This window comes from Eupeodes corollae, chromosome 2, assembly GCF_945859685.1.
Source record: "Eupeodes corollae chromosome 2, idEupCoro1.1, whole genome shotgun sequence".
NCBI classification, from domain to species: Eukaryota; Metazoa; Arthropoda; class Insecta; order Diptera; family Syrphidae; genus Eupeodes; species Eupeodes corollae.
The window spans coordinates 77,137,214-77,279,063 of NC_079148.1; the positions used below are offsets into that span (position 1 = coordinate 77,137,214).

Consider the following 141,850-nt stretch of genomic DNA (forward strand, 5'->3'; position numbering starts at 1 on the left):
TTAACAGATGAATAGTTATACAGTGAATAAGGATTTATGTAGGCTCTATGTAACGTTGCGAAAATTCCTATTTATAAAAAAATTTACTATGATGCTTATATCAAAAAAAGTACCAAAATGTCTATAAAATCAGCTTGTTGTCATAACTAAAATATAACAAAATAATTCCAATTATTTTTATGATATTCTCTTTCGAAAATCCTAATTCCTTATGTAGGCTCTATTCAACCTCAAAACGCGTTTAGCTTATTATGGGACTATGCAACCTTGTATAAGTTTTATAAATAGCATTTTTGAGTTTAGAGGCAATATAGAGATTAAATAACTTTATGTAGGCTCTATACAGCGTTTTTAAATAAGACTGTAAAATGATAGTCCATCTTTCACTGAACACCGAATTACCAAAAGCAACCGCCAACTTGGCCACCAAAGACACTAAATGCTGAGATCGACTGTTTAAAAAAACAAAATGAAGAACTGAGCCTAAAAGTCCAACGTTTTGAATCTAGATACAATATTTTAGAGGAGGAACTTGAACTTCAAAGTCGCGAAATTAAAGGGAAGAATATCATCCTTACAATCCCCAACGAAAATGTTGATCCACAAGAAAAGGTTCAATGTATCACGTCATTAAATTAAGCGAAAATAACTCAGTTATAAAGCTAAAAATTGACACTGGGTCTAACAAGAATGCTTCTCATATGCTACGGAACTCTGCTAAACTCAAAGGCACAGGTGTCTTCGTACAGTGCGATCTTTCAAAACGGTCACAACACAAACGTAGAATCCTACTTCGCTACAGGAAGGTTATAAAGTCAAAACTACCAACTGAAGCTATTCAAATAAAAAACAACTCATTAATAATATCAACAAAAAAATTTTATTTAAATAAGAACAATACCCTTAAATACGAATATGAGGACGGCGAAAATAAACTTCGAAAAATGTTTGGTGAATTAAACTTTGGAGCTGTCAATCAAATAGTGCTGTCAAATGGACGACATAACGAATGGTATAGACCAGTTAATACCACACCAGGGATGCCACTTCTAACAAATTCTGAAAGTACTATGATACGAAATTGAAATTGTGATGCCGACAGCTCACTAACTCTTAATAATTGTAGTATTTTGTCGTATATGTGTCGGGTTTAAATAATAAACTCTTTTTCGTAGATTTTTTAATTACGTTAAAAACTTTGATTTATTTTTTCTATTTGGGTAGCTGCAATAAAAGTAAGTGTTAAAGGACGAGCAAGTGGAGGCAGTGTCTTTGGGATCAAAACTACCTTATTAAGAAACTACAGCTTTGAGGAACATGAAGGAGTTACGATTGTGAAACTTTTAAATGAAAATAGTATGTACATTATCGCGTTCTATATAAACTGCAATCATTGGAATGAAGATCACGATCGTTCGAACGCCATTATGCAGCACCTTGCAGGAAAAAGCGTTCTATTAATTGGATATTTTAATGCGAGAATCAGCAATCTACAAATCAACACGTCTCTATGTATTAACAACTCCTTACTAAATCTTGATAACAGATCATCAAAAGACAATATTCGCAATCAAAATGGAACTCACTTCCTGGAAATGCTTCAGTTGTATGATTGCCTGGTGCTAAATGGATGCACGAAAGGTGATAACGATGGTAACTTTACTTCTTATGGTGGACAGGGCAAATCTGTCATTGACTACTGCGCGGCAAATAACAATTGGGTCAACTTAATTACTAAATTCGAGGTACAGCACCAAAACTTTTCTGACCACATACCCATTACCGTCGTTTGGACCGGACAAAAATCCAATCAGGAAAAAATTCTGAAACTTATTCCTAGATTGAAATGGAAGCAGGAGGATGTGGAAGAATACAAACAAAACTTAGAACACCTACTATCAACGGTAGATGTTAACTATGATTCAACTGAATTACTATCAAACCAACTTGTGCGTTACACTAGAAACTCCGCATCATCTATGACACCAAATGGAATCTTAAAGTTCTAACAAAAGTGTTTTGACTATGTATTAGGGTGGTAACAATGAATGCATGAAAAGTCGTAAAAAATCCTTTTCTCTTTTTAATGCTATGCGGAATTCCAACTCCCAAACCTTAAGAAAATTGTGAGTTGAAGCAAACTAACGATGCAAAGAAATGTGTTTAAAAAAGAAAAGTGAATATAAATATAATCAAGTATGTAAACTTGGTCAAACTAACACTTCTAAAGAATTCTGGAAAATTACAAAAGAGAAATATATGCTGTTATTCACATAGCAAAAAATGGAAAAGCCCCGGGCGAACATGGAATTCCATACGAATTTTTCAAGAACGCTCCTCCGAGCTTCATCAACCAACTGAGGATCCTTTTCAATAAAGCGTTTCAAAATGAGGACATCCCAAGTTCATTTAAAAAGTCAGTGATCTTCCCGATTCACAAAAAAGGAGCTCTGGACCTGGTTGAAAATTATCTCTTTTATGAATGTCCTGGCGAAATTGTTTTGTGGAGTTCTTGCAGGCAGATTGGAATCATGGGTTGATGTCAACAATGTCCTTTCCGAATTTCAAGCTGGTTTTAGGAAAAACTATTCAACCACCGACCACATTTTCTCAATTACTTCGATTGTCAAAGCTTTCCAAGCCAGGAACAAAAAGGTCTACGCATTCTTTGTAGATTTTAAACCAGCTTTTGACTTGGTGAATCGTAATGCTCTCTTCTATAAGCTCTCGCAAATAGGTATTTCAACTAAATTTATCCATGTCATAAAAGAAATGTATTTTGATTCTCAAGCATCTGTCTGGGATGGGTCAGTTTATTCAAAATGGTTTCCAACAGACAATGGATCTTCTAGGAGCCAGATTCGTTCTAATTGGTACTTCAATGGTAACCTCCTGGATGTGTTAAAGAATATAAATACTTAGGAGTGAAACTTAATACGAAGATGGACTTTAACGAACATTTAGTTGAAAAAACTAATAGTTGTCAAACTATGCTAAATATATCATGGAAGTATGTGGTATGGAAGAATACGAAGCAATTGAAAAATTCCACCGAAATTTTTTTAAAAAAAACTTTTTAACCTGACTCTGAAAACTCCAAGCTATGCTACATTAAAGACTCAGGCGGATTATATGGTAAAAAATTTTAATCAACCAGATGAGTGCCTATCCAAAAAAAATACTGCGTTACGAAATAAGAAATGAGGATTGATGGATGAGGAAATGAAAAAATTTGGCAATCAGTTTTGATGGAAGAAAGAAACTTGGTTGATTTGAAGAAGTAGCCCTATCGCATAATTAGAAAGCACGAAAACTTTGTTCGGGATGGTTTTAAAGCTACTGCTAGCGAGTCCCTCAGTAGAGTGTTGTACTCCCAACTCAATATGAGCAAATTACTTCCAAGACTCACTGAGCTTCAACGAAATCTCTTTAATTTTTAAAGCAAGATGCGAACTCTTAGGACTTAACGGAGGACCCTACTATGGAAGTTTCAACCAATTTTGTTCCTTATGTAATCTTAAATCCAAAGAAGACTGCTTTCATTTTATCATTATATGTCCCATTTTTGCATCTCAACGGATATCGTATTGCGGACAAAGAACATTAACAATGCAAGAAAAAATAAAACTTTTGAACGAAACGAAGTGGAAACCCCTCGCATCATTCTTGAAAGATATTTCCAAGTACAGGATATTGCTAATATCTGAATTTGAATAGTTATACTTATTTATTATTTTGTAATGAAAAGAACTTTTTCTATACATTTATATTAAATTGCTAACCGAGCTGACGGCAATGCCATAGCTTTAAATTCATTCAATTGTTAACAAATGTATCAAAACAACGAATCAATAAATAAAATGAAAAAAAAAATCTTTTATTTAAATCAGAAATCTACACTTTCACGCACAATTGAGCAATTATTTTCAAAGAGGCATAAAACATCCAAATAAATTCGGTAATTTCGTGGTTCATAACATAAGCATGCTAAAGGAACCAATTTAAAAATGAATGTTTTTGAATATCAACGCAGAAAAAAAATAAGTTATATCTTTTCTAGAAGAGACACCTTATCAATAACCTTTTTTATTGAACTTAAACAAATATTAAACCCTCCTAATAAAAGCATAGTACGGTTGAACCGTTTTTGAGTTCAACAAAATGAAACCTACAACTTATTATAAATGCAGAACTACAACTATATTCACGCACTGGGAGAAAAACGTATGTGGATTTGACATTATTTTATCACCATCTTGGGTTTTCTGTGATGCCACATGATGCAACTTTGCACCGCATACATGACCGGCCGTGGTCACTTTAACAGTTTGATTACATTTAATTTTTTTATTTCAAACAAATGTATATTTGTCCTGTATAAAAAAAGAAGATTTTTATTAAAAAAAAAAACTAAAAATGTCCATTCATTTCAGAAAATACTTCAAAATTACCAAACTTGTAAGCAGGAAAACGTGGCAGAAATTAGTAACCCACTATGAAAAAAGTTTTTAGCTGACCCAACAAAAAAGGGAAAGATACATTAAGGATTTTTTTCCTTGAATTTTTGTATGAGATAAACTGACATAGTTAGATAGTTGTAAGGTGGCGAGATAAGATTGTGTAAAAACACAATAATACGATGATTTCCCGCACCCGGCAAAGGCAAGTGCCGAGACTGGGAGCGTTGGCTCGGGCTCGTTGATTTTTGACTTGCTTAAAATGGCAAAACGAGCCATCTTAGTTTCCCCAAACACGGTTGATTTTGGGTCAGCTTTGGTCCATTTGGATCTTTAGCTCTGTCCTATATAACCAGCTTTAAAGTATCAAATTGTATCTTTTATTTTTGGTAGAGATTCTTCTCCCTTGAGCATATCATACATTTTTTTCCCACTTTACCTTCGATCAAAATTGCAGATGCATCGGTACTCAAACAAACTTAAAATTATTATCAAAACGAATGTGTCAAAATGGACTATTTTCGTTTCCCGTAAATGGCTCCGATATGCACCACATATTCTACTACTTTCTTAAAACTAGAAAAATGATATCACGGCAGCCCTAAAATCTAAAGAGCTTAACTACAAGCGAAACACAACTATTATTTATCTATTATTTTTGTCTCTGTTGCACAGAAAACCCACAAATAAATGGCAGTCGAGAGTCGACAAATAAAGTGCACTTTTTGACGGCAGACCCTGACGCAGAGATTTATGTGTTTAAAATTTAAAACAAGTTTAAGAATGTTGATGAACTATTTCGTTAATTATTGTTGAAAGATTATAAACAAAAGTGAATTGGTTGGTCTCTTATTAACAACAAAGTATACGTTAAAGTACAACAGAAGTAGAACAGAAACAAAAGAGGTAAACATATTTTTCGTGAATATTTTTTTATTTTTTTTTTGTAAGAAGGTCCGGGCGTAAAATTCCTGTTTTCCAATTTGGTATCTTTTGTTTTATTTACATATGTGAGTTTCTACAATATTAACACTATAATATGTATAAAGCTCATAGTTTAACCTTCATGGTAAATCAATTTAATCACAGTTATTAGCATAGAGTTTGTAATGGCGCATAGAACAAGAGCTGAACTTGTAGAACTGGTTGTTTTGGTTTGGGTGGAAAATCGATTACTTCAATATGAATTCAAAACAATGGACCTTTTCACTTTGAAAAATATAATGTAAATGTTATAAGCAACGTATTGGTGGCAAACAAAAAATTGTGCAACAAATAATGCTCTAATTATAGCCAATACTGAACCGTGGGTCAAGTTCAAATGCCTGTGCCTTTTTGAATGAAATAAACTAATTTAATTTAATACAAATTAATTGCAGGGGTATACTAGGTGAGTTGTTATCGGCCAGTACCAGTACTAAGAACAATCGCGTCATGTTGCTGGACGTAGTTTCTAAGAACTTCACAAAATATTCGGAGGACGTAGATACAAAATTGCATTGACGCAAACTTATAGTTAGGTATTTACATTAGTCTAAGAAATAATGGAATATGTGAGTGAAAGATGTTACTAAAAGACTGGGTATTCCCTTAGCTCTCATAATCCCAGTTATTGGGGTGAGTATGTAAAGAGGTCATCATAGCTAAATGTATACCCACAATGTACCTACATATGCGATGTAGGCCTCAGGGAATGATAGTTTCGAGTCTTATGTCACTTCAAAATCTTAATTTAAAAACGAAATACCTTCTAGTTTTATAATTTGTAAAGAACTAAACAATTGTTAATTAAAATATGACTTAAAAAACTCAAAGTAAAACAAATTCAAACCAATAAGTAGGTACACAAGATAGGCGCTCTGTTTCGCAGTTTAACAGTGTTAGAGTAATCGCTTTCCAACGGAAGCGCGTGACGCAGATGATAAATTTATACAAATTATTTCTTTACATAAAAGGCATGTAAGGCAACTAAGTAGCTATAAGAGATTGACTAGATTCGGAATTTTTCTTATGATTGTAGTTATTTCAATTTCTGATTTTAACAGATATCTACACTTTTTTGTTTAAGAATGCCGTCCGGTGGGCCAGTGTATCAGCCTACAACGGTTTCGTATGAAAGCCGGCCTGGAGGACTATTGGGACAAACATCTGCAGTTTCACCCATGAAAGTACTTAAAAAACCAATGCCTCAAGTAGCATTGTTGCTCTTTGCATTGATATCGATTGCTGCTGGAGTGGCAATGATAGCTAGTGGTGCTGCGGATTTTGCTGACAGCGAAGAACACAAAGAAGAGTTAGGAATTGAAACTGTTGAGACATCTGAAGGCATTGATATTGGTGTCGTTACGGGTGGAGTTTTTATGACAATAATTGGGTTTTGTTTAATTGGTGAGTAATTTTACTTTTATCTTATCAATAACAAAGACGTTAATATTTATGTTTTGTAAAGGTCTATACATCAAAGTTGCTGACTGGAGACGCAACTGCGTATGTCCATGTTATTTTAGCAAGAAGCAAAGCCTAGCTCGTCAATTGCAAGGTAATACAGGTGGTCAAATTTTGGCATTGAATCCATCAACAGATCCCTTAGTGTCGCATACACAATATGCCCCTGTGTCGGAAATACCGCCAAGACTAGAAGATGAGGAGCGGCGTAATTTAATGCCCGATAATAAAGAATGGTAAGAAAATTTAAATGTTACTTTTAAGATTTTTATAATGCATTAAATTATATTCTGTGCTTTGAATACAAAATTTTCGATCTTCTAAGTATTTCAAAGCTAAAAAGTACAAGTTTTTATCTGGGTTTTTTTTTTTTTTAATTTTATACCTATTATCTATATATTTTTTTCGATATCTGTATTCTACCATGAGAAGTCCTCAAATAAAATGTACGAATTTTACAAAACTACGCTTGGTTTTGTTATAACAAGTTCTTCAGTTTATTGGAATAGTTAAAAAATCCAATAAAGAGAACCATTTGGTTGGCAGACATTACGAGAAGTGAACTAGCATGGTTTCAATGAATGTTTCATGTCTAGCCATGATGAAACATTTTGTTTGCGCAAAATGAAATGTTGAAAAGAACAACAAAACGGTGGCACATGCAACACAGCAGACGTAACAATGGACCAATTGTTATAAAAGATTAATTGCATGCAACCTCTATTAAGAAAACCACTATTTAAAAAAAATCTAAATATTAATAATTTTCATTGAAGAAATTGACTTATAACTTTAAAATTCACAGCTTTTTAGAATCACACAGAAATCACGTTTATTCAAGAACATTAATATTTACATGTTTTTGTCTTAAAATGTTTGCAAAGGAATGTAAATAAAAATCTCAAAAAGTATTGATAATCATTACGATTTCTCTTTTTCAGACTATTTTCAACATTTTGAAATACAGAATTTTGACAAGTCATAACCCTGAATTACAGAACTTTGTCGTAAAGTGTTGTGACCATACAGACATTTGTAATACATAATTTAAAAAAAATTATTTAAATACGGTATTTCGAGCACAACCCGTAAATTCTTTCGCAGCTCTATTTTTCCTTTTAATTGTAATCTTCAGAAATTCAAAACCAATACACATCGAAATCTTCTAATTATTTCTTACCCAATCTCTTTACCCCTCCCATTCTATTAATCAGAAGCTAATTCTTTCAATACAAAAAAACATTGTTATTAACAATTAAATAAATACAGGTTATTTTTTTTGTTTAATTAATTTACATTTAATTTTTAGCCTCAGCAGTGCCGAAGAATCTGACCGAATGCTTGACCCAGATCCGAGGATAGTGCTGCGTCCAATTGGCCGTGTGGAAGAAGCCTAAGCAGAATATGTGAATTTTATTTACTTAATGAACAAATTTATTGTTATTTTTTTGAGACTAAAAATGCCAAGAGCAAAAAATCAATTTATCTCGAATTTACAAAAAAAAAAAAAACAGATTTGAATATCGTAATAGTAGTCCAGACTTGCAGACAGTTTGAAAGCAACAGAATATATTAATCAAATTTAATTTTATTCTAATTTTCTCAAATATACTTAAAACGTTTCCAAACGTTACATTTTTACTTTGCTTTAACGCACCTTTTAGTTTTGATATGCAAACCAAACATTCAGAATTTAAATTAATAGGGTGTAACTTTAAAGTGGTATCAATGTTACCAACTCACAATACTTAATATTAGTTCAATAAGAGCATTTATCATTGAAAAAATCCAAAATTATAAAACATTAAACATGTATTTATGAAATAACATTAAATCATATATTATATTTTAACGTTGACGTCCATTTTACTTAGCGAAGAAAAAAAAAACTCAAATCAGTGAAAAAATTACGAAAAAGAAATCGGTCAAACTCGATTTTATATCCACAAGTATCTGATTATACAATAAAACATGAAATTTAGAACAATCTGTCCAAACAAAAATGTATCTTTAAACTACAGAATACATAGTAAATTATAAAATAAAATCACACAGACAAATTATAATTTAATTTAACAAAGACTGTTTTTTTTATATACATATGTATGTATGTATACATATAAATTATTATATGTTAATTTATTTGTTTTTATGTCCTTTTATAACCTTTAGTTTTTGATCATGTTTTAAAAACCCATTACAAATTGTCACGTATTTATTTTTAGTTTTATAATTTATTTTTCTTTTCATATAAGCTAACAAGTTAGTCCGGGATAATAAATAAACAAACAGAGCGAGAAAGCGCCAAATTAAAGTTGAAAACAAAGCCAATCAGTAACAAAAACAAACAGATATATATTATGTATATTTAAGTATTTGGAAAGAGGATAAAATCTTGACCATTTATCTACCGAAAATCAAACTAGTGAAGGACATATTTTTGTATGAAACCAGAGAAAACCCAACTTATATTTATGAAGAAAAATGAAATGAAACAAAACCATGCAATTATTTTAAATTCATTACATTAACCTAAATTTGTTCCATTTATATGCGACTGCGACTTGGTTTATTAGACAATTAATTTATATGTAATCGATTTTCACTAATTTATGTATACTACACAAATCTAGAATGAGAATTAGAGATGATTGAAAACTTAAATAATTACTAGTTTTGATTTTATCTATAATGATTTTAAGTTGAACCAAAGCTTTGTTTGTTTACTCTTGTTTCAAAATATAAAATTACCTACATAGTTATAATAATCTTGACTTATATTGAAGTTCATTCCTATGTTATTAAAACTTATTACTTGTTTTGCTAAAAATTATAATAAAACAAGAAAAAGAAATGTGACGTAATTGTAATGTGTTACACAATTTAAATAAAGTAACTCCTTTGAAAGGCATTTAAAATTGTTTTTGTATTAACTAAAAATTTTTATTTTTTGGATTTAAAAAAATACCATTTATACACTCCACTATAAGCTCAATAAGTCCAAGGGGCCACTTAGATTCAGCTGGACGTCATTAGAGTACTGTGAAAGGTACAGTTATCAACCAAGGATCGAAGTGCATTGACGTAAATAGGGAGCAGATTCGGACCTTATGTAAACCCCTAAGGGACACCCTTTTTTTGTTATGATAAGCGCATACTACACATACACAGACACAGTGTGAGCAGTAAAAAGAGGAGAGGGTTTGAAAGGAGATGTCGGTGCACATTGGTTTTGAATTCCTGAATATTGCAATGACTTGGAAAAACAGAGTGTGGTAAGGCATTCCACATTCGCGTAGTACGACTAAAGAACGAATCTCTGTATTTGACAGTACGGCCGAAGTTGGACTTGAAGGTATACTGATGATGATGAGCATTCTTAGATGCGCGAGTATTACGGTTGAACTGTTTAAGGGGAAGAATACAGCTGGCTATTTCACTAAAGCATAAACCGTTAAAATAACGGTAAAAAAGGGCCAAACAAGAAACCTTACGACGATGTTCAAGCGAAGTAAATGAACTTATGATAATATTATTACCTATCAATTTAAATGCTCTGCGTTCAATACTATCCAAGAGGCTTAAGTAAGTTGCAGGAGTACCAGCCTAGATATGGGAGTTATACTCAAGCTTTGGACGTATATAGGCATTTCCACAGAATCTTTCATTTTCAGCAATTGAAATTTTTTTTTTATTTTGAGGCACATCTATAAACAAACATTTTCTTGGTTGTTTATCATCTAAATAACAAGAAAATACTTGCGTGATTCATTTTGAAACATCGTTAATAAATATCTTCAGTTCTGTGCAGTGCAGTGGAGATGTGTGCATTCAATGAAAAACCCTCAATTCATACAAAAATTTGATTTTGTACAAACTTTGAAATTTAAAAAATTCGATCAACGGCTTTTTTTTTACTATTCATTATTCGTAAAATTATCATTCACAATCATTTATTTTTCTGTAAGATGTTATCGATAGGTGTGCCGCTAAAAAAAACCACATATTCTATACCAATCACGTTTTCAATTTTAAACTTTAAAATGACATTATTTATTTTTAAATAGAGGCACATGATCCAATTAAATTTTAATTGATTTATTGATTGATAGAGAATAATTTAAGCCTATAAAATACTACCAGAATCGATAGTTGAGAAAGTTATATAGAGAAAAAGATCAGATTTTAATATTTGTAAAAACGGAGGTACTCTAATTTAATTGCTTTGTACTATTTTTTAAATGGTAGCACACCTTTCCTTCGAGGGTTTTCTATCAGTGTATATCATAAATAATTATAAATTAATGATGTTAAGTTGTTTCAAAGGTCGTTGAAATGTTTTTTGTTTATAAAACTTAATAAATTTGCATCTGGTAAGCTTGAAATTTGCAATATTTAAGCCTATTTTTTATTAATTTTAATTAAAAATTTTAATCCAATCAAGTCAAAAGTAGGTTATATAATTGAAATAAGTCATGATACGAAAATCTATCCACTTAGAAAGTGCCAATTTCATTTCTAAGGCTTAATATACTGTGGTAACATGAAAGTTAAAAATACTGTGGAAATGCCCATATAAGACTTGTAGATAATAGCCAGATCGGAAGGGGTGAAATATATCTCTCATCGCCTAAGGAAAAACACCTTGCGGAATTTTTGGCGACATCGCGTACTTGATCGCTCCACAAGAGGTGGTTGGTGACACACATACCGAGAATATCGCGATTATCAGTCTCATTGTACAAGTGCAATCCATGGATAATGGCAAAGGGGGTATATCTCGCTTTAACGATACAAGACAGCATTGGGTTTCCGAAGTATTAAATCCACGCTGTTTTTTATTCCCCATTGTACAATGGTGTTAAGGTCGGAATTTAATGAGCTTGTCATATTTTGTCGTTGCAGTTCCACATCTGAAGAAGAGGGATATGAGTCTGAAAACGAATATGAAAAGCTAAGAGTACTATTGTCAGCGAAACAATGTATTGGATTAGTAATTGGCAAACATTTTGACAATCTATCCCAGCTAGAACAGCTTTTATTCTATTGGTGAAGTAGGAATATATCAGCTTCGTAGCATAAGGTACAAAATTAAACTCCTGGATGAACTTATTAGCATGCATGTAAAACATCTATGATTTTATGAAAACAAAACTGTTTATATATAACTTACTTACAAAATTTTTGGCCCAAGTGTTATAACTTTCTATTTTTAATATGTATACATCAAACACGCACAATCCAGGTGTTATGGATGCCCTTATAGTATTAAATCTGTTATATTACAATGGTCGGGAAAAGTATTTTGACAAACAAAATATCGTACATTATTATTCAAATATCTTATTTGATCAGTTGAAACAAAATTAAATAATTAAATAAAATGCATGTTAAGGCCATGAGCTTTCAAAATAACTTTATTTAATTTAATTCAATGTTATAGTTCTGTAACTGAAAATTATTTTTCAGAAATATGTGGTGGAAAAAGTATTTTGACAAAATATATTTTGAGGAAAAAATGAGTTTGAAAAGAAAATTAAACAAAAATTAAAACATAATTTAATAGAAAATGAAATTTCCGTTGCTATTAATGAATTTCTGCAATCGGCCTGGTATAGATTTTACCAAATTTTGAAGAGTTTGCGGAGAAATTTCCTTCCAAAGGCTTTCGACCTCAGCGATTGTCTCTTCGTGCGTTCTTGTCAAGCATGGACTCCTTTTTCGCTTTATATAGGCCCACACATTTTCTATTATATTTAAGTCGGGGCTTTGAGGTGGCCAATCTAGAGTATTTACACCCACTTCCTTTAGAAAATTAGTTATCATCTTGGCTTTGTGACAAGGTGCGTTGTCTTGCTGCAAAATGAACGACTGTCCAATCAATTTATCGCGAGAACTAAAAGCGTGGTTATTTAAAATATCCAAATATTGTTGTTTGTTCATCATTCCATCGATTGCTACCAAATCTCCGGTGCCATTAAAGCAAACACATCCCCAAAACATGACGGTGCCACCACCATGAGGTATTCGTTTACACACAGGTGCTACTTTGCTTCGCATTTTCTTAGGGATTCTGCAAAAAGTTTTCTTTTTTGATCCGTGGTATTCAAAACAGCTTTCATCAGTCCACAATACTTTTTCCCAAAATTATGAAGGCTTGTGTAAAAATTCTTTGGCAAACTGCAGGCGTTTAAGCTTATTTTTTGATATATTTGGGGTATTGTTCTGGCTATGTAAGTAGCAAAGTCAGCCTCCTTCAAACGATTTCTTACCGTTTTTTCTGAAATTTCAATTTCATACTCTTTTTTGGGGTGTTCAGCACATTTTCTTTAAACTTTTTGACTATTAAACGGTCCTCTTTCTTGGAAGTCTTGCGTGGTCGCTCTGAACGTGGAACATTTCGCGTGGATTTGTTTTTTTCTGCTTATTTATTTGGTAATAGACGGTTTAACGAGGAATATATAGTTAGCTTAACTTTTCCACCGAAATACCCGCATAATATTTGGTCACCATCTTAATTCTTAAATCTTGACTAACTTCCGGTGTTTTACCCATTATTATCAACTAATTGTTTGTAAATGTCGTCGAAGTTAATAAATTTTATTAAAAGACAATATACATAAATAGGAAATATCAACTCTGATAGCACGCGACACGAAAGAAACTGCAAAGATTACTATGTTAAAATACTTTTTCCAGTTAGTTAATGGCTCAGTGTATTCATTAAAAGGGTCCCAAAAAGAATGTATGAGCAAAATAAACTATTTCTGGATTTTACCGTTGTCTAGGTACTTTGTTTTTGGTTTTGAGTAGCAAAGGATTCTCGTTACATTTCTCAGTTTACCATATCAAGTGGTCTAGCATTACAAATAGTATTGTCAAAATACTTTTTTCCGACTATTGTATATATTGTGTGCTTTAAGACATGCATTTACAATAACTTGAATCTTGCAATTTCCAGTACATTTCCTTCGCATTTGTAGCTTTGAATTCCTTTGGTACTTACAAATTTAAATGCCACTACCGGGTTTTGAAGTTGGATATTTATATCCTTTCGTACTTGAATTATTTTTAATTGCCTAGAAAGTAATTAAACAGCATGTCTGAAAAAAACACTCAAATGTAAACGAGTTCGTCTTTTGAAACAGTTGGATGGTGAAAACAAAAATACGCTCGAATTCCATCATAATCGTTAATTTTAACAAATCCCAAAAAAAAAACTATCACCAAATTCGTTCGTAATGCAAAATTTTTTCTACTCTTTGTTTCATGCGTTTATGAATCATAAAAATTACCATAAGAATTAAGAAATAAATATAGTCATCAACTTACATTTTTCGACTGATCTATTTACAAACAAACAATTATAATTATCCATAATCATTGAAGACCCCAAATAAACTTGTATGACTTTGATTAACCGAGGTATTGTTTTACCAGTTGTATATGTTTAAAAATAATGTGATGATTCAAATGAATGAATGTATTGTATATGTCTCCTTCCGCTTAAAGGAGGTCAGATGAGCCCCATTACTAATAATAATAAATGTATTATGTAATATCGTAATACAAATTCTTATAATTGAATTCAAATGTTTTTACAGCACACTCTTTTAGATTTTTTCCCTTTCTTTTGTAGAAATTAATTGGATTACAGTAACATGAATAAAATATGATTTATCGGAAAAACATTTGGGATCGGTATTTTGTCTTGTCTTTGTCTTTTTCTTCAAAAAAAAGTAACGTTATTTTCCAATAAATTTATATAGTTTATTAATTCAGTTTATTTATATGCCATCTAATATTGATAAGTTACCCAAGAAAAAAATCTTAATTCATTAGTCTAAGCAAATCTATAAAATACTCTTTTATTTTGTTCATTCTACCTCCTTTTTAACTTCGGGTTTCGAGGAGTCTTTTTCAACGTCAATCTTTTCAATCGATTGATTTTCTTTTTCAACTTTATCGTCCGGTTTTTCTTTTTCGTCTTTCTTATCCTTTTCCTTATCTTCTTTCTTATCCTTTTCTTCTTTCTTTTCCTTGTCGTCCTTCTTCTCTTTAGTACCTTCTCGATCACGTGACCTTGTATTTAAAATTGAATTGTAAATAGAAAATATAATTTAAAGTAAAATATTTTATTTACCCCTCAATTGATTTATGGTTCTTCTCGGATCTAGGGACAAATGGTGCTATTTTATCATAACAGTACATTAATGCAGAGTGCTGGTCACTGTACTTTCTCTTTAAAATAAAACAAAAACAATATTATTACAGTATTTAAAAAAAAAATATTGTTAAACTTACATTCAAAGTGAATAAATCTTGATCCGCATCGCTCAGTTTTCTAAGAAGACTTTTAACTTCGCTCTGGAGGTCCTTGGTCTTATTGTTAGTCTTGGTGTTGCTTGCTTGTAGTTCTGCATGGTTCTTCTTTAATTCAATATACATTTGTTCTAATTCCGAATATGATTTCTCGTAACGTTTATTTTGTTCAAATAATTTTCCAACATGTACCAACACTCCATTATGAGTAACCATGCCTATAAGATTTCATGTTAGTTAACAGTTATTATAACTGCTATTTAGAAATTTATTTTACTTACCATCATTCGTAGAAACACAATCAACTGCTTTTGAGCTTTCCACTTCACTATCATCAGAACCCTTAAATACCGGTAATAAGCAGTTATTACCAGAAGCAATTCTTTTTAATTCTTCTATTGGGAATTCATCTTCTGCGTCTATGTCTTTAACAGTATTTTCGGGTTTCTCTTCCGCATCGGTTAGCTTTCTAGTAGGAGTTAACATGATTTTTCTTCTCATTTATAAATAATAAAAAAAAAATGCATTACCTGTAGTAAAATGCATGCCTTGACACCGACTTTGAAAGTGATTTTCTAATCTCTGCGCGGGATAGATTCAGACCAAGGATTAAAAATAATTCCTCCAAGTCTTTTTCAAAAATATACCCACAGTGGCAAGTATCGAAATAGATTAGTGAAAGTAAAAGATGTGGTTTAACAACACACATTTTCCTATCTGATTTCCTTTTTCGGTCACTTGAGTGCACTGAATAACTCTCGTCTTCAGTATCCTCGTCAGTAGGTTTTTTACGCCGGTCGCGACTATTTTTGTCTTTTTTCTCACTTTCGCCTATTGATTTCTTCTCGGAAGTTTGATCTTGACTGTCCTTAGACTTTTCATCGTCATCATTTGTCTTATTTTCATCTTTTTTAGTTTCGTCCTTTTCGACAACTGGCTCTTTGTGAAAGTACAATTCTTTGAAAATATTGAATCCGAAATCTCTCATCAACATTTCGTTAAATAGTTCAGCAAACAGAGAAACCTATTTATTTTAAAAATATTTTCCTTAGTTTATAATAGATCAATTAAAATGAACCTCGAACCTCAAAAAATCTTTCTTTAGTGTCTTCGGGACGGTAATCCAATAGGACAGACAACGACATGACGGTGCAATCAAACTTTCCTTCCTTCGCAGTCTTAGAAGGGTGAACAATAACGTGCGGTTCCTCTGGAAGAACGTATCGACGTTGTAATTGCTTGCGTTCTTTATCATCTAACTCATTGTTTGGTTCCTGTATAAAATAATATAAATGTTAAGATGAACTAAGCAATACAAATTTCTTAATTTTAAAGTAGAAAAATATAGAACAACTTAAAGTCTAAGAAAATGTAAGAAGTCAATCGCGTCAAGATTATGATACTATTGTGCCAGCAGCGACATTAAGTAAGAAAAATTGGAATTGTATAGAAAATTAACTAACCCAATGGAATGCAATTACAGAACATTTCTGAACAGACCTCAACACTTTTGTGAATACATCGAGTTTTTATTTAAAATTGTTTACTTGGGCTTCATTCCCCTTTTGAAATGCGTGTGAGTAAATATTTCTAAAACTAAAACACACTAAAAAAAACAAAGAAAATTTAAACCTTCCAAGACCTAACTACATTTAACCATAAAACATTGAAAACTTTGTTATAACCCTAGGCAACGGCCTAATCACTGATAAAGCGTGGTTAGTAGACAGATGGGGGACCGTCTCGAAACCTACTGCGTGCTGTTGTCTTGTGTTCTTTCTGTCTTTTGTTCTTTCTCTTCTGTCCTTCTGTCTTGTGTTGTTATCACCTTACATAGTCTAGTCGCTCAAGGTGGAGTGTTCTCTACTCTGTTCATTTATGTGCTGAGTAGTGTGTAATTTAATGTAATGTATTATAACCCTAGAGGAGTTCCTGAACAAAAAATAATCACCTACAACGAAATATACAGACAAAAATTAATCAGCTTGTAGGACAGTCAAACACGAATAACGACTTTCAAAGTAAATATGACAATCTAGAAAATATTATAAGGACCACATCAAATATTTCATTAATGAACAAAAATATCTCCAAAGAAGAAATATCAGACGAATGCAAAGCTCTTATTAGTAGAAGTGATAACCTAAGAACAAAACCGCAACTACTCGGCCATGAAAAAATAGATCTAAGCGAATCCAGAATAACTATAAAATCTAAAATAAGAAAAGATATTCGTGAGTATAATGAAAACATTATAAAGAACACAATAAGCAAACAAAATGACTAAAATACAGTGGATATAACAAACCGAAAATACATTAATACATAGGTAGGTAGGTAGAAATGGCGGTCTCAAGGCAACCTAGCCTGAGATCCAATTAGCGCTGTAGTGCGCCGTTTTCATACCAAAAACTCGTTTGACCTTTGATTGAAAGGGATAGATTGATAGAGAAGCTTCATAGCGATTATGTTAGAGCCATTTAGTCGCATTGGGAAAAAAGATTAGGTCTCTAATCTTTGTCTCAGATAGCTCATCAAGTTCTTGAAAGAATGCTTTTCCAAAGTATTTCATTCTAGTGTTTGCCAAAGCAGGACATTTGCAGAGGAAATGGATTATCGTTTCACTTTCTCTTTGGTCACTACAGCTACGGCAAAGCTGTTTTAAGAGATAGCCAACTTCTTTGCATGAACTCCTATAGGCCAATGGCCGGTACAAACCGCAACAATCTTGGCTGTCTTGCCTTGGCCTGCATAGAAGATCGTTTGTACGGGTTTTGTTATAGGTGGGCCATATCTTCCTAGATATAATGCAGTTGGGTAAATTGCTCCACCTTCGGTTTGACTCAGTTTGGTAGATAGAAAAGATTTTACCCTTCATAGTACCAAGAGGAATGTTAACCATTTCCGCAAGTGAGCTATGAAGGGCCGATCCTTGCCTGGCTAGCTCGTCAGCCCGTTCATTTCCCACGATACCACTATGGCCCGGAACCCAGATCAGGGTGACACCGAGGTTAATATTCAGGTTCGCAAGCTCATCGCGACATTGCTGGACCAATTTAGATGAGGATATGGCCGAGTTAATAGCTTTGACAGCTGCCTGACTGTCTGTAAAGATAGCCACATTTCGGTTTTGGTTTGGGTTTTGTTTAAGTATCTTACATGCCTCCCTTATTGCCAGCAGTTCAGCCTGAAAAACGCTAGCAAAGTCAGGAAGCCTAAAGGATTTGGCTACATTTAGGGACTCAGAAAAGATCCCAGAACCAACTTAATACATAGGCTACTATATTTTTTCCACCCGAACGTCATTCCACATTTTAGAGGTGGTTAAGACCTGCACACGAATGGACACCTTGCTTAAAAACGGTGAGGAAAATTTTGTATATCGGCTAGGTTAGGTAAGATTGGAGTGGCTGTCCAGATGTCATTGACGCGCGTAGACCTTAAGGGTCCATTGTGATACCACTAATGAGGTTACTCATGGGAGAATAATGAATTTAAACAAACCATTTTGTACTTTTAATAAAGTTAGAGAGACGTTTTGTGTCAATCGTTGCCAGTTCACTGGTGTTATCGAAGAAGGGAATACCGAGAAAGTAATCCCTTCTAATGGAGAGTGCTGGATATGTACATAGAAGGTGTTGGACCGTTTCCTCTTCCTCCTCGTCAATGCGGCTTCTACAGAAGTCATTCGTGTAGACCCCTAGCCTCAGAGCATGTCTTCCTATGAGGCAGTGTCCCGTTATTACTCCAATTGTAGAGCTTATACTTTGTCTGCTCAGTGATATCAAGCCTTTTGACCGTTTTAAGTCAATACTTGGCCATATTTGCTTGGTTGCTAGGCAGGTGGTACTTTGTGACCATCTAGCATTTGTTGTTTCTAGAGCATATTGCTTGAGAAGATATTTGCATGTAGCAAGTGGTGTTCCTATGTTATGTTTTTGTCTAACATGAGGCAGAAGTGTTCCGTTTTTGGCGAGCTCATCGGCTTTGCAATTTCCCGGAATGTCTCTGTGGCCCGGCACCCAAATGAGGTGAATGTTAAACTGTTCCGTCATCTCATTCAGAGATGATCGACAATCGTAAACTGTTTGAGAGTTTGTGGAGACAGACGCGAGAGATTTAAGAGCGACTTGGCTGTCTGAGAATATTCGTATATCCTTACAAGATATAACGTTTTCTTTGAGCCAGGATAGTGCTTCTTTAATCGCCATTACTTCTGCCTGGAATACACTACATTGATTGGGAAGTCTATAGGATAGACTGAGATTCAGTTGTTCTGAAAAGATACCACTTCCAACTCCGTGATCGGTCTTTGAAGCGTCAGTACAGTATAGAAGTGTACCGCATCGTCTTCCAGGGGTCTCTCTTCTTCCCAGGAGGATCTTGAAGGGATGAACACATGGAATCTTTTACCAAATACCATTTTTGGGGTGGTATAGTCTAAGCGATCTGGGATAGATCTGAAATTGTCTAGAATAGTAGTATGTCCAGTATTGTTACTGGTCCATTGAGAGGTGGCTCTAAGCCTTACACATGAGTTGGCAGCCACCTTTTTAGAGAAGATGTCAAGTGGTGTTAGGTTTAAAAGTACTTCCAGTGCTGCGGTTAGTGTTGAGCGAAGTGCTCATGTGATGCACATACCTGCTGACCGCTGGACTTTGATGAGCTTATTTAGATTTACCATCTTGTCCAGTGCGGTCTACCATACTACGGCTCCATAAATGAGTATCGGCCTGATTACCGAAGTGTATAGCCAGTGGGTTATTTTTGGGGAGAAGCCCCATTTTGATCCTATGGCCTTTTTACAAGTAAAAAGCGCTACAGTAGCTTTTTTGACTCTTTCAGCAAAATTTGCCTTCCAATTTAGTTTTTTGTCTAAAATGAGGCCCAAATATTTAGCTTGATCGGAAAAGCTTAATGGTATTCCTCTAATCTTGGGTGGGCTAATCTGAGGAATTTTATATCTTCTCGAAAAGAGTATTAATTCTGTTTTGTGTGGGTTGACGTCCAATCCACATTGCTTAGACTTTTTAGGGCGTTTTGTAGGAGTTCCGAGAGAACTTGGGGGTGCTTCCCAGATACGGATAAGTAAGTAGGTCGTTTACTACCATGTTCCATAAAAGAGGCGAAAGGACTCCACCTTGGGGAGTGGTATATCGGCTAATTTTAAGTTTTTTTTTTTTCAAATAAATCGATTGTATAAAAAAAACGAAAGTTCAGATTACACTGTCTGTTTCACAGAGATGGAATATTTAGTGAGAGCTATTTTCTGAACACACCTATTTTTCGAACTGTCAGGTCTAAATTCGAAGTGAAGAAGAAACAAATTACGGATGAATGATTTTCCAGCCGAAACTTCTGATAGGGGTGATAATATGTAATCAACAAAAATTCGTTTAGATGGTCTATCTGAAAATATATTTAATATTCACTTACCTTTTCTTGATTTTCACCATCTGGATTTTTACTAGAGTCATATTCGTCTAATATAACAATGTCTGTCATATCAACTTCAATTCCAGCATCAGGATCTTCCTCCTTCATTTCCGCATCATCTGGTCTATCATCAGCTTTCTTGGTGTCTTCATCATCTTTTTCAGTATCGCTTTTATCTTTATCTTTTTCAGCTGATAAAACTTTTGCCAAACGAGCCGACACCTGGGGCTTAAGACCTTTAGTTTGATTTGAAACAAAATGTTTTTAAATACTTTTCATACATTATCATAATAAAACAAAACAAAATTGCAATATATTTTGAATTTTACCTTTAGAGGATAAATTACGTGCTATTAACTCATCACGTATTTCCTGTATTTTCATTGTTTTTAGATCTAATTTTGAATAATGCGTTGGTTCTTTCTTATTATCTTCCTGTAATGAATAAAGCGTACATAAAAAACAGTTCTCTTTGTGCCAATCATCGACTTTTAAAAAGGCAGTTTAAAAGAATTTTAAACAACCAATTCGTTTTTCATATCTGCACTTAAACATCAAGCCTCAAAAATCTGAGATTATACAGATCATAAAAACCGAATTAGTCAATAATTTTTGTATGATCTTGTTAGTTATAAAGAAAAAAAAATATTCTTCACGCAGCGTTCAGTAAGGGATTTAAATTTAGTCTGCTTATATAAGTACACTTATAACCCGAGTTAGAAAACAAAACCGAGATATTTTAAAGGCGTTTAAAAAAGAAGAAAATCTAAATCTATGCAATTGCAACATGATTTTTTGTTTTTATAAAAAATTAAAGGTAGAATGCCTTCTCTGTTCCATTTTCATCGTGTTGATTGCCTCCAGTGTCTCCACCTAAATTTGCCAACGATGTTGCAGAATCAGGACCAGTAGCTGCTTCATCTGCTTCTTTAGTTGATTTTCCTTCCTCCGATGAGGCAGCAGACGTTGATTGTTGACCAGCACTTTTAAGTCGATTAAGGTGATTTGTAGCAGCAACCTTATAGTCAGCAGCAAGATTTTCCCATTCAGATCGGGTCGGCATACAAGAATGTATATCTGGTAGATAGATAACAACAGTTTCCACCCGCGACGGTATGACTTTTCCTTTGCTTGTGTAATCTGCACGGTGGTAGTATAGCTCCACGAAGCGGTACCTAAACATATGATCAACCAAGCAACCCATTTTTTGATTTTGTTTTAGAATTTTTTTTCCAGCAATTAACAAATAAAAAAAAAAACATTATAATTATATTCTAAATATTTAAGGGGTGTCTTAATGACATAAGATATTTGCCTTAAAAAATATTGTATGAATCTACAATAAGTTTTGTTAAATAAAATGTAAATAATGTAGGTATAAGCTTTCCCATTAGTTTTTTTTTTTCTTTTGTGATTGCAAAACAAAAACTAAAAGGACAATTTTTCATATGAAATTTTTTGAGATTTTGCATTATGCCTCTTATATGTTCTCTTAGTAAATTATTTTGTATAGTCTTATAGCTTAATGTTTAACAATTAAAAAAGTAATACTTCTTCTGAAGATACAAAACTTCATGATGACATTGAAGAGTACATTAATTTTTTTTAACCATCTTTAAAAGCGTAAAATAAAGAATAATTTATAAGAAGTTTTGCCTTTGTTAGAAAAGTTTACAGGTGAAAATTGTTTTACTTTAGCTCAAACTAATCATGGAGAAGTAGAAAAAACAAAAAACATTTCTTTTCTTTCATGATATGATATTTTTTTTAATAAAATGATTATTAAAAAAATATGCTTGGTTTTCGAATCGTTTCATGTGGAAAAGGTTGTCCGGTGTTTTCTCTTGACCTTAATGTGCTGATCTGTGAAATTCGAGCTTGGCTTTACGGGTAATTGAACTTTGAAACATCACCGCCCATTGAATTTTCAAGAGTTATCTATTTTTTAAGAGTTCAGTGAATAGTTTTGTGGATTTGATATTGGATACGATTACTTCGTTTAATAACTTTATATACAATTAAGAAGTTCAGATCAGTATAAATAAATGGTTTACTCTACTTATGCACCACGACCTTAAGAAAAATCGTTAACCAACTTAAGAAGCTAGATTTCTATCTATTTTTTTATGTTAAAATAGAAAAACTATCAAACGTGAACTTTGGCCACAATATTCACATATTACTAAATAAATTGATAATTTAATGAAATGCTTAAGAAATTACTTCAAACTGAAAAAATTGTCATTTATATGATTTTTGTTGTACAATTGGACCATTACTTTAGTTCCCAAAACTGCTAGTTTCTTCTCTATTAGTATGTTTTCTGTAAAATGTGTCTACAAAAAAATTTAATTTGCAGAAACTAGCATTTTTGATAAGGTAAAGGAACAGCTTTGAATTAAAAAAAAAAAGGTTTTAATTGGGATTTGAAGTTGCACAGCATAATTAACAAATAAATACATTATTATATTGTAAGTCATTTGATTTTGAAACTCTGTGGTAAACATAACGGCAATTACAAGTGTGTAAGTAAAAATAATTGCATTAACATACCATTGAGTGCAATTGGACAAATCAATTCCAGTCAAAGCTTTGCAATTTCTTATAGCCGTTCGAATCAAAACCGCAGGGTCCTTATCAGGATTTTCTCCATCCAAAGATGGGCTCCATGGTCCACCAATCGCCATTGGCTCATTACGTGCTCTTGTTCCGACCAAAAAATTTATCAAACGCGACGGATGAACGCAATTGTGTGTATCTTCGTGTTCATCTAGGTTAAAACATCTCTGATACAATTCAGATAATGGAGGACAACCCATTAGCATTACTTTTGCCGAAAAAATATAATCGGCATCATCGGGTTCAATTTCAGGTCTTTGATCATTCAATGGTTCCACTAGCTTGTGAGCAATATGAAATGTGCATGGACGCCGCATGGAGAATGGATTGTCAGGAGTGAATGTTTCTGACCACCGAACCTTGGTGTGAAAGAAATCCGAAGGAATATATAAATTCGAATAACGACGCTTGATTTCTTGAACTCCACCACTTTTACTGAAAAGAAAAATGTAAATTTATCAATAAAATACCATTAAGAAATTTAAAAGTTTTAATTTACAATGTTAATAATGTTTTTGGAATTTGAACAGCGTAACGTGGAATTGGTCGAGTTTTCCGTCTTTTTGGAGACAGTCGTCGAACTGGACTACGATCACGATCTTTTTTATCAAGGCTTACATCACGTCTGTCCTGGTCACGTCTATCGCGATCACGAGGCCTTGGACTTTCATCGCGACGTCGCTTGCGATCACTTTCAATCTGCAGAAAATACAAATACATTTTAATTATAACTTAAGTTATGTGAATATAAAAATTTAATTTTTTAACCTAATAAATTTCTGGGAATAGAAAAAATAGTATAGTTACATTCTATTCGTGTTCTTATAAAAAAATAGTGTCGTTTAGTGTTGAAAGATTTTAAAATAAAAATCATTTGTAACGTTATCTATTCCTTCGCTAGGTACTAATGATGTTAAAACGGGCACTCTTAATTTTGACATAGATGGTATGCAAGGTTCCGTCAGTCTTTCTTTCTTCATATCAACATTTGTTCTTCGGTTCAGTCATGAATTAGCAGACATAGAGAGTAATTCTTATACCCTTGTTCTATATTGCGTATCTCGAAGTACTAGAAGAAATTTCAAAAGAAATCACGTTAATCGGCAACAAGGTAGACCATTCCAGCATCATAGATATCCGAAATTTCCCAAGAGCTAACATCTAACACCTCAGGAAAAACAGAGAGATGCTGGAAGAAGGTACAACGTCTAAGGGCTACAGTCGGAAGAGATCGCAAATCTTTCTCCGACCGAGTCAAAAGTAACATTTTTAAAAGTACTCTGTCGGCAACACAATGTTACGAGAGCTATTTTCACATTGCCAAGAAGTAATCAGAGATGAAAAAGTTTCAAACACAACCAACAAGGAAACCCTCGTTTGATGAGGTATGTCGGCAGGATAGTAGAGCTGGTCATGAGCCCTACCAGCAGAAGAAGAGAATTATCAAAAGAAAAAAGAGAGCATGATCAGCATACTATCCTATCAGGCACCATGGTCCATTCAATGCAGACAACAAAAACCAACAATGCCGTCTTCCCGACTAAGACGAAGTAAGCAATAACAAAGACGGGTGCTTAAATGCTTTTCAAAGCAACTGGATAAGATTTTGCATGGGAGTATGCACCAACGTATCTATAATATTGTCGGACGAATGCATGCCCGATGAATTGTACCTTTGCCAATACTTAAAAAGCACCGTCTAAACTGTACCAAATATTCTAAGCCGTAATATAATATGAAAATCCTTATCAGTGTGGTTTAGACAAAGAAAGTCTACAGTCTATCAAATATTCACATTACGGCATATCCTGGAAACAAACCTAAGGGCATCAAACCTACAACCACTATCTTTACATCGATTTCTGTATAGAGCCATATCTAGTTTTGCGCAATAACCATTGAGAACTCGCGCTGTCCTATAAACGTTGGAAATAACTTTACCGAACTTTTTGATGTCATAAAAGGACCAGGCCATGCGCTGTCATGTGGTTTCCTTAACAACGTCCTTGAAAAAATAGTGCAGAGCTCACACGTCAACACCCGAGGCACTGTCAATTCTGTCCTCTGTACTCGACGATATTGAGATAATTCAGCGCAAAAATGGGTTAAGCGGTTAATGAGGGTAAAACAAAGTACACGCTATTATCAGAATTACTCTTGCTAACCGCTGTTTTGTCGCTTTATAAGACATTTATCATCCTTGCCCTGCTATGTTCATGGTGCAGATTCATGCACTGCGGCAAAAGAGGATGAAAGTTCTTCGCTTATACACGGCAGCGAGTGGATGATAAGATGGAACGACAAACTGTACAACGACGTAGACTTAGCCAGAAGCATACAAGTCCGAGAATTCCGTGATGACTGGCTCGGAAAGTCTTCGAAAAGACCTCAAAGGATAACCTAGTAGAGGAAGGTCAGGATCAGATGCCGCACACAAGTGGAAAAGACCTCACCAAATTGGATTGCGCAACTATAGACATTCAGCTAGGGACCAATTTAGATGGAGAGGTGTGAAGCCCTAGTAGTTGTTCACACATGACTGTAACTCTACTTTGTAGTAAGCCGTTATTAACATTATGATACATTTTCTAATAAATTGATTAATCGGTATAATTGACATGACATTGCTTGTTATTATTAGCAAATATATCCACAATGAAAAACGTAAACACCTCCTATTTTAAAAAGATATGCAATCGTGGAAAATTCGCGTAACTTACTAAAACGCTTCCGGGAAGTAAGCGTTCGTTCTTGTCTTAACTGTTTTTCGTATTTTTTTAAAATTATTTAGGCACACATTAAGTTGAACTAAAGGACTTAGGAGACTCTAAGGGAATCCTAGGTAAATGTAGATAAATAGTATGGGCAATACCTAGACATAATTTTGTAACTAATTATACCTAGTTTAGGATACCTATGTGAATTAAATAGAAAACTGTTTATTATAAGTTTTTAGCTTACATCGTTACGTTCGTTTCGATCTCTTCCTTTGTTGGAATCCTTTCGATCGCGATTAGAGTGCCGATCGTTATTAGGAGAACCACGTCTAGCTGCTCCTGGCGACCCCCTTCTCTGACTGGCAGCGAGTGCTCTATACTCAACTGGCGGCGGTACAGCATTATACCCAGAAGATGATTTATTAACACGTTGTCCCATCAACGGTGGCGGAGGAGCCTGGTTAGGCTGCGATGTAGCTTGCGAAACTAATTGAACCCTTGTGGCATTCCATTTAAATTGAGATGTTGTGCTATAGCTCGACTCAAACAGAACTCGATCTCCAACTTTAGGGACGACGCCCTTGCATATATTTTTATAGAAGAGCACTTCATCGTTTACCAATCCGCAATCACTGCTTATTTTGGTGACCGTACCCATCGAATTGTACGTTTGCCTGTTCTGGCCGCCATGTACATTCATGTTATTTTGTTGAGTTGGGGTCGAGCCTGAATTGTTATTCGAAAAAGCAACCGGATTTAGGCCCGTGCGAGATGGGTACGCAACCCCTTGCTGTTGAAACACTTGATTATTAGACATTTGGTTAACATTACCGGAACCAATTTGATTATATTGCATATTTTGATTCTGCTGGCCGCCTTGCTGGTTCATAAACATTTGCGAGTTTTGATGAAAACCCATACCTAAGATAATTTTGTGTAATTTATAATCGACTAAGGATTACCATTTTTTAAGTTTTGAAAGATTCTACCTTGCATTGAATTATTCATTGAATTGCGTTGCCATGGTGGGTTAGATTGACCACTGAAAGACATTTTCACAAAGCGAAATGTGAGTTTTTACAAATTTTAAGTCGTAGTCAGACCAAGAAAATTCAATTCCAAAATTAATGGTAGGAAAAACGCCGCAGAAATTTTTACACAGTTTGACAGCATGAATATGGCCGCTGCTCGAAAACCCAAATGTGTGCGTTCAAAATAAATTGTTGTTTTCAGTATTACCAACCCAACAAATCATGATCTTAAGGCCCCTTTCCTACTTTTTCCATTCTGTGTCAACTTAAAGCAAATATATAAAATCAAGAATACTTTGTACTGATGGTGGCGCTGGTGTTTCGCCAAATTTTAACTCTACCAGTAAAGTTATGTGATAGCTGCTAAGGTCTCTCTTTTGTCATACCTGTCCATGAAAGTGTAATGAATATTATATATAATGAGACTAGTACGATTTTCTTTAAAATCTGTAGTACTTTTGTAGAGGGGGACGCACAAATTCAGGTCTGAGTAGCCGTTAGAGACCTTATATTATTCTGGAAGATTTTTGAATGCCTTGAGCTGATGCTGTACTAAATAAGTTTATATGTGGACAGTTGTATTTGGTATCAATGCACAACATTTCGAAGATATTTTACCCAGTTTACCCCTTGAACAGAATGATATGCAGCTGTAGCTAAAAAAATCGCTGTAGTATAAGCTGTCAATAAAAACGCTCACTAATGTAGCAAAGGTCGCCCACAATGGTGTAGCGCAAATGCATTGAACGTTCCCAAAAAAAAGTGAAAAGTCAAAGAATGAAATGGGTTTCTCCCATCTGTCATCTCAAATGTAGCTTGTAGCGCTGCCAAAAGTTCAAGTTGAGTCAACTTGCGCTGCAGCTACAGCTACAGCTTCTCATTATGTCGATGTATGGTATTTTCGTGTCTTTTAATTTTGACAGTGCTACAGGCAACAGCTACACAATTTTGTTCCGCAGTTAGATTGAATCACTGAACTGTAGTAATCTTGGTTTTACAACTATTTTTAGCCCTTTTGGTGGTAATGATATTATAAATATGCGATATTCGTAGTCTAATTCTTTGAAAGAAATATTGAAGTGTTTTTCGGCACATTTACTATAATCTTGACTTTTGCATTTCTTAAATTTCCTATAACACAGAAATTTAATTCTTCTGCATTTTTATCTCTACCTAACAACTGTGAATTTATTGTTTAACATTTCTTTTTTCCTGAAAAATCAAATTTAAGTAGGTACATGTAACTCCAATATAAAGGTCGAAAGCATTAAAAAATGTTCATAAGCTGAACATGCTCATTGTATATGACGTAACGGCTTTAATTTTGAGGTTATCTTGTTTCTTGTCAAAATTCTCAAAAAAATTAATTACCAACCAAAGATTTAGCTGTGCTTGAATTTTCTTCTAAATTTTAAATAAATTTACACATAATGTCTGATTTTGATTCCATAAATACTACCGCCGGAAATCAAGAGCTCAAAGATATGATTATGGCTGAAAATCAAAAGGCTCAAGCAACAGCACATGTAATAAAAAACAAAATTACAAGTACAAATTATGAAATCTATATTACCCTTTAATTTCACATAGGTGCACGAATTCAATGAAATCTGTTGGGACAAGTGTGTATCAAAGCCGGGATCAAAACTAGATAGCAGTACGGAAACATGCCTCACAAACTGCGTTGAGCGATTCATTGACACATCGATATTTGTTGCAAAAAGATTTGCCGACCGATTACAGAAAACTGCCAATGGAATGTGAAATCTTCAATAACCTTGTTAAATTCCTCAATCGAAAAAAAACATACATTCGATTTTATGCCATGTGTTCTCGTTACAAATAAACAAAAAAAAATAACAAAATCAGTATTTCTTATGGTGTATGTACCCTACAGTGATTGTTTATTCTTTTTAAGCTGCCTATACATATCAATAACTTTGTTCTGCTCTTTTTCTATCATTGCTCTGGTAACAGGAGGCAGGTCCTTAAGCTTTCCCTTCAACTTTCCCTTGAATTTCCGAGGAGCTTTCTGAGCTTGCTGTGCCTCTGTTGCGACCTTGGGGATGGACTCTTTAGTTGTACTTTTTAGCATGGACTTCAATAGCAGGTTATCTTTTTTTCCAGGCTGATAAAAGGTGATAAAAGAAAAAAATAATAAATACAAATAATTATGAATAAATATAGGAATCTCACCCGTGGGACAGTTTCACTACGAACTGCCTTGCGGGGAAGAGTAGATAACGTTGGAGGTGCGTGCACCACTTCTCCAAATTTAAAAACATCCCTCTTGAATTCTTGCAATCCTTCTTTTTTAGACTGAAAAAAGATAATTTTCATTAAATCATGGTTTTGCTTTACTAATCTATAAAACCTCTTCATTATCCTCTCGAATTGCTTGTTTGATGAGTGCCTTGGCCTCTTTTGGATCCATTTTAATCACTCCAGATTTTTCTAGAGGTTTTCCTGATTTTTTTCTTTTAATCATTTCATCTATTTCATTAGTAGGCTTCTTTTTTATCGAAATTGCACCTGTTTTTGCGTCTCTAACAACGGTTACTCCATACTTTGCTTCGTATTCGGCTTCTTTGAGAGACTCGGTTGTCATTCTGTTCACTCGACGAATATAATCCTCATCGGTTTCGTTAGCCAACTGCTTAATAGGTCTTATTTTACTCCCGGTATTTGCGTTTGTTGTCTTCGATTTGCCCTTGCCTTGGGTCGTTTCCTTTGGTTTGTCTTCTATGCCCCGGTGTATCCTTTTCATTTTCTTACCGCTTTGTGCAGCGTTGGCTAACTTAACAAATTCTGCAAACTTTTTTGAAAGTTTTTCTTTGCCTCCTTTTACTGGTGGATTATTCGTCACATTTTTTAGTCTATTTTGTGTAAGAATTCAAAAGTATTGTGAATAAGTTTAAACAAAAAATAATATGGTAGAAGGTACTTTGCCAATTGAACGGATTTCTGCTTAATAGGGTCACGAATTCCGTGGTGTTTTCTTGCTGGAATTTTTCTTTTTCTGACCATTTTTCGAGTTTTAATTAGTAAAAATGCAAAATTTTACAAAACTAAACACACATGTGTATTTCAAATATTAAAAATTGACAGCTGTAACCGAAACAAAACATAAAATTAGTTTTTGACACATCGTGATGTGAATAACTTTTGTAAATAGACTATACGGAGCTCTAAACTTCCAGTTCCAGTATTGTAACATTTTAGTAATGTAAACTGGAAAGGCTTTGGGTAGTGTTCACATTTTAGGTGTGTTTGGCAAGTGGTGTTTTTAACATATCATGTTTAAAAAACATTAATGAGTTATAATTAATTTATTCAGACTAAATTGTATTCGAAACTTTGTAAAAAACTACGAAATTGGAACAAATAAAATATAAAAGTGGTGACGAGGACTAAAATGAGATTGATTGTGGTTTTCATTTGAAAAGTTTTGGAGAACTTGAAACTTACGAGCGTTGTATATGCATGATAAAATTTAGTGTCAGCTTTGTTCTGGAAATGAGAAAAAGTTTCATTCATTACAAAAACACCACAACTTTTTTTTTAATAAAGATTGCTGTTTGTTTATTACAAATTGCTATAAATTAACTTTAAAAAGACAAATATTTCTATAATCAGATAAACAGTGTTTTTCCAGTCTTAAAATTATGGATAAAATGTCATTTTAATTCTTGGTATAGTAAAAACTCGCAAAAATTTGGAAAAGTATCTCTTTGATGTAAGAAATATGTATAGTGCAATAAGTTTCACACTTGCTGTTTGTTTATTACAAATTGTTATAAATTAACTTTAAAAAGACAAATATTTCTATAATCAGATAAACAGTGTTTTTCCAGTCTTAAAATTATGGATAAAATGTCATTTTAATTCTTAGTATAGTAAAAACTCGCAAAAATTTGGAAAAGTATCTCTTTGATGTAAGAAATATGTATAGTGCAATAAGTTTCACATATACTTCCCAAATACAAGCAAATTTATATGAAATTCTTGAAAAAAGTGTAATAAAAGGTAGAAAATGTGACATAGTAATAAAATTTAAACCTTTTGTTACACTTCATCTTCACTATAATCTTGACTTCTGCATTCCTTGAATTTTCCATAATGTAGAAATATGTATCTTCTGCATTTTGGTCTATTCTCTCTGTTTCAAAAACATTCATTTTATGTTTAGGCTATGCGCGCTTATGCAACTTTTAGTTTCGAAACTGTTTGGTTTCTAAACTGAGCACTATAGACTTGAGTCAGCGCACATGCAGCAACCATTGTGTCACCCATTCGAACAGCTTTTTAGTTTGTGCTCTAACTGCCCGGACATTCAACTAAATCTCTAAGTGCAAGAGAGAGAAAAATGTAGTCAATGTTTTCCTTTCACCAAAAATTCTGAGGGATTAGAACCATCAATCTCAATTTCACCAATTTTCTCTATCATACATTGATTAGGAAAATTTATTAGTTGCTTAAACCCATACAAAATGTCTGTATCCTACTATGATACACGTAACTGCCTTAGGCTAGGCGCGTACGTGCAACTGTTTCGAAAGCAAATAGTTCGATAGTTAGTTGCCCAAACATCGCGCACATAAGCGACTTCGAAAGTAATCAACGAAATAAACCAATACACACAGGAAACATTTATTCACCTTGACTAAATTTTTCTCACTTGCACTTACAGAAAATTATACAACGATTTAGTTGAATATCCGCGCAGTTACCTATAATTCCTTGTGAAACTAAGGAATTGGTTCGAATTGATCGTCTAGTTTGTGTCAAAACATAAACTAAAAAGTTGCTCGAATGGGCGACAGAATGGTTTCTGCATGTGTGCGGACACTCATATAAGTCTATAGTGCTCAGTTTAGAAACCAAATAGTTTCGAAACTAAAAGTTGCATGTGCGCGCCTAGGCTTAGCGTCCCTTTTTTAGAAATTAATACAAACTTAAATTGTAAAAGATTAAAATTCAGTCCAACTTTTCTTCCGCAATCTCATCCGCAATCCAGTGTTTTTTGTGACTGGGCATATTATGTCATGCCATGAGCAACCTCAAATATCACATTTGACACAACGGTTAACCTGTTGTTTACTTTTTTGTTGATTTACCTTTTGTGTCAGTAGTTGTTTTTTTTTCAAAATTAAATTTCAAACAAATTATATAAAAATAATGCCTTTGAGTAAACAAAAATTAACCCTTTTAAACAAATTAAAAGTTAAGAAGCTGGAGGAAGTACAACAGCTAACTATTCAAGAGGATAAAAGAAAACACAGAACACTTTTCTTTAATTAATTTTACTTACTTATGACAACACTCGAAAACTATGGAAAATGGACGCCCACTACAACACAAACGTCAAATTTGATCCGCTCGAAAAATCCAAACTGCGATGACCGGATCATGGACTGGATGTTGGATTGTTGGTCTCTATTGGCTTATTTGATGACAGGACTATTGATGACAGGACCCCAAGTAAATTATGACCACTTGTAAATTATGCTATGATTGCATTTAAATTTTAATCAAATTTATGATTATATTTGAATTAACCACATTTAGTCGAAAATTTAATTTAGTTCAATAATTTCTAACTTCCCCCTTAAGTTTCTGATTTTTTAAACACATCCCTAACACAATTTCTTCTAACAAGGTGAATTCCGGAACGTAAAGAATTTAATGAAGGTTGTTGTTAATAAATTAATTTGTTATAATAAACTGATGTTATGTTATGCATGCGGTGCTTTTTACACTAAAATTATCTCATTAATTTGTTGTTGTCCTGTGAAATTATTCATTGACACAAAGCCAAAATAACAAAAACAACTATGTAAACAGTTGGTTTTTGCTTTTGGCGGGTTAAATTATATTTATATATATTGACACAATTTCTACAAAGCCAAGTGAAGAAAGTTCGTAAGAAATTCATACATTTTAACCAATATCTTTGAACCATAGGCAACTCGGTATCGGTAATTCACCTTCCATTCCATCTGTAAAATAGCCAAGAATAAGATTAAAATAATGGCTACACCAGCAGATAAGAGAAATATAGAAATTAAAGCACGAGTAGGTTCTGATTCTGAGTTTGAAGCTAAAGTAAATATTGCAAAAAAACTAACATCATCTGAAGGCGAATTACTTGTACAGAAAGATGTATTTTTTAACTCGCAGACAGGTCGCTTGAAGCTGCGTTTTACAGAAAATGCGAAAGCCATGTTAGTGTACTATGAGAGACCGGATGTAGCCGGTCCAAAGCTCTCTAAATTTAACATAATTACGGTGGAAGAACCAGAGGTATTGGAAAAAATGCTTACAGCAAGCAACGGAGCAAAGGGTGTATTAAAGAAACACCGATATTTATTCATTTACAAAAATACGAGAATTCACATGGATAAAGTTGAGGATTTGGGAAACTTCATGGAATTTGAAGTTTGTCTCAATCCCGAACAAACTATTGAAGAAGGTCAAGCTTTTGCTGAGGAATTAATGAAAATATTTGAAATAAAAAATGAGGACCTTATGACTGGAGCATACTTTGATGTTAAAAATTAATGTTTAATAAATGATTCGTTATACAAAATTAAAAAAAAATCTTTATTTTAAAGATATAGGTATAGTAATAGATTTTGTATGAGAATTATTTCTTGTTAAGGAGTTTTTGCGTTCAAAAATTATCTAAAAAAGTTGGCAGGTTGTCCCTCTCCTTCATTTATTGCATTGCAGGGGGTGTTACTCAGTTGAGCCTTTGATTCGCCTAAACCGAGAGAAGGGAGAAATGTTCAAAATTGATGTTTTGAAATGTTGATGTTTGAGTGGTGATTTCGAAATCAGCTCCTGGCTAGGTTTTTTTTGTCGCTAGGACCAGAGGAGTTGGAATGAATACGGGGATCTTCCAAATTTTATTTGAAACAAGTAAAGTTCTTAAAGTTATCTATGCATGTGTTGCTGTGTACGTACATACATACGTCCTCCATTATTCAAAACATGGAGGACCTACGATTCCGACTTAAGTTAATTTTTTTTAGATTTGGAGGAAGAACTATCAAAAACTAAAATATCTTATAGGTGTAACAATACCAACAAATTGTTTTTGCACCCGAATGTTTTGAGAACAAAAGAACGATTGCCAATTTCAAATGAAAAAGAATATTGTGTTCGCGCTTCTTTCGCTTATTGGTATTTTTTACCCTGAAGCATAATTTGTTTTAATACAATCATATTCTACGATTTTAATGTACATAAATTAACAAAAATTGGAAAGTTGTGTCAGATTGCATACATATGTATAGTAAAAAATTAGTTAAACACTTTTTTTTACAAAAAAATCGAACAATTAATACTAAAATAACAAACCATACAATTTGTTAAAGTTCTACCATAAATATGGGTATCTACATCCTTCTGTTAGGCTGTATGGGTAATTTTTCAGAAAAGTGAGTTGACATACAAAATCATAAATTTGAAAAGTAGGTAGGTAGGGATAGCAATCACTAGCAGCCCTTGGTGCACGAATCAATTAGCGCTGGAAAGCATCGTTTTGGTACACCATACACTCATTTGACCTATGCAATGAAAAATAAAAATATAAAAACATAATATTATGAAGGGTTTATATTGACAAAATTAGCGACCCTAGATCAATTTCGTCGTATTCAAAAAGGAAATCGGAAGTTTGGTTTTCATCTCGGAAAGTTCATCAAGATTTTTAAGGAATGTGCTTTAGAAACTTAATATTCTAGAACCGACCAGGGCAGGACATTTACAGAGAAAGTGAATCACAGTCTCCCTTTCATGTTGTTCTCCGCAGCTACGGCAGTGAGTATTGTGAGGGATACGGCATACCCTGCTTTGCTACATGGTCTCCTATGTCCGGTTCAGTTACCCTGGCTATATCATGCCTAGGGTGCATAAAAGTTCGATAGAATGGTTTTTGTTATACGTAGGCCATATCTTCCTGGAAATGGTACAGTTTGTTAGACTGTTCCTCCTGCCATTGGATTCTGTCAAAAAACTTGAGAAAAATTTGGCCCTGATAGCTCCAAGATGAATATTTACCCTTTCCATATGTACAGTTGTGTTCATAATAGGCCATATCTTCCTGGAAATGGTACAGTTTGTTAGACTGTTTCTCCTGCCGTTGGATTCTGTCAGAAATATTGAGAAAATTAAGCCCTTGATAGCTCCAAGAGGAATATTTACCCTTCCCATAAGTACAGTTGTGTTCATAAAAACAGCAGTGCTGGTCACATTTTATTAGATTGTAAATTACTTAAATAACAGAAATTCTTACAAAAAAATTAATATGTTACTTGCATCTTGAAGTTATACTCTTCTTTTCCCGGTGAAAACCCATTATTTCAAACTCTGGATATAGAGTGTTCATAAAAAAAGCAGTGCTTTTGATTTTATAATTCAAAATTTTTAAAAATTCAATTTTTTCTATATTTCGGTAAAGTAAATATTTTACTATATAAAGTTTTAAGTATTTGTAACGTACTAGCATATACAAAATTTATAGATATTAGCCCAAAAATAAACAATGGACGGTCAAGACACTGCACCGAAGAAATTTGAAAACTTCGTTTGTAGAGAAAAACACCAAAATATTTGAGACATCCTAGGCTGCTCAGCAGTCAAAATAAACCGAAAACACGAGGCCCAAAAAGGATGACTACTGAAAGAACTGACAGAAAAATAGGTCACTTAGCAAAACAGAACCCTTCCATAGGCTCTAGGAAAATAATAAAAGGACTTCAACTGTCTGTTAGCGCTGACACAATACGAAGAAGCCTTTTATAAGCGAAATTACCAGCACGAAGTCCACGAAAGGTTCGATTCTTGACAATTGGTCAAAAGAGAAATATAGGAATGTTCTGTGGAGCGATGAAAGCAAAGTCGTCCTTTTTGGGTCTAAGGGTCATCGAGAATATGTGTGTGGTACACTATAAAAACAGCGAAGCATGGTGGAGGAAAAATTATGATATGGACTTGCTTTTCATATTCCGGGTCGGGCCTATTTATCGCATGGGGGGCAACCGAGTATGTGGAAATTCTCGAGGAGGTTATGTTACCCTATGGTGAAAAGGAAATGCCATTGGTTTGGGTACAACAATAAGGCTATGACCCAAAGCATACATCAAAAAATGCAAAATCATGGTTTGCGCAGAAGAAGTTATCCGTTATTGAGTGGCCCGCTCAATCCCCGACCTTAACCCCATCGAAAATTTGTGGGGGGATGTTAAAAACGCAATTCATAAAGCAAAACCCAAGAATTCGAAAGAATTGTGCGTGATTGGTGGAACGCAATACCAGTCGAGAGGTGTCAGGTAATGGCTATGCCACAAAGTATTAATTGTAAGCTAACGTATTTGTATACTTTCATATAACTTACAGTTTTTCTTACTTCTTACGTAATAGATACAGTACTTTGTCATGCACTGCTATTTTTATGAACAGCCATATATTTAAAAAACGGTTTTTACTGTTTTATTTTGTTATTAGAAGTTGATATTGAAGGCCTTTTTGTTTTATTTGTAGAGCACTGCTATTTTTATGAACACAGCTGTATGCTATGAAGGGCCAAACCTTGCGGGCCAACTCATCAGCCAGTTCATTTCAATTAATGCCACTATGATCTATAACCCAAATAAGAGTCACACAGAGGTGGATTTTGAGGCTGGACAAATCAGCCTGACAACGGAAACACCTACAATAGTGTTATATAACTATGCTGAGAACCAGATACCCATTCTTGCAGTAACTTTTTAAAAATCGTTGCTTTTGTCTTAACTAATTGAACTAAACCAAATTATAATTATAAATTATAAAAATATTCTAATAAATTTATTTATTTCTCAAAGATCTCAAAATAGCTTAAACATTATAGATTGGATACTTTTTAATACAATTACCATTATTAAAGACACCAATGAGAAGTTCGAAACAAAAGACAGCGCCCAAAATGGAATGCACATTGTTCATTACAAAAAAGGTTTCGATTTCTGTATTTGATTTGTTTTTCAAGTTTAAGCTTAAGCTAAACACAAAAAATGTGCATAAATTAAATTAAACTTTGACCAACTAGGTTTTGTTGAATTACCCCGTATATCTTTTTAACATTAGGTGTTATTTTCTTTGAAACCGATGTTTTAAAAATGGTGCATTAAAGGATTGACGATTTGACTTTCAGCTGCTTTATTATTCCTTTTACATTCAACAACCCAATACAAACAAAACAATTGTCGTTAAAATCTAACCAAAAGTAAAACTCTGTAAGTTTATAATATGCATTAAGAACTATGATAGTTTTGAGTACTCACCTTGTTTTAATAAAGTTATGTCTTATGTATCATAGTCACTTTTGTGGCTTATAAAAGCGATAAAAAGTATTTAAATTTGTCTTTAAAAGAATCCCCCGGGAATGGACCGTTTTTGTTAAATTGGTAAACCTTCATCTAAGGCTTTTATAACGTAATGTACAAACACACTTGTTGGGTGGATATTATGTATTTATTAAAATAAATATAAACATGCTTTCGTCTGGATGCAAAGAAAATAACTTCATAATGTAAATGCACAAATTCTTAACTAAACAGTTATTTATATTGTTTTTTTTCTTCTTTTTTTTGTAACGAGAGTTCAATTAAAAATAAATAATTACATACATATACATACATTTTTATTTACTATTTCTTGTTAAAATTAATAGGGACAATTTGAGTTCAATTAACTAAACAAGTTTATATGAATACATACTTTAGTATGTACTTACCAATATATTATTACCTATCTGATTAAAATTCGATTTTATGTTATATATTGATTTATGTTTGGTATGTATTCAAAAGCTTTAAAATCAAATTCTGTCGTTTTTGTTGGAAAAAAGTTATAGAAGTTTATAAAGTTTTTAAGTTTTATTATAAGAGTATTCTGCTTTACTTTTTCCTTGAAGATTATTTAATTGAATGTCAATTAAAGGAGAATTTAATCGAGAGAAATCATGAAAAACAAAAGACTTAAAAAAAAACTATCATACTTCACAAAACCAATCTTTTTTAACCACAAGATAAAATGATGAATTTAGTTTGATAACTAGAAAATTTATGTATTTGAGTATCTCAAAATTATATAATTTGCCATAGTAGTATCTAAAGTGATATTTAAACAAAATCCAACGTGTACATTTGTCTAATTTATTTTTTGTAACATTTTTTAAAGTTGTATTTAAAAAAACACCCGGTATTTACTGAAATGTAATATAATTTATCAAAATAAGCAAGGATTTTTTTATTTTAGTCAATAAAACACTTCATAGGTAAACTTGTACAACATTGTTGTTATCTTAGTTTGCCATATTTAATATTAATTAAAGTATAATTAAGTTTTATCATGTAACCTGTCATTACTGTGAGTTGTTTTAAACATACAATATTCGAATCTGTACGAAATGGGTAGACAAAATGGCCAAACATCTGTAGATGCACTCACTCAACAGTACAATACATACTTAAGCGGTTCAAGGTAAAAGAATAAAAAGCAGTAGAACATCTTTCAATGATTGCGATGGAAGGTGGATTATACGAAAAGATGAAGAGGCCGAAAAAATATCTGAAGAAAAGAGCCTGTTAAAAGACCATGCGGATTTTCTTAAGAAAAAACAACTACAATGGACGTGTAGCCAGGATGAAGTCGTTCGTACATAAAATCAACAAGTTGAAGAGAGTTGTACATTCGCTAAAGATAACCTTTTAACCTAAAAGAAAAATTAGAGAAGAATGTATTTAGCAAATTCGTTTATGCTCCTGCTAAACTGGGCGCAGAACACTTCAAAGGATCCTAATCTATTTAACCATTCAACTTTCCTAATGTCAGGTTGCGTTAAATAAATAAATTGGGGTGCGCAACAGTCCGTTTGAGAACTAGGGCTTAGTGACTGACAACTATCAACCATTCCTGTGTGCGAGTACTGTTTTCAGGGATGGAAGGGACCTACAATTTTAAGCCGAATTCGAGCGGCAAGTTTGAGAAAGCACTTTTCATGACAAGAATTACTCTTGGAGAATTTGTCAATTCACCGCAAGATGCAGTACCCGTGAAAAAAAGCTTTAAATGGCATAGGATCGAACCCAAGACCTCTCTCATGACAGTCCATTGCACCATCATGCCACGGGTACTACGTTACTATTTTTTCGAATATTTTGATAATTCAAAAAATTACTTTTTTTAAAAAGAAGATTAATTAAAATCGTTTTAATAAAAAGAAATATAATCAAATTAAAGTTTTCGCTCTAAATCTTAAAGTCGCCTCGTTTTAAAAAGGCATTATGGAAAAACGTTTGAATATAGAACTATCATAGGATTCTTACTTTTTCAGTTAACTAAATTCAGTCGATATTTCAGGATAACTATCACAATATTGGCACTAAAAAATAAACTAAAACATGTAAAATTCAAAAGAAGTGTATCGAATATAAAAAGGCTACAGACTTTTATTATACAAAATTAGTAATGTTGTATAAATATACAAAAATTAACTTTAATAAATTGACGTAAAGAATATAAATAAACAAAATAGATACAAATAAAATAATAATACAAACAACAATTCTATTGATGTTGTAATATAATCAAAAGTTGATTTAAAAATTAACGGGGGAATTGCTTGTTTTTGTTTTAATTCAACGCAAGAAAATTATATTTGTATTACTTTAAAAATTTTGCGTGTGATACTCAAATTGAGTTAGATTTTTAATGATAACATTTTTCTTGTTAAATAGAAAAACACACTTACATTTTACGTATACAAGATTCTTATATAATACGATTACAAAACCTAAATAAAATTCAAATAGGGATAATACTTGCATTTATGATAGTGACTAGGATACTTTGTAGATAGTGAGATAAAATCGTTTGTTTTTTTTAATACGAAGGAGGAAAATTTGAAGCGTATGTTTTTAACAATACGATCCTATTAAACTTATCGAAACTGATTCAGTCAGCGGAACTGGCGCAGATATTGGCTTCCAATACCACCAATTGTAGCTCACTGGAGGAATAATATACAAAAAAAGAAATTTAATCGCAAAGGCAAAATAAAGAGACATTTTAAAACTTACAGACAAATGATTGCGGCAATCGAATCGATAAAGTTCGGCACTTATGTCGGCATTCAGGAGTTGGTCGTAGTATAATAAAACGCGTGCCTGACGCTTGCTGGACATACATATTTGAGCATTCGGTGTCTGGTAGGGTGTATGATCCAGCGTTTGATGTATCCATCGTAACATAACGTTCCAAGGCTATTCCAGTTTTTGGAAGACGTTGCGGCTTTTCAAATAATTGACGAATAAGTCGTGCAGGTTGCATTCGATTGCATCGCCAGATGTTATGACTTGGTGTATGGTGGGTATGGTTAAAATCGTTAAATAATTCATCAAGGTTTGTGATCTCACGATTTGTAGATTGAACGCGGAAGGCGTCACGTTGAAATATGTCTCTATTGTTATTGTAAAGCTCATAAATATCTCTAGGATCTATGTATTTTTGTTGTATCTATTTAAATAAAGATAAGTTTAAACAAAATTTACTTTTAGTTATCTTTAAATGTGCTGTAAAAAATAGATATTTTAAATGACTCTCCTCTTTACATTTCATTATTTTATTTAAAGATCGTAATTGCTTAACAACAGTAAGATTTATAATCTCTAAGCTTATTTTACAAAAAGACTTAGCCAAGATAACAATTATACTACAAGGTAAAGTGTTCCAAAGCTTAACCGAATTTACAAAAAATCGATGTTCCGATGTTAAATATGAGTAAAGAGCAATAATTAGCTGATGAGATCTGTTTGAGGTCGCCCTTCTTACTCTGTCAAAACAATATTGTGGTTGGTGTGCGATAAATATGTCGGAAAGCAAAATTAAACTACGAAATTCTATATATTTTACGAAAGGCGTGTCTAGGCAAAATCAGATATCCTATCATATCTACATAATCAAAAAACATAACGAACGATTGAGTTAAAAGCTACATTAAGTTTTCGCCTGCTCGTGAAACTGGAGTTACAATAGATTTCACAACCATAAACCGGGATAGGAATAACCAAGGTTTTAGCGAGAAGCAAACGCGTTTTTAATGGAGTGAAACATTGTGTAACCCATAACGTTCGAAGTACTCCATAAACCAACGATCCCATTTATATGATCATCCCAAGTCAAAAAACGATTAAAAGTCACACCAAGATTATTTGCTGTAACCAAATATTCGATTGGAGCATTGCTCAGCACAATCGGTGGACAATAAAAAAGTTTAAGAGATTTTCTATTAATTACAAGACGTTTGGATTTTTAAGGGTTCAACATAAGTCCGTTTGACAAAGACCAATTTGCCACTCTTTTCAGGTCTTCATTGACAACCAGCTGCTCGGCAAAAAAACAAGAATTCAAAATGAAATGAATCTTTCGTTATTTAAATACAAATATAAATCATATATGTACATCTCATAATTTAAACTAAAATAGTATATCTATCGATTCCATTACTTCATATGAACAGGTTGATTGTCGCATATATTTTTTTATGGAAGTTGTGATTAGAGCAGCTGAATTATCTATTCCTAAGAACCAATCCTTTCATTCAAATCAAATTATATTACCCGAATATATCTTACGATTGATTCGCATGCGTAAGAAAGAAGAAAATGAATGCGGTTTAGAATCGATATTTTTAAGAACAATGTTGAAATTTTGAACACAAAAATAAAAAACGATATAGACATTCTCAAAAATAAAAAATGGAGTAACCTCTTATCTAGTTTTGATAAGGGATATAAACCTTTTTGGAAGGTGACAACAATTATAAAAAAAAATCAATCATTCCGCCTCTTCGAGTCAATGGCTGTGTTCTTGTAACTCAATCTGAAAAAGTAACCGCATTGGCTGACTGTTTTTGCCAAAATCATTTACTATCATCTCATCTCAGTGACATTGTGACTGCAAATATTGTTCAAGATAAGCTTATTGAGCTCAATTCCTTACCAACCCCTCCAAAGTAACCTTAATTCAAAATTATCGACTGGTCTGGTACTTTTGCACATTGACACTGTTTGGCACGAACAGGTTTGTTTACAAACTTATGATGTTTGGTTTTCCGACGTATCTAATTGAATTAATAAAAAGTTTTTTACAAAATAGACAGGGATCAGTGCTGGGACCCATACTTTTCAACGTTTATATGTCCTGCTATCTTTGGAGGAAAACACTTAATTTGCTATATTTGCTGACGACTCATCACTTTTTTCGTCTAGCCTATTGCCTCAATGTGCTCTTAATACCCTACACAACTATTTTCATAAGTGGAAAATCAAGGGCATGCTCCAAAATCGCAAGCTATATGGTTTTCTCGGCGATGAAAATCAGATTTTTTGGCGTGCATAATAAAATTTTGATATTCAAACCTATTTTCCAGCTTATACTTACTTATGGTGCTTCAATGTGGTTTGACTGTGTTGAAACCTACTTAAAAACTTCAAAGAGTGCCAAACAAAATATTAAAATAAATACTAAATTTGCCAAGAGATTAGATGATAAGGCTAATGGTAAACAACACAAGCTCGTAATTTATAATTTACAAGACAATATTTTTAGAAGATGTTCTTATTCAGCTAATTCTTAATCTCTTAAATTAGATATTTAATTTATATCGTTTATGTGCAATTTTTAGTTTTTAAGTATAATATAAGGCTTTTTTCTTGTAGGTTTTCCTTTGAGAATAATTGTTTCTCAGTTAAATTATTTGTATTTTAGTATTAAGTATCTATGTACATATATCGAAGCTGTAAAGAATCTCTTAAGTAAACATATATGAAAATGTTAAATATTATCCAACTACAATAATAAATAAATAAATAAAAATCAATTATATTAAATCTTTTATTTGGTTTTATTGAATATAAAAAGACAAAAAACTATTTAAAGTTTTGAAAACACAAAATTTTTCTTATATTATATATTTGTACTTGTCATCAATATGACAGTTCCGTATTGACTAGCTTTGTATTTTGCATTCAAAAAGCTAGTTGAATTTTGACTACGTAGTCACTAGCTTTGTGAATGCACCTAATCATTACAAAAATATACACCGTTGGAATTTGGTTGAATTTGCAAAGAAATGAAAAACTATACGAGCAAATTGAACGCAAAAGAATACGAGATACTTCGAACATAATGGAGCTAAGTTAAAAAAGGTTTGTACATACAGCTGTGTTCAAAATAATAGGAGTGCTTTTACATTTGCTCAAGTGTTTTTTTTTTTACCATGTGTATACTGGTAATCAGCCCATTTCTCTACCGGTAAGTATAACGGGACATTAAAGATGATAAAACAATGAACTGGTTTGGAATTCATAACCGTTTACAATTGTAACCAGAGATCAATTGATCTTTATCAGGCTATTCAAAATAATAGGAGTGAGTTATATTGCACGTGCACGTATAAAAAAAAATCAAAAACTTAAAAAAAATAAACAGTAAGTAACTAAATTAAAATAGGAATATTAAATAGTTGGAATATCTAAACAAGTTTGGTTATTTAGTGGGCCGAGGAAAGCACTGCAAAAGACGAAAAACGGGAAATCATAAAAAAGTTGCGAAATGAAGGAAAAACGTATAAGGATATAAGGTTGATGTTATGTGCTCTGACCAAATGATCGCCAATGCTGTAAAATATGAAAAAAAAGTCGAAACCCGGGGACGGAAACGAGAAACGAGTGAAAATGACGATCGTCGTATTGTTCGCTACAGCTGAAAGAATACTTTTGCGTCCTCTAACATAATCCAGGAAGATCTAGGACTGGCAGTAAGTAGCGTTGTTGTTGCAACACAATCTTTTCGCTCGCAGTCTACGAAAAGTGCCGATGCTTACAAAAAAACATGTAGCCGCTCGTTTGAAATTTGCAAGAAGCCATGCTAATTGGCTTGCAGAGAAATGGCGAAACATTTTGTGGACTGACGAGACCAAAATTGTTTTATTCGGTAGAACTGGCTCTAGGCAATACGTCCGACGTACAGAAAATTCCGAGTTTAACCCTCGGTACACCATTAAAACGGTAAAGCATGGAGGTGCTAAAGTGATGGCATGGGGCAGTTTCTCATATGCTGGTGTTGGCCCCATACATCAAATCATTGGCACGATGGACCAGCGCGTTTATGTGGATATAATGTCCAGTGTGATGCTGCCTTATGCGAGTTGGAATATGCCGGTTAAATGGGTATTTCAACAAGACAACGACTCGAAACACACCAGTAAGTCTGCCAAGGAATGGTTTCGGGTCAATGGGGTTGAGGTCATGGACTGGCCAGCTCAGTCGCCTGACCTCAATCCCATAGAAAATGTATGGGCAGATGTGAAAAAGGGTGTTTGTCGACGAAGACCTTTGAATTCGAGGCAGTTGTGGGACGCAGTCGAGGAAACATGGAACCAAATTCCAGTTGAGTGTTGTCAGGACCTTGTGAATTCTATGCCACGCAGATGTGCAGCAATTATAAAAAACAAAGGATTTTCCACAAATTACTGACAAAAAAATCTTAATATTGAATATTTTTTTTTAGTTTTTTATACTTTATTTTGTTTACTTCTATTATTTTGAACAATTCCTTTACGCTTTATTTTGATAAAATTCATGTTTTCACTACCTTATTTGTTTTAAACAAAGTAGTCTTTAAGAATAATAATAAAAGACTGTATTACCTATTTTGTGCAAAAGAAAAAATAAATTTAAAAAAATTATACAACTTTTGAGTGACGATTTAATCTAAAAAGAACAGGCACTCCTATTTTTTGAACACAACTGTATGTATTTATCTGGTAGAATATTTGAACGCATTCTTAATGAAATATATATACTTTTTTTTCTATTTGTTAAGAACTATCGTCTTTTTAAAGATTGGTGGTGACAAGAACGCTGGACGCAGCAAACCATGTCAAAAATACTTGCCGAATTTTTGACTTCAATTGAAAGAGTCATGTTTCGTTTATCTTCATGTGCAATGAATGAGGAAGATAAACGAAAGTCCAAACGCAATTTTTGCCACTATTTTATTTACACTTCAGATCCGAAAAACAAGGATATGAATCTAAAAACAAATATGAAAAGCTTAGTTTACTGTCGTCAGTAAACGAATTAATGGCGTTAGAAGTTTCAGACAAACAATCAAATGAAAAATATCAAAGATAAGTCTGACCTCTGGGCCACACTAGCGTTTACCTTGAATTTGAAAGGTAATGTCTAATCCAACTAAGAACATTTTATGGATCCTTTCTTGTCTGAGTACTCTAAGACCTTAATTTTTTGTCAACTGTTTTGTTAACATTGTAATTGCTCTATATTATATTAAATGTTAAGCTTAGTTAATTTAAACCTTGAAAGGAAGAAATGCATTTTTTATTCGATTATAAATCGGCCACTAAAATGAAAGCCTCCGCTTCTATTAATTTTTCCATTATTATACAGCATACGAGTGCATGAATATTACTTATTATGTACAATGAAGATAGGTTTGTATTTACTGTTCAAAAACAGCACACGGGCATTGAACCATAAGAGATTGTTGGCTTGTATACACATCATTCTTATTGGCATATTGCCAAATGGAGTGAGTTGTTTCACGAGATAAAAACAGTGATGTTGAACTTTTTTAAATTATGGACAAATACCAACATACATACCTTAAACACAAAAGGCACAAACTCAGTTGTCTTGTCCATGTTTGTCAAATCCAAAACATTCTTCACATTTGCACATGGATCGCAATTTAGGTCATCGACTTGAAAGAACGGATTCATCATTAGACACGATTCGTCATAGAGTTCGGTAAGTCCGGGGAATTTTTTAATAACTGGCAGTGTCATCTTCCTCCAGACCTTCATTCCCGGATAAATGAATGTCTGAATGTTTCGTAGAACAATAGTAGATGCTTCATTCTTATAAGATATAAATATACACGCAATCGCTACATAGAAAATCCAAAATAAAATTTTTCGCTTCCGGTCGATAATTTGTTTCAATATTTCTGCTTTGATAAATGCAACATCATTATTCGAGCTATTATGATTGGCATTGCTATTGCTTTGTGATCGATTTTGCTCGAAGTACTGAAATAGTACGTAATTGTCGAATTGGAATGCACGGATATTGCAATGCTGTTCTGCAATTGATTTCATTAAACGCAAGTTTTCAATGTACTTTGTTATCACTTGATGTCTTGATAAACTATTAAAATTTATATCAATGTTTTCCATTGTTTTGTATTTTGATAATACGTAGCATTTAACAAATTGTTGTTTGTTTTAATTACATTTTTTAGGAATTTTATATTTCTTTTTTACTGATCTTTTATATAGAGCGGAGGGTGTAGCGACTAGCGAGTTAAAATAAAGTGTTTTTTTTTTTCTTGTTTTGTTTTGGCAGATGTTTAGAAGTATTTTTTCTGTGGATTGTGGGCTGTAAAAATGGAAGTGTTTCATGCAACTCTACTACAGGTTTGTTTGATTAAATATAGGCGTTTTTCTTTTTCAGTTCAGAGCAGAGCCTTAACTGTCAAACAAAAAGTTTTGATTCTTTTTTACTTCTGAACGTTGAGAGCTTCAAATTTGAGTTTCTTTTTTCGTTCTGAAAAAAATAGTCGGGCTAGTGCGGGTATTTATATAAGATATTAGAAATAAAGTGTTCAAGTGTGTTTCAAAAATAATTCTGAACGCTCAGAAAACGCTTTGTTCAGAGGATGTTCAGAGCATGCTCGATATTCTCTGACTCTTTTCAAAGCTCTATTCTGAGTGAAAAAAACAGCTTATATTTCCGTGGTTTTGTCTAGTGGCGTTTATTCACATATATGTTTTAGAAATTTGATTTGATGAATATTTGACTATTGAAGCCATTGTAGCATTCATATTCATAAAACATCACAAATATATACCAACAGGCATTGACATAATAGTTATGGGATGTTAGTCGATACTAGTTCTCTTAAAAAACCCCCCTTAAAAGTGATTTTACCTCTTAGGCTTTACTTGCCCTCCTGTAGGCATGGTGGAAAAAATAAATTGAATACATCGTTGAAAAAATAAATTTTATAAAATGTAGGCATAATTTATATCAAGTTGTCAGTTGCCCTCTTAATAAAAAGGTAAGATTATTGACCACAACTTGCTAAACAGATCAAACCTTGACGTTTATTTATTTGACGTTTCAATAATATTCGTCTCAACGAGCGCACATAACAAGACAAGACCAACTGACGAATAATTTCGTATAATTTTGTGAAATTCGATAATTTTAAGTCTTAACAAAACCATTTTACTCGATTAACAACTATAATGAAATATAACAATTGATTCGAATGTAAACCATCTTGCTAAATATTAATTCAAACCGATTATATAACAAAAGAATTTTATACAGGCAATGCATTGGTATAGTAGAAGCCTAAGAGCATTTTTGGACAAGTGGCCGGGCAAACAACGTTTGGGAATTTACAGATTCCTTCCTATCTTTTTCGTTCTTGGAGCGGCCTTAGAATTTTCTATGATAAACTGGACTGTCGGTGAAACTAATTTCTGTATGATTTGCTTAAATTTTCTTTGGAGTATACACTTATTATTTTTAATATTTTAGATCGAACTTACAAAAAGCGTCAAGCCAAAAATCTCATTGAATCAAAACTCGCAGAAAGCATAGCCGAGGCAAAAACAGCAGCATAAAATGCCAGCTGGAGTTTCATGGGGACAGTATACCAAGTTCTTCATCAGTGCCATGATTTCCATGATGGCCGGATCGCAATTAGTTCACATTTACTACAAACCCTTACAAGATATTGATGTTTTCATCGAAAATGAGATGAAAACGGTCAAGCAATCAAAACCTAGTGGAAGCACAACTTGAGTTATGTGAAATAGAACATTTATTTAAAACAATTAAGCCGCCTTATTATGCGTTTTCAAGTGAGCTCGCAACGCGACCACCTGGATGAAACGTTTTTTACAAATATTACACTCGTGCGGTTTCTCACCAGTGTGCCGCATTTCATGATGCTTGAGAGTTTCGGCTTTCCCGAAGCTCTGATCACAGTATTTGCACTTAAACCGTCGTATGCCTTTGTGAACGATTCGATTGTGTAATCCAAGGTTCGCAGAACTATTGAATACTTGTGGACATTCCGGACAGGGCCATTGCTTTTCTTTGGTGTGATAATTAATATGAATCCGCAGTTCACTCTTCGTCGTTTTTCGTAGGCCACAATAAGGACAAACAAAATTCTTGATCCCAGCATGTCGCATTTGGTGATCTCGATATGTCCGTTGTGATACATATCCCTTCCCACATTGGTCACACTTATATGGGTAATCTTCGCCCGTATGCTTAAACCGATGCTCTTTCAGAGCACTAATGTTCTTGAACGTTTTGCCACATTCTTCGCAAATGAAGATTTTGGGTTCGTATTTGACTTCAGAGTGTTTTATGCGACAGTGTACCCGAAGTGTTTGTCGTCGACGGAATACCTTATCACAACCCTCGTATTCGCATTTAAAGTCCTCCTTGTGGTCAGTGTGCACGTCTCCTATATGAACCTTCAGGTGCGATGATTTGTTATAGGACTTATCACAAAGACTACATGGATAGGGCTTTAGGCCCTTGTGAAGACGAACATGCGCGTCAAACCGTTCTTTTTTGAAGAATTTCTTTTGACATTTTTCGCAATTGTATATTTCTGGTGTCTTGATGTAAGCTGGCATGGTATAGTCTTCATCTTTTGGTTTCCTACCACGTCTTGCTGGTGGTTTCTTGGTGTTTTTCTTTTCTGCGCTTTCTTCTACTCCGTCTAGTATGTCTTGTTCCGGTGTGGAATCGTAGTCTGTAGAATCATCAACGAAACCACTGAAAACACCGTGATCAATCTCCTCTTCATCGAGCACTTCTTTTGGTAGGACATTACCTGACTTATCCATACTGTTTTCATCTTCAATTTTGTCAGTTGTGATTGGAGAACTCTACGCAAAAAACAACAAGAATTATCATTAAATACCTATTATATCAAAACTTATCTTACCTCTCTTTTGTGCGCAACGAGGAATTCTTCATCATTTACTTCTTGTTTATTGGCCAGTTGCAACCATTGAATACTATTTAAATTACCCGAAGCATCTTCTAACTCGATTCTGTGGATTTCAAGCTTGGAAAATGCGTGCACAACACCGTCTAGTTCACGAAATGATTTAATGCACATTACACGGAATTCATAGGATGTTTGTATTTTGCTATAGCACGATTCACAAATTTGACTTGGGAAACCATCATCACGTTCAAAATCTAAAGAGGTACAGACAACAAGCCACTTGGCTACGTTTGGAGTATCGTAAATGTTTATTTCGGAACCGGGTTCCATCACATCCAGGCAAGTGCGACAGAAAGAGTCAATATTGTCTGATGTTACGTCCATTTTATTGATATTTCTAAGATGGAAATTGCATCAGATGTTTTTATTTGTCGATTTGAAAGTTTTGAATTTAATATTGGTATTCGAGATCGAAGAGATATTCTGGATTCTGTGAGAGAAGCCAAAATTAAAAAATCTTAAAAATGGAAAATGTTTGTGTTCGCCTTGTCAATTTGAAATATGTTGTTATTTTTGTGTTACTTAGTTAGTGATGTGCATTGTGCATGTTTTCGATATCTTTAGAGATGAGCACCAATTTTCGATTAAGGATTGATCTTTTTTATGATTGTATTGACATATTGAAAACAAATGCAAAAAAAAGTATAAATTCAATTCTTAAAATCATAAAACAAGGTTAATATTCTAACAAAAATATTATTTACATTCGTATTGTGTGATCTGTTTTTTTTTGGAAACTAACAATTTGCAAAAATTACCAAAAGTCAAAAGTTAAAACACTATAAAAAAATTAAATCAACCCGTCAAATAATGTATTATTTGAAGTTGGGAAAAAAACTAGAAACAAAATTTGTAAAAGTAATGAAATGAAACAGAAAAATATTACATAGTCGCTAATATAATTGAAAAAAAAAACTTAAAAACTAGATTTCGAAAACAAAAAATGTTGCCAAACTGACCTTCAATCAGTTATCATAATCAGCTATTTCTCTAATAATAAAGCAACAATCAAACAGAAAATTTGACATTGACTTCATGCTTTTTAAAATTACTGGTTTTAAATGGTTTTGAATACATTAACACAGCAACATTGAAATCAACATGAGACCTCACTCTGAATTTAATGTCATTGTGCATTGTGTTGTGACAATGGAATAACGACAAAACGACACAAGTCTTATAAACATTGATTTAAAGCAAACAAATTAGTTTACTCGTTTCTATGCTGTCAAAAGCAATGTTAACTTGGTTATCTATTTGCATGACTTTTGAAGTTAATGTTTTTGGTGCTGTTAAGGTTTAGATTACATCAGATATAGTATATTTAGCTAGTTTTACAATTTTAAATAATAATTTATCTTATTTTTACACAATTTTCATAAATTTAATAATTTATTTTTACAAATAATATTGCGTGTCTTTTAAAATGTTTAATATTTCATTCAGTTTTCACGTTGCTATGCCAACTTTATAAATTAAATTCATAATATGCAGCTGTGTTTTGTAACGTTCATCGCAGCCTCAAAGTGGGTTATTTTGTAGCCACTAGGTCCCGCCCCCATAAAAACCAACGATAATATTACTAAAGGTTTTATATAACAAGGTGCCAATAAAGTATATAAAGATTAAACGCAAACAATATAATAATTCGAAAAAATCGTGGCAGAACATTTCATGTTATCAAACACACCCTTTTTGAAATCTTTGTTAACAGTTAGCGCATTGCCAGCACTACATTTTATGTCACAACTGTCATCGCCCGGGTGCGCTCTAGCAAACACAAATCTTCATTAATTTTTTCTTAGACAAAATTTTGGATATTTATTTTTATATTAATAAATAATTCCAGAAATATAATTTCTTTTTCAACAAAGTCCTAAATTTTCGATAGAAAAACATACAAACCGTTGAAATGAGCTCTTGTTCAGTACCAATACCATTTCCGGACACCGAGGGTGACGAAAGGTGGATGAGTGTCCATAAACGATTCCTTTCTGAGTGCCGGGAAAAAGATCCAGACGTGATATTCTTGGGTGATTGTATTCTAGAAACTCTAGAATCCACGGAAACTTGGAATCAATATTTTGCACCTATGCACTGCCTGAACTTTAGCATACGAAATGACCGCACGGAAAACGTTCTGTGGCGAGTCGAAAATGGAGAGTTAGACAATGTGAGACCTAAGGTAATTGAATATTAAATGCATATAGATGATCTGATCAAAAGTTCAATATTTCTTTTAATCTCTTGATAAAAGAAAGGATAAAAATGCTCATGAAAGACAGAAATCAGAATCTAAAATCAGCTGTACGTAATTAATACAAAATAAATATGTTAAAGAATTTAACTGCTTTTAGTTAGAAACCAGTCTACGACTTTTTCTTCCTAGTGGCGTTACTTTTTTTAAAGTTACCCCTTAGCCAAGAAAATAGTTTGCTCTGTGTCATAAACAGTTTAGATAATATTTTCCATTAGGGTTCCTATATTTTGCTTGTAAAACTTATTCAAATGTAAGATTATTCCCATTTTTATTTTAAATAAATATGTAAATGCTATTCATTTCATTGTATTATTTCAAACATTAATTGAGAAAATACAATTAGATTAATGAAAAGAATTTTGTAGGACCACCATTAGTTATGATTCATGAGTGTATTAATTCTATAAGTAAGAGGGATGTAGGTTAAGGCCCTAATTACGAATAGCGGATCGACCGTTTCACTGAGAGCGAACATTTTTGAATGATGTTGCTCTATTTGAATGTCATATTACACCCCAATGTTCGATTGTCTATTCATGTTGAAGATCTAAGTGTTCCTATATTACATAGGAATATGTAGTGCGTCTAAAAAAGGTTTACTTAAAAATAATCTTTTATATCATATCATTCTTCAGCCCAAAAGTATATATTTGCAAAAATGAAAACTTTTCCTGCCATATGCATTTTGGGTTTAAGGCGCAGTGCAACCTGAAATAGGACTCGAGCAATCACATCGATTTGGATCTAACAACTTCTAAAGTACTCTATCTTTAAAAAAAAAATATTTTAAAAATGTTGGGAGGCCTTATTTGAATGTTTATTGCTTTCGGAAGTTTTAATTTAGTTCCCGTAAGTAACAAAATATTTGTAAATTTCTTTCTTATTAACCATAGCTCTTTAAGATAAAGTTTTTATGTTGACCCATTCCATTTTCATTTCAATACATTGAACTTTCTGATTTTGTCTGTCCATCTGTTCTAAAACATGACACAGTCAGTATAAAAAATGTGAGACATTCGATTTGTAATGGTTAAAATGTAAAAATTTGCACATCAAAGGTTTTGGCTTAAGGGTGACAATATGTTTTTAATTCTTACCTTTGCCTAAAATTTCTATGTGATTTTATTTTCAGATAGTTGTATTGCACGTCGGTACAAATAATATTGAAAATACACCCGAGGAGATATCTGATGGAGTGTGTGAAATAGTAAATCAAATTCGAAAAAAGCTACCCGGTACATATATAGTTCTACCGGTAAGCAAATAAACAATACAATAGCAATACAAACTTTTACTTATTTCAGTTTTCTTATCTTTCAGACAATTCTTCCACGGGGACAACTTCCAAATAGACTACGTGACAAAAACGCTGAAGTAAATCGGCTTATCAAAGAAAAGTGCATAGGTTTAAATCGAGTGCAAACAGTATGTATTGACAAAGGCCTAATACAATCGGATGGCACTATCAGCCATCACGATATGTTCGACTATAAGAATCTAACTAACACCGGTTCTAAAAAAGTTTTTGAACCTGTCTATGATCTACTGTCACAAATACTCAATGAAAATGAACCAGAAAAAGACCTCACACCGTCGGAATAAAGCTTAAGTTATAACGTATTTATATTTTCGATTAAAAATTTTCTATACACCAAAACTAATTAAAAATATTTAAGTAAATGAGCTGCCTTAAACCAAGAAAAAAAAAACAAAGCTTATAAGTATATTATATTTTATTATCTTAAAAGAAAATCATTCCAACTCCAAATAACTCAGCAGCTTAGGAGTAATATTGCTTTGCTTGAAAAAAAAAAATATTTCATAACTCGTTTATGTCTGATATGAGTTTTGATGTTTAATTTTATGATGTTAAGGCTAAGTTAGTATTATTTATTAAACAAAATATATTATGAATAATTTATTCCAAATCACTTTTTTTACAATTAAAAAAAAAAAAAAACAAAACTATGCATAAAAATATACAATAAAAGTTCAAACTAGCTAATTGTGTAGTAAACGCTACAATTCTGGAAAATTGGAATTAGCTAGTTAATGCTTTTTGTGGATTTCATGCACACAGCTCGTGATCTCTGTTCTCAAATTAGAAAAATATCTACAAAACCCAAATATTATGTAGAAATTGCATTTCATATTGTTTAAAGTTCACACTCGTACAAGTTTGTTCTTATTATTTGTGATTGTGATTTATAATCATATTAATTAAATGCAAAAATAAAGTGTTTCAAAATATGCACCAGTACTGAATTTATTTCTTTTTTTGTCTAAATTAGTATTTTTGATCGTAAAATTCTTCTTTATTTAATAAATGATGATGGTAAAATTCTAACAAAAACAAAGAGAGATAGTAGAAGATTATAAAGTGTTACAAATACAAATAATAGCAAGGGTAGATCCTTAACACACTTTAAAAACTTACTAAAGGTAAGTTACAAGCTCTGTGCCTAGCTAGATGTCTCCAGTTGGGCAAAAAGAGTTGCGTGAGATCAATTTTCACTTGTACGCACCACTTGATCCCCGGTCTGCCCTTACTGCGCTGTCCTGTGGGCGTGGATTCGAAGCCAGAACATTGATTTCAATGTGACTAAACCATTTCAGTGGGTGGCAGATTCTTCTTTTCAACGAACCAAGGTCCAAATCCGCTTTTGTTATAGTAGAATGCTTTGCATTAGATAGCAGGAGAGGCATGTTTAGGGTCTTAGTCCAAAAAAAAATACAATTTAAATACCCCTGTTAAATTTGGTTTAAGCAAACAAATTTATTTTAATTCAAATATGAGAGGGTATATCCAAAGAGCCGTAGGGTATACTGTTTGTAATTCAGTAAAGTTCTCCAATTGTTTGGATATCGCAAAGAAAAGATACTGACAAGAAAAACAACTAACTTCTGCTGCTAGGATATAACATGTTTTTATTTTTCAAAAAAATGTTTCATGTAGGTTAACATGCGCATATATTTTTGATATAAAATACAACAATATTGTAATATGCCTGTCTTGTCCAATTGTATTGATTCTAGTTTTTAAATAATTTCAACCCAATAACATAATGTTGGCTTGAATGATGACTTTAATGAATTTGTTTCATACAAAGAAAAAAAAAAACAATCAAACTTTACTATAAAAATAATCGAAAACGCTTAAATTATATAAGTTTATGCATTCTTATCAAACAAAAGTTCTATATAAAAAATACTCAATATCAAACAATCTAATTTTGATTTGTAAATGCTATGATCCCCAGAACGCATTATATACATAAATAAAATATAATAGTAACAAGAAAACAGGTAATTACACAAAAAAAAAAACAACATTACATTTAACACAACCTAATAAGTTTATTCAAGTTTTTTTTTAAGCTTGTTTTTAAGTAACCCCGGAACTAAAGATAAGATAGCACATACTGTTAAAATACCAACAGAAGTCCATGAAAAAGCTTCATTCGAGCTTGTCATCTTTTGAAGTGTCTTTCCAGTTTGTATGGCAATGACTGATGGCGGTGCAACTCCGAAGAAAGTACCAAATGCAAATGTGTAGATTGGAACACCAATAACCGGCGAAGCTATATTAATGAACCAATTTGGTAAAATGGGTGTCATACGAAGAAATAGCATATAGTTAAAAAGACTGTTTTGGTGATTTTCCACTTGCTTAATCCATTCGGCTGTCTTTGTTGGCCAAAAATGACAAATTAATCTTCGACCAACTAAGTTTGATATACTATAGCACAACGTAGCTCCTAATGACGAACAAAAGCATATTAAAAATAATGCTATTGGAAATTTATAAAGAAATCCAAGTAATATTGATAGAAACAAAGATCCTGGAATGGCGAACGTTTGCAGGCTGTATAAATAGAGTATGTTAAGGAAAATAAATATTTCAAATAGTTTATGATTATAATTTGCACAACTTTCATATTGCGTTGATTGAATCACTAATACAGTTTTTAATAATTAAAAAGATTAATAGAAAAAGAAATAATATATTGTTTTAATCTGGTTCAAAGCAACAAATTGTCACTTTTGAAATTTACATTATTTTACACTATAAAATTGTTACACAATGAATTGAATTACCTGAAAAAAAAAACATAATATTTTGGAACCCTACAAATTTATCTATAATATTTCTTATCCAATCAGCTTGAGATGTTCAAATCAACTTGATTTTCGTAGTTGCGCAGTTGAAGTTTTTTATTTTGAAATCATTAGGAAACTAATTTGTAAATAAAATATTGACTTAATTCTTGCATACATCCTAATCCGCTATCGTTCTAAATGTTTTCGCATTTATTACTACAAAAGTACAAAATATGAAAAAACTAAACATTCAGGTGTCTCTTTAAAATACAATAAACAAATGTAATTTCAGTGATTCCCTTATGAATTCTTTTGTAGGTTATGACTCATTAATATTTATTAATAAAAGTGTAAAGTGTGACTTTACATGCATGTTTCACTTTATGAACAGTGCATAAAAACATGTTAATATTTAATTTAAGAGGTCAACAACTGTTTACATTTGCTTAAATTGAATAGTAAGTTTTTTGTGCACACATTATTTTTAGACTATTTTTCTTTGGTGCTTAGGATAAATATTTTAATATATTATTGGATTGCTCACATTGCATTTTTGACTAATTAAAGAAATACGAAGCCTATTTGAGTGCGTACTAATAATAAAAAAATACAAAATGAGATTTATTTTTCCAGCTGAGCAACTATTAGTCTACTTATTAAAAAATTGCAATGATATTTGTTCAACTTCGAAGATTTGAAGTTAGTTCCATTGAAGAGGTAAATTATAGCAATAGACACTTTGCTTGGACGGAACAGTTATAATAATTCATAAATAAAATCGATAATTTTAAATATGTAACTGATAATTAAATTTCTATTTATAGCTTAGTTTTCTCTCTTAATAGAAAATATCTGCTGCAAGAATCAGACTCTCGTTCGGTAAATAATTTGTTCCGATTTGCCTTCATACAAAAAAGAGCACAAATTTTTAAGAAATTAAAGGCCATATTGCCATAAAATGATGGACTTTATGTTAAAAAAAAACACATGGAATTGTACCTAACAACGAAGCCTTTCATATTTTTCACATAATTTTAAGGTTTAACGCTATCTACTTATGCATTAGTTATTAAAAAAAAGAATATTCGAAATATAAATTATGGTCACACCGACTTGGACTATGGTCCCATTTTAAAATAGAATTATATCGACAGTTTTAAATGTGGCTTATTATACCTGATACGTATTGCAATAAGCACCTCAAGTATAAACGTTTTTAAACCCAAACCCTAAACTTCACTTACTACGTGTTCTGAATTTAGTTCATACCAAATTTTAAATCTTAGATTCAAATACAAGAAAAAACAGTTCTTTTATATAAAACCCTACACTATATACGAAATTTTTATCTGCAATTAGCTAAAAAAGTAAAACTGATACATTTTAAAAAAGGATACAACACATAGGTCGTGACAACTCCAAACATTACTTCAAAATAGTACATGTCCTTGTATTGATCTAATACTTTGGCTAACATTTTTGCGTCATTAATATCTCTTGGTATTTTGATGTACTGCTTTTCCGTCCTAAGGAATTTATACAACAAAAAAATATCGTTTAAAACATGACTGTTAAAATGATTATTCACAAAATATTGCTTACTCGTCTAGTTCGGGAAACATCATATACACATAAGACATTGCCGCCAAGCTCATTAAAAATATCACTGCGAGTATTGTCAATGATTTCTTTGTTGCGCTTCGATCAGTAGCCGACATGGTCTTCTTTTGTGCAACATCTTTATAATTGGAGGAATACAAAAAATTGTTTGGATTGGTAATTTTTGCTTTCGCACAATGAATATTATTGGTTCATTGGATAAAAAACTTACTATTTGTAAAATTTGACTCTTGACATTCCATCTTGTTTAAAAATGTATAAATGTTTCACAGTTGTTCTTCTTTTTTTAAATAAACTAGTTGCTTCACATAAATTATTGTTGTTGATGATAAAATTCGTATAAATAAGGTTTTTTTTATAATTTATTCAATCAAAAGTCGGGTGCAGGTGCCGATGCAAACTTCAAAGTGTTACGAAAATTAGACCAGGAAACTTGAAAATTGACACTTGTGACATTGACAGACATGTCAGTTTATAAGGGTTGGTTTCTTACGTTCAGGTGTAGAGTTTTTAGTTAAATTGAAATAAAAACAGTTTGGAAAGCTATGAGTTCATTTGGAGTGACAGGCGAGTTCTCAAACCAAAATCTGCACAAAATTTAATTATTATATATTTGACCAGAAAATTTCAGAGATTGTAGTATTCTCAGCATAGATGAAATATATTATCTCTATCGTATATATAGCGACTATGGTTAAAAACATTGATATTATTTTGTTAAGAGAAATATAATATACAAAACTTACCTGTGCATTAGCGCCTTGTTTACTTTGTCTTCCAGATTTCGTGATGGAAGTTCCTTCCTGCATTATGGTATGTAAAAGACAACACCTAAAGTGGATACACAGACTATAAAATAAAATCTATAAAATTAATTAATTATAAAAATTGTTACACCGACTTCACTGCAATTTGACTTACTTTTTATTCATTGAAGTAACTTTGTATTTTCTTCATTATAAAGATTTTTGCTCTGAAAAATATGAAATCATATTTTAAACAGTTGACAAAAAACTTACTCTAAAAAACCGAAACAAATTGTTTGGTTTTGCAAAATTGAAGATGTGGATTTATCATTTTTGATAGGTCACACAAATTTCGTAGGTTGTTTTTAGCCCAATCTCCTATTTTGCTTTTTTTCCACCACTCATATGTATTCACCGATAACGAATTTGAGAGATTTCACCTCAAATGGAATTTTAGGGTGTTTTAGGTAGGACGGGTACCGGTCGGGACTCATAATATATTTCCTCTATGATACTCAGAAACATGAAACACAATTCCTCTTTCAAATTTCTCAGTTTTGATGTCAGAAATCTGAGAAAAGGATGAAAAGAAATACAAAGCAAATTTGAGTGCTACGTCTGAGAAAATAATCTGAAATCTGATAAACATGAACTGGTCTATTATTATTTATTTTCAAGCTATTTAAACCACATGCAAATATTAAGATTAATGAGACTTTTAGTTCCACATTTACTATTTGATTAATTCTCTCGAATTATAACTAGTTATATTAATCGTTAGTTTGAAATAGTGTTTGAATTAATTTGTTGGTTAAAAGCTGTTTATTTCTATTTTGTAAATGTTTAAATGTGTTTGATTGGGGCGCAGACAATTACTTTATTACCGAGGGTAATATTGAACCTCATAATCAAGTTCAAGTTTTGGGTATATGGTTCAAGAATTTGTATTTCCGCCTTCGGTAAATTGATGGATTTAAAAGTGGTTGAATAGATCCCTGAATCACCATTGAACTTCATTTCATCCACCATGATCACTAAATTAAAATTCATTAACTGTAAATAAAATTTTATCTGACCTTTATTGTTTCTCATAAGATAAGTGGTTACTCGCGACCACGAAACAATAAATTATTTAGCCATATCATGGGTTTCTCCCGAAACACTGTTGCTGCCGGGAATATAAGTGCTGTTGTTTATAATTTTATCTGCATTCTATCCAAATTGAGATCCGTTTCAATCATTTCTACTCTTCACGTCTTTTTCCGAGTGGATGGAATATACTAAAACAGCATATTTTCAGCTAATCCCAAAAAAGGGTGAATCCTCCTCACTCTACAACTATTGCCCAATTGCATTAGCGTTCCTTCTTTAAAAGGTCATTGGAACGCTGATTAATAATTATCAATTTTTGAAATATCTCTAAACACGAAAGTTTCTTCATGGCTGGTAGTATGACTATCATAGTAATGGGTTCACCAGTGATTTAATGGTTTATCTAACCGAACAGTACACAAATCCTTACATCGTTTTAGAGAAATTAAGATTATTGACAAAAAAAAACAATATCGATATCCTTTTTTAAAAACTACTTAAAATAAGGTCCTTAACATAAAACTTACAGCTAACTAAACTACCTATTAACTACTTAAAACTAGAACAACAACAGCAGCAAATCCAACTATCTAACATTTTTGTTTTTCATATTTTGTTGTCTTTTTGTCTCCGATTGTACAGGAGTCGCCTATCCACGGTCTGACGTGGTAGATTAGCGTCGGCAACACTGCCGCTCGAACACCCGAAACTTCTCCATCTGGAAAGGGGCAACGTTGAACCACACAGGACAACCATAAACGATCATCGGCCGTATGAGGGCCATGCAGCAAATTACTTTCTCCTCCTCCTCTCCTCTGGCCCTGGTCAGAGCAGCATTTATATGTCTGTCGAAATATAAATACTGATCTAACCAGATACCAAGGTACTTCACTACACTTTTGCTCGCCAATTGCTGCCCGCAAAGATCAACGATGACCATCTTGCACCAATTCTTACACGTATCCCTCGTGGCCCTAGCCAACAGAGTCCGGAACAGAATTGTCTCCGACTTCTGGACATTTATTTTCAGTTTCCAGTCGTCGCAATATCGCTGAATCTTGTCGAAATCACGTTGCAAGAGAATTCTAATAACATCAACCTTTCGGGCCGTTCTGTACGCAATTATATCGTCGGCGTAAGCAATTGCCTTTGTAAGACTACCTATCAGATCGCTGGTGAAACTGCTGAAGAGAATCGTCGAATTCACCGCTCCCTGTTGAAGACCATTTTAATTGAGAATGTTGTGGTAGAAGTTACATTGCCACTTTTGACAACAAACTTTCTACCGTTAAGCATATCATAAAGTATATACAACAATGGCTTGTTTATGCCAAGCCTGCTCAGTTTTAGGTAAAGACCCTCTAACCATACGGTTAGACGCAGCATGAATTGTGTCATAACCCGCCTTGAACCCGAACTGTTTATCCGGAATTATTTTGTTGTCCGCAGCCCACTTAGTCAGAGCCCTATTAATGATTTTTTCGGAAACTTTGCTGATGCTCGGAAGAAGACGTATCGACCGAAAATTTGATGGGTTGGAGTTGTCCTTTCCCTTTTTCGGGAGAGGATGAACCACAGCGGTCTTCCAATGCACGGGATAATATGCATTATTCAGTGCATTATTGAAGAGTGTGGTGTAAATGTCAATTGCCTCCATCGGTAAATGACTTAGTAAAACGTTGGATATACCATTGACACCTGCTGACTTTTGGTTTTTTATTGAGTTGAAGATGAGCTGAAACTCAACCTTCGTCACTAACAAGGACTTGCTCCCGTTTGCTCGGCGATTATGGCATTTGCCAAGGAGTCGTCATTGAACCGCTTGAAACCGCGGTTCTCATATCGCTATTGTGTGATATAATTTCGGAGGTAAAAATGATTAAGTAGGGCTCTGTTTTCCAGGTCGTGGTTGGGCGAATGCTAACATTCACCTTGTACACTTGCTGGAAAGCAACTCCCACCGCCTCTACTTTTTCCTTCGGATCTTCAATTATATAAAAGTCACCATCAAAGATGGCTTCTTCTGGATCTATTTGCGCTGTCCTGAGTACGTCCCTGTTCTCTTCAGTTCTTTGGAAGTTTCAGACACGGAAGTTCATTCTCGTTCTTTTTCCTGAATATCTTGTTGATTTTAAGGAACATATTAGGGTCACTGGAATTAACTGACCGGATCTTGCGGTCCCAGTACTTGTTATTGATAACCTGTAGTTCTCCTTAATGAACAGATTGACATGTTTTATTGACGACTTCAGTGTCCTAACCTCCAAGTCGTGTGGCTCTGTACGTCGTCTGTACAAGTTTTTGAGTTTTGTCAGTAAGTCACTCTTGTGCTTACGTAGTGCGTCTGTAAGCGTCCATTTGGTCCCGTTCTTTTTACTTTGGTATTGTCTGTTAACTCGTTCGTTTTATTGTTTCGTCCATCTGTTGAAAATGTTGATCAATTTCTTTATTTGTCAAGTTTCTGTTGTTTAGTGGGGCTATGTCACTCGAACGAAGTTCTCTCGCTAGGGTGTTGTTGAAACGAGGCCAGCGCATCTTACTGTAATTGCAAGAATGCCTTGCAACGTATTCCTCTAACTCCACGCATTCGTTTGGAACCTGCATTACAGCAGCCAGTCCGCAGTGATCACTGTCGTACTCGACTGTCTGTAAGCAGTTTCGAGGGTGATTACCCACTTTGTCTGTAACTGTCAGTCTTGTGTCGTACAGCAAAAGATTCAGAAAGGAGCCTCTTCTTGGATACGATGGCTTTTCAGAAGCCAGCAGGTCGACGCCATATTCAACGCAGTAAAGATTCATCAAATTAAAAAGATGATTATCTCAGGGATTACTATGTTGATTTCCCAAATCTTCATGTTTTGCGTTCAAATCACCGGCCAAGATGAAATAGTTTTCTTCCAAGCTCAGTTTAATTTCCCTAAAAAGAATCTCGAGTTCTGACGCAAAGTAAGTAACCTACGGAGCTCCAGCCGCAAAAGCCGCAATCATATGCATTCGCTTCCCTTGAGTGAGGGAGATGCATACAACGCAAACTTCTAGCGTCTTGAGCTTTCGCAATTCATTGTTGTATATGACTTTTTAATTAATGCCTTTTCGTATAAAAAGAGCGACACCGCCCCCTTGAGTGGAGTCTCTCTTACGATATTGTAATATTTATGAGTCAATTTGTGTTTTATCTTAGTATCGCTAGCCATAAACACATCGGGACTGTAGTCTTTCAACAATTATAACATATTGGCTCTTTGTTTAATCCTAATCAGTGAATTTACATTCACAAGTAGGACTTTTAGGCGCGTCTCCGGCAGCGCGCCCATTATGGTCTAAATTCCAGGCCAGGCAACAAAGAGTAGAGTATGATCTACACTTTTGCCTCGACAACAAGGCTAAAATGTCAGGCTGCACCTCTGGTGCCTTAGGCACAGGGGCCTTTGGGACAACCGGTGGTGGAGCCTGTCTCGTGTTCTCATTCCCTGACACCATTTGGGCGTAAGAGAATTTGGGATCCACGAACTTTTGTGTTGGAGCCTGTCGAACTGTTCAACTTCCTTCGGCTTTTTGACTTTCCTGTTTTTGGTTCATTTGTTGGACCTTAGGGCAACCCCTATAGTTAGCCGGGTGCCCTTGGTTTCCACAAAGGATACACTTGAGCAGGGTCAAATCCTCAACCCACTCATTCTCCAGCTTGCATTCGCCTTCGATGTGGCACGTGACACAGCGCAACTGCATATTGCAATTGGCTTTGGCATGGCCAAACCTCTGGCACTTCGTACATTGTAGAATATCGTCGTGTCTTTTTAATGTGTCCCAGTGTACAGCTTGATTGTGGAGAGATTCGATTTTCTTCATATTCTCGAAACTGCTTTGGGCGATAATGTTACGAGGAACATTGGCAACCTATAACCCCCTCGTCTGGACTTCACCGTAGTGAAAGGCTTGACCCCGATAAAATCGAGATCGTCAATTGCTTTTAGGCGGAGCTCAGCTAAGAGCTCCTCCGGTTCCGTTCAGGAACTTCTGCCCTTCAGAAGGACCGTCTTAAATTTCTCGCTTTTAGGCGTGTAGCGGAAGAACACAGCTGTGGCCTCTTTTAGTAACTCTTTCACTAACTTGTATTCGGCCGGTGAGAAATACTGGACCGAATAATTCTTTTCTTTTTCATTTTAAATTTGTATGAGAAATTTGCCCTTAGTGGCCAACTTACATACCTGTTTAATGTCCTGTATGTCAACTTTATGGGTCCTAATAGGTGGCTCTTTTTCTTTCCTAGCCTGTGGTGTTTCTGTTGTTGCTGCTGTTGCTTCTGTGGCTTTTGTTGATGTTTCTGTTGCTGTTTCTGCTGCTGCAGGATTGGTTGTTGCTGCGGCTGTTTTGGCTCTTCTTGTAGCCGTTGTTTGGCTTTTGTTGAGGTTGTTGGGCCCTCAACACTTGGGCCTGCTGTTGCTGGCGTTTTTAAATTTCTCCGCTCCTGAGGTTTTGGAAGTAAGCTTGCTTTGTGAATGTTGCTGCTGTCGCTGTGGTTGCTGTTATTTTTGTTGCTTCTGTTTTTGGTGCAGTAGCCGTTGCACTGCCTCTTGTTGTCGGCGGCTCTCTTGCTTCTGCTTAAGTTGACTGAGGAGCGGCTGCATTTCCTCCTTTAATTTTTTCAAACTGTCTTCAAATTTACTGATGGCGGTCTGTACTCTGTACCGCTGCTGGCACCACAGCAACATCACCTGATGTATTGGCAGAGGTATCTTTCGATACCCTTGCTTTCCTCTCCTTACCGAAGCTTCAATATTTTTGGTGCGCTCCGTACGGGATTCGAACCCACGACCCTTGGAGTTGTGTTCGGACGCCACCTAGACTAGGCTCCACAGTTCAACGTACTACCCATCATGCCATGGGTAATACTGGTATATTGTTTATTATTAATTGAGCTTTAATAATCAAACAACCAACGAAATGAACAGAAAAACAAACAGCTACTTGGAGACGCGACCCGTGCACTGCTGCCTGTTTTGAATTCAACCAATTAACGAATTTGAAATGAATCATAATGTTTGTTGTCGAGTTAAAATCCGATGCTTTTTTTGGCGGACTCACAGGCGAAAGTGTTTATTATTATTCACTGTTCGATTGGATTCTTTCTTGATTGTAATTATATAAAAATGTGACACCCGTAATCTTAAGGATTCCTCACATTCCCCCCTTAAGAATAAATATGCACCATAATTAATTCCATTTTTTGTATTGAATAATGTTTATTAAATTAATAACCCCAAATTTCACAAATTCAATCAAAACATAACAAAATTTGTGTAAAGCTGTCAAACCAAAAGTGTCAAATCACTGGAATATAGGAAGAAAAAGTCAAACAAATAACTGGAATACAGGACGAACTATTTTCGCTTCACCGCGAATTAGTTAATAAGAAAATACGACGCGAGTCGAGTTGAAAACGATCCGCCAGGCTCTAGCATATTACACTTATCAATATCTCTTAAAGTCTAAAACAAGATAATGCATGAGAATCATGGCTTTCCAATATTTTTCTTTTGGGGAAGTACAATTGCAATTGAAAACAAGTGTTTACACATTTCTAGGTGGTCTCTTTCATGAAAAAGATATTTTTTTATTATGTAAGTATATTAAAATCAAATGTTGTATATATCATTTTAAGTAGTAAAAATACACCCTATTATATAGATTACATATAGATAATATAAATTAATAACTAACGGCGAGATATATCCGAATGCGATAAAGAACTAAATACAGTTTAACAATCAATAACATTATACATAATTATATCCTTTAATCGAGCAGAACAACTTCATCGACATCCATTGTTGTCACAGAACTAGGCACTTTAGATGATTTTTGACCTTCTTTTGACTTTGCTGCGGCGGAAGCTCCAGTTTTATTATTTTGCAGGAACTTACTTATCAAAGCGTTCTTTGATTGGGGTGAAAACTGTTGTCCAGGCGGAACTGACATCAATAGAGCAACTCTTTTTTTAACTATTGGCTCTTTATTGGTCACTGAAGGTGCAGGTGGGGCAGGTTTCTTAAAAGCTGGAATTACTGCTTTTTTTGCTTCTTTGACTTTTGGGGAAGGTGTATTTTTAGACACCTTAGGAGAACTTTTTGATATTGTTTTCGGAGAAGCAGATTCTGAATCTGTGTTTTTGTTGGGTTTTACTTCTTTCGTTATGACTTTAGTGAATTTGGTTATACCTGCAGGTTTAGGTTTTTTCTTTTCACTTTTAGCAGTTTTAGAATGTTCGGAAGTGTCTTGTTTTAAGCTTTCATCGTCAGTATCATTGACTGCATTCTGACCAGCCTTATCTTGATCGAATTTGGGTTGAAGTTTGTAGGTCCATTCGTTGCGTAAGCTCAAGTTCCCAAGGGAATATTTATCCAAAACATCCGCCGCAACAACCCAACACAGTTTCTTTTTATTTTTCTTCTTCTTGTTGACGGCATCTACTACAGACCACTCGGAGATTTCATCGATTTTTTCTTTTATCTGAGATTTGGTTGGCGCTAGGCACTCACCATTCTGTATTCTTTCACAAGTATTAGCCACGTGTTCCATATATTCTTTTATAAGGAACACTCTTGAATGTCGATTCCCATGAACCAGACGCGCCAAATCCTTCAAAAGATCATCTTTGATTTCGATTCGTTTTTGTTTCTCCGGTGGTGGGGTACTTGGTTCGGGTTCGGGAACTTCAGGCGCTTCCACTAGGGGTGGTTCACAGAATATCATTGCACGAGTAGAGAGGCTATCCCATATGATAGTTGGGCATAGTTTGGGGCGATTACCATTTTTGTCCTCCCAAATTGCACCAATTAGTCTTGGTTTTATTTTTTCGGTTTTCTTTTTCATTTCCTGGGCGAATTCTTGTTGAAGAGCTTTGAGTTTAGCCTTTTGGGCTTCGCGGGAAGTATCCGGACCAAGTTCATCTTCGTTTTGAATTTCCTCATCACTCAAATGGCCGTGTGGAACAAACCATTCATTGTCGACTTCGTAGTCATCGTCTTCTGATTCGTCCTTCTCATCTTCACTACCATTCAATGACTCTCCGGGCTCTTCTTCTTCCCATTCATCGTCAGAATCTACTTCGTAATCAAAAAATGCCTAAAAAATCAAAAGAAGTTCATAAAAAACTAATTCTGGTAATTCAATTTATTATAGTTATATGTTCGAGAATTAACAACGTTAGACAAACAAAAACGATCCGCGCCAGTTATAGCTTTAAAAAAATCATAGGTTCTAATGAACGCCATAACTGACACTTTTACTAGAGGAGTGGTTTAATGTGTTTCGAACCTGAAAACTATAGTCATCATTACCTTATCCGTAGCGAAAGGCCTCCTTGGTGTGATCACAGTACTCTTTTTCCTCCAAGTTCCATAAAAGGGCGGACGACGATTTTCACGAAAGAAATAATATTTAGCTTTATACGTTTGAATTGGCATAGTCCTTGGCTCATCAATTGTCTGGGCAGCGTTTTCAAGTTCAGTAGCTAGAATTTTGGTAAGAATTTATCGAATTTACTTGCATATTTAATTTAGAAACCTCCACTTACCAATAATTACAACATCGTCTTCGTACTCCTCGTTGTTCTTTAAGGCTGTTTTAAAACCTCTCAGAGGTGTGTGTGCCCCACTTTTCAGTTCGCCTACGTACAGCCTCGATTTATCTGTTAGGGTATTTTTTAGAAAAGAATCCAGCTTTTCTCTCGAGCGCTCTTTGAATTCCCGCCTAACTAACGGCGCCAATTTCATGTCACCCTTAACTTGAAATGGCCGGAATGCAAGCGAATCAACGCTCTCTGCGTCTTCCCGAGACTCTTGGTCTTCATCGGTTATTGGTTTTACTGGCTTTGGGACAAAGAACTTTGTAAATGCTTGTGCTGCCTTTTTCTTTTTATTTTCCTCTTCTTCTTTTTCGAGTTCCTTCCGACGACGGTCTTCGTCCTTTTTTCGGCGCTCTTCTTCTTTAGCTTCGTCTTTTTTGCGTTTCTCTTCGTTTTTGGCTTCTATCTCGGCCAGGCGTTTACGCTCCTTGTCTTCCTTTTCTTTGCGGCGTGCGTCTTCCTTTTCTTCTCTTTCACGCCGTTTTTGTTCTTCCTTTTCTTCGCGTTCTCTTTTTCGCTGTAACTCTCGCTCTTCACGCTCTTTTTGTTTTTGAATTTTTTCCTCCTGCACCTTACGTTCCCGCTCCTCTCGTTGCTCTTGCAATTTTCGTTCCTTCTCCTCCTTCAGCTGTTGCAACTTCAGTTCTTTTTCTTCACGAGCTTTTTTGCGTTGCTCCATTAGTTTTTGTTGTTTAGGGGTTAGTAATTTGTTTTGAGACTTATTGAGTGACGTATCAGCTGCAGTTAGGGTTTCGGACACAAACTCTGGTTCCGATGAGACACCTTCATCTTCTTTTTTATTATTATCAGTTTCAGAAATTCTGATAGATCTTCGAGATGGTCGCGTTTCTTTTTTTGGACTTGCGCTATTTTCCTTAACGGAAGAGCCGTTTGGAGGATCTTGGTTAGTAGCCTTTTGAGTTAGTGACTCATCTTTTTTATCGCTTCTTGTTTTCTGTAGAGCTTTTTGTTGTGAATTGTTCATTTGGTTGTCCCTAGATTTCTCTGAATTTTCTACTTTTTGTGGTGTTTTAGACTTATTAGATCTTTTAGACACCCTAATGGAATCACTTGGTTGGGGCGTGTCAGTTTCACATGATTCTCCCTCAGTGGATTCAGTTTTTTTAGTTGACTTTGAAGTTTTGGGTGTTTGGAGTACAGATTCAGATGGGCTTTTAGTTTCTTTTGATATAATTTCTTTTTGATGTGATGAATTACATTTACCCGTATTTGTGTCTGTCTTTTGATTTACATCGTCAACTTCACCCGAAGATAGATCTTCAACTTCCTGCTTTGAAACTTCTTCGCGTTTGAGCTTCTTAGGGGGATTTTGGTCCTGCTCTTCAGACACAAGCTCTACATCGCTCAAATCGCTACCTCCTTCCGTTTGGGTTGTTGGATGAGAGATTCTCTTACTTTTCCTCTTCTTTTTCCCACTTAATGGCAGTTTTATCTGTAGTTTTGGGGTTGTAGAGCTTCCATTGTTAGGAGTGCCTTTATTTTTCTTCTTCTGAGACGCCGTCCCGGAGGATATTGGTGTCTTTGGAGATTTTGATACACTCGGTGGAGTCTCTTCCTCAGATGATTCATCATCAAGGACAATAACATCAACAGATGAAGGATCTAATTTGTCAAGGGCTGTTAAATTCTCCTTACTATGACTCTTACCGATCTTTTTTTGATTCTCCAGTTCTTCAGTGAATGATAGTTTGCGTTTTTTTGTTGGAATTTCAATTGCAGAGGAGGCAGCATCTTCTTGAGATTTTATTGGGAGAGTTCCTGCGATTATTTTGAATGGTAGGCGAGCCTGTACGAGCTTCTTTCCTGTGCTTGATTCTTTTTCATTTCTTTGTCTCTCGGTACTCGGTGTTGTAACTTTGTTCGATTTTCGAGCACTCTTCATAATTGCCTTTTGGCCGCCTTCAGACTGAATTGTTTTCATATGAATAAAATTAACAAATAAATTATTTTTAACTTTATTTACGAAAAAACTATGAAAAACCCGCTTTGCTTAACGTCAATTCAAGTGAAAACGCGCCAACTGATTATGAAAATGGCACATGAAGTTGGTAGCAATTCAAACTAGTTTCAATATTTCAGTTATAGGTGGTAGTTGCAATTGCCTCAATTTATATTAAGGGTAACACTGCACTTCTTATTTTGTCCTTTTGACACAAGAAAACTTGAAGTCTTATATTTTTGATGAAAATGGAAATATGTATAAATTCAAGTTTTTAATTTTTAAAAACTACCTACTTGTTGAACAAAATTTTCTTTAAGGTAGTGGAAAGAGCCTATACAAATAATAAACTCTCCGACTGGAGAAAACAATAAAACTCTTAAGTCGCTAGCAAAATCTGCATTATTTTATTCACAGTTCAAGATGCGAAGGGGTCAAGTGTCAATTTAAACATTTCTAACTAAGCAAGAATGTGAAAAAATCCATCTTTATCCATGCAAAACGCATGGCCTGTATTTCGTAATCGAGCATTTAAGTTGCCTTCTGTAACTTTCTAGAAAGGTTCCAACAGCTATTTCTCTCACGTTTATTATTTCACATTTTAAATTGAATGTATAGCCACGTTTACCCTTAGGCACACCGAAATGATATATATGATGGCGTGGTGATCGTGATTTCAGCATGAAGAGAATCATCCTTGGTCTTTCATATTCTTATTGTGATAGGTCACTTAGATCATTGCTTACTTTTAGAGCATGAAGATAATTTTTACAATCTAGTTGTCTAGTTGTGGAACATCTATATTGGCACATGGTAAGTTACTTTAAACACCACCGAGAAGTCGGTGATTGTTCAATGTATTTCCCACAAAGAAAAGGAAAATAGGGATTTACAAAACATTAATTTACCAAAAGTTCTCAAAAAGTGCCAGCAAATAACGGGAGAATAATATCAAATACCAAAAAAAAGAAAGAGTATTCATGTTGTTTGCCTGCGATTTGCATGAGAATATCATAGATTTGATATACAAAACACCCATTCGAATAGCTGCCACCTGAAAAGTTCCCTCAGGCTTTGCCTCCACTTTCGATCGTGAATATAGCCTGACTGCAACGCCTGAATAGTTCTCTTTCCCGATTAGGTAACAATTTGACAGCTGTCAATGTTATTGTTTTATTTATTTCAGAATCTGTGTGTAGCAACAGTGTCTTTCCTTCTCTTGTTAAATTTATAAAATAGTAAAAGAAATAAATAAAAAAGTAGAAGTAATCGAGTGGTTTTAGTTTACCTATTAACTAGGTTCGGTCACCGCTTACAGTTCTCTTACTTACTTTCAAATAAACAAAGCTATTAATTGACAGCTACAAAATTATATTTTTGACAAGTATCCCAGTCTAGCCGAAAAAAGAAAAATTGAAGACAAGAGAATCGACTAATCGAGTCACTCAAAAAACTTTTACGGGTAGGGCAGCTCCCTAAATATTATCTATTTTATTACTAATTATTGTTAATAAATTATTAATAGGCCATACAACAAGATTGAAATTCTTCAATTGAAATAAATGCAACAAATAATTTACCTCGATTGACTTGAATTTTCTGTGATTCCTCCACAAATTAGTGCCCGTTTTATACTCATTGTCGTCGCAATCTAGGATATATACCTACCTATCCTACCCAGACAGAAGGATGTCGAAAAACAAGTTAAACCTTACTTTGCCACCAGGATCTGTGGACTCGACAGCCCAGCAGGTGGTACCAACACCTCCTTTTAAGACTCCATCCGGCACCGAGTAAATATTTCAGCTTTTAAATAATTAACTTTTTTATTTGGTTTTCTATTTTATTTTGCCTTTGGCTTTTTGTCTGTTTCTTTTGTTTTTGGTTTTGTTTCCTTCGTGAATTCACTTAAACTAATATTAAAGAAAACATAGTTTGCTGGGGAAACCAAAGACTAGCATTGAAGCTCTTACCGAGACTCTTGAGGAACTGGAAATGGACGATACCGCACGGAAGCGCATCAAAGTATTCCTAAGCCAAAAGGAAAAAATCGGTGAACTGAGTGACGAAGACTTGGAGAAGCTGGGTGAACTAGGATCCGGCAACGGTGGTGTTGTAATGAAAGTCCGACACATTCCAACTCAACTAATAATGGCCCGCAAATTGATACACCTCGAAGTGAAACCGGCTATTAAAAAACAAATCATCAGAGAGTTAAAAGTTCTGCACGAATGCAACTTCCCGCACATTGTTGGTTTTTACGGTGCTTTCTACAGTGATGGTGAAATAAGTATTTGTATGGAGTACATGGATGGTGGGTCTCTTGATCTCATATTAAAACGAGCGGGTCGAATACCAGAGTCAATTTTGGGCAAGATTACTTTAGCTGTGCTAAAGGGATTAAGCTACTTGCGTGATAAGCACGCTATTATGCACAGAGACGTTAAACCCAGTAATATATTGGTTAATAGCAGTGGCGAAATAAAGATCTGTGATTTTGGAGTTTCTGGTCAATTGATTGATTCAATGGCGAACTCTTTTGTGGGAACGCGTAGTTACATGTCGGTAAGTATCTACTAGAAATTACTGGCGATAATACTTTCAGCGCTTTAGTGGTTTTTTATTCTCTCCTCAAATTTAATAGTTAGTATTTTCTTTTTCAATGTTGATATTTTCTCTTGGAATATCCATCCAATAGCCAATTCCTTGAGTAAAGTTAAGAATAAGGAACTTATTATAACTATTATATTTTAGTTTTCCAATAGGAATGTGAATGGATTTGTGTACTAATAAAGTGGTACCATCTTGCAATTGCAATAAAAAGAAGTGGCTTTAATTTAATTTTGAAATTTACCAAAATGTAACATTGCACAAATATATTGATATAAGAGCGTTTTGCGTCTTGTTATGTAAGTTTGGGGTTTTTATGTTTCCCAAAATATTTTCTTTGACAACATGTATATCTACCAAGTTTATTTTCCTCATTTTGGTATTTTGAATGAAAGTCACCACTGCCTTTTACAATAACACTACATTCAGGACTGACTCCTCTTTTGTTTCCCTAGTTTTGCACTACAATCAAATTTTTAAAAATATAATAGGGTTTTTCTTTTTCACGGGTACTGCCTCTTGCGAGGAATTGACAAATTCTCCAAGAGTAATTCTTGTCAAGAAAAGTGCTTTCTCAAATTTGCCATTCGGATTCGGCTTAAAACTGTAGGCCCCTTCCATCCCTGACAAGAGTACTCGCAACAGGAATGGTTGAGAGTTGTCAGTCACAAGGCCCTAGTTCTCAAAGGGACTGTTGCGACACCCAATTTTTTTTATTAATAGGTTTTTTCATATTTAATTTATTTTCATTTATAGCCGGAACGACTGCAAGGTACGCATTATTCCGTACAGTCAGACATCTGGTCACTGGGATTGTCGTTAGTTGAAATGGCCATTGGTATGTATCCCATTCCCCCGCCAGATGCGAATACTCTCAAAGCAATATTTGATGAAAACACGGACGAAGGTAGCCAGGCAACAGTTGAACCAAAAAATATGGCAATTTTCGAACTATTAGATTACATAGTTAATGAACCTCCTCCCAAATTAGAGCATAACATCTTCACCGAGGATTTCAAAAACTTTGTGGACATATGCCTTAAGAAAAATCCAGATGAGAGAGCTGATCTTAAAACACTTTTGGTATTTGTTTTGTGTTTGTTTTAAATCATATTATAATTCTAATAACGTGTAATCTTTTTTTCAAAGAATCATGCATGGATTCGAAAAGCTGAAGTAGAAGAGGTCGATATTGCTGGTTGGGTTTGCAAGACCATGGATTTACCGCCATCAACACCAAAGAGAAACACATCACCCAATTGATTCTCTTTCCATCATGTAGCTTTAAACTAGAAACTATCTTTCATTCTTCTTTGTTGTAAATCTAATTTGCTCTTTTGATTAATTAATTCAGTCAGCGTATTATGTTATTTTTATAGATATTCAGCAAAAAACACTCATTAAATAAATTAAGAGAAAAAAGAAACAAAAGTACACTTTAAAAATCCGAGTATTTTCATTTAAAATTCAAACTAGTTTGCGAAACGTCTTGAAACATCGATAATTACATATAAAAAGGGACATGGAGGAAGTGTGGTTTTTCTTCAAGTTAATTGAAATTGTGTTGGGCTTCACCTGCATGGTTTTTCACATCCAAGGTTTTCTCGATGATCGCCAACCTTTACCTCATCAGATGTATTTTTGTGGAACTTTTTTTGGATTCACTTTAATTGCAATATTTGGAAATATCGGGATTAGCTTGGGCTCGAGGCCATCGATGCTAATTGAAGCAATTGTAAGTGGAGTTGCTACGGTGTTTTTTATAATGTCGTCGATATTTTCAATGTACCATGCGGAAAGAGATTTTCACTTGATGTATTTGTCTGATTATGAGGAGTCCGTTCATCCATTCTTTGCAATCAGTAAAAAACAAAGCATAGCTGCTTTAACCAGTGGATTGTTTTATATGTTGCATACAATTTTTGCAATTGATGCACTTTTAATAACGGAGGAAATTAAATTAGATGATGAATCTTTACAAGCAGCGTTAATAGCAAAGGCTGATTTGGAATGCTATCAGCCCATAAAAATATACATTTGTGGTAAGGAATTCAACGATATGCTACAGAAAAAGGAGTGGTTTGTTTCCATAACCGGTCAGGATGCTAGGAATGAACGAGCACGAAAAATTCAAAAGACTATGAAAGAACTGAAGTATGTGTGGCCAGATAATATTATTTGATTTCTTGTCAATTGAGAAAATTGTATTAAATTAAATTAAATTACACTTTAAACATAAAAATTATCAATGTTTATATAACAACGAATCTCCAATACTAACATGTTTCGGTGGTTAGAAAACTAGAAGCTGAAATACCTATGTCTACGGAACCAATTTGGTCGATCGACAAATAGTTAATAATTAAGGCTACAATGCGAACTAAATTTTCTTTTAGTTTTGTTACAATCTTTAAAAACTACATTGTATTTTTTTGGTTGGTTTTGTGTTGTTAATAACGTTTTATCTATCACGTTAAAAAATAGGCATAGAATTAGAGGCGAATTGGAAACGAGCGTTGCCATTGCCTAATATCAAAAAATAAACCACTCAAAAAGGGTATTTCACTAGGATGGGGCCAATGTCTTGGAGCATTTATTTATGACGTTTTCTTTACAGTCAGTTCTAAGTAAAATCATGTTTTTTTTTTAATAATCACATAAAATTTGGGCCCAGGCATCACAAATATCTTCGAATTTTCTTCTTCAAATTTTCTAGCAACTTCATGAACTTAACAATATAGTCATGTTTATGTCCAGTGAAGATGATGGTCACGGCAAAAGTTACACGTCTTCTGATTGAGTCTAACATCCTTGGAAGGGTGGATGGTAGCATTGTCTTGTTGGAAAATCCAAGTCAGAGGTCCAAAATGAATTCCATTTGTGGAAATGACCGTTCTATCAAAGATTTATAGTTGTTCCCGTGGATTAAAATCAATCGTGTCCTAGTTGGTTATAGTTCCTCACAGTTATATTCACGGCTGTGATGTTTTGTCAAATAAGCTCATCCTTTCTTTGATCATTGAAATTAAAGCAACCATTTGGCCCTGTCATCTGTAAAGAAAACGCGTTTCCATTCACTTCTCTAAGCAATTAGGCATTAGTATTACGTATAGTTTTAATTTAGTGTGTGTATATGGGGCCAGTAAGTTACGATTAAAATCATCCGATGCCCTTGCGAATTTTTTGAAAGGTTTCTTTTTAAATTTTCATCTCTAAATAGTATCAATTTTTTGCATTATCTTTTGAACCGTTGTTCCACTTTTGGACCTGAATTTTTGTTGCTGCAACTGGTGAAGTGGAATTTGAGGCTAGCTGTAGAATTAACCACTCTTCTTTTTATGTAGTTTCTTCTGCCGTGAGGCCCTTTTAATTTTTCCCATATTGTTGTGGATCAATAACGTAATTTCTTACAGTCTTACTTCTGTTAAGTCTCCTTAATATTTTACGTCATAAATTCTTGAAATCATCTATTTTTGCTCTTTCTGTAGTAAGGTCTTTTCTGAACCTATATGTGTTTCAGATTAATTCAAAACAGTTGTTTTCAACACTCTCTTAGGTATTTTGTACAGAAGTATTTCATTCTAGTGTTTGCCACTATGCAGAGGAAATGGATTATCGTTTCACTTTCTCTTTGGTCACTACAACTACGGCAGAGATACCCAACTTCTCTGCATGAACTCCTATAGGCCAATGTCCGGTACAAACCAATAAATCAACAATCATGGCTATGTCTTGCCTTGGCCTGCATAGAAGATCGTTTGTACGGGTTTTATTAAAGGTAGGCCATATCTTCCTAGATATAATGCAGTTGGGTAAATTGCTCCACCTTCGGTTTTATTCAGTTTGGTAGATAAAAAAGATTTTACCCTTCATAGCACCAAGAGGAGTGTTAACCATTTCCGCAAGGGCAGATCCTTGCCTGGCTAGCTCGTCAGCACGTTCATTTCCCAAGATACTACTATGACCCGGGACCCAGATCAGGTGACACCGAGGTTAATATTCAGGCTCGCAAGCTCATCGTGACATTGCTGGACCAATTTAGATGAGGATGTGGCCGAGTTAATGGCTTTGATGTGCTCGGAAAGTGTAAAAGCGATTCGAACATGTTTGCCTCATAAAAGTAGTTGAATTCACAGGTAATAAAAGTTTCAAAGTTCAAAACTTCCACCAGGCATAAAAAGCAAAAATGGCAGAGTATTACTGCACTTTTCAGGAGTTTTTTCTTTAAATTGTATTTTTTTTTAACTTTCTACAATTCAAACATCCCATTTTACTTGGGTGTAAAATAGGATGTTTATAAATAAAAAAAGGATTTAATCTCGCTTTAAAGTTTGAACCTTTATCGTTCACGATTTCAAAATAGATGACCGTTCTTACATTGGATACTTTTAGAAAAACTAGTATTTTTGTGGAGGAGATCAGTTATTGAACCAACGATTGGTTCATTTGTTACAACGCTTCATTCTCATATTGTTTTTATTTTTTTTACCACAGTCTTATTTCGCAATAATTCCATGTGTTGAACAAAAAATAAAAGCGTGGTTTGTACATTTAATTATTTATTTTCCGATTGTGTTAATAGTTTGGTGTTTTTCTTTGTTAGTTCCTATTCTGTACTCATGTGTTTTTTGAAGTTGAAAAAAATATTTCTTAAATTAAATTTAAAGGTTTCAAGGAGTACGAGACAGAAGTGATCAAAACATTTGCTATTTTTCTATAACCCCTTAAAAATTCATCTACCAAAAATGTTCGTTCATAATTTAAATATTTTGTTTGTCCTTTTAATCTTTATTTATATTTTCCTTTTGTTATCACATATTACAATTTTCATTGGAAAACTCAATTTATAAGTTTATTTTCTTTATCTAGTAACCATCTAAATTGATTGGTGAAAAATTTAAACGAGAAAAATTTACAACAAATAACTATGAAATTTTATGAAATGTGCATTGGTTAGACTAACATTTTTTAGTGGGTGATTAGTAACATATAAAAAAAATCATGAAATTTACATACAGTGTCATAAATGTTGACCACAACATAATTTCAATTTCATTATAATTTTAAAGCCTTAAGTTATAAAGATTATTTGATTTTTGTTCTTGTTTGTTTGTTAATATTATTAACATTTAATCAAAATCGGATACTATTGTTATTAAAATCAATGTCATTGGCTTTGATTTTATTTAAATGTTTTGCAAATAATTTTTGTTTTAATTTAATTAATATCTCAATAGTAAGGCAGATTATGGAAACAACTTATGATGCTTCAATAGTTTTATTTTATAAGTATTGTCGAAAACCAGTCATAAAGAATTAAAACAACTAAAATTCACCGAGCAATTCAAAAGAAATAATAAACATTATTTATCTACTCGTACGTTAATAAAAAAAGAACACTCAAAATTAAGTACGTTTGTATTTACCGTATAAATTTAAATAAAAAATGTTATAATGTAACAATAAAGTGCAACAAATATGGGGAGTAAAATGTGTTTTACTCGTGCACACATAATATAAATGTCGCTCAGTTCATATGATTTTGTTTGTTTTGTATTGTTTGTTTTACCAAGGCTATCTTCGTATGTCATTGAACTCTGATCGACTAAAGGCGATCTCGCGTCAAGGAAGTAGCAATGGTTTGAAATAAGCCCTACAGTAAATTGTTGCAGTCGATGGTGGCAGATCTTGGTTGCGGTAGTACATGTTGCACTCTTTTTCCGTAAGCTTATCAAAGATCGCAGCATATTCGCGATGGAATGTGGCCAGATCGACGTTTGAGCGACCTATAGCTGTAAGAGCTAAAAACAGAATATCCCTGTATATTGAGTGTGTCCGATCGACACCGCTGTTTTTGAGCTTGTGTCGTTCATTAGCCAAACGTTTTACCGGCGCAAGCAGATCATTGCATCTTATTGCGGTGATAATTTGTTGAATTGCGCTGTAAGAAAGAACTTTATGTTTATAATGTTTCAATGATAAAACTAAGTTTAAATACTTTTTGTTCAGATAAGTTTGATCCGTTAGCAAGGCCTTCAGAAGAGGGCTCGCTGGTTGATTTTGTTTCCATAAAATATACATGGGTGGTCCCGCTTCAGCGTGCAAACGTAAATTGTCCCACATGCATTGTATTTTAACAGTTTTCACTTTACTCAGTGGATCAATATCTGCATCAGCCTAAAATTAAAAAAAAATATATTTTTTTTTGAATTAAAATAGTAGGCAATCATAGTTTTCTAAAGCTAGGTTTTTAAATGTATTTGAGTGTACAAAGAAAAAATATATGTATTAAATTTAAACTTTTTGAGTTTTTGACACGAAAAAGGTATGAATTTTACTTTAGATTAATTACCTGCTTAGGCAGACACAATTGAGGCAGATGCGTATGACTTTCAATACGTTCCATAATCCAAATTAAATTCCAATAAATAATTGGATGCTCTTCAACAAAGTTGGAATTCAAAAGTGCAGAATCACCTTCTTCAGTTAAAATATTTTCCAGTTCTTTGCGCAATACTAGCGGATTCAAATATGGTATACTAAGACTATCTGATTGCTTGACATCCTTGAGAGAATCTCCAACAATTAATTGAACACTGAGGAATGGCACAGTCAGTTTGTTGCATGCATGGCAAGCTGTATTTAAGTTTGAATCCTCAGCTGTCCATCCAGACATAATTTCTTCATCATATAGTAAAACCGAACAATTGTGGCATTGCGAGCATGAAGTAAGTTGTATTAAAATATCGCATTCCGGGCTGTCAACAACCTAAAAACAACAAAATAAAAACATACATCAAAGCAAAATAATTCCATTTTTATAGGTTTATAAACTCAAATTACATCAGCCACAGCACTGTATAGATTGTCGGGCAGATTGGGAAAAACATTCGAACTATACGAAGGTGTATTTTCTCCAAGCGGTACCAAATTGTTATAACTAGATTTTCTAGATTCACTAAGACGACCCCATGGGTCAAGATCCCCTGAAATCCTTCGGGTTCTTGAAGATGGATCATCCGGATCATCGTCAGCCATGCTATCGTTCATACCGCCAACAGTTTTAACTGGTGTTGAATTAGCAGATATAGCTTCTTTTATCTCATCGAACTTTCGGGCCACTGAGTTAGCGGCATATTTGATACTGCTTAAACTACCCTGTATTATTTCGTTTGACTTTTTGCCAGTCAAACTTGGACTATGAATAAATTGTAAAAAAGGTAAAATAATTAAGTTGTACTAACATAACAAACATATAATATATTGAACTGGAACCCATATGTCAAAACATCAAAACCCAAGTGCATTAAATATAAGGCAGAAACAAAACTTTAAAATAAATCAGTAGCTAAAACCGACCAAAGTAATTTTTGTTAACATTGAAATAAAAATGTAAGCAAAGAGCATATGAGGCTAGATGAACTTATTTCACAAAGAATAGCCATAAGTTACGTTCTAAAGCAAGGACTAAAACTAAAAATGCTTTAAACTGAGTCGATGTTTTATAAAAATGGATTATTTACGTCTTAATTACATCTAATTGTTTGACTTCTAAATTTAAACGTATTTTTTGTAGTGGAAAGAATTAAAAATTTAAAACAAATTACTCATTGTTTAGTTTCCACACAAATGGTTTAGTGCTTACTGGGGCCATCATGGGGATAAATACGTTGAGGTTTTGTTATGGGTATGTATATGTAAGATCCATTTGTTATTTAATATGTTTAGTCAGTGAAAACGATTTAGGGTAGTTAATGATTTGATTCTTTTTTTGGTAGAAGAACGTCTTGTCTAAATGGGATAGACAAAAACTACTAGTTCTAGTAAAATATATATACTTTTGTATATTGTGTGCTCTGTTAAGAGAATATGAATTCCCTTATGATGATTAAACGCAGTGCGAGTAATTAAGAAGAGATGACATAATTTTAAAGGAGATAGCGATGTACATTAGTTTTGAATGTGTTCACATTGGGAAATATTGCGCCTGGTAGAGCATTCAACTTTCGTGTAGTTGGGCTGACACAAAAAAAAAATCCTGTACCTAACAATACCTCCGAAATTGTGCACACGGTTAATGGATGAGAATTCCTAGAAGTACTTGCATTACAGAATCATAGTCGAGTTTTGGACGAACAAAAGCTTTGTAAATTATGGCCAAATCAGAAGGGGCATCGTTCTAGAAAACCTAAACGCTTAGCAGTATTTTTGGCAATGTCAAGTATTTTGTCACTCCACAAAAAGTGGTTTGTGGTGCACATACCTACAACTGAAAGCGGCTAAGTCTCCTCGGTACAAGCACCACCGATAGATAGTGGCACTGGAGAAGGGTTACCCTTTTTTGATAGTACACATCATTGAGAGATTCATCAATACTAAATGCACGTGTTTTCGATATAAGAGCTTGATGCCAAACTCTATCAAATGCCTTTAAAATATAAAGTGCAATAATCATACTTTCTCCATAAGATGTAATGATTTGTTTTACTGTTGGTGAGCTAAACTATAAGATCACCAGTAAACCTATTCCTACGAGAGCCATATTGCCGGTCATTACGAAGCTTTGGTTCTTCAAGATATTTTCAATATGAAAATTAATCAACGTTCCCATGACCTGGGAAAGAAGGGACATAAGCGCAAATAGATAATTAGAGAGTGAGGAGGACAAATTCTATTTTAAATCCACTCGGAAAGAAATCTGTAGAATAGGAAAGATGGAAAATCTTACACAATGGTTTTGCCAGCGTTGAAAAACACCTCTTCAGACCAATAGATGGTATAAGATCTGTAAGTATCCTAGCGACTTTACTTCCAAGTACAGGAAGACTCATATCACTCACTAACATCATCGAATTAACAAGTAAATGTGCTGGAAGGAAATTGGCTTCATCAAGCTTACAAAAAGAGTGCCATTGGAAACGAGCGTAGGAACCAACGATGACGTAGTGTTGCTCATTTTTTACAAATATATGACGCATAGTTTCAAACTGAAAGTAACTAAGACTAAGTTTAAGAAACAATGAACGATTCTTACAACTTACAATGATTGCTTAGCGTAAAGTCTAATGTTATGTTATGTCAAACAGAAACAAAAACACAAAGCAATGTTAAAAAAATATTTAAACTATCTAATTCTTTGAACATACCTATATAAATATAATTGAACTCCATACTTTATGTTCTGAAAATTGTATTAATGACAATAAATATATTTTTAAATTTAATAGAGCCATGCCAAAATTCAGTTTCTCACTGAACGCAGTTGAACATTTTCAATCTTCTTCGAGAAATAAAAAAATTTATTATTAAATTCATCATATTTTAAATTTCTAGGTCTTGATCAAATCAAAACCGGAACAATTTTTAAGATCTTTGTCCGTTTTCTCCAAATATTGATGATATTGTATGTTGAAGGAAAAATTCAATTTTTTTTGAGTAAATTGAATATGTACACAACTTTAAATTGTTATTAGATTGAACTCTTTTTGCTATGTTTAGTAATGGGAACTTCCACTCTTACTTTTGACTAATTTGTGAATTCGGTCCGACATGAAATCGTTTTAAAATTTATTACCAAATTAAGAAGACTTATAAACTGTGTTACTAACAGTCACAAAATATTTTGAATGATGTTTAGATCAGATGAACACGGCAGGTATTGCGAGAACTGCACATTTGTATCTTCTACCAAAGTTTTTAATATCAGCAAGTTTAAGATTTATTTTATATGTAGCTGTAACTCAAGCTCAACTGTTCCATAATAACTGACTGCTGCTCACATCACAACACATCTGTCGCACCTTTGAAAAAGCTTTAAAATACTTTTTGATAACTTTTTGGATTTTTTTTAACATCTAAAGGGATTAGTCAGATTCAAAAGATGGTACAAAAAAGATTAATATTTGAAAAAAAAAACGGACAAAGTATCTTCAAAAATATGTGCGCGTATTCAGTTGACGTGAAGTGTACATGTAAAATCAGGAGTGTGGGTTAAGGCCCGAAATGTCCGCAACCGACCAAACATTCACATTAGGACAGATCATGGAAAAAGTGATGAGGTATCATGTCATCGTTCAAGTCATGCGATATTGAAGTATTCGCAACAATTCAGAGCGATATCAATTGGAAAACTGGATACAGCAATGTAGTGCAAAACAAAGTTTATGTTATCATCTAGAATCCTTCAATTGCGACGTCTCGATCAAAAAGTCATCATCGGAAGGTGTAACTTTGAGGTGGATAAGGACTTTGTCTACTTGGGCTCCGCAATGCACAAATTATTTTGAGTGAACTTGTACAACGCGGTTAATGGATAAATAATTTCATTGGATTTCTTGAAATTTAATCTAGAGGAGATTCACGATAGACAATTTATTTTCGACAAATACATTCATACATTTATTTGTTTGCAGAAAATGGTAGTTCGAATAGATACTTTTCTAACATAGAGTCCCTGTATAATGTTCACACTGCTTAGAAGGAAATTAAGGTCACAGTATTGAGATCTAAACTAAATTCCAAATAAATTTAAAAGATGTTTTCCAAAACTGAAAATTACATAAAACTTTGCAATGTCTTAACAAAACAAATTCCATTCACCGTATAATCTACACGAAACAAAAAAACAACAAACCCACCACCAGAATCAAAGCTCCAGCAATTATAATCATGTTTAAACAAAAACAAAAAAAAAGATATAACGAAGCCTGCTTGGAATTGATTTTGGCTGTATTGCCAGCGCTTCTGCACTTACCTTATGTTTGAAATATTTTCTATGATATTCGCGGGCAATTTCAAGTCTTTCTTAAAGGACAACCGTGCAGGTGAATAGCGTCTACATCAAGGGCGATAATCATGAGAATAATTAAATCAAAAAAAGTATAACGTTCATGCAAAAAATTAAAGAAAATAAAAAAAAGAAACAAAACAGTAAATGAAGTATAACTAAATAAAATCCGTGCTATATACTCGGTAAGATATGAAGACTTTTGTGTTTACCCAAAATTGAATTTTAAAGATGATCCAAAGTTGGCCAAACTTGTGGTAACACTTGATCCGGGCATTGTCTCCGAACGTTGCATACTTTTGTTTAGATGAGTTGATTCGTCGAATGTCGCACTGCGTTGACCTTTAAAAAGTATTGGCTGGTCTGTGTACATGGTGTTGTTGCTTAAAATGGGTTTATTTTCCTCATGCAAAGCATTATTATTATTCGAAATTTTAAGAACTTCTTCAGCGTCCTCGTTAAGTGCTCCCAATGGATCGTTTTGAGTAACTGGAGTTCTTGGTGAAAGTCTGTGACAAAAAGAAAAAAAAGCACCTCATATACCATAATACAGTGAGATAAAATGTATTAATATTTACTTTGTAGGACTGCTGACACCTTGATTCTGGTCATTGCCCTCATAATCTAATTCTTCTTGTGAACTAGCAATTTCATTCAATCGCTCCGTAGATTCTTCATCTTCCATATTCATAATATTGAAGCGTTGTTGCATTGAACTCACCTCCTTACCCGACATGGATTGTTGTCTATGTAATTTGTCTAGAATCTTGGTATCTCCCCCAAAGCTTTCGGCTCTTATCAATTTTCGTTTGGTTAGATCACAATTAGGACTGGACGGAGGCATTTTGGAGGCCGGTAGTGGGCTGTCGCTTTTAGCATCGCCTGATATCAACAAACCGGCGCTGCTAATGACATCAGAAGATTCCTGTGGTCCCGATTGCTTAACAATGCTTCCCAATTTGCCGCGCAACTTATCAAACGCTGCAAAGTCAACTATTGTGTTGCCAGCAACAAATGGGTGTTCAACTTGTGATGAGTTGGTAGATTCTAAACTGGTTCTTGAGGTACCATCAACCGTTTCAAGCGTACTTAAATTGTTTTCGCATGAACCAGCGAAGGGCTTTGAAGTTGCTCGTTTTTTACCGGCACGTCGAAAATGAGCTGCTCCTAAAACCACATTCTTAATGCGATTCCATCTCAGCTGACTCAGAGTCGTGCTGTCAGACGGCCATTCTGATTCAAGAACACAACGATTATAAAAACCGTATGTCAGTGCATTGGGCTGAACGCCGGATCGTTTCATCAGGTAATGCAGCCGAACAGCCAAAACCGGAAAATTATGAATGCCGCACAATTGCATCATAATCCTGTAGCAAAACTCATCGCAACTTATTTTAAGTTTGCTGGCGCGTACCAGCAAATCGTAAGCAGCACGCAACACAGCGTGTTCCTTACCATGCGCATCCAGCATCATGCTTGGCAATATTAAAAAGTACAACGAATAGCACGTAGCCAGCATGTACTTCGCCCATGCTTCCGGTTGCATTTGGCAACGGCGTGCCAACTTTTGGGCCAGTTTAATTTCATGCTTTGTGCGACGCGCAATAGGCGAACCAGGTGCTGTGCTCAGATGTTGTTGTTGAAGGAAGTTCTTTGCAGGAGTTTTTTTTACATTCCTCAACAAATTTGGATCCAAAGTGAAATTTTCATACACGTAACCTGTTGTATTCTCTAAAGTAAAATACAGACAAATTAAAAAGCTTGTCATGGGGCAAAAGCATCATATTCATTTTAAATCAAATACAAACCATTTCCCGTTGTTGCAATGCCATCTGGTGGGAAAATATATTTTGTTCTCTCACTATTATGACCAGTCTCCCAATCAACTAATCTCACATCGGACGGAGTTTCATCATAGGAACTCACTTTTTCCGCACATTCATCAAAAAATGTTAGACCATGATCGCCGTCTGATACAAATGACCTCTCTTCGATAAATCGAATGAACATTTGGGTTTTCATAAGTAACTGAAAAAACTTGTGATGAGACTGAAAAGAAACGCACAAAAATGATTAATACGATAGATTAATTAATACTTGGAAAAAAACAAACCTTATCTCTAGAACGCAGAAATGCATTAAGTTGGAATAAAGCATTTGGATCAGTCGCTCCAACCGAGGGCGCTTTTGAAATTGGTACTAAATAATCCCTGTATCCACGTAGAATGGATGTCATAAAGAGCAAAAAGGCCTCTTGAATTCGTTGTTCGAGATTTTGCTAAATAAAATTAAATCAGAAACAGCACTGATAAAGTTGATATTCCAAAAATAAAAAATTTCACATAACTTACTTCACGTCTTTTTCGTTTAAAGTCTCTATCCAGACTATTGGTCGATTCTGGTGCATAATTAAGTTTAAAATTCTCTAAATAATTAAGAGTCTGTTTTAAGATTCGAGCCGCTCGCTTTGGTAGAAGTTTTGGTGTTAAATGCTTCTGCGATTCACAAAGCTATACAATATAAACATTTTATTAGGTAATTCAATTTTGTTCTTAAAGCCTTTTGGGCAGGTGGGTACTAACACTTATCGTATTAGTGTCCAAATCGATGCATGTTACATCCGTTGGAGGTTCGTACAGATCGAAAAATCGTGAATCCACACCAATTAAGTAGGGGAGTGGGGCATGGAGGACCTCTGCTAAGCCCAATGGGCACAATGGAATGTATGGACATTGCCATTTAAATGGAAACAGCAATGATACAACAGCCTCGGCAACAGCCGTCAATGTGGCGGGTCTATTATAAGAATTAAATTGTTTAGCTATGATATTTCACGGGATTTAGCTTCTAGCTAATAGCTCTAATTCTATATTGAATGTCAATTTTCTTTTGTGCTAATGATGAGCGGAAACTACAGCCTACCTTAATGAGTGAATTAATATTTTCTGTTCCGTTAAGGCCAGCAGTAAAACATGTAGACAATTTTCTGTTCCCAAATTGGACAATAGCAACTGAAAACCAGCTCCACTTCTTGGTAAAGGTGAATCTTCTGGCTGGGTAAGTAAAATACGCTCATGGCTTTCACCCGATAGCTTAAAATTAAAAAAATGTATTATTACATTTTTCAACCAAAAATAAAACATGAAATGAAATCCAAATTACCTGTAAGTGAATACTCGGAGATGGAAAAGGAACTTCGTCGATTAATTGAGTAATATACCTTTCGATTGGTATGGGTAATGGTTCTCCAGCTTTTGCCATGCCCTTAAAATCAAAATAGATTAGTCACCACTTTATATGGCTATTTCATTTTTTTTTAAATTTTATTTACATGCAAGTATTTTAACCACTTATCAAATGTATCACCAAAAGGATGATGTGAAAGCAAGCAAATTGCTTTGATGATGTGAAGAGAATGATGATTTTTGAAGCCTTCATCATCATATCCCAACTGTTCTTTTTGCTTTTCTGTAAGATTCTTTTCACTAAATTAACAAGAAAAAATAAATGTTCATGAAGGAATTTGAAATAAAATTAAAATCGTTTTCAAACTCACTCGAAGTCTTCGTAAAAGGTCAAAGCCGATCCGTAAACTTTATAAGTTCCGTCATTAACTGTTAAAACAAACGTACTAAATACCGGATTGATAGCATCACGCTTTGTCTAAAGTTCGTTGTAAAAATTAGTAAAAAAAATAAATTTAAATTTATGTAAATTACCGATTCATCTACATGCGGCCAAGCTTCAAGAGAAGCTCCCATGGGTAAACAAAATAGAGGCACACTCGGACATAAGTTAAGTGGGAAATCGTTATGATCGACCGTTGGATAACGCAATAGGATTTCTGGTTGATAACTGACTAACTTTGGACGGTTCATTGATTTTTTATAACAAAGATATACGTCACTGCTCATGTATGCTTTGTTGAGGGTTTTATGTATCAAGCAAAAAGCATGTGGTGGTCGTTCTCCTATAAATAAATCGTTTTGTTGCTTTAAAAACAGATCCCAATGTTTTCACACCAAAATCAAATGTTACCTTTTGACCAGACAATAAGACACAAATCAGTCACAACAAGCTCATTGCACGGCATGTCCTTTTTTGCCCGACGGAATGTTAAAAATGTTTTAGCTGATGAGTTATTAACATTCGCCACCCTCCCTTCTGGTGTTTCAGTTACAATTTCAGCATCAGGCATAATTCTTTCATGGCCCTCAAAGAGAACACCTACAAAAAACAGTATTAGTATTTGTATGTGTTTATTTATTCTATTTTCCAATTACCAATGTCAACTAATGGAGGTTGGTCTTTTCCACGGCGGAAATATATGAAACATTCCGTTGTTCGTACAGAACCATAGTTAAGATTGGCGGGCAATCCGGTAGGTGTTTTTTCAAGTATTTCATAACCATCTGGAACTTTTTCGCCAAGTAAAGGAAAAAACACTCCAATATCCGTTATGGGATCGATGCTGTTGCATGCTCTCAAATGACCCGAATCATTAAATATACTCTCCTGAAGTAATTGTGGATTTTCTGGCATACCAGCCACAACGAAATAATCAGCGATTCGCTTTTCATCCATTGCTATGCATTACTGTAAAAATATAAATATTTACAATCATTTATTTTTGTTTTAATGGTTGTTAAGGAAATCTTTGTTTTATATAAAATTTATTACTGCATTGATTTAAAATGCTCACTGAATTATCATTAAACTTTTGGTAGAAGATAAGGGGCCACATTAAATTCAGCTCGTTTGTGAGAATCTAATTTATCGCAAAACAACTTTATCGCTGAAGCTAATGAATCATTACAATTACCGAGTAATCGATAGATACAAGAATGTGTTCTATCTATTTTAAATCATAATTTTGCTATCTATTTTTTTTTTAAACTTGATCTGTGAACTTGCTTGTTGAGAAACAATTATGTTGACAGATAGTTTAAGGTAAGTGGAGGACGCGAGTGTAATTGTTGGTTTTGATATATGGAAGTCATAATAATGAAAAATGTAATTTTGTTAACTTAAAAGATTTAAAATTCAATTCATTCAAATTTAAAATTTAAAACAAGATAATATTGAAAATATTAATCCACACAAATTCTTTTTTGCAGTTAAGCCTTCGAAAAGCTTCAAACTATTTCGTTTTAAAAATGTCTTGATAATACTTCGTTGCGAGCAATGCTAAACAATATCGAAACATTTTGTGTTTGTTTAAAGACAAGCACAAGCTAGAGAAAAGTATAGACATTAATTACACCGTTAAACAAATAATTTTGTTTGTTTTCATCACGTCAGATATTTTTTTTTTAAAAGGGTTTATGATAACATTTTCTTTGCAAAAATATGTTGGCATGCATCATTATTTAGAAGTCTTTACCTTTATCAACATTCATCAAAATTGAAACAATTTTTAACACAATTCTAGAGTAAAGTTTGCTGATTTTATATTTTAGGAATTAACTAAAACTTTACTATTTTCTCGTGATAGCCTGAATGCTAGAATGGGGATTCTTAATTAGTACAAACTATTAATTTCAAAACGTGTTAGCCACCTACTATTAAAAACAGTTTAAGCATGTGGTTCAGCGTGACGGGTCAAGACTAACAACTAGTATTTTAAGAAATTTCAACAAATTAAATGGAAGTTTGTTTATGTACTTAATTTGGAAAAAAGAATATTAAGATATATGTAATTGCAGTTTTGGTGGTATAGAAAACACTGAACGAATAATCATTTCTTGAAACCTGTATTGAATAAATACTATGGAGTCTTGGAATGTCTAAAAATAATATGTAATGTGGCGACTGGACAAGAAATTAGGGAGACGTTGTTTAGTTTACAAAAAAATGGTGTATCAAACTAAATGTAACAAAATCGACACATATACGTTCTAAATATAAAAACATACAAAAAATATTATAATGCCTATAAACAGTACAGAAGTTCCAATAATGGCAAACACTTTCGAATGACTTTCGATGTAAAAAGCACATTAAAAAGAAAAGAGCCAAACTTGAAGTACTGAAACCCCTTCGGTCTTTTGGTATTCAACTATAGGGCTGTACAAAGAAAACAAATGCTGAACCTATCAGAAAGAAAAATCATTTGTCGATCATTTCATAGATTGGTCTGAATTAACCAGCTGGTTTTGTGCGGTAATAGTCCTATTCTATTCGGTACCGATTCTTACGGAGTATTTTTTGAAGATTTCTATTGGATAGTATAAAATTCTGGTCCAACAATAATGTGTCTTTAGGCTAAACAAGAAACTAAGGAGACAAAATTTAAATAACATGATGTGTATTTAACCTTAAAACAAAAAATTGGGTGTAGGAACAGCCCTTTGAGAACTAAGGCCAAGTAACTTACACAACTATTCCTGTGTATGAGTATTGTTATCAGACTTTGAGGGGCCCAGAGTTTAAAGGCGAACGGTTAGTTTGAGAAAGCACTTTTCATAACAAGAATTACTTTTAGAGGACTTGTCAATTCCAGGCAGGGAATGAAACCAAGACCTCTGGCATGACAGTCCTTCGCACTAAACATAACGCCACGGGTACTACTTAACCTACATAGTCTAACTATTTAATTTGAACGACTCCCTAAATATGACATTTTTCCAAAATAACAACAATCTTATAAATATGTTCTATTAAAGAAATAAATTAGGAAGAACCAGGGCCTAGTGACTTACAACTCTTAACCATTCCTGTGTGTGAGTAATGTTGTCACAGGCAGGGATGGAACCCAAGACCCCTTGCATGACAGTCCAACGCACTAACCATCACGCTACGGGTACTCCTATTAAAGAGCTAACTAAAAAAATTTAGAGGGGGTTGGGGTGCATTTCATGCAGAAATGTAAGAGATTGTTCCCTTTTCCAAAAATAATTTATTCTGTTCTTGTTGCCATTTCTATATAGATGCAAATAAAAATAAAAGAAAGCTTTCCAGAAAAAAATGATTTTTTATAATAACAGAAGTTAATATGAAGAATTGTCTGTTTTTTTTTGCGTATTTTCTTCTGACAAAATTTCTATAAGAGTCTATTATTACTATCTTTTTCTAAATCTGCCTACTCGTAAGTTGGAGCTAATACTTGAAGACAAATTCTAAAAAATTACTATTTTGCGTAAACTTTTTGAAAGTATTTTGATCAAAAAGGAGTCAACGAAACTTAAAAATTGGAGGAAGAAAAATGCTTGTTTTCTGAATTCAAGGAAACAGGTGCAATTAGTTACATTATTTCTGTAAGAAATTGATACAAAAATATTAAGGTAAACAATGTGTTGGCAATTACAAATAACACTTTGCAGAATATCTTTCCATGTTAGTTCTCGAGAAAAAAGGCTTGTATATTAAAATGATGTTGATTGAACACCTCAATATTAGTTTCAATTATCCAGTCATTAGTTTAACGAAAGTGCCACTGTTATTGAAGTAAATTTCCATAAACTAAATATAATAACAAAAAAATTTAAGTTCAATTATTATAATTTTATTTAAGTAAAATACGAATTAAAATGAAAAAGGAGAAAAAACTAAAATTTTCGTTTTGTAGGTTGGGTTGGTAGCTAAAAAAGAAAACGTCAGCCAATTTCCTGTTGGACCTCGTGAACTTTTTTTACTGGGCAGGTTCAGACAACATAAGGGACTTGAAAGTAGCGAGTTTTTAGTATCTGATTGGCCTTCTGCCAAAATATTACTTTCCAATTTAGGCAACTTTAATGGAAAGTTAGTGAAGAAAGATCTCCCTAACTATTAATTCAAGTCTACTTCTATCAAAATGATAGTTGATCATGTTTTTTCATTCAACTGAAAGCTGAACTTTATTCCCATATGATTTATTAATTTTCTGCACAACTTCATTTAATGCTTTCTGTAAAAGGGTTCCTTGTCAATTTGGAAAAGAAACAACTGATATTTCTTTACAGTGCAAAACACAAATCGTGATGGACTTGTAGCTTGCTTAAGGAGTGTTTTGTAAACAATAATTCTTTTTGTACTATGAACTTAAAGTAGAGGTTTATTTATTTATATTTCGTTAAATACTAACGTTAACAATTCTTTCTATATACTTAAAATCTAAAAACTTAAAATAGACTGTTGAAAAAATTTTAATTTTTAAAAAAGAGTAAAATTTATTATAAATTACAATTAATTGATTTAAGGGGCTATGTTGGTTTGACCTGCTTAAATTAGTTTTCAGTGGTTTCTGGAGCCTTATACTTGAACGACTAAAACTAAAGTTTAAACTACCAAGAACTGATGGTAATGAAATTTGTCTGTTTATTATTCCAAAAATAAAACAAAACTGTAAAAACATCCTATGATTTGTCAAAGAAGGAAGATTTATGAGAGCAAGTCTTTGTGAATAAGGCGGTAATGTTTGAATGTCATGGAACCTCGAAAGGGATCGTAGTTAAAAACGCAAAAATCTTTTCTGAATGGCTTCGAGTCTTGTGAGGTGTACGGCGTAGTAAGGTGACCATACTGTACTAACATATTCCAGGACCTGGTCTCACAAATGAAACAAAAAGTAATTTTAAAACATATGGATCACGGAAATCACGGCCAAATCTCTATTTGCTTTTTTAACTATGAAGTTAATATGTTCATTGAATGTTAGTTTAGGATCTAAAACAACACCCAAGTCAGAAAATACATAGACTCTAATTAAAGGACAAGAATCAAACATGTAGCTAAAAACGATTGGAACTTTTTGCTTGTAAAACTCATGGTTTTACATTTGTCAACATTTAAAACAAGACGATTATTATTGCACCATTGCCTGAATAATATTAAGTCTTCTTGCAAGAGTAGACAGTCAGATGTAGAGTTATTTTTTTTTTAAATTTTAATGTTATCAGCATATATTAGGACAAACTAATTTTGTATGATCGAAACCAAGTCATTTATAAATAAAAAAAATTGAATAGAACCAAGGACACCTGAATTCAAAACAAATGAACTTGAACACTCATTACTAAATTTAACACTATAACGTATATCTTGCAAATATGAGGAGATCCAGTTTATGAAACACTCGTTAAAACCTTGCTGTGATAGTTTTAAAAGTAATGTTTTAGGACACAATTTATCAAAGGCCTTGCTGAAATCAGTGAAGGTACAATATATTTGTTCACGTTTTTAAAAAACATCTAAACAAAAGGACGTAAAGTTAAACAGATTAGTAACAGTTGAACGCTTTTCAACAAAACCATGTTGGTTATCACAGATAATTGAACTACAGTGAAAAGAAAAGACGCTATATACGATTGACTTAAATTGTTTAGCTATCACAGATAGTTTAGCATTAGGTAGTTCAATATTTCGTTTTAAGGACCTATTTTGTGTACTGGTATTATGAAAAAGTAAAGCTCTGAATTTAAAATTCATGACACTTGAAACACTAACTAGTTGCTTTGGTTAAACTTTATGTTCAAAGAGTAAAGTTGACTGCAAATGAAGTCCCTTATGTTGGCTGAACCTGCCCATTGCTATGTTGCCGATGCCAAATTTTTTTAGGGGTTTTGGAAAGTGTTAGCGTTGCCAGGTTTGACAACAGTGAATTTTGCTGTTTTTGTCACATTTATATTCTGGAAATTCATATTTATGTCTCAATTCTAAAGAAAATTATTCTTTAAGATTATGAAAAATATTTAAATTGTTTTTGACACACAAAATTTAATTACTAACAAATTTCCAGATGAAATACTTATTTGCTCATACAACTAAACTGGCTTATTTATATGACCCCTCCTGGATCCTTTATTGGTACAATGTTGATGAATTTGTGGGGCGTAATTGGAATATTGCTGGATTTCGAATTCATATTGTGTTCTTGTTTCATTCCTCAGTTAAGAGTAGAACTTCTAGCCACAAATTTAATAACACTAAAATAAAAATATTATTTGTATGATTTATATTAAACTGAAATTGAATTAGCGTAACACAATTATAGGTTGCTTAGAGCTTGTTTGGAAAGTTAATTATGTGGATGGGATTGCTTGTATAATGCTTAAATTTTGGTAAGAGCATTTTTAAAGAGTATGGATATTAATTATTCTTTGCGAAACTAGAATAGAATCTAAAAGATATTCGAGAGTTTATCTAAAACACACCCAATATTTCCTAGCCTCTTTCTTTCTTTAAAAATGGCTCTAGAATGTTATTGTGCTTTTGTAGAAATCTGTTTGTTTGTTTTTGTAAACTGTTTTCTATTTAAATATTAATATAAACTCATTATGTACTTGTATTATTCCCTATGCATATTTGTGTACTATAAGTAATATAAGTTATCAGTAGTTAGTAAACAGACAAAAAAAAAACAACGGGGTTTTCATATCAATATCTATGCTTTCCAAGAAAACTCTACTGATAACGATAATGATTTCATTTATGTTTGAAGGCATTATTATATTCTAAGCGAGCCTCTAAGATCACTAGCACAATAGTCATAGTCAATGAAACAGTAAAAATGATGATATCGATGTATACATTCTAATTACATCCTCCTGCCATACCCGCCCAAGTCCAACAATTAAACAAATCCAAATTACCTTGTTTGATAGTTCCACAAAGATGCTGAGCTTACACCTTTGGCCCCACTCTAAACTCAATGTGGGCAGGTAGGTAGTTAGGTATGTAGATATAAACGATTTGGTTTAGATATTATTTGCAGAGTGCAAATCGAGCTAAACGTTCGTGCAACAATTAAATGGTATCCCGAAATGGGGGTTATTAAGATTTAGAAGATTGCTGTCATTTTAGTTGCTCTCAAAGAAACAATATAGCTTCTTCTGGGAGTTCAATGGAATGTCCTTGAAATTAGGGCGGCGATGATTCAAGCAATTTTTTGTTTTTTTTTTTTCGCTTCGCACTCGCTTGCGGGTTTTCCTTTGTTTGTGCAGCAACTTTAAAACAAAGTAAAAATTAATGAAAATCTTTTCATAAACTTTTTTTAATTAACACTTCTTTTTTTCACAGAACAAAAACGCAAAACGAAAATAAGTAACATATTTTGCAGATAAAATACCTATGATGTATGTATATACAAAATAAAATTAAACAAGTATGCTTTTTGGGCCACTTTTTAAGAGCGTTTCCGGCGGTTCTCTTGAAATTATATATAACTCAACTTGGCAGAAATATTTAATGAAGTATTAAATCATTTAATTTTTAATAAACTATTAGTTTTTTTTTAGCAAAATTAATAGTTTTCTTGAGCGACTGTTTTGTGTTATGTCAATATTTTACGCCATTATTGAAAAAATTGCAGTTGTCAAAAGTAAAAAAAAGACTAGGCAAAGTGTCAGTTTCGTTTGCCAAGCTTAGTACCCTGATAGTGACATCTTCATTTCAAAATTATAAATTAACATGCAGGTTTGTGCATTTGATAGATACAAATTTTTGGCGATTCACAATAGTAAAATATATTTTGTGGAATTTTAAGGGCAAATCATATCAATATGGTTAAGATTAAAAGAGTGGAAATCTTATAGCTTAGTTGGACTTACATGTGTCTGCACTTCGAAAACTGGAAAACAAAATTAAATTTCACTGGTTGGATAGAGCAGATTATAGAAAATCTAAAGAAGATTATAGTCCAGGCGAACATGTTCATCTTCATAGCTACTATGTTACCTATTTTTTACGTTTTGTTATACCTTTTTAAGGAATTTCATTTAAATTGTGAGGTTCTCTTACATTAGTGAGAAATTTTTCTGAATTTTAATTTTCATTTTAAGTCTATGGAAAAACACAGTGTACCCAATAATAGTAACCTTTTTTCTTTTAAAGCAATGACTGTTAGTTAACCGATAATATTTTTTAAGTTTCGTACAGTTTGCTGGATTTTTTTTATATTATTTCATTATACTTTCGTTTAGGCTTGAAGCAACATTGTACCGTTAATAAGTAATAGTATTTTATACGAAGTAAAAAGAATTGCCACTAGTGTATTCTCTCTCACTTTAGGTCTTTTCTACATTATGCAGAATGTTGGTATCTGAAAAAAAGACTGATACTCAATATAAAATTAATTTTTGAAATAGATAAAAAACATCAAGATCCAGAACGTACTCGTTTCTGCAATACAAGAAATGTGATGAATGCAGAATTCAAGATTGAAATGAAAATGAACGTGCTCATCTTCATTATAGGATCTCTGTGTGCAACTTTTAAAGAGTTATAGTATTTTATAGGAAGTCAAAAAGATTTACTAATGGTGCGTTCTCTCCAACTTTCGGGTTTTGGACATACATACACATCTGGCTCCCTCTACTTTTCACGCTTTTTGGACTCAATTTTAGGTGATTCAATGATTTCCTCTTAACTCTTCTAACTCCGTTGGCTTGTTGGAACAAACCAATGACTTAACATTAACAAAGAATTTAGTTAAGAGTCGTTAACTGTGTGCAAATTGTAAACAAAAAGGTAGATAATAACTTAAGTTAATCTTAAAGAAATAAAATAAGCTTTTTCATTGCCAAAACAAAATAAACTTAAAGTGCCTTGCACATGAGAGCGAACAACAAATGAACTAATGGACAAACAAACGTGATTTTAAACATTTCAAGAAGTCAATTTCAAACAAAAACACATTTAAATTATAAGAAACCAATTGACACTTATGTTAGGATAATAAAATTTGCATTTTGTAACGAATTGCCGTGTGGTTGCTACAAACTGTCAAACTCTATTCGCGTTCCACATACCATCCACACTCCAACGAATAAATTGTTCGCGCTCAACTTAACCTCAAATTTGTTTGTTGAAAAGGGTAATTATAAATTGACAATTCGTCGCTGTCTGCGAATAGAAATAAAGCTCATGTGAAAGAAAAGTCAAAATAAGCGAACATCCACCGTTCACAGTTCGTAGCTCATGTGCAAGATGCTTAAGAAAGCAAATTGTAACGAACTGTCAAACTCAATTCAAATTCGATATACGATCCATGCTTCAACGAATAAAATGTTCGTTAGCGTCAAAACTTTCATTTTGCTCTTTGATATGCATCTGTTATGATAAATAAAACCAAGCCACGTAAAAGAAATGCCATAATGGTAGAACATTCGTTTATTCGTCGGTCGCTTCCATGTAAATATTCCTTTAAAGTTGCTGTCACTGACTCTGAATTTCAGTAGAAAAATTTAATAATTAGAAATTCGACGTTCTTGTACTTAACCATGATAAGATGTTGAGTTTACGAATAAATTGACAGTGACAGTTCGATGATTATATAGTAAAAATGTCAAATTGAAAAACTAATAAACAATACACACTAGAATTCACAATGGACCTGTATACCTTTCTGGCACTAAAAAAGTGAAGGTAAGGTTAGTGGGGTTGTGGAATTGTAGCTCATGCGAAAAACATTTGGTCAAAGGTTGCGTTGATATAATACACTAGCCATAATGCTAATATCTCGACCCCATTATTTATTGGTTCACAATCTCAAATATGGTTCAATATTTATTGCACATTCGTCAAACATGTTGTCAAACATCAAATTTGGCATTGTTTGAAGTCTTCCATTAATATGATTTTTTTTAGAGTTTGAAAATCATGCGGTCATATTCCCAAATATGATCGTTAGGCCACCATTTTCAATTTTTTAAATTCGGGCAAATTAAATCGCTTTTGTCAAACATATTTACAACGGTAATGTCAGAAAGTAGTCCAAAGAACCCTTCAGGCTATAAATGACAGCAAACTCTTGCGCGGAGGTCACATGGACAAGCATTTGCTGCTCATTCTCAATTAAAAATGTTCTTCAATAGGTAGCGGTGAATTCGCCGATTCTCTTCAGCATTTACACCAGCGATCTGATAGGTAGTCTAACAAAGGCAATTGCGTAGGCCGACGATCTAATTGCGTACAGAACGGCCCGAAAGCTTGAGGTTATTAGAGTTCTCTTGCAGCGTGATTTCGACAAGATTCAGCGATATTGCGACGACTGGAAACTGAAAATAAATGTCCAGAAGTCAGAGACAATTCTGTTCCGGACTCCGTTGGCTAGGGCCACGAGGGATACGTGTAAGGATTGACGCAAGATGGTCATCGTTGATCTTCACGGGCAGCCATTAGCGAGCAAAAGTGTAGTGAAGTACCTCGGTATCTGGTTAGATCAGTATTTATATTTCGACAGACATATAAATGCTGCTCTGACCAGGGCCAGAGGAGCCTTCGCTCTGACGAAACGACTGTTTTTTAGCAGTCGGCTTGACCCCAGAGTGAAGGTAATTTGCTACATGGCCCTCATACGGCCAATGATCGTTTATGGTTGTCCTGTGTGGTTCAACGTTGCCCCTTCCCAGATGGAGAAGTTTCGGGTGTTCGAGTGTTTACGACGCTGTACCGGCTCATATCGAACAGCCGAGTCTTCTTATATGCATTACTTTTCCATCGAGGTCCTATACAACGGGGCTCGAATCAACAGAATTGACAATTTCGTGATAAAACTCGTTCTAGGTCACATTGCAAGAGCTGTGTCTTCGACCAACAATTTAATTTTCGGGGCGTTCTATCTGAACGACGAGTATTTTGAAAGTGCACGCTTGAGCGGCTTCATTCCACCAGAGGCATTCCTCTTTTAAGACAAACGCGGTCTGATACAGGATAGATTGGCAGTTCCGTTAATCTACCTCGTCAGATGAAGAACCGTGGATAGGCGACTCCTGTACAATCGGGACGTCATGGCACAAGGCGGAGCAGAGCTCCTTCGGTTCAGTAGGGCTGTGTCCGAACGGGACCGAACCGATAGGGTGAAGCAGGAGAACCACTTTTGGTGTCTTCAATCGGCACTTGATAGTGGGTAATCGGGATGGGGTTTTAAGCCTTGGCGGGATTACATACTTGTTTAATAGTATTAGGGTTTAGTTTTAAGTAGAATAGGCATGGTGGCACAAAAAAATATTAAAAAAAAACATAAAAATAAATAAATAAAAATAAAAAAATGACAACAAAATATGAAAAACAAAAATGTTAGATAGTTAGATTTGCTGCTGTGGTTGTTCTAGTTTTAAGTAGTTTATAGGTAGAATAGGTAGTTTAAGTTAGTTTTAAGTTTTATTTAAGGATCTAATTTTAAGTAGTTTGTAAGTAAAAATAAAAAAGGATATTGATATTAGTTTTTTTTCTTCAAATTTTCTAATAAATACAAAAATAAATACAATTTAAATGAAGTAAAATAGATCTTAGGCCCGAAAGGCATTAGTTTTAAGTGTTATAGTTTAACTTAGAGTGTCGTTATGGGACCATTAAGTAAGTTGTAAGTTATGGATAATTAGGCTAGTTTTATGAATGTTTGTCTAGCTTTAAGATAGGTTTAAGAATGAATTAATAAAAATAAATTTTAAAAAAAGTGCGTATTTCTGTCTTCCTAGAGGTCTTAGGTTCAATCCGTAGCTGTGCCACCTTAAGTTTTTTTTTTTTTTATAGATATTGCCTCTTGCGAGAAATTGACAAATCTTTCAATACTCTTTCTTGTCATAAAAGTGCTTCCTAAATTTAGTCGTGCGGTTCGGCAAAAATCAATGCAATGGTTGAAATTTGTAAGTCACTAGGTCCTGGCTCTCTACAATCTCTTGCGCCATCTTATTTATTTACTTTAAGCTTTTGTATGAGTAAAATAAGTACGTATGTCAAGAGAATACCAGTACCTAAGGCTCTCAATTACTGGAATAAAATGAAACGTTTGGAAAACAAACATTAATAAACGGTTAACAAATAATTCATAATCCTTCAAAATTTGAGTAACAACAGTAGCAGAGGATAAATTTAAAAGGCTTATACATTTTACTCAAATACCGTCTAAATAACCGTGTACCACTTATGTAAAAAGAGCCTAAAAGATAAGGGATAGAGGTACAAAAGAGCTTATGATAGAAATCCTTAACGTTTTGGTTGGAAATGTTACAATTTCATCTTTATCCCAACTTTGGCGGTAAACCTAGATCTTTTGGTTTGCAGTTCTTCTTTTCACCTGTACCTTTCTTAGAGAAGGCTTAGTATATATAACTACTGTTTAAAGCTTACTGGTTACGATTTTATAAAAAGAAATATTGCTTTATTTGTATTAAAATGTATTTATTTTGCCTAAGTTTTTACAAACTAGATATTTAATTTGATGAAAAATAAGGTAATCTACAATGAAAGCTGCATAATTTAATACTATATAAAACATGAACATCTCTTTTTCATGATCTTTGATTTGTACGTACTCAAATCTTAAAGTTCATCCTTAAATAGATTAGCTGGAATATGTGGCTTAAGATCATTCCAAAAGTCAACTCGTTCTTGAAGCAAACCCTTTTCAAAGCTAAGAAGTTGCCAGTTCTCATGATCCTGGTTACCAATCCTTACAAAATCTACAGGATATGTCTTGGTTGGATTCCATTTAGGCAGATCAGATGAAGCCGGTGTGGGGTCGCTATGCCAAGCAAAATTTACCCACATTGTTTGTAAGGCTTCACGTATTTGAAGATCTTCATTGGTGGGAGATGATGTTACAAACAATTCCTTTCCAATTGGGAATAAATATTGAAGTTCTTCGGCGTGGCAAACACCTATAGGGAGAAATGCAAATTCAACTTCAACAGATTTTTGAAAAACTTAGATAATACAGTTGTAATATTTTAAAGCTATTTTTATGAAATTTTTTCTAATCACTTCCTATATCAAGATCCCAGATCCCGTGCGAGTTGAAAAGGAAATAATTTTGTCTGTCAGCTCATTAGAGACCCAGTCAAAATAATTAACAACTTATAATAATTTCCTTAACAGACGTTCAAACTTAAGAAACGAGGTATTTTGATGTTTTCTTCTTACCATAATAATCTTCCTTTCCACCCTCGAAAATTTCGGTAAAGCTGGCAGCACCCTTATGATCAAATAGATACACGTATGTTGGCCCAACTGAAGTTTTGTCTTTCGATAGAGCATCAACTCGTAGCCGCAGGTACTCATCAAGTCCAGCAGTGAACCATCCATCAGTAATGAGCTTAAAAATATTTAGCAAACATAAAATTATAAAGTTTGAACAGACTTATGTATTTTAGATTGGCTCACATTGGTTAGATTTTGGTGGTTCTTCTTTTCATAATCATGCAATCCATTAAAGTAGAACTTGTCTATTCGATCTGTGATTTGTCTTTGAACATCTTTCGAATGATGGTCGTAGTTGAGAATGATGGGAAGGACTTCGTAGAATTTTTGCTTGAACTCATCCAGTAATCCTGGGATATTCAAAAGTCCGGCTGTCTTTAGCGCACCTTCTTCGGAAGTTGCTCCAGCCATCCATGGTAATTTGAAGCCATGGGGCAGCTTCTCAGTTCTTGGGAGCGCAGTTAGAAAAGCATCAGGGCTATCTGGTTCGACAACTGGTGGGAAAGGAATCATTGGATCGTAGTCCCATTCCTGATATAAAATAAAAGTGCATAAAGTAAAGCATAATTTTTTAATACTATTTCTCGACTTACAAAGAATTCATAAACCGTAGCTGTAATGTCGCTTGCTGATTTCTTTCGCAAGCAATTGAGAGTTTCCGACCAATTGGGCTTATCACAATCGAGCATTTTAGCTAGTCGTTTTGCTCGGGATGCAGCTACTCCTTTATGTGCTGGTTGAGCCCAAGGGTTGAAGTAAGTGCCTGATTGGGAAATTCCCTTGTGAAATAAGCCCTTCGATTTTTCTGACATCATGTGGTAAGTGACACTTGCACCTCCAGCACTTTCTCCAAAGATTGTTACCAAATTTGGATTTCCACCAAATGCAGCAATGTTGTTCTGGACCCATTTCAAAATAAGCAGCTGATCTTTGAGACCATTGTTGCCAGGGCAATCTGTGGTTTCGGTGCTAAGAAATCCGAGTGGACCCAAACGGAAGTTTCCACTCACATAGACTACATCATGATCCATCAAGAAATCTGGTCCATAGAATGCACTGATTCCAGAACCACATTCCCAACCACCTCCATGGAAGAAAATCATGACCGGTAATGGCCCAGATTTACGGGGTTTCTAAAGTTTGTATAAGATAGTTGTCATAATGTTTTATTATAAAATTGAGTTAAGGCCATACCTCTGGGATGTAAACATTGAGATATAGACAATCCTCACTACCTTCAATCAACTGATCTCTTCGGAAAGGATCCCTTTGAATGCAAATTGGCGAATCACGAACCACAAGCTTTTCACCTGTCCATGGTGCTTTTGGAACTGGAGGCTAAGAAAATTAACATTATTTATTAACATTTTTGTGGTAACCATATTAAATAAATATAATAAATAGCTGTAAGTAGCTTTGAGATTAGTAACAATTGTAGCGGTTATTGAAATATATTGGAAATATTGGATGTACATGTTACCACAATGCAGTTTTCTCTTTTCTTGGAAAAATATTTGAGCTTAGTACATACATGCAGATTTCTATTTGTATCTGCCAATGATCTTCCTCCCAATTCATTTAATTGTCAAACTTTTTCCCAAAACCCTTCAACCCACACTGATAACTTCCCATCCCATCTGTCGATTTGTCTTGCTTAAAATTTTGTAGGTTTTCGTGTTTTGTTAAAAAAGTTATCAGTTAAATTATTTTAAAAAACTTAAAAATTACCAACAATATTTTGCATATAGTGAAATTTTTACCAACTTTAGTAGCATTTCTTAAAAGTTTTTATTTCTAATATAAACAAATACAAATTGGATGAATACATTTAGTTTGAAGCCAATGTTTTCTATTATTCACGAGATATCGAGAACTTAACATCAATTTTGTACCAATTTTGCGTAATATTTTTTGTAGATCTTAAATTTTTATGAAAAAAAACTGACTGTTCGATTTTTATAAAATTACTGAATGTTGAAAACTATATTTTTTATAAAATAAAATTAATTTGAAGCTTTGAGTCAAAAATCAATTTTTAGGAACTTTACCGAATGTTCAAAACAGTATTTCTTATAAGATAAAATTGGTTTGGAGGTAATATTTTTAATTTTTGAAAAGATAATTGAGTCGAAAATCTGTTTTTACTACACTCGACATTATATTTAACTTTGGAACAATACCTGATCAGTTTTATGAGTCCTTGATATTACTAATATACAAAAAAGGTGACAGCTCTAATTCAGCCAATTATAGGGGGATCACTTTGTTGAACTCGCTGCTAAAAGCTTATACAACATTATTATACAAAAGACTCGAAGAGTGGGTTTCCGTGAACGAAAAACTCAGCGAGTTTCAAGCTGGCTTCCGCTCTGGTTACTCTACTTTCGATAACATTTTCATTTTAACTTCAATAGCACAAATAAAAATTGACCATAGTAAAAAGCTCTATACTTTCTTTGTCGATTTTAGGGCTGCATTTGACATGATAAATCGAAATGCAATGTTCTAAAAGCTGTACAATTTAGGAATATCTACAAAATACGTACGTGCATTAATAAAACTTTATAAGCAAACAACAGCAAATATAAGCAATGGTAGAGACAGATCAGAAAGACTGATTGCAAACCGAGGTGTCAAACAAGGCTGCAACCTCAGCCCCTTACTGTTCGCACTCTTTCTCGATGACCTTGTGGAGTGGCTTACATGTGGGGTTGGTATTGACAACACAAAGGTAAAGGTTATCATGTACGCGGATGACATAGTCATTCTTGCCGAATCACCATCTTAATTGCAACTGATGATAAACAAGCTCTATCAGTATTGCTTAATATGGGGTCTGGAGGTAAATGTGGAAAAATCAAAGGTTATTATTTTCCAAAAAGGGTCCGGAAGAATTGCAAGCGGTGAAAATTGGAAATATGGCGATCGTAAGCTAGAAGTAGTACAAAAATATACCTATCTCGGATTGGAATTATCGTTCAATTTAAAAATGGAAAACCACCTAATAAATAAAGTAGATAAGGCAAAATCAGCAATATGCCAGAATTGGAAAAACATTTTCAGCAACAATTTAATAAGTATCAGCACCAAATATAGTGTATTTAATGCTACAGCCAAATCTATTATGTTTTATGGTGCACAAGTTTGGGGGATAGAACGACAGGAGGTACTAGAAATCCTGCTGCGGTTCTTTCTAAGGAAAATCTTTTCCCTTCCATTAAACACGCCAAAATATATGTATCACCTGGAGTCGGGGTTGCCAACAATGTTTATTTCTGCTCTTAAACTTCATGCAGATTATTTATTAAGGGTGATTAATATGGAAGAATCAAGACTTCCAAAGATGATTCTTAAGTATGCATTGAAAAAGAAAACTCTCTTCGTCAAAACTTGGGTTAAACTTGCCGGAAACTGTGGAATGACGATTAACCTGTCAGAAGCTAACTCAAACCAGTGGATCTTTTATGAAATAATACAACTGACTGATGAAAATGAAAGATATGCCTTTATCGAAAAAGCTCGCAGTTCAACAGAACGAAAGTATTATTCATTAATCAATTACAATCTTAATGAAAATAACTATTTTAAAAGCTGTTTCTCGTGCTATAACATAGGGACCATTTTCAAAATTAGGGGTGAACTCATCAAATTAAACTTTACTCCACATCGAACGGCGGGGAACTGTAGTTTATGTTATCTGCAAGAGAGGGAAGACATGCTTCATTTTATTGGGGTTTGCCCCGTGCTTAAAGAAATAAGGCGTCACTACTTTGGTAAAAATGTTCTACTCATCGAGGAAGTAAAGAGTTATCTAAATGGCTTCGACTGGCAGCTTCTATTCAACTATTATAGTAAGGCCTATGCTTATAGAACAAGGATAATCACCGAAAGTTTTTAATTAGCTATGCAATAATGTATGTTTTAGCATTAATTAAAATTTTAATTTTTGTTTTAACTAAACTAAAAGTCATTCCGTTTTAACTAAACTCAAAGTCCACGAAAATTGTTTTAAAAATTGTAATATTCCAAATATTTGGCAAAATGTATCAGTTAAAAATCAAATTAATTTTTAAAAATTATAAACGAATTATTATCACTTAATATTGTATACTACAGACACACGACAAACTTTGTCATGTCTTAATTTATTCATGTTCACTATTCAATACAATGTATACAAATTTGTTTTTCATGATTAAAATTTATCTATCTATCTAACTATCGATTCGAACAAAAATCCAACTAGATCTATTTTTATAAATACAAACAAAAAAACTGAACAAAAATTATGTTGTCACCTCTGAAAAAATGGTAGTGCAAATTTTAGAAAATTAAATTGATAGTAAAATAAAAACCTAAATAATAATAGGTATACAAATTTGTAAAAAAATTGATTTTCAACATAAATATCTTGGCAACAAATACAAATCTTTTTTGGTGAATATTTAAGAAAAATACAAATGACAGTTCCTATGGCAAATTCAAATGTACAAAAAATTATTAAAGACAAATGTACTGACTTCACTCTATACAAAATATCGTTCTTAATATCAAATCGTATTTTGAAGAACCCAAACGATATTTTTTTTTGATATCAAGTTGTTTTAATTTTGAATGCTTCGGAAAATTGGTACAAATTGTGTAGCCCAGTTTGATTTCTTAAAAAAAAACGTTTATTTTACGTTTCTAACGCTTTTAGTGCCGATTATTGTAACCTTAACTTGTTTATTTGTTTTGATAACAGCTTTAAGAAGTTTTTCCTAGCAAAGCAGAATAAGCTAGGTTCTGATTGATAGAAACAATACAATTTACATAAATGAAAATGTTTGCTTAGCTCCAAAAACTACAGGTTAGTCGAAAAATTGCTAAAAACAATTAAATAAAATAACTACATAAGGTAGTTAGGTCACATTTTTATTTTTAGTAAAATAGAAAACTATGTCTGTAGCAAACTTACTTTTTAAATAAAAAACCTGAAATTAAACGGTCGTACATTATTAGAGTTAATAATTAAATTGTGTTCAATATATGCAGATCATGTTATTACAATGAGTGGAATCGATTGCATCAATAAATTATCGATTGATGATGAACAATTGGAACCAATAATATGCACGATACAATAGTTAATTGCGGGTTTGACTGACATTTTGGCACTGTTGTTCGGAAATTCTGATCCAAATAACGTTTTGAATCTATATGTACGTTAACTCTGGATGGATGGACATGGAGAGTTGCATTTATCAAAATGACAAAATATATTTCCATCAAAATCAATTAAAAAACAAAAAAGTAATCACTGGTTGAATCAAATCAAAAGTAAACGTTTATTGAATTTAAATGAATAATTCAAAATAATTGCTTTAAACGAACTGGTGCAGTTTTCCTTGCTGATGTGGCTCAAGAAGCAGTAGTTTATTTATTTAAAAATGTTTTTATACCTAATTTTTGAAAACGTTTTTTATTGAAATAATAAGATACTAAATTTCGAATTATTTTTGTTCTAATTTATGTGCTTAATGGATGTGGAAAAGGATTTTGATACTGTCTCTTATGAAGCTTTAGTTTATATACTTGTTTCCTTAAAGTTTTCTTTGTACGAGTATATCGTTAAAATGATATTGTGTTTTCTGGCAAATCTGTTGTTAAAGTCTGTGGAAATAACTGATGTACTGATGAAAATAGTGTTACTTCAGGTGTATCCCAGGGTTCAGTACTAGGTCTTTTATTTATATTAAAGGGTTTTTCAATAAGGGAGTTAGATGTATGTATTAACAAAATTATTTTTTTTTGAAAGGCGCATGCATGCGATTAATTGTGGTATATGACATTATTCAAATGCCGACTTGGCTTCTTACGGTGGCACAAATCCGAGTGGTCCAATTTTCAATGACTCTTCCGCATAGATCCGGCTGAATTTGAGAATAAAGCGATGGCCTGTGTTATATTCACCTTTAGGGCATCGGTCGATTGTGGATTATTTGCACAGACATAGATTTGCGCCTTCACGAAACCCAACATGAAAAAGTCTAGCGGGGTCAAATCGCATGACCTTGGTTGCAAATTTACATCACTCCAGATAACCGAGGCGTTTGCTGTATGGCACGTATCTCCATCCAGCCTGAACCACAAAGCGTCTAGGTGCATATGGTTAAATTTGGGCTATACAAAATTAGTTATCATCGTTATGCAGCGCTCGCTGTTGACGGTGACCGCCTCACTAACGCCTTTTTTAAAAAAAAGTACGGACCGATTACGTCGCTAGTCCAAAATCCACACCAAATGGTAACTTCTTGAGGATGCTTTATCACCTTGTTAACCTCGCCTGTGTTCACACAGCCATTCATCCAAAAATGCACTTCGTTACTAAAGATGTTTCTTCGACCAAAATTGGGTTCCTCTTCTAAACGATTCGAAGCTCAGTCAGCGAACAAACGGTGTTGTCTATGGTAATGAACTTTGAGCTGCCGGGTCAGTTGGCTCTTGTACGGGTGTAGGCCCAAGTCCCGATGCAGTTTTTGAGCACGGTGAGGAATAGACTGCTTTGGGTCCAGCTGTACAGTTTCACGAACCGCGGCTTTGTATTCGTCCGATCTTGCGTTCCTTACGTACCTTAACGTACGGGTGTTTGCTGATTGTTTACTTATACGGTCGGTTTAAATTTGGCCCCCAAACGTTGAAGAGTCGAATGTGAAGGGCCACCACGTCTGCCGCAAAGTGTGCGCAATGCGCGCAACGCTTGCGTAAACGAACACTCATTTTTGATAATTTACCAATTATAATTGAACATGCCGTTCAATCGTGTAACTTGCCATCATCATTTGGCATAAATAACTGAATAATAAACAAAAGATTTGACAGATGTCACCAAAACAAAATCTACCCCTTTATATACACATATTAGGCTTCAAAATTGTAATATTTACGTGACACGTGCTCGTGTTTATGAGATTAAATTGGTTTTTGCATTTAAACCAGTTTGCAATCTGGCTTTAAATACTATACAAACATGTTTCATCAATTGGAAAATCAAAATAAAGCTTCAAGAACACATGTCCTTTTTAAAATAGAAAAAAATTACAATTTAAATTTAAAATTATATGACAAAAAAAACATATACATATAAAATGATGGTAAACCTCCCATGGTGCATTGAAGTTTGAGTTTCGAAATGAATTTCGAAGCTTGAAGAACGTTTTTTTATATCGTGCAATTTGGATTATAGTTTCATCTTAAATTTAGCTGCTTAAGGTGTTGTAAACTAGTTATGAATTTGTTTACTTTGATTTTTTTCTTGATAAATTAAATTTAAATATTTCTTTGTTTATTGATTTACTTATCTATTTTCCGCTTAATTTGTATTTATTTATTTATTCTTCCATTTCATTACTTATTTTGTATCTACTATTTTATTTATTTTTTTATTTAAATATTTATTTACATATCTATGAATTTTTAACTATTTAGTTAGTGTTTAATTTTATGTTTATATTTGTTTGTTACTCGGTCATTTAACTGATTATTTATTAATTTATTTGTCATTATCTATTTTATGTATTACTAATTATTAATTATTTCTTGATTTTTTAATTTTAAATTTTCATAAATTTTTTGCTAAGTCATGTACTTATATTATAATTTAATTAAATTACAATAATGATTGCAATTTATTTTTGATTAATTAACTTATTTAAAAGTATATACTATGAAAAAATATATAAACAACATCTTAAGATTGATTAATGACCGCCATTTCTCTCTTCAACTTTAATCTATTATTTAATGGAGGTTTTTTCTAGTAACTTTCCCTTTAAAATGTAAAAAAGTAATCTGTGAATTGAATGCTTGTTTTTATATTTCAATAATAAGGATACTCTAAAAAACCATAAATCACTAAATTGTGTAGTATAGTTTTAAAATGAATACAATTTCAATTACAATACAAAAATCTTTCTATCTTACTATTTCTATAATTTCTATTTCATACCATCAACGTACTAAATAACATGATCATTTCAAATAACGAATTTCTTGAATTTGTCCATATTTCCACTGTTTTATCTTTAGTTCGAGTCGTAACAGTTTGGATGTGTAGGTTAAATTTAGTTACTTAATGTTTAAAAAAAAATTGGATGGAGAAGCAGTTCGTTGAGAACTAGGGCCTAGTGACTTACAACTCAAAACCATTCCTGTGTGCGAGTACTGTTGTCAGGGATGGAGGGGACCTACAGCTTTAAGCCAAATCCGAACGGCTTATTTGAGAAAGCTCTTTTCATGACAAGAATTATAAACTCTTGGAGAATTTGTCAATTCCTCGCAAGAGGCACTACCAGTGAAAATAAATTTTAGATGTCATAGGCAGGGATCGAACCCAAGGGCCAACAACTCTAGCATGACAGCCCAACGCACTAACCATCATGCCACGGGTACTTAATGTTTGTTTAAAAACAAAACTAGGATTCAGAATCACTTTTTGGAACGTAACATAAAACACATACAAATTATACGGCCTGAGTACACCAGACTCACTATTTTCTATATATGAAGTAATCATGATCACCTTTAGAAGCAGATCCTATGCTTTTTTAAATAAATCAATATTAATCGAGTACCTACCTGAAACGCTTTTGGATACAAAGTACTGTTTGGCACTATACGAGAAAAATCGATATTTTGGACACTTGACATTTGTTGAAACCGCTGCAACTTCTAAACTCTTGCTTGCATTTTTTATTATCCTATATCCTGAAATTTTTAAAGTTAAAAAACTGAAAAATTTGTTTTTTTAAATTTAAAAACGGACATTTTCGGCAAGTGGGATTTTAGGGGACTTTTTGTAACTTATAAATTGTCTGTCAACTTTGACTATTGCATTCAAAACAATAGTATGGTTTATTACAAAAGTGCTGGAGCACAGTTAGAAGAATTCAACTCATCAATATACATATACAATATATGTACTTGTATAAAGTAACCTTGTCGTGATGGTTAGTGCGTAGAACATTCATGGCAGTGGTCTCTCCAAGAGTAATTCTTGTCGTGAAAAATGATTTTCAAATTGGCCATACAAACTGTAGGTCCTCTCCATCCTTCGAATGAAGTTTAATTTATAAACTTCCCATAGGAAGTTATTGAAATGGGTCTGATTGGTTGAATTGAAAATTTTGAAATTTCTCGACGTTTCAAGTTCCCTAGAGTCGAAATAAAAGATTCTTAGAGAGATGTATGTGCGTGCGAGTGTATGTACGTTCGCGACGTTTTTTTTTGCCATCCATAGCTCAAGAAGCAGTAGAGATATCGACTTTAAATGAATTTTGTTATACAGATAATAATGCAAAAAAATGCAGAAAGGACTTTCGAAAAAATTGAGTGGGTGACAATTTTGGTTAACCCTATAATATCTCACAAACCAATGATGCTAGCGAGTTGAATTGAATTTTTTGTTATACATTGTAACTTAATACGAAACAAATATATATTTGGAAAAATTCCAATTAACGGTTTTTTTATAAATAAAAAAACGGATAAAAATGTGTACAGTCAAAAAATGTACAGACAAAAAATGATTTTATCTCCAAAACAATTTTGTACAACGAATAATAACGTTTTTAAAACCTGGTAAGATTTTAGGAAAAAATTAATTGACAGATTTTCATACAAAATAAAAACCTAAAAGAGATAATGAAAGTTGGTAAAAATTGATTTTCGACTCAAATATCTTTTAACGATCAATTTTATTTCATAAAAAATATAAGTTTCAACATTCGGTAAAATTTTGAGAAAAATCGAATTGACAGTTTATATCTTTTAACGATCAATTTTACAAATCGAGTTTATTTCATAAAAAATATAAGCTTCAACATTTGGTAAAACAGTTTTCTTACAAAAAATAAAAACCTTAAAAAAAAAACAATGCTAAAATTTGGTAAAAATTTACTTTCGACTCAAATATCTCTTCAAAAATAAGAAATGTAGGCTTAATACTAATTTTATCTCACATGAAATATTGTTTTTGATATTCATTTATATTGTTTTATAAAAAAGCCAACAGTCTGTTTTTTCTTTAAAAAAATAACATCTACAAAAAATACTACTCAAATTTTGTAAAAATTGACATTAGGTTCTCGATATCTCGTGAACTATAGAAGATATTGACTTCAAATTAATTTCATTCATCCAATTTGTATTTGTTTAAGCAAGGTAAATTGACACACTGGATGGGAAGTTTATTTTTACATACACTATACTGATATACTAGTTTCTTCAAATCGGAAATAAACTATATATTATAAAAATTTGAAAACTACATAATTTTATACTTATTATAATTCTTCAATTCGAGTTGTTAAGTTTTCTACATTTGATTTGTTGAGTTATGACAGTTCTTCGAGGCCATCTACGCCACCGCCCGTGTCGTTGAAAATAATGTATTCACAAATTTTCATTATCAAATGTACGAAAAATAAAATCACGTTTTAAAAAAGAATAACACACTTAAGTTCTGGCCTTAGAGGAACTGGTTTTAAGTATATGGAAAACATGCTCTTATTTAAACGCCTTCCAAACCAAAGAATATTTACATGGAGGTATTTCATCACAAAAACTAACATCGTAGATAGTTCCTATTTATACAGAATCAATTTCGTCTATGTTTCTATTTTATGGACTCATTTATTATTTAAGTTGAAGTACATAAAACTCACTTTATTTATACATACATGAATAATAGGTAAACATTTATTCTTCACTTTTTAAAGGTTTAATTTCTTTTTTTTTGTATAAAAAACTTTGTTGAATTACAGGGAATTTTTAAGTATTACAATTACACCAGAAATGTATGGAACTATTCTGGTCTTTTTCACTAACTGCAATACCTATAAGTACACTTTTTGCTTTGAAAATTATATAAATAATTATGGACCTCAAAAAAATTGTAATTAAAGACATAAAAATGCAAATTGGAATAATTATTTGTTCACATCTCCACAAAGTTACAGGATTTTTATACTAACTTTGGTACGAAAACATATAATATTTTATAAATAAATTAAAATGCAATTTTCTACATTCAATGAAATGTAATTTTCAACACTTAATTCATATCCATTGTAAACTTTTGATCATGCCCGATTTGTATGTGTATTTTAAATTTAAACTTTTTTATTAAAATCAGATTCTTACTTTAAATCTTAATTCACCAACAGGTGGTTCGGCATAGGGTATTCCCATAAATGCCCGCACATGTCGACCGTTATGCGATGTAAGATGCCTGCCAACCAAGATGCCACCATCTTGAAGTTCAACTTTTAGAATATCCGATGTTCGACAATGCACTTCATCGAACATAAAAACTACCAAACCCAACAGAAATCTTACGAAAATTCGTAACCGAAATGTTTTAGACGAACACATTCTGAGCAACGTTTAACAAACAACTGAGGTGCTAACCTAAAGACTCAGATTATTTGAACTTGAATGTTAGAGCTCTTGGCTTCAGACACAAGTTTCACTTTTAAGTTGTTGTTATTTTTAGTTGGCTTGTTACCTGTGGAACTATATACAAAAATGCTATTTCCGATCTGCATTTGCTGGTGGTTAAGCTTAGAAAAAAGCTTCAGGGCCGGAAAATTATCTTGCTTCATGTAGGAGAATAGTAGATTTGTAAGTATAGTTGTACCAGTTAAGCTTCACATGTGCTTGCGAGATAAAGAAGAGATAGAGACGAAGATTTCATAAATCGAGAAGCATTTAATTGAGGGAAGGTTAGGTGAGAGATACAACATTTGGCAAATTTGAGATAAGCTTTGCAAAGAACAAACAAGATCTTGAACTTTTAAAACATTGAATTAATGTTTTATTGAAGATTGTAGGTACCAAGTTGTGGGTACTTACTAAAAATTATAAACTATGAACCCAAATCCAAATACGTGCTCCTTAAACTAGTAATTTTTGAGAAGGTAATTTGACAATATAAAAACTATACACCTGACATTTTTGTTTGATGTAGACAAGACTTCAAAACAGGTTTTCTAATAAATTTTAGATTATAAATTTGATTAAGATTTATGGATTAAATTAACCTTATTTGCAAGTCATTGAAGTTAAGTAAACAAAATAATGAACTTGATTGCGTATAGTGTGTATATCATCTGTAAGGTTTTGATTACAGAAAACAAATTTGAGTAAAGGGTTTTATAACATTTAATTTTACAGTAGTTTCTTTAAATTTGAGGAACTTTTAACAACGTAGACACATCTGCAATCACAACTGCACTAACATCTTTGAACGTAGAGGGTTCGCTTAGAAAGTTAATTCATTTAATGCTGACAAGCAGAATAATTAAGTCAAAACTGAGCAACTGTTCTGCTAGAAGGTTCGTTTGAAGAGGGACACCGCAAGGTGGTGTTCTTTCTCCTCTCCTTTAGAACCTGGTGGTAAATCCTAACTGGTCTGGATGCGGAGGGTTTGAGAGTGATTTTCTATGCGAATGACGTTGCAGTTGCAATTTCAGGAAAGCGTCTTAACACCCTAAAAGAACTCTTATAAAATGCCTTAGACAAATTAATACTTTGGGCCGATAGGTGTGGACTGGGTGTTAACTCACACAAAACCATATTAGTCCTATTTTAGAGGAATTGCAAAATTTCATTTGTCAACACTCCCTATATTAAGGAATGGAATGCAATTAAAGTTCTCAAAGGGGCCTACAACCCCGAAGTACGCATTGGTTGTACACATCGGTAATCAGACCGATTTTAATGTACGATGTGGCAGTTTGGTTTATTGCTTTAGAAAAAAACTATAAACCACGACAAACTAAAAGTTCAGCTTCCTTATGTATAAGCTGATAGCTTCGCACGATCCCATTTGCGGCACTGGATACCCAAATCTATCTTACACCACTTTATATACTTAGCAAATAAATAGCTCCAAGGTTTTCTGTTCGCTTCAAAGCTTCATCGCAGTGGGTTAGCAACAACATTTGAAGAAATTGGGTGGCACAACAGGCCGTTGAGAACTAGGGCCTTGTGGCTTACAACTCTCAACCCTTCCTGTGTGTGAGTACTATTGTCAGGGATGGAGGGGACCTACAATTTAAAGCTGAATCCGCCATATGTAGGGATCGAACCCAAGACCTCTGGCGACAGTCCAATGCACTAACCATCATGCCACCGGTACTACAAACAACATTTCCCACTCCGTAATTCATAAGTATTTAGAATTTTAGAATCAATCCCAAAGAACACATATTACGCCATCTCCCAAAATGATTCTGGAAGACGAGTCAGTCCACTTTTACACAGATGGATCAAAAACAAATTAAGGGGTTAGTGGAAGTGTGTACTCTGAATGACTGAAATTAAGTCTCTTCCGCCTTCCTTATCATTGTAGCTGTTCCAGGCGGAACTTTTGGCGATAAAAAAAAGTCTTGTCCTTACCATATTTTCTCAGATAGTCAGGCCGCTAGCAAATCTCTGAACTCTGTTTCTATAAACTCTGATGACTTTTTCAGAAGCTTTATGGATGAGGAAGAGGAGGAAACCTCCTCTCCTCTGTACCTGTCCTAGCTCAAAAACGAAAGAATTATCTAGGAGAATTCTTCTATAACGATCTAAACGATTTCAATCATATTAATATAATAAGTTTTTCAAGTTTCGCAACGGACTTAAACTGTTTTCATTGAGCTTAGAAGAAAGCCTCAAGTTTCACGTGGTATAATCAATGCCCTAGGTGTGTCCTACTCCATCTCGGAGTATTATTAACTTCCCATAGGAAGTTATTGTAATGGGTCCGATTTGTCAAATTGAAAATTTTGACATTTCTCGACGTTTCAAGGTCCCTAGAGCCGAAATAAAAGATTTTTAGAAAGATGTCTGTGCGTGCGTGTGTACGTACGTTTGTACGTCCGTACGTCCGTACGTCCGTATGTCCGTACGTCCGTACGTCCGTACGTCCGTACGTCCGTACGTTCGCGACGTTTTTTTCGTCGTCCATAGCTCAAGAACCAGAAGAGATATCGACTTCAAATAAATTTTGTTATACAGATAATAAGGCAGAAAGATGCAGAAAGGACTCTCAAGACAATTGCGTGGATGGTTTTTTTACCATAGCAGTTTGAAAAAAAGGTGAAAATTTTGGTTAACCCTAAATATCTTACGAACCAAAAACGCTAGAGACTTGAATTAAATTTTCTAAAATATATTGTAAGGTGATACCAAACAGATTTATTTTTTGAAAAAAATCAATATAACGGTTTTTTTTATAAATCAATAAAACTGAAAAAAAAAATTTTTCACCTCCAAAATCTTACGACTGAAATATGATTTCATCTCTAAAACAATTTTGTGCAACGAAGAATAATGTTTTTGACATCTGATAAAATTTTGACAAAAATTGAATTGACAGTTTTTATTACAAAAAATAAAAACCTAAAAAAAAATGTATAAAAGTTGGTAAAAATTGATTTTCGACTCATATATCTTTTCAAAACTTTGAGATATTGGCTTTAATTTACTTTTATATTTTAAAACATCTTGTTTTCAACATTCAGTTAAAGTTTGAAAAAAATCGATTAGACAGTTTTTGTACAAAAAATTAAAAACCGAAAAAAAAATTAACAAAAGTTCGTAAAAAATGATTTTCGACTCAAATGTCTTTTCAAAACTTTGAGATATTGGCTTTAATTTACTTTTATATTTCAAAACATCTTGTTGTCAACATTCAGTTAAAGTTTGAAAAAAATCGATTAGACAGTTTTTTTACAAAAAATAAAAACCTGAAAAAAATGTATGAAAGTTGGTAAACATTGATTTTCGTCTCAAATATCTCTTCAAAAATTTTAAATATTGGCTTCAAACTAATTTTATCTTATAGGAAATATTGTTTTTAACATTTGGTAAAATTTTTAAAAAATTCGAATTGACAGTTTTTTTTACAAAAAATAAAACTCTAAAAAAACAATACCTACTAAAACTTGGTAAAAATTTACTTTCGGCTCAAATAGCTTTTCAAAAATTAAATATATTTGCATCAAACTTATCTTATTTCACAGAAAATATTGTTTTCAATATTCAGTAATTTTTATATAAAAATCCAACAGTCCGTTTTTTTCATAAAAAATAAAATCTACAAAAAATAGAGCGCAAATTTGGTAAAAATACATATAGACAAACTTTTGAGCAAGACAAATCGACAGACAGGATGGGAAGTTATCAGTGTGGGTCGCATCCCAGCCTCTTTTTATTTTCAATTTTACCACAAATAATTCAAATTTATTTGAGACTTACAACACCAATCCTATCCATATAACAAACAAAATCAAGTTAAGTAGAGTAGAGTGAAGGGCAAATATACCCTTTCCTTAGATTCTCAACTTATCAAATAACTTTTAACTGTACAAATTTCAAAGTTAACACTGCGTAATGATTTTTTATTTGAACATGGCAGCAATTATTGATTCCACAACACGGTTATCCATCAAACTTACTTCTTAAGCTATAAACACAAACTCATTTGTTTAAACATTTACTATACCTAATTAGCAATAAAAAAAGAGTTAACACGTCATTATTGTGCAGTCAATTTCAAAGACAGTAATTACCATCCTAATGCATTAGTTGGAAAAAGTGAAAATAGTTGTTAACTTCAAGGTTAGTTACTAGTAACGATTTAAAAATAAAACCAAAATTGGACAGTTCTATTTGTGGTGTGGGTATCGATATTTATGACGGTCTAATGTAGTTGCGGTAAGTAGGAATTCAGACAACAAAAGCTCTCAGAAGAAAAAGTGGTTTCATTCAAAATAAAGTTCACGAAGTTTTGAGGTAAACAACGTGATGGTTGATAAGAATATATCTTGACATTTGCGATAAATTAACGTAGTACTTTAATATAATTTTTCCGTAGGATTTTGTGAATCTCGTTTTAATAACACGAACTTGATGAAAGTGACGAAAGCAGACAACAAAATTTAAATTATCTCAATGGGGAATACCTATGTGTACCTAAGCTTAACCACAAGTTTTACTCTGACTGTCAATAATATTATTTGCTTCTTTTTTAATGTTATTTTGTTGTTAGAATATCCTAAACCTGTCTCACTAATTAATAAAAATATTAAATTAAATACAAAAGTAATACATTTTTGTAGAAAATATAAAGTTTTACGAGTACAAATTATATTTTGTAGAAATTATGATTATTTAAAAGTTGTCTGTTAACATTGGTTTTCTTTTATTATTAATTTGATAACAAGTTCTTAATTTTTTTTTTAAATTAAGCTTGAAAATGAATTAATCCATAATACTTAACTATTGTATTTATTGTATTATTGTATATATATTAATAGTTTTGCAGGTGCATGTTATGTGGACATTATTGACAATAACATAAAACGGAATAGACTCCGTGAGTTCTTAATAAAAACTTAATTACTTTTTTAAATTCAATGTTTAATAAGACAAAATATACTACTAGAAAATAATTTGTTGCACTTCAAGAGAAGGGATGTATGACCTTTTCTTTTTTTGGAGTTCCTAAGTTGATCATATGCAAGAAATATGAGTAACCCTTCATGCCATTTTAAAGTCAATTCTAGTGTACCTCAAGAGAGTCAACTTGGTCCGCTGCTGTTTATTTTACTTTGCATTCAACGTTATTTTTGTATTTGCCTTCTGTTTTGAATAATTCTATATCGCTAATCTATGCAGATTATGTTGAAATTGTTCGAATTATTGAATTTACAATTGTTAATCTTAAATCTGCAAGCTTTAAATTTTATTTGTTTGCTATAAGAAGTCGAAATTATGTTAGTTTTAAGTTTAGATTTGAGTATAATAATAATAATATTGTAAACTTAACGTTAGCATTTAACGTATTTAATAAATTTAATAGGTGTGTGTTTTTCTCTTAAGTCCATCTATATTTTTCTAACTATACTCAGACTTTAACGCATTAGGGGTTGTCATTACGTTTTGTTTGCAGCTTTGATGCAATGAAAACATTAGAAGAATAATAGGCCCAACATAAGGCAGCCTAAAGCATACAGCTTGAAATATATCCCAATTGGATGTGAGAACCTATTTTATGATGATGATTTACTCCTAGGCATTATATTCATCTTTTTTTTTTTAATAATAAACGCTCAAGGGGATATTACTACCCTTATTATGTAGAGGCACAGTGTAAGCACTAGGAAGAGAGGGTTTGAAAGGGGATGTCGGTGCACATTGGGTTTGAATTCCTGATTATTGGATTGACTTGGAAAGTCAACATTCGCGTTGTACGGCTAAAGAATGAAACTCTGTATTTGACAGTACGAACGAAGTTGCTTTATTGATGCGTATTCCTAGAAAAGCGAATATTGCGGTTGAAATGTTTATTAACCGTTATAATAACGGTAAAAAGGTTCAGACAAGAAACCTTGCGACGATGTTCAAGGGAAGTAAATGAACTATGATGATATTATCACCCATTAATTCAAATTCTCTACGTTCGATACTATCCAAGAGGTTTAAGTAAGTTGCAGGAACATCAGTCCAAAGATGAGAGTTATGCTCAAGCTTTGGACGTATATAAGTCTTGTAGATAACAGCCAGATCAGAAGGGGAGAAATATTTCTTGCATTGCTAAGGAAACCCAAGCACCTTGCGGAACTTTTGGCGATATCGCGTATGTGATCGTTCCACAAGAGGTGGTTGGTGGCACATACCGAGAATATCTAGATGTTTAGTCCAATTGATTTAAGTGCCATCCATGGATAATGGCATGCGGGGATTAGAAGTTACAGCAAGGAGATCATTAATAAAAATGAGAAAGAGTGTTGGAGATAGAATAGGGGCCTGGGGCACACCAGTATTTATTTTATGGTTTTCAGACTTGAATCCATCCAATACTACTAGTATTGAACGATCGGAATGGTAATTACTAATCCAATGGAGCAGGGATTCATGAAAACCGAAAGCACGCATTTTCGATAAGAGAGCCTGATGACAAACATTATCAAATGCTTTTGAAATATCATGTGGAATAATCTTACTTTCTCCAAAGCTATGTAAAGAATTGCTTTACTGTTCCGTGAGATTAACTATGAGATCACCAGTCAGGACGGTCATTAAAAAGCTTTCGATTTTCAAGATATGTCCTTGAGCTGATAATTAATCAGCGGAAGGGATGTAAGTGCAATCGGTCAGTAATAAGAGGGTGAGGAAGATTCGACTTTTTTTGGGATGGGCTTTATAAAAGTATTTTTTTATCCTCTCGGAACGAGACCTGAGGAGTATGACGGATGAAAAAGCTTACGCAAGAACACCTCTTCAGAACAATAGCAGGATACCATCCGCACCAGCGGATTTGTATGTGTTTGGATCTCTAAGGACTCCTGCCACAGTACGAGTGCAAAAAAAGATTGAGCTCATAGAATCACTAGCCCGCTCAAGTACAGGCGGAGTCATAATGCTCACTGGCAGCGTAGAGTTGCCGGCGAACTGCCTAGCAAAGAGATTAGCTTAATCTAAAGAGCTAACAAGAGAGTGTTATTGACAACGAGCGTAGAAACCAAGGAAGAGTTTTTTTTACAAATGACCAAGCATTTTTACTGCCTTTGGGACCTTGATCAATTTTTGTTCATGTATAAATTTGGTCCGTTGAATATAGGTGTTGCAGACTTTTATGGCTTGTTTGCTTTTTCCGGCTTTTCTTAGTAGGATTGGCAAACATACTTCTTTGGCCCTAATAACCTCTTTACAGTCTTTACAGCTCGCATCAAACCATGTGTTTTCCTTAGGCTTGATGCTTTTAACCGTGTTCTGGGTAAAAGTTCTCATTCCCAGAAAAACTAAACCTGTGGTGATATCAGCGCTGGCGTCAACGCCACCATCGAGGTAGCATAGTGACCAATAAAAGATCTTGAAGTAATTATTTAGACCGTCCCAGTTGGCTTTCTCGTATTGCCAAATAGTTCTCCTAAGAGCTCTTTCTTTAGCTGGACAGTTTTGACACGTGAAATTTGCAGATAAAACACAATGGTCAGTGGTAAGAAAGAAGTCAAGAGTGTTTTCTGCTGTACTTTCAACATCGGGTGGGCTCGTTGACCAGGTGAGTTAGGTGGTTCAACTTCGCGAAGATCCCAGCACACACTCTACTGGGTGTTGCCTGGTCCGAATGTTGAAGCCATGAAGAATTGTGTATATTAAAATCGCCCGTAACAACGATTTTAGTGCGAGGATAGGTAGAAACAGTTTTTTGGATGGAATTAGACAAAGCATCACGAGAAATTGATAGTCTGTTTAAATTAGGGCTTCGATAAAGGTAGATCTTTGATTTACTTAACTTTCAATTTTGAATATTTTTATTTATTTATTTATTCGGAGTCCACTCTATTTTCCAATATGGCTTACAAATTTTATAATGCGATGTGTTAAGGGTAACAAATATCTCCTTATTATTCCAAGACATAATTGGGAACATTAGGGAGCGAGGAAGGTTTTGAAAGGAGGTGCCGGTGCATATTGTACTTGAATTAATGTATAAAGAATTCCACATTCGCGTAGTGCTGCTAAAGAACGAATATCTGAACTTGAAAGCTCGACATATTTAAAGCTAAGGTATGTACAGTTATAGATAAAGCGGTTTGTTATTTTTTTTAAATTCATTTTTTGAATATTTAACTTTAATAATGTTTTTAAGAGCAATACCATCAAGGTTCAAGTTTTGTTTACTTGTTAATAGTTTTAAATTTCGTAAAAATGTCGGTGCAAAAGAGTAAATTAAAAAAAAACAATAATAGATAAAATATAAGAATATCGCTAATTTAATAAATCATTAAGCTACATTTACACTACCATTGAAAATTCTGTAATATACTTTTACTTATTTATTTAATTTAAAAAAAACGCCTATAATATATAAAATATATAAAAATACCAAAGATTAATTATAGCAAAGTTTAGTTATTCATTGAAATGTAAGTTTGTACGGCTAAAGAGGCCATGACATGAGAATAAATGCATGCATTAAAATAATAATTATAATTTTCAATTAAATACTAAATTTTAATAGGAGTTCCCCTTTATTAGCACTTTTGCATCTTAATTCAAGCTTTAATTAATTTTTTATCAGAACCTAAAAAAAAATCAAACGTTGAACAATTTAAACTCAGAGAGATCAAGTTACTTCATTTATACCTATCATTGGTATAAGTAATAAGTCCTATATTAAATGATGTGAATATAGTTTAAGAGAAGTTTTCGTATAATAAATAATAGAATATACATTAATACAAATAATATTCATAAATTCACAAGTAATCATAGTTTTTATTTATAACACGTATCTAAACTCAAGCGACTTAATAAAAAACTGTTCAAAATCTGAATCACAGATTTCTTCAGGTTCTTCAAAACTAATTTTACAGCAAATCCAAGCTTAAAAGGGGATTTTTAAGTTTATCATAAATTTGATTTAGATTACAGAATCATAGAAATAATTCTTAAGATTTTTACTTGCGACATATAGGAACTGTATAGCAAGTATTGCATTCGTAAAAAATTTCGAACTCGAGATTTTAATCAAACACTACAATACGATGGTAGAGAAGTTGAAAAAATGGGTCTCTCGATTTTGACCATCTGTCTGTCGGTCCGTCCTCAAACCTAGAGCTCAAACGATTGGGTTTCAATGGGGAACTCGCTTTAAGCAAGTTTTTATTTATTTTTTTAAACTGAAACTAACTACAACTTATTTGTTCAAAATACGAAAGTTCGAATTTTCTCAAAAAATCAACCGATAAATTTTTATTAAAATTTCCCAAATTTGTTTTTCTTTACTTGTCTTCTTACAAAAATATGTTTTTATTGCTCCCGAAGAGTACCGATATTTTGTTTTTAAATTTTCTCAAGTGCTAATGACCCGATTTTAATAACTTTTTTCGCTCTTTAACTGTTTTAATAATATCATGATAATAATATGATCAAAAATCTCATCGTTTTATTTTATATTTAAAAAAGAGTCTGGGTGCAAAAGACCCACACTGATAACACAGATAAAGTCGTTGGTTGAATTATTCCTAAAAATGTTAAAATTACCAACAATAGTTTAGCTTGAAAATCTAGTTTTGTTAAATAGATTTTTAGTCGAAAACAAATTTGTGGCATTTCTTAAATTTTTCCAAATTGGATGAATGAAATTAATTTGAGAGATATCATGAACCCAACATCAATTTTTACCATATTTGAGTACTATTTGTTGTAAATTGTATAGTTTTATGAAAAAAACGGACTGTTGGATTTATAAAAACAAACTATTAAATATCGAAAACAACATTTTCTGTGAAATAAAAAGTTTAAAGACTATCAGTCTTATTTAATAGAATTCGCTAAACAGATGAATAGTTATACAGTGAATAAGGATTTATGTAGGCTCTATGTAACGTTGCAAAAATTCCTATTTATAAAAAAATCTGCTATAAATTTTAGTTATACAATGCTTATATCAAAAAAAGTGCCAAAAGTACTATAAAATCTGCTAGTTGTCATAACAACTAAAATATAACAAAATAATTCCAATTATTTGTATGATATTCTCTTTCGAAAATCTATATTTTTTTTAGATTCTTCGTTTCTTCGGCTCACGAGCTAAACTCGAGAGGCATTATTGTTTTTATTTTAATTTCAAAAAGAGAGGAGAGAAATCAAAATGACATTTACGAAATAATAATAACAATAATTTCCTTATGTAGGCTCTATTCGACCTCAAAACGCGTTTAGCTTATTATGGGACTATGCAACCTTGTATAAGTTTTATAAATAGCATTTTTGCGTTTAGAGGCATTATAGAGATAACATAACTTTATGTAGGCTCTATACAGCGTTTTTAAATAAGACTGTATATTTTTAATTTTTGAAAAGCTATTTGAGTCGAAAGTACATTTTTACGAAGTTTTAGTATTGTTTTTTGATTAGGTTTTTTTTTTGTAAAAAAAACTGTCAATTCGATTTTTCTCAAAACAACAACAATGTTGTTTCAAAGATAAAAGTAGTTTAAAGCCAATAGCTCAAAGTTTTGAAAAGATATTTGAGTCGAAAATGAATTTTTACCAACTTTTATTAATTTTTTTCTTTAGGTTTTAATTTTTGTAAAAAACTGTCAACGCTTTTTTCGAATGGTGAAAACAATATAATCTCAAATTTTTAAAAAGATATTTCAGTCGAAAATCAATATTTACAAACTTTTGTTAATTTTTTTTGTAAAAAACTGTCAATTCGATTTTTCTCAAAATTTTACTCAATACTGACAACAATATTTTCTAAAAGATAAAAGTAGTTTAAAGCCAATAGCTTAAAGTTTTGGAAGGATATTTGAGTCGAATTTCAATCAATTTTTACCAAATTTTATTAATTTTCTTGTTTAGGTTTTTATTTTTTGTAAAAAAAACTGTCAATTCGATTTCTTTTAAATTTTTTCCAAATGTTAAAAACAATATTTCCTGTAGGATAAAATTATTGGGAAGCCATAATCTCAAATTTTTGAAAAGATATTTAAGTCGAAAATCAATTTTTACCAAATTTGAGTAATGTTGTTTTAGGTTTTTATTTTTTATAAAAAAAAAAACAGATATTAAAACAATTATTTTTCGTTGCACAAAATTGTTTTTGGAGATAAAATCGTTTTGTATTCGTAAAATTTTCGAGGTGAACTTTCTTTTGTATCACGTTACAATATATTATATACAATTTAATTCAAGTCTCTAGCGTTTTTGGTCCATGAGATATTTAGGGTTAACCAAAATTTTCTTGAGAGCCCTTTCTGCATCTTTTTGCCTTATTATCTGTATAACAAAATTTATTTTAAGTCGACATCCCTTCTGGTTCTTGAGCTATGGATGACGAAAAAAACGTCAAGAACGTACGTACACACGTAAGATGTTTGTGCGTGACAGACATCTTTCTAAAAATCTTTTATTCTGACTCTAGGGACCTTGTAACTTCGAGAAATGTCAAAATTTTCAATTTGACAAATCGGACCCATTACGTGAAACAAATTATTAAGATATTAAAAAAAAATAATAAATCTAGTTTTTTTTTGATTAATTAAATTTTTAAATTTTTAAAGACAAATTGATTTCATAAGTAGGTACATTTTTCAACTTTATTATTAAACTTCTATTTGCAAACAGTCTTTGAATTCAAGAGTAAGTTCATGCGATACAGTCGTGCTCTTAATTTATCTATTTGTGATAAAATCCAAATCCAAATCTAAACAAAAATCATTTCATACCTAATATAAGATTTTCCAGTAAGAGGTTTTATTTTGAATAGCTCGCTATTTGTGCAGCTTTCGATTTTGTCATTCGATAAGTAAAGCTACACACTTGATTAAAATTTGACGATACACGCTTCAACAAAATATCAATATTCAAAATCATTATGTATTAATTATAAAATTGTTGCAGCAATAATTTTCACTTTTGCGGTTTGCAGTTTTGCAAGAAATTTTTTCTGACGAATATTTTTCAAAATGGTAATTAGAATTTGACACCGAGTTTTTATTTAACACCCTTAGACACCATTGCCCAAATTCACTAAAGGGTTTGCAAAGTTCAATTGCGGAATATAGTAACCTTCTTCAATTTTTATATATTATCTTAGTTAAACAACTTAGTGGAAATTAATTTATTTTTCTGTCTCGAACACACATTGTCGTTAAATTTTAAACAACCCAATGTTAAATGTTTAACAATTTACTAGTTAGAAATTTGCTAGTACTTAAAATTTGGGTCTAAAAATCGTTCCCAAGTGTCAACATCAAAAAGACTTCCATAGGTTTAAGTTTTTTTTATTTTAAGTTGTTGCTATAAAATATAAAAAAAAAACAACTATTAAAATCTAAAACCAAAAACACACAAAACTTTAAATATGGCCTAGAAATGTTGGTATACAAGCGTTTATGATTTATTTAAACTAAAAGCTTCCGTACTTGGATGGCAATGCCTGTTCTTAGTTTTAAGGTTTAATATTGTTAAATATTTGTAGTTGAGATTTGTTTATAATTCTAAAAATTATATATAACTAGGTATGTAAATTTAAATAATATGTAGGTTTGTACTAACATTGCTAAAATTAACATAGCAGCTGTCAATACAAATTAATATAATCACTCAATAGAATTAGGTGTTAATTTAACGGAACTGAATATTTAACTTAGATTATATCTTAAATATTATTTGTTTCTAAGTAGAACTAATTTTTTTTAAAGTTGCTCATAATAAAACCTATTTCTTGAGTAGACTTCATTTCTACTATTCTGTGCCTTGAAAACTAAGTTTTTTTTTTTAAAGTGTCATTATGCATTCAAATTATAATATAAATTAAAGCAAAAGACTATTGACAACTTGTTTCTCGTATATCTAAATATATGCAATGCAAATAATGGTTGTAAAAAGTGGTTCTTTAACTGTGTATAAATTACTAACCCATTTCTTGTTTAAGTTATGATCAATTCAATTTTAATATAAACATAACAACTCAAGATCACCGCACTGTTGGATCAGAATCGATACGCTTGGAGTTTTCAATAACAAAACAAGACTTAAGGTCAATATCCATTGGAGGAAATGAATACATAAATCAGAAATTGTGCGCCAGTCCCACCCTCACAGAAATTATAAAAATGTGTGTCAATCAAAATTAATTATAGCAACGATGTACTTTAATTAATTTTTGAATATAATTAAATGATTTTGTCATAAACAACACGAAATTAAAAACTAATACTTTTCATGTATATATTTGGCGCCTTCTTTTAGAAATACAAGGAATGTAGATGCAGCTAATTTATTATAAGATGACTTAACAACATATACAAAAGTCAAAAGTTGACATCTGGTAGCATTTTATTTAATTGTTCATGTTGAACATGGAATTTTATTCGTTGGCGCCGCTTTTAAACTCACATAAACTGTAAAAGCTCATTTTAAGACAATTGTAAATAATAATAAAAATAAAAAAAAATTGTTATAAGTGCAAGATTATGCGACTGAGCATTAATGATTTCAATTGTTTCTTAATTGTCATAGATGAGCTTACGCAATGCCCTGTAATGTATTTCATCAACAATTAAATTATTATTGAAATTATAATGAACTCAATATAAACAAACACGTTTTTCACATTCTGTAAAACAATGAACTTGATTGCCGTTCCTTGAATTTCGATTTCAGTTGATTAAAAATAATAACATTAAAGTATTATTGTTTGCATAATGTGTACATTTTCTCAAATACCACTGATCTGAAGAGGTTTTTTAACATTATTGTTAATGGATTTAGGTACCAAAAACATTAAATTTATATAATAATACCAAGAGTTTTAATAAAAATAACAATAATATCAAATATTAAAGTATCAAATACTAAATTGTTTTTAATTTTATTTATTATTTTTATTTATTATTAATTATTTATTAATTTTAGATTTGTATTTTTACTTAAAACGAATGCTCTAGAGGCCTTCAATAAGAGGCTTAATTTTGATATTTAAAAGTTTAATAGCAAAGAAGAAGGTACAATGGTAGACTTCCAATCCATTATAAGACAGTTTTATTAATTTTCTAAACTTCTGATATTATCGAAACCGACGAATGAATGTCGGTAACATGCCCTGCAATACCGACATTCAACTCATCTGAATCTATATAATCTCTTATTTGCGCCAATTTCCAGACGAGTCTGAAGTGAATTTTTAGTTAAACGAAAACAAAACAAAAATATACAGGGTTATCCATTTTCAGAGTTTCAAAAGTAAATGTAAATAAAACACATATTAAATATTTTTTGTCATGATATTTCTTTTTTATTATAAAGCTTGAAGATTGACATTGTGTACGAAACGCTACATCATTTAAATGACTACCACGCGAATTGTTGCAAGCACAGATTCTGTTGTGGTAATTTTCGACCACCTTTGGGCGGTATCTCAGCCATACCTTGACGAATATTGGTTTTTGTGTGCTCAAGAGTTAAAGGTTTATCTGCATAAACAGCCCCACAAAAATAAAAGTTCAGCTGTGTCAAATCGCATGGTCTTGGTGGCCAGTTGATGTCTCCAAACTATGAGAATTTACTCGTCCTGGAAATGTCTCTTGCAATACAGTTGTGTGGCATGTGGTACCGTCTTGTAGAAACCACATATTCTCCAAGTCGTATTCTTCAAAAGCAGGCAAAAAAGTCGGTTATCATATAACCATAACGCTCCGAATTAACGGTGACAGTCGTTCCATTGTTGTTTTCGAAGAAGTAGGGTCCAATCACACCTCCAGACCAAAAAGCGCTTTTTGGCTTTCTTCGATTACTTGATGATTTTCAAAACCCCAAATACGAAAATTTTGTATATTTTGTATATTGAAATACCCACCGAGTGAGAAATGTGCTTGACAGAGTGTCACCAACTTGTACAAGAATAAAATGCACGACTGGGTCGCACGAACTTGCTCCTGTATGCTAAGAGTCTTTTTAAAAAAGTACTTATATAATATTTATAAACATAACTGTAAAATAAGTTTGTCTTCAAAGATATAAATGCCATTTGATTTGACAAAAAACCGCACGATCTTTGTATATGAAAAATGGTTTCTATTCTATCGATGAGATTCATATAGATTCAATTTGTTCCTTGAAAGCTTTTTTCCTTTAGATAGCTTTATTGTAATTTCATATTAGAAGAACCAGGATGGAAAATAAATAAGATAAGAAAGAGGCAGACCATGAATGTTTAAATTGTAAAGCGATCGCCTATTGGTTGGAAAAAGTGATTTTAATAGAAAATACATATACTCTTTCTGGCCCGTTTCTTTAACTTGTACTAAGTATTTATTCTTTTATATATATGAAGGAAAGTTAATCATGTGTGAAACAACCTTATTCGAAAAGAATAATATTTTAAAATCACATATACAAAGTTACCAAGATATTACTTCTTGATAGACACTTTAAAATAGATTGTTGATTAAATATATCATATCCGATATGTAGTTTCGCTACATGGGCGGCCATATCGTTGGTATTTAAAATAATTTTAGTTATAAAAATACATAAAGATGTACCAAATGCACTAATTTAGATTAAAGCTAGGAATGTAATTACAATTTTGTTAAAATAATGCGCTCTTTCAGGCTCATGCACAGTTAAAATATTAAAAAAAAAAACTATTTTAAGATTCAAAATTTCACCCGAAAAATAAGTTTGTCTTTAAAAATTTAAATGCCATTTTATAAATAAAAAAACATATGATTTTCCAAATTTTTTTTTTGAAAATCGTTAGAGCGGTTTTTTTTAAAATTAATTTTTTATATATAAAATTTTTAAATTTTTTTCTAAAAATATTTTTGGTACGCAGTTGTTTAGAAATTGTTACTATACGCTATACGTTTGAATTTCGTAAAAAAAATGTTGACCAATTTTCGAGATATCCAATTTTGAAAAAATAAAATTCAATATTTTTTAAAAAATCCAAACAATAAAAAATGTCACTTTTGATAATCAAATATTATTAAAGCAATATAAGAGCTTATTCAGAAAAAAAATTATTGAAATCGGTTCATAAGTTCCTGAGAAAATTAAAAAACAAAATAACGGTTCTATGAGCGGTACCTTTCCTGAGCAATACAAAAATTTGTTTTTCTTATTAAAAGAAGCCAAGTTAAAAAATAAAATTTTAGAGAAAATTTAAAGAAAATCTATCGGTTTGTTTTTGAGAAAATTCGAATTTTCGTTTTTTGACCAAAAAAATTGTATGGTGGCCACTGTTAGTTTTGATCTTAAAAAAAAAATGAAAAAAACGCCTAACGCGAATCTGCTCAAAACCTTAACTTCCAAGTTTGAACTCAATCGACCCAATGGTTTAGGCTGTAGGAGCGTGGACAGACAGACAAAACCGACCGGACGGAATCGCGGGACCCACTTTTTTCGACTTGTCTACCATCGTAATATCATGTTTGATTAAAATCTCGAGTTCGAAATTTTGCACGAATGCAAAACTTGCCATATAGTTCCTATATGTCGCAAGTAAAAAATTAATTTAGTTGCACTAGATGAAAAATTAAAATTTTGCATGAGCTTTCTACATAGATTGACATGATTAATGGAATCGAAAGTCTTCGAAAAATTCAACAAAACTAGAAAAGTAACCTCGTCTTTTTCTAGTGCTTTTCTAATGTCATCAGTAACGTTTAAAAGTGCAATAACACAGCTGCATTTCTTCCGGAATCCAGATTGGTAAGGGCACAAGGTGATAAATCGGGGGACCTTGGTGGCCAGGTAATGTCTCCTCTTAAAGAAAGAAGATGCCCTGGAAACATCTCTCTCAAAACGGTTACTGAACGTCGTGAAGTGTGTGCTGTGGCTCCATCTTGTGTCAAACAGACTTTTTTCTAAAAAAACGGTCCTAACCCAACAAATTCAGCAACAGCACACCAAACTGTCACATAAGGGCTCTGAAGTGGTCGTTGATGAATTTCTTGGCCAGACGGTTTTCTCTTTATCGCAGAACCCGTTGCTCTAAAGTTTGATAACCAAACTTGAATTGTTTTTCACTCCGGAACAGGGTCATGTCGTACAAGTTGAATACGGGAGGTTTTTTTGCCGGACCCTGTATAGATCCTCAATTTGTTTCTCATCCAAGTTCTTGCACATCGTCTGAACAATTACGGCTAAAGAAAAATCAAATCATTAGAAAAAACAGGAGCTGAAAGTTGATCATGATTATGTGGCTGTGGCAGAATCACCAATTTTTGTAGTAGGTTTAAATGCATTGTGCGATAACTAACAACTTAATTTGACAAATTTCTAATTCCTGCATAATACTTTAGAAACGGCAAAATTGATAACTCGTTACGATGAACATGTTTAAGTGGGGAAAATCAAGAAAATCAAAAATGTTTTGGAGTGTATCTGGCCAACGGTCATTCGTACAGAAATGAATGATACCTTTGATATGTAATTAACATATGTCACTGTTGTTAAAAGTGACATTAAAATCTTGCACTAAAAGCAGGAATTTAAGGAACCACTATTAAAATACACATACTGGTTCCAATATGTGAATTCGAAAAGTTTAGATGTCAGAAAATGATAGCGTCGATAGGCAAGTTCAGAAATGATAAAATAGTTTTAAAAATCGACAATATATTTCATGCGGCGAGTTCGATAATTAAGTTTTATTACAATGTTTTTTACCTTTAAGACAGTACGCAAAATACAGCTTCTATTCGTCACATTACTAACTTGTCCAATATATGAAACTTTTCTACCAATTTGCTTATTGCCGACAGAGAACAAAAACTTTTCTGAACTGCAACTGGGAAGTTTATACAGTTTTTGAGTGATTTTATTAATGTCAATGCGTTGTTGAAGCGTTTAGAAATAGCATAGTTTTTACTTGTTAAATATGAAAAGACCACAGCATCGAAAGTGCTATGGCCTGTGGAATTGGCCAAAATTGTGAACTGATAAATGAAATTTCCTAGGTAAACTGATGGAATTATATGATTCCCTGAATTTCCGAATTCTTAATGGTACGAGTTTAAGCGATATTATCGGCAAGTTTTAATTTTGTTGATTGATAAAGGTCATATGTGATCATAGGTGAAGATTGGAAGCCATTTGTGATTAATTTTAGGTAAGAGTTTAAATACTCAGATTACGTTTTACTATAGTTTTTAATTTACAACAAAATGTTCAGCCCATTGTTGAGAACTCGAACAATTTATCATTATTTCCAAGACTTTATTGAAAATTTTTAAAAGTGTAGACTTATAGGCAGCAACTAGACTTTAATTTTTAGGAACACTAAAATGCAGAATTCATATTTTTTGAAAATATTGTAAAAGTATTATATTTCCATCAAAAGAGGAGTGACAAGAGTAATAAAACAGGTAACGAGCTTTGGTTTGATGAAGAGTGGCGTTTTTCAAACACGAAAAGTTCGTAGTCAAGCCTATAAATTGGTAATTAGCTAAATTTTGGAAACTGGTCTGGGAAGTAAATAGTAAGAGATTTGCTATGCTCAAAAATCTGGATGCAACGGTGTTACACACTCACTTCTGTATTCAGAGTATAATAATAAAATTTGTTTACTTTTATCAATGGTCTAGTGACTTACAACTCTCAATCATTCCTGTATGCGAGTAATGTTGCCACGGATCACAAGAGGCAGTGCCCGTGAAAAAGACTTGACAGGCAGGGATTGAACCCAAGACCTCTGGCACAATAGTCATACGCACTAACCATCACGCCACGGGTCTACATATGTTATGTTATAACGTTTATCTAAATAAAATGGTTGTCAATAAGAAACCAAACTCGAAACAATAATTGTACAGAAGTCTTCGTTATCCTACGCACTCAGTAGTGAAGCAATATATTGTTAATATTTAAAAACAATTAGAACAAGACCATTCAAATTCTAGTCTCTACAACTATATGAAGCTTTAAACGACATTACAAGTTTTCTGCTAGGTACATAATGTTTTATTTTTTCATTCGTTCGTTACACAACATTTTTGGATAGCGAAAAACCTGAAAATTTATCGGATATGAATAAGGTAAATATTAAATCAAAACCCAAATTAAACACCTGCAGCTATACTTTCTTGTATATTTGTCTTTTACTACATTGAAAAAGTTGTATATATGTTGTAAAGCTATCATTTAAAACAACTCATCGTAATTCCACTCTTAGTAGAATGTTTATTCTTGTACTATTAGTTATCACCCCGCAGCCGGCATGGCACAGAACTTCACGGCCAGCGGCTTGTTAAGTCGTATATCATTGATAGATTTCTTGAGATCATCGGCTTTTGCATTAAGCTTTTTTCTGGTTCTTCTTAGGGAATAGTATTGGTATGGTGTAAAAATAAAATCACCAGACACAACATCGGTTTGTTTTTGAGTACGACATATAGGCTTGCTATTTAAGTTGGCTGCAAAGAAGTTAAAGATTGTCAAGGGCCTCAAACGATAGTGATCTTTTAGACAGGCCTTCTCGAAAAATATAAAACAGAGTAACAACATGCGACCCAGTAGAACGAAATTTATTTAAATTTACCATTCGAATCGTATCTTGATAAATTATGTAATGGACAATTTTTGAAGCTTAGTCAAAAAGATTAAACACTAATTGTCGATAGTTTGTAATGAGTTTATCATAACAACTACCTTATAGTTGGTGGTGGCGGTGTGTACGGCAGGAGGTGCTGCTGGCTATGATAATGTAGCAAGTTTAAAATTTTGTGTTTGTGTAATTAATTGGTTAGCTTGATAGCCGATGAAGTGGGATTAAGATATTTTTATTTGGTATACTTATAACTAGTAAGTAATTAGTAAGTTGCAAAATTTTCTGATATATTTTGACAAACGGAATGTTACTTACCTTGATTCGTTATTTGAGAACTGAACAAAAGTGAAATATTGACCTGGTTTTATGTTAATTTAGAAACCAAGTACTCGTATGAATATTGAATTTGACAGCTTGTTTCTTGTAAGGCTTTTATTTCAACCACAATAGACAAGCAAGTTCCTTCAAACTGCCAAAGGGTAAGTGTAAATATAATTTACAGCTGTGACTATTAATAATGTTGAAAAAATACGGTTTCTGCGAAATACTCCCTAACCGTTTGCTTGTCATTTTTGTGTTTAAATTTGTTGAGGTCATTTATCAGTGTAAAATAAATTTGAAGTTAGATAACTATGCTATGAAAACTTAGAGTCTAAAGTGTGTTTATTGTCAAAATGGTTGTCTGTTTGCCACTTTTGTACCATGTTTAAACCTAATGGATCCGCCTTCTAACTATTTTTTTTAACTAGTGTTTATTTCGTGAACGGTAACACTTAGCTCATGCCTGATTTGGCAGATAATTAGTTTTATTCTTCCGCTAAACGAATATGGTTGTATATACTCTTGAACAACGCTGGGAAATATTGCCGCACGCATACATTGAAAAGCCGATACACCCAAAACGAGTCACTGTTTGGTGCGGGTTTCGGTCCAGAGGCGTAATTGGTCCATATTTCTTCGAAAATGAGCAAGGAGTTGCCGTTATAGTCAATGGAGATCGTTATCGTTATAGCGAATTTTTGTTCACAAAAATTAATTTTCAATTTTTGTTTTTGGCAACATTGGCACCCACAGCCGTAGAGCTGATGTCGGAGCTGCGATTTGACATCGTTAAACTATTATTTGTGGTATGCCGTACAAGGTAAGTGCTACGCCGACAAGCCAGATATAATTGACGCTTTAAACTACGATATTCGTAAAGCCATTGGTGAAATAGAGCTGAAAACAATCGATAATGTGCTTACAAATTGGACCGATCGTGTAGGCTACTGCATGGCCAGCCGAAGAAGCCATTTGAATTAAATTATTTTCCATTATTAACCGGAAGGATTGTAGTTATTTTTCAGACCCTTTAGTTAGCTAAAGACTTATACAAATCTATCCAACATGAATTTGTCTAAAAGTAATAAAGGTGAATAAGTTATAAAATTCATCAAATTTCGGTACTCGATTCTTTTAAAGTGATTCTCCTCTATTGGCTAAAAGGGTCAGAAAAGGCTTCTAAAATTTGTAATAGAAAAAGGTCCTATGAAATGTTTGTACTTATTCATTTCATTAAATTTATAAAGTGTAGTTTACGTTTTGTTGCAGGCATGTCTTGAATAGAAAGGACACTGTTCAACAAATAAGATCTGTAATTCTAAAATTCTTTTAAGCTTTCAAAATGTTCTTATCGCTTAATGTTAGTTTAGTTTAAAAAATGAATAAATGAATGTATAAAAGTGAAGCCAACCATATTGTAAAAGCTGAGCATGCGTTTACTTAGAATAATACAATAAAATACACTACAAAAATTGATAATTAATGAGTGATTTAAAAGCTATCGCTTATTTTTTAATTTGCATACGTTTACAAGCTGAGTTAGACTAAGTTTTTGCTGTACAACCCTATACAGTTAAAATATCGTTTTTTATGACACCACAACTAACTAAATAACAGATAAAGTTAAGTAATTCATTCTCACCAAAGACTTTGCATCCCAAATGTAATCACCCCTGAATTGGGCCAACTTTAAGTTAATCAACCTTAGAAGGATATTTGAATGTGCTTTAATTTAAAACAAAACCCTCCTCAATAACACATGGGATCAATTTTCTATATTTACCAAAGTGTTAATTTTTAAAAATTCAGGCAACTAGGTTATGCAAGGTTTGGTAAAACAACCTTATGCTATTAAACAGTTAGTTAAATAATCTAGTGCAGGCAGATCCATCTTTACCACTGGGCCCAGGCCCAGACTGAACAATTTAAATCACATTCCCTGCGAAATTATATTCAAATTAAAACAGAAATATGAATTACTAACTGAGTGGCAATGCAGTTTGCTTTCTAACAGCAACAAAAAAAAAACACACACATTTTGAATATCACTGTTTTTGTATGAAAAAATAAAGATAATGGTGTTTCTATATTTCCAAAATATTTTCCAATTAGCGTTGATAGAACACCCGATCTGTCTCATGTTGATCAACTAACATTAGTTATGTTAAAGATCACGAGCCTGTTGAAATGTTTTTGGACTTAATTCAAATTAAAGAAATGTAGATCTGATTACACAAGTCAACAAACACTTTTTTTTTGAGTCTGTTATTTAGTGAATATTTTCTGATTGTATTCTCGTACATCGAAAAAAAGCAGAAACTCCATTTATAATAAATAAAGTTTCCTGTTGTACCTTTACACAATGTAAAACGAATATTATAGTGTTTTAGCAGTTTTTTTAGGAGCCGTTGCATGTAAGATGCAGGAGAGGGGTAGGGGGGCTGTGTGTGTGAAGAGTTAGAAACTGTCAACTGTGCGCGTGCGCTTTGCTTATGGGACAGTAGAGCCGATACACTTCACTACCAGCAGCACTCATGGACACAACGGAGCGAGTTTCAAATATGACAACATAACGTCAAAAATGAAATAATTGTGAAGCCCGATCATATTTTAATTGCACATCAAATTAGGTCTGATGAAGCAGTTCGAAAAGGCCAGTGAACAATTCCTACAGCTCCTCAGTACCCGCGAAAAACAAGCGTGGCTCAGCCTTAAAGCAGTGATTCATGGCTTTCTTGGCAACAGAAAGGCAGAAAATTACAAGGAGCTTATTACTGATATGCTACACAACTTCAAAGTTATGGGTTGCAAAATGTCTTTGAAAGTCCACATGCTACAGGCTAATTTGGATAAATTTAAAGACAACTTAGGTGTATAACTTTTTTTCGGTATCTTCTCATCGATGGAGTGTGTTTTAAAAAGTATTTCTCAAACAAGATGGTCGGATCGAGCTGAAGCACTAAGCTCCTTATATAAAGGTCATGAAGAAACTGAAAAAGCTTTGATGTCTATCGCCAACGATTTAGGACAGACACGGGAAGCCAGAAAGGAAGCATTTAGTCTTTGCAAAAAAATGTCCAAACTTGAATTTACCATACTTACAGACCTTGGGAACTCTGTATTGCAAAGAATTAATAAACCAAGTACTTTACTTCAAAAACAAAATATTACGCTGGATGTTGCAATAAATTTGCCAAGTGCAATAGATGATTTTATAATTGGGCTCAGGGACAATTTTGATAACTTTGATTCATCAGCCAGACAAAAAACCCGGATTCCAAATAAAATGAACTTTCTGAAAGGATGAGGTGTTGAAGCTCACGCCAGACTTTTTTTTGACGGCTCTGGACTCTCAGTAATTCTGGCTGGGAAAGAACGATTTAAAATTGAAACCTTTCTTCCCAGTGTCGACACACTAAGCGTTCATTTGAAACAGCGACTAGGTTGGTATACGAAGATTGGCCAACGTCATGACTTTTTTTTTGATAAATAAATCTAAATTCAGAAGACATAAAAGAGAACTGCAAATCTTTTGCTAAATCTTACACCGAAGATGTGAACGGAGATGAACTGAATGCTGAATGCCTGAATTTAAAACACTACTTGAAAATGAGCTTTATAATTTTGTAAAAACTAATAAAATTGAAGATTAATTTCCAAATGTTGAAATTGCACTAAGAATTTTCTGAAGTATGATTGTGATCAATTGCAGTGGGGAATGTTCCTTCTCTAAGTTAAAAAGAATCAAAAACGAACTCAGAACTACAATGATTCAAAAAAGATTGACGAATTTGTTGCTGATGTCAATCCATCGATGTTGAAGATGTGGTCAATGATTTTGCTAAATTCAATCAAGAAAAAGACCCCTTCAATAAATATTCCTTTCTTTTACCTGAAAAAATATAGTCTGTGTGTCACCATATTGTTTTTGATATTACATTCTCAATAACTTATTTAATTGTCTTTTATTTAAATTTTGTTTATTTTTAAATTTGTATATGAAATATTTATTGTTTATGTTTATGTTTTAAATACTGCAATAAGTGTTTACAATTAAACGAATAGAAAAATGTATTTTTCCAAAAAATTAAAAGAATAAATATCAATTCAAAATTATGTGACTTTTTCTGTATTCCTTTATTACAAATATAACATTTTTATATAGTCATACAGGGCCCCTATTTTCAAAAAGTGCACAGGTCCACTTAAAGGGCTAAGACGGCCCTGATTGCAGGGAATTAATTTCCCGGGAACCTAGTCCACTGAGGGACTTAGTTCCCACCAGTGAGAACGAAATTCACTTTCTAATGGGAACTTTGTACACAATTAAAAATATGAACAGTGCATTAATTTTCAGCAACAGATAGTTAAAAATATTATATAGAGTCTAGTTTATAAAGACAGTGCGAAATGTCGTGTGGCTACAAGGAATTAATTATAATCCATTTCTCGTATGCAGAAAATAATAGTATCGCCTCGATATAACAGCTGTATAAAAATTTTATTCTAATAGTTTTTTTCGTACCATGATTGTCTTTTCAAACTATATTATTGTATTTCGAAATCAATTGGTGCTGAAAATCTCGCGATAATATAGTTTGAAAAAGTCAATTATGCCACGAAAAAAATGATGATATTAAAGTTATTATACAATTGTTTTCAAGATTATGAAAATGAATCAGAAGACAGTTATTTATTTCGTAATATAGTTTGCAAACATTCTTAATCGCGCAATTGGTGTTTTTAAGATTCTGAAAATTATAAAAAATCGGGCGATTCTGAACAAAAATGAAGAATAGGATTCCGAGCCAAAGAGCGCACGACCCTTACAAATATTTACAATGATAACAACGTCCAATTGAATATTATTTGTTTTTATAATACTCGTGACACTCTTTTACTGCCATGTCACCACGTCAAGATCTGTGGAATTTGGTAGCAGACAATGTCATCAAACTTTCCATCCGTCGTGTTATGCCCTCATATTAGAACAATTGTTCAGGAATTCTCGTAAATGTTTTTGTAAATTATTAAATTATTTCGTTTTTCAATGTTGTTTCTTTTTTAATTTGTTATTTTTTTACTTTTCTGACATGAATTATAAATATTTTTTTTTAATTTTCGAAAACATTTTCGATTGACTACCAGAGTTTTTATCCTTCTTGTATGACTCCAATGCACTTCTTTGCAATAATACTTTAAATGTTAGGAAGTAAAACAATAATTGTTTCAAACCTATCCTAAAGGCTTTAGACATATCATTTATGAAATAGTTTAACAGCTTCGTTTTTCTTGACTTTCTTTAATTAATCATGTTTTGAAAAATAAAACTCGTTTCCAAAAAGTTCTTGAAATTATTTTCTTTCAATTTATTCACACACAAACAAACAGACAACTAATCAAAACATGACAAAAAAAACATCTCATCACTTCTTTTAAAAACCGCATAATACATTAAAAATATATCATCAGTAAAAAAAAGATTACCTGTCGTCTTCAGATATTCCTCATATCATCAATTTAATCATCAGTCAGTTATTTAAAATGTTTTAAGGTTCAAGGATATGCGCTAAGCAAAAAGCTCAGCTCAATGTTCATGCAACTCTCGGATTGTATTATCTGTCAGATGCAAACATTAATCAGAGTTTCTTAATTTAATAAAATACTATATAAAGGTAGGTAGAGCTAGCATAAAAAAGCAAGGATTATATTCACAGGATGTTGATGTTCATTTCACAGGATTCACAAAGGCACAATGTATACATATATGTACGTGCCCGATGCGATTACACCATCATAGGTACGATTTTTGGAGAGTTGTATTCAATGTTGTCTGGATTTTCTGTTTTTGATTTTGTTTCTCTTTTCTTTTTCTTGTAAGATTCTTTTGGGTAAAGCATTTTTTGCAAATGAAAACAAAGAACAATGTTGTCTGTAAAGTTTTTTTTGTTTAAGGTGTTATGTTAGGTGTTAAAAGTTTGTTGGCCCAAATAAAAAAATATTCACAAAACGCGATTAATTATGCAAACCAAATTTGTAAATAAGAACAATTATCGGTCGTATCATTACAGCATTTTAAATATGTATGTATGGTAAATAAATAGATAGAATAATGAGTAAGACCAAGCTCAACAGCTTGAATAATTTCTGACTCTTATATATTGCTTAATTTCCGGCGATATACTCGTAATATAACCTAGGACACTTATAGAAGTTCGAATTTCAGGCAGGGACCCTTCCTAAAACCGAAGCCTGTTATACAAGTTATTAAGAATGCAAACAGTACAACCGATAAGACTGTTCAACAAGCTTTCCTTACTGGGAACAAAATTGCACTTGGTCTCGGTGGCTTTAATTCAAATCCGATTTCTAAATCAAAGTATCACGTCAGGTTTTTGAGATATATCTTTTTGAAATTTAAATTTATGAATTACATAGATTGTTTTCAATAAAATCCATGATGGTTTTCCAACTCTATAATCGCTAGTACCCGTAGAATGATGGTTAGTGCGTTGGACTGTCGTTATTTGACTTCCAGCGAGTGAAGAAGTGTGCATTAATCTTTTTTTTTAGTTTGCAATTTAAATTTAAAAGTTTTGTGCATTTGCTAAGTTGGCATTGTGCCACAATTTTCAATAACTAATCGATAGCCTAGTGGAGGTGGCGGCCGAATGGGACCATTAAGTTAGTTGTAAGTTATGGATAATTAGGCTAGTTTTATGAATTTTTGTCTAGCTTTAAGATAGGCTTAAGATTGAATAAATAAAAATGAATTTGAAAAAAAAAGTGGCGGCCGAACACAACTCCAAGGGTCGTGGGTTCGAATCCCGGGCGGAGCGCACAAAAAATATTGAAGCTTTTTTTCACAATCGTGAAATCGTAGATTTTATAGATTGGGAAAAAAAGCAAATGGAGAAGGAGAGGAAAGCAGGGGTCTCGAAAGATACCTCTGCCAATACATCAGGTGATGTTACTGTGGTGCAAGCAGCGGTTCAAAAAATCACCGAAACAACATCAGACCAGTCAACGGACCAGTGGGCCATTGTTAAGAGAAAGAGGCAATCTCCCAATTTGGTAAAGCGAACCAATCCAGCGAAGCGGAACGCTAATAAAAAAAATGGAAGAAAAGACGAAAGGTGTGACGTCAGAGCACGAAAGATCGGAGAGTGACGACTCTGGGAGCCCAGATTACGTCTCAGAGGGTGGAGAAGGGCAGTTTAGGTCTCCGAAATATAGGAACAAGATCCTATCGGAGCCAGAACCGCCAACAAATAAATCGTTGGAGGGGGAGGTGGACCAAATCCTCCAAGAAGAAAATCAACTGATGGAGGCACTGCAAACTAAACAGGCCGCCATCAGTAAATTTGAAGACATCCTGAAAAAACCAAAGGAGGAAATAGAGCCACTCCTCAGTCAACTTAAGCTTAAGCAGGAAGCGCGCCGGCAGCAAGTGGCAGCGCAACGCCAACTGCAACAAAAACAACATCAGCAAAAACAACAACCACAGCAGCAAAAACAACCACCATCCAAGCCCGCTCCCAAAAACACAGGAGCGGAGCCAAATAAAAAGAAGCCAGCAGCAGCGACAGGCCCAATTGCTGAGGGCCCATCGACGTCGGCTAATGCCAAACAGCAGCAACAACAACAGCTAAAACAACAGCAGCAGAAACAGCAGCAGCAACAACCGAAACAGCAACAGCAAAAACAGCAGCAGCAACACCAGAAACAACCACACCCCAAGGAGAAGGTGCCACCAATTAGAACCTATCAGGTTGACCTGCAGGACTTGAAACAGGTATGTAAGTCGCCCACTAAGGGGAATTTTTTACAAAATATTTTGAACGAAAAAGAAAAGCGGTATTCGGTGCAGTGCTTCTCACTGGCCGAATACAAGCTAGTGAAAGAGTTATTAAAAGAGGCCACAGGTGAGTTCTTCAGCTACACGCCCAAATGTGAGAAATTTAAGACGGTCCTTCTGAAGGGCATAAGTTCCTGCACGGAACCGGAGGAGCTCTTAGCTGAGCTCCGCCAAAAAGCTATTGACGATCTCGATTTTATCGGGGTCAAGCCTTTCACTACGGTGAAGTCCAGACGAGGGGGTTATAGACTGCCAATGTTCCTCGTAACATTATCGCTCCAAAGCAGTTTCAATAGTGTCAAGGGAATCAAATCTCTCGACAATCAAACTGTACGCTGGGAGACATTAAAAAGGCACGACGACATTCTACCATGTACGAAGTGACAGAGGTTTCGCCATGCCAATGCCAACTGCAATATGCAGTTGCGTTGTGTCAGGTGCGGAGAAACCCACAAAGAAGGAGAATGTAAGCTGGGGAATGAGCGGGTTGAGGATTTGACCCTGCTCAAGTGTGTCCTTTGTGGAAACCAAGGGCACCCGGCTAGTTATAGGGGTTGCCCTAAGGTCCAAGAAATTAAACACGATCAGGAAAAATTGAGATTGTTTCTTTGATTATGTTGCATGTAGCGACGGTTTATGTTGCGTCATCCAAAGCGATATAGATAGACAGTTTCTTTATTTTAAGATATACATTTTTGACAAATGTTTTTCTTTAACAATATGGACATGGTCTGCCTGATCGACATTTCATAACAAAAACACAATTTAAATGTAAAGAAGTTTAAATTCAAATAAAAAACATAGGTTCAACTAATTATATATAAAAAATAGTTTCATTCGAATGAAATGATTTTGAAATAAAAAAATATATCAATTTCTGCTCTTGAAAGATGTTCACTGAAGATATGTTCATCAGTTCTGGCGATGAGATCATTGAACATGGTGTGCCATTGATTCAAATTGGACTCCAAAAATAATAGATTTATGCCATTTGATGAAGCTATATGGTTCCATTCCTTTAACGGGAGGCATTTATTTGCATAAGCCTTGTCATAATGGATTTGTGAAGGCTTCTTTCATCCCTCCTCATAACTTTCCATATGTAGTCTGAGTTGGTTTTAAGGTTTGTAATGCAAAGAGGTGTTATGTCAGACTCTAAATATATAGCGTAATTGGGCGTTAAAGAAGGCAATCGGAACAAGCGTTTGAAGAAATACCTTTGCACGGCTTTAAACTCCTCCAGTTGTAAATATCCAAAAACTTGGGTACCGTAGCACATGCGGCAGTTCACAGTTGCTTGAAAAACACGATATTTGTATTAAAGATCGATTTTTTGGCTAGAGTAAAACTTAGGCCACATTAAGATTAGAGCTACTTTCGATCGACCTCAATAGGCGCATTGTCATCATTAAATCGTCGGCGTAGAGCAAAATTTTGATTTGTATACCGGCAAAGAGAATTGCACCCGGAAGTACATCACAAACGTCATCAATAAACAAGGCGAATAATATCAGGCTTAATATAAAGGGCGTCCCAAAATTAACGCAAGATTTGAATGTGCCGCCATTTGTGCAGTGAAGTGTTGGCAACCCTGAAAAAAAGCAATTTGACAGCTTACAGTATAGGGTTATTAAAAATGGAGCGTTACACGATAGAACAACGTGTCTTCATTATCAAAGAATATTTCAAAAATAGTGAAAGCTTGGCGGCTGCAGTTCGAAAATTTCATACAAAATATGGTTGGAATAGTGTTTTAACTTCGTCAACTGTGAAGAGATTAATTAAAAAATTCATGGAGACTGGATCCGTTGGAGACGCCAAACACGCTGGTCGTTCAAAAAAAAAAATTACTCGTTAGTAACCCATTGACTGTTAAAGCTGTACCAGACTCTTTTTCAAATAAGTTGAAATAAAACTGTCCCTAAAGATGGGTTTCGATGTAAATCGAAATAGAGCTTAGATGTTATTGGTGATCTAAAGTTTGTATAATAACCAAACCTTAAAAGTCTTCATGCAAAATGCAGTGAAATATAATAACCAAACCTTAAAAGTCTTCATGCAAAATGCAGAGAAATATCGAACACCGTCCACAAGCCTAACTACGGAAGTCAGCAGCGATATTTTCAATGTGTTTTTAGTGACTCCGGATTAAATTCTTCACAATAAATGTGTCTACTAGTTTAACTATTGTTAGGCGAGAAGGTGCGTCACGGCGACTCATATACATATGTATGTAATTTAAAATTTTCACCAATTTTGTAGTTGATTTTAACACTTAAAGTGTATTGTTAAACCGTATAACGTTCCATTTTTATCATTTGAGCAGTTTTTACTTGTTAAATTTCAAAAACAAACAGCTTCAAAAGTGCCACCTGTCAAAAACCAAAAAATGGTACAAGAATATTTCAAATTTTAAAAACTTTTCTTATTATGTTTATTTAGACAATCTAATGGTTTTAAGGTATCAACATACATTGTAAAACAATGAGTGTAAGTTGTTCTTTTATGTAATTAATTGTTGCTTAAGATTTTGCTCACATTTTACAACACAAACTTTGACAGATTAAAGCCTTGTCCCATTAAAAAAAAACTCTATTAAACATTTGAAAATTTTGTATTATTACATTTTAGGTATGTACATAATTTGACTTTGTGAATAATTAAAAGAAATTTAATTTTCTTTTCTAAGCCATTATCATATTATAAACAATTTATGACTTTAACTAGTTTTTTTTTTCCAATTTCAATTTAAAAACGCTCCCCTCCATTTTGTTAAACTTTCAGGAAAATGAAATGTCGTGGGAATAACCACAAAATTGGTTCCCTTTTCCGAATAATGATTCCCTCACTTAACGTGTATGTTATTACGGCCATAGACAGTAATACCCCAGACACTCAGTTGTCGAAAAGCAAATGGGACAAACAAAACAGATGTACCTATTCAGAGGGCACTTGGAATGGAATGCAAAACATTTATTTACATTAAATTGGACACCTCCTCCGCATGGCAAGGCATGAATATTCGAAGTCCGATGTGTCGTTTAAAATCAATCAAATGGATGTTGTGCCAGTTGCTCCCCAATTTGCTTTGCGTATTTATTCTCTAAGCCATTAATAATTCACTGCTTCCGACCAGGAACTTCAGTGTCCAACCGAACCAGGGGTTAAGGGTTTATGCATTGGACTATTTGAATATCATGATGGTTTCATATATGGCAACAGCCAGCATGCTGTGCTTTTAATTTCCCATTCCATAGGTTTTTTACTGTACGACCGACGGTAGTGTCGATGTCCTAGTCGTTGTCCCTGTCGGTCTTTTTGTTGTGGCACTGGGGTATTGGCAACCTTTTGCCGTGATCTACATGCCAATTTGTCAACCACTTGTGGTCATTTGTCACATAGATTAAGGCTCATATAAATCGAATGTCATCAATTTTCCAATGGCAAAGGGTCATTAAAATCACACACCAGTACTGGCAGAACTGCGGAGTGTAGAATTGTGGACCAGTTCATAATTGGAATTCATAAATTTACATTGACATATCGGCAACATCGATTCCATTCAATGAGAAGAAATAATTATGGTAATTCTGATATGGCAGTGATTAATGGTTAAAGAGTTTATTCTTTTGTTTAACATACTCAATAGAAAAATAGCCATAT

The 141,850-nt window shown here is 33.2% G+C and overlaps 15 protein-coding genes across 27 annotated transcripts; 7 read left to right on the plus strand and 8 right to left on the minus strand.

Annotated features, from left to right (window-relative positions):
* The first annotated feature begins 5,146 nt into the window (after positions 1–5,146).
* Positions 5,147–9,392, plus strand: LOC129946556 (uncharacterized). Of its 6 annotated transcripts, none has more exons than XM_056056792.1 (4): positions 5,147–5,363; positions 6,503–6,845; positions 6,907–7,138; positions 8,212–9,392. In XM_056056792.1, exons 2-4 carry the CDS (start codon positions 6,527–6,529, stop codon positions 8,297–8,299), a joined length of 639 nt encoding a protein of 212 aa, XP_055912767.1. In that variant the 5' UTR covers positions 5,147–5,363; positions 6,503–6,526; the 3' UTR covers positions 8,300–9,392. The 6 variants fall into 6 exon arrangements, with proteins under 6 accessions (XP_055912767.1, XP_055912766.1, XP_055912770.1 ...); XM_056056791.1 differs by having other exon boundaries at positions 5,148–5,363; positions 6,526–6,845; XM_056056795.1 differs by lacking the exon at positions 5,147–5,363 and adding an exon at positions 5,446–5,467 and having other exon boundaries at positions 6,526–6,845.
* A 5,255-nt stretch (positions 9,393–14,647) lies between these two features.
* Positions 14,648–27,179, minus strand: LOC129946069 (cell division cycle and apoptosis regulator protein 1-like). Its single transcript, XM_056056095.1, has 13 exons — positions 26,986–27,179; positions 26,241–26,917; positions 23,779–23,978; positions 23,214–23,714; positions 21,487–21,835; positions 20,990–21,095; positions 20,661–20,896; positions 16,310–16,498; positions 15,755–16,248; positions 15,506–15,693; positions 15,207–15,442; positions 15,046–15,143; positions 14,648–14,984 (listed from the first exon to the last, which is right to left on the minus strand). The coding sequence occupies exons 1-13, from the start codon at positions 27,047–27,049 to the stop codon at positions 14,780–14,782; spliced, it is 3,543 nt and encodes a 1,180-aa protein (XP_055912070.1). The 5' UTR covers positions 27,050–27,179; the 3' UTR covers positions 14,648–14,779.
* A 1,179-nt stretch (positions 27,180–28,358) lies between these two features.
* LOC129945586 (mitochondrial import inner membrane translocase subunit Tim8) lies at positions 28,359–28,892 on the plus strand. The gene is made up of 2 exons (XM_056055412.1): positions 28,359–28,553; positions 28,618–28,892. Exons 1-2 carry the CDS (start codon positions 28,458–28,460, stop codon positions 28,789–28,791), a joined length of 270 nt encoding a protein of 89 aa, XP_055911387.1. The 5' UTR covers positions 28,359–28,457; the 3' UTR covers positions 28,792–28,892.
* LOC129945584 (coiled-coil domain-containing protein 137) lies at positions 28,760–30,157 on the minus strand. Its single transcript, XM_056055411.1, has 4 exons — positions 29,972–30,157; positions 29,402–29,903; positions 29,224–29,346; positions 28,760–29,155 (listed from the first exon to the last, which is right to left on the minus strand). Exons 1-4 carry the CDS (start codon positions 30,052–30,054, stop codon positions 28,919–28,921), a joined length of 945 nt encoding a protein of 314 aa, XP_055911386.1. The 5' UTR covers positions 30,055–30,157; the 3' UTR covers positions 28,760–28,918.
* Positions 30,158–32,915: 2,758 nt separating this feature from the next.
* LOC129946317 (uncharacterized) lies at positions 32,916–33,627 on the plus strand. The gene has a single exon (XM_056056451.1). The coding sequence runs from the start codon at positions 33,058–33,060 to the stop codon at positions 33,586–33,588; it is 531 nt and encodes a 176-aa protein (XP_055912426.1). The 5' UTR covers positions 32,916–33,057; the 3' UTR covers positions 33,589–33,627.
* Positions 33,628–39,262: 5,635 nt separating this feature from the next.
* On the minus strand, positions 39,263–46,613 carry LOC129946810 (uncharacterized). The gene is made up of 3 exons (XM_056057154.1): positions 45,764–46,613; positions 40,155–40,590; positions 39,263–40,084 (listed from the first exon to the last, which is right to left on the minus strand). The coding sequence occupies exons 1-3, from the start codon at positions 46,334–46,336 to the stop codon at positions 39,993–39,995; spliced, it is 1,101 nt and encodes a 366-aa protein (XP_055913129.1). The 5' UTR covers positions 46,337–46,613; the 3' UTR covers positions 39,263–39,992.
* Positions 46,614–47,511: 898 nt separating this feature from the next.
* On the plus strand, positions 47,512–48,007 carry LOC129944597 (ubiquinol-cytochrome-c reductase complex assembly factor 6). The gene is made up of 2 exons (XM_056054138.1): positions 47,512–47,652; positions 47,709–48,007. Exon 2 carries the CDS (start codon positions 47,796–47,798, stop codon positions 47,973–47,975), a length of 180 nt encoding a protein of 59 aa, XP_055910113.1. The 5' UTR covers positions 47,512–47,652; positions 47,709–47,795; the 3' UTR covers positions 47,976–48,007.
* On the minus strand, positions 47,972–49,692 carry LOC129944594 (zinc finger protein 391-like). The gene is made up of 2 exons (XM_056054135.1): positions 49,141–49,692; positions 47,972–49,081 (listed from the first exon to the last, which is right to left on the minus strand). Exons 1-2 carry the CDS (start codon positions 49,528–49,530, stop codon positions 48,008–48,010), a joined length of 1,464 nt encoding a protein of 487 aa, XP_055910110.1. The 5' UTR covers positions 49,531–49,692; the 3' UTR covers positions 47,972–48,007.
* Positions 49,693–50,945: 1,253 nt separating this feature from the next.
* On the plus strand, positions 50,946–53,726 carry LOC129944596 (platelet-activating factor acetylhydrolase IB subunit beta homolog). The gene is made up of 3 exons (XM_056054137.1): positions 50,946–51,391; positions 52,599–52,721; positions 52,787–53,726. The coding sequence occupies exons 1-3, from the start codon at positions 51,119–51,121 to the stop codon at positions 53,066–53,068; spliced, it is 678 nt and encodes a 225-aa protein (XP_055910112.1). The 5' UTR covers positions 50,946–51,118; the 3' UTR covers positions 53,069–53,726.
* Positions 53,727–54,368: 642 nt separating this feature from the next.
* LOC129944595 (transmembrane protein 41 homolog) lies at positions 54,369–57,616 on the minus strand. The gene is made up of 4 exons (XM_056054136.1): positions 57,399–57,616; positions 57,170–57,305; positions 56,965–57,093; positions 54,369–55,331 (listed from the first exon to the last, which is right to left on the minus strand). The coding sequence occupies exons 1-4, from the start codon at positions 57,427–57,429 to the stop codon at positions 54,824–54,826; spliced, it is 804 nt and encodes a 267-aa protein (XP_055910111.1). The 5' UTR covers positions 57,430–57,616; the 3' UTR covers positions 54,369–54,823.
* A 6,924-nt stretch (positions 57,617–64,540) lies between these two features.
* Positions 64,541–68,685, minus strand: LOC129947190 (chromatin assembly factor 1 subunit A). Its single transcript, XM_056057643.1, has 3 exons — positions 66,599–68,685; positions 66,363–66,535; positions 64,541–66,147 (listed from the first exon to the last, which is right to left on the minus strand). The coding sequence occupies exons 1-3, from the start codon at positions 68,589–68,591 to the stop codon at positions 64,819–64,821; spliced, it is 3,495 nt and encodes a 1,164-aa protein (XP_055913618.1). The 5' UTR covers positions 68,592–68,685; the 3' UTR covers positions 64,541–64,818.
* Positions 68,686–69,948: 1,263 nt separating this feature from the next.
* Positions 69,949–72,638, plus strand: LOC129947540 (dual specificity mitogen-activated protein kinase kinase dSOR1). Of its 3 annotated transcripts, XM_056058136.1 has the most exons (5): positions 69,949–70,071; positions 70,135–70,402; positions 70,535–71,174; positions 71,976–72,302; positions 72,369–72,636. In XM_056058136.1, exons 2-5 carry the CDS (start codon positions 70,299–70,301, stop codon positions 72,480–72,482), a joined length of 1,185 nt encoding a protein of 394 aa, XP_055914111.1. In that variant the 5' UTR covers positions 69,949–70,071; positions 70,135–70,298; the 3' UTR covers positions 72,483–72,636. The 3 variants fall into 3 exon arrangements, with proteins under 3 accessions (XP_055914111.1, XP_055914112.1, XP_055914110.1); XM_056058137.1 differs by lacking the exon at positions 69,949–70,071 and having other exon boundaries at positions 70,078–70,402; positions 70,544–71,174; positions 72,369–72,638; XM_056058135.1 differs by lacking the exon at positions 69,949–70,071 and having other exon boundaries at positions 70,078–70,402.
* Positions 72,639–72,657: 19 nt separating this feature from the next.
* Positions 72,658–73,454, plus strand: LOC129947541 (uncharacterized). The gene has a single exon (XM_056058138.1). It carries the CDS (start codon positions 72,742–72,744, stop codon positions 73,399–73,401), a length of 660 nt encoding a protein of 219 aa, XP_055914113.1. The 5' UTR covers positions 72,658–72,741; the 3' UTR covers positions 73,402–73,454.
* Positions 73,455–76,619: 3,165 nt separating this feature from the next.
* Positions 76,620–93,271, minus strand: LOC129944152 (DENN domain-containing protein Crag). Of its 6 annotated transcripts, XM_056053358.1 has the most exons (20): positions 93,050–93,271; positions 92,574–92,927; positions 86,289–86,601; positions 86,044–86,232; positions 85,725–85,975; positions 85,562–85,668; positions 85,337–85,490; positions 85,168–85,269; positions 84,928–85,097; positions 84,588–84,801; positions 84,357–84,515; positions 84,119–84,283; positions 83,814–84,054; positions 82,584–83,736; positions 82,218–82,514; positions 81,973–82,053; positions 78,063–78,417; positions 77,572–77,988; positions 77,218–77,396; positions 76,620–77,160 (listed from the first exon to the last, which is right to left on the minus strand). In XM_056053358.1, the coding sequence occupies exons 3-20, from the start codon at positions 86,587–86,589 to the stop codon at positions 76,842–76,844; spliced, it is 4,854 nt and encodes a 1,617-aa protein (XP_055909333.1). In that variant the 5' UTR covers positions 86,590–86,601; positions 92,574–92,927; positions 93,050–93,271; the 3' UTR covers positions 76,620–76,841. The 6 variants fall into 6 exon arrangements, with proteins under 6 accessions (XP_055909333.1, XP_055909337.1, XP_055909336.1 ...); XM_056053362.1 differs by lacking the exon at positions 92,574–92,927 and having other exon boundaries at positions 93,153–93,271; XM_056053361.1 differs by lacking the exon at positions 92,574–92,927 and having other exon boundaries at positions 93,092–93,271.
* Positions 93,272–98,082: 4,811 nt separating this feature from the next.
* On the minus strand, positions 98,083–110,369 carry LOC129945746 (venom carboxylesterase-6). Its single transcript, XM_056055638.1, has 6 exons — positions 110,083–110,369; positions 100,096–100,239; positions 99,495–100,034; positions 99,085–99,432; positions 98,845–99,016; positions 98,083–98,582 (listed from the first exon to the last, which is right to left on the minus strand). The coding sequence occupies exons 1-6, from the start codon at positions 110,311–110,313 to the stop codon at positions 98,245–98,247; spliced, it is 1,773 nt and encodes a 590-aa protein (XP_055911613.1). The 5' UTR covers positions 110,314–110,369; the 3' UTR covers positions 98,083–98,244.
* Positions 110,370–141,850: the final 31,481 nt, after the last annotated feature.

What these genes read in the sequence shown, in the direction of transcription:
- LOC129946556 (XM_056056792.1), top strand. Translation starts at nt 6,527, where the DNA reads ATGCCGTCCGGTGGGCCAGTGTATCAGCCTACAACGGTTTCGTATGAA. An exon ending in AATTGGGTTTTGTTTAATTG is followed by an intron (nt 6,846 to 6,906) that starts GTGAGTAATTTT and finishes TGTTTTGTAAAG; the next exon opens with GTCTATACATCAAAGTTGCT. An exon ending in ATGCCCGATAATAAAGAATG is followed by an intron (nt 7,139 to 8,211) that starts GTAAGAAAATTT and finishes TTTAATTTTTAG; the next exon opens with CCTCAGCAGTGCCGAAGAAT.
- LOC129946069 (XM_056056095.1), bottom strand. Translation starts at nt 27,049, where the DNA reads ATGTCTTTCAGTGGTCAATCTAACCCACCATGGCAACGCAATTCAATG. An exon ending in CCAAAAACATTATTAACATT is followed by an intron (nt 23,715 to 23,778) that starts GTAAATTAAAAC and finishes TTTTCTTTTCAG; the next exon opens with TAAAAGTGGTGGAGTTCAAG. An exon ending in CTAAAGAAAGATTTTTTGAG is followed by an intron (nt 16,249 to 16,309) that starts GTTCGAGGTTCA and finishes TAAAATAAATAG; the next exon opens with GTTTCTCTGTTTGCTGAACT.
- LOC129945586 (XM_056055412.1), top strand. Translation starts at nt 28,458, where the DNA reads ATGTCTGATTTTGATTCCATAAATACTACCGCCGGAAATCAAGAGCTC. An exon ending in AGGCTCAAGCAACAGCACAT is followed by an intron (nt 28,554 to 28,617) that starts GTAATAAAAAAC and finishes AATTTCACATAG; the next exon opens with GTGCACGAATTCAATGAAAT.
- LOC129945584 (XM_056055411.1), bottom strand. Translation starts at nt 30,054, where the DNA reads ATGGTCAGAAAAAGAAAAATTCCAGCAAGAAAACACCACGGAATTCGT. An exon ending in TTCGAGAGGATAATGAAGAG is followed by an intron (nt 29,347 to 29,401) that starts GTTTTATAGATT and finishes ATCTTTTTTCAG; the next exon opens with TCTAAAAAAGAAGGATTGCA. An exon ending in GTAGTGAAACTGTCCCACGG is followed by an intron (nt 29,156 to 29,223) that starts GTGAGATTCCTA and finishes ACCTTTTATCAG; the next exon opens with CCTGGAAAAAAAGATAACCT.
- LOC129946317 (XM_056056451.1), top strand. Translation starts at nt 33,058, where the DNA reads ATGGCTACACCAGCAGATAAGAGAAATATAGAAATTAAAGCACGAGTA.
- LOC129946810 (XM_056057154.1), bottom strand. Translation starts at nt 46,336, where the DNA reads ATGGAAAACATTGATATAAATTTTAATAGTTTATCAAGACATCAAGTG. An exon ending in TTGTGCCTTTTGTGTTTAAG is followed by an intron (nt 40,591 to 45,763) that starts GTATGTATGTTG and finishes TTATTTAAATAG; the next exon opens with ATACAACAAAAATACATAGA. An exon ending in ATTGCCGCAATCATTTGTCT is followed by an intron (nt 40,085 to 40,154) that starts GTAAGTTTTAAA and finishes TTATTCCTCCAG; the next exon opens with TGAGCTACAATTGGTGGTAT.
- LOC129944597 (XM_056054138.1), top strand. Translation starts at nt 47,796, where the DNA reads ATGCCAGCTGGAGTTTCATGGGGACAGTATACCAAGTTCTTCATCAGT.
- LOC129944594 (XM_056054135.1), bottom strand. Translation starts at nt 49,530, where the DNA reads ATGGACGTAACATCAGACAATATTGACTCTTTCTGTCGCACTTGCCTG. An exon ending in TCGTTGCGCACAAAAGAGAG is followed by an intron (nt 49,082 to 49,140) that starts GTAAGATAAGTT and finishes TTTTTTGCGTAG; the next exon opens with AGTTCTCCAATCACAACTGA.
- LOC129944596 (XM_056054137.1), top strand. Translation starts at nt 51,119, where the DNA reads ATGAGCTCTTGTTCAGTACCAATACCATTTCCGGACACCGAGGGTGAC. An exon ending in TAGACAATGTGAGACCTAAG is followed by an intron (nt 51,392 to 52,598) that starts GTAATTGAATAT and finishes TTTTATTTTCAG; the next exon opens with ATAGTTGTATTGCACGTCGG. An exon ending in GTACATATATAGTTCTACCG is followed by an intron (nt 52,722 to 52,786) that starts GTAAGCAAATAA and finishes CTTATCTTTCAG; the next exon opens with ACAATTCTTCCACGGGGACA.
- LOC129944595 (XM_056054136.1), bottom strand. Translation starts at nt 57,429, where the DNA reads ATGGAATGTCAAGAGTCAAATTTTACAAATA. An exon ending in AGAGTCAAATTTTACAAATA is followed by an intron (nt 57,306 to 57,398) that starts GTAAGTTTTTTA and finishes CCAATTATAAAG; the next exon opens with ATGTTGCACAAAAGAAGACC. An exon ending in ATGTTTCCCGAACTAGACGA is followed by an intron (nt 57,094 to 57,169) that starts GTAAGCAATATT and finishes TAAATTCCTTAG; the next exon opens with GACGGAAAAGCAGTACATCA.
- LOC129947190 (XM_056057643.1), bottom strand. Translation starts at nt 68,591, where the DNA reads ATGAAAACAATTCAGTCTGAAGGCGGCCAAAAGGCAATTATGAAGAGT. An exon ending in AGACGATGTTGTAATTATTG is followed by an intron (nt 66,536 to 66,598) that starts GTAAGTGGAGGT and finishes CCAAAATTCTAG; the next exon opens with CTACTGAACTTGAAAACGCT. An exon ending in GGCCTTTCGCTACGGATAAG is followed by an intron (nt 66,148 to 66,362) that starts GTAATGATGACT and finishes TTGATTTTTTAG; the next exon opens with GCATTTTTTGATTACGAAGT.
- LOC129947540 (XM_056058136.1), top strand. Translation starts at nt 70,299, where the DNA reads ATGTCGAAAAACAAGTTAAACCTTACTTTGCCACCAGGATCTGTGGAC. An exon ending in AAGACTCCATCCGGCACCGA is followed by an intron (nt 70,403 to 70,534) that starts GTAAATATTTCA and finishes CTAATATTAAAG; the next exon opens with AAAACATAGTTTGCTGGGGA. An exon ending in CTGATCTTAAAACACTTTTG is followed by an intron (nt 72,303 to 72,368) that starts GTATTTGTTTTG and finishes TTTTTTTCAAAG; the next exon opens with AATCATGCATGGATTCGAAA.
- LOC129947541 (XM_056058138.1), top strand. Translation starts at nt 72,742, where the DNA reads ATGGAGGAAGTGTGGTTTTTCTTCAAGTTAATTGAAATTGTGTTGGGC.
- LOC129944152 (XM_056053362.1), bottom strand. Translation starts at nt 86,589, where the DNA reads ATGGATGAAAAGCGAATCGCTGATTATTTCGTTGTGGCTGGTATGCCA. An exon ending in GGCCGCATGTAGATGAATCG is followed by an intron (nt 85,669 to 85,724) that starts GTAATTTACATA and finishes AACGAACTTTAG; the next exon opens with ACAAAGCGTGATGCTATCAA. An exon ending in CTCCGAGTATTCACTTACAG is followed by an intron (nt 85,098 to 85,167) that starts GTAATTTGGATT and finishes TTTAATTTTAAG; the next exon opens with CTATCGGGTGAAAGCCATGA.
- LOC129945746 (XM_056055638.1), bottom strand. Translation starts at nt 110,313, where the DNA reads ATGTGTTCGTCTAAAACATTTCGGTTACGAATTTTCGTAAGATTTCTG. An exon ending in TTGGTGAATTAAGATTTAAA is followed by an intron (nt 100,240 to 110,082) that starts GTAAGAATCTGA and finishes TAATTTTCTTAG; the next exon opens with CCTCCAGTTCCAAAAGCACC. An exon ending in ACCACCAAAATCTAACCAAT is followed by an intron (nt 99,017 to 99,084) that starts GTGAGCCAATCT and finishes AATATTTTTAAG; the next exon opens with CTCATTACTGATGGATGGTT.